Consider the following 137,782-nt stretch of genomic DNA (forward strand, 5'->3'; position numbering starts at 1 on the left):
CTTTTTCATTGAGTCTCTTGGAGTTGCCTTGGATCCTTGACTTTTTGATAATAGCTAAATCATTCACAGTTTATTATCATTCACTATTGCTGTTACTGTGTACAACAGTTCTCCTGGTTCTGCTCTGGTTCATTTCACTTTGCATTATTTCATGTAAGTCTTTCCAGGTCTTTTGTGACCATCTTGTTTGTCATTTCTTATGGTACAATAGTATTCCATTAACATCTTTACAGTTAGTTCTCTGTTTTATTTATACTATGTGTACCTATCTCCTCTGATAGACTGTAAGCTCCTTGATATTAATGTATGGTTTGTTTTTTTTATCCTTAGATCCATGGCACCAGATTTGACATCAGAAGCCCTTAAGACAGATAGTATCTGTGTGACTCTGGGAATGCAACTTATTCTTTCTCAGACTATTCTTTTTTCTTTAAAATGAGGATAATTTCTCAATGAGAATGGCCACCTTTCTTCATGATTGTTGTGAAAATCAAATGCTTCTTTCTTAATTGAATGATCTTTAAGAAGAGAAACTGATGGCCAAATAATATGAACAAGTGATTTTCAGATGAGGAAATCAAAGTTATCAATGATCATATGAAAAAAATGTTCCAAATCACTTTTGATTAGAGAAATTCAAATTAAAACTACTCTAATTTGACCTCAGATACTTACTAGTTGTGAGCTCCTGGGCAAATCACTTAACCCTGTTTGCTTCTATTTCCTCCTCTGTAAAATGAATTGGAGAAGGAAATGGCAAACTACTTCAGTATCTTTGCCAAGAAAATCCCAAATGGAGTCACAAAGAGTCAGACACAATTGAAAAATGACTAAACATCTGTCCTATTATATCTTTTAAAAAGTTTTTTGATTGATTATCTTCATTAGTTAGAATATGGTAGAAATTATGCCCAAATCATGGGCTTTTTTTCTAAAAGATTGCTTAGTTTCAGTTATGAGGCAGTGCTGAAACCAAAATGAGATTGAAACTTTTAATCAACATATGAACTTCGAAGGGTCATGAGAGATTGATTCCTTTTTGAGGTTCTCTTCTCTGGAAAAAGAGAGGAATAAAAAGGAAGGAAATTAAAGGGGCAACAGACACTGGATGAGAATTCCTTGAATGAAATTCATTGGAATTGGTTATTCCAAATCAAGTATAGTCTTAGGCTGAGGGCCATCCCCAGGGATGAGCAGGAAACTGACAAGCAGTCTTTCATACAAATTTCTATTATTAGGCAGGGTCCTTCAGAGGTCTTGCTTCACTGAAATCAGACTATTTCTCCATATCTTTTTTTTTGTCATGAGCTGAATTTTGGGAAAGAAGGAAAGAGTAAAAGTCCTTTGGGTTATAATTACTAACTTAAATTTGCTTGAATTTTCAGTTTTAAGGATACGATTTATATTTCATCTCAAAGCTTATATAATCAGCTCAGAAATTCATGATGTTTGCAGAGGGGAAATGTGGATTGATCAATTCTCTTATCAATACTATCACTATCAACACTCAAAAATAACTTGCAAGAATGAGTCAATATCATTTTGAACATCCAAAAACATCCATATAAGTTTTCCTTTTTTTTTCCCTTAAGTAATTTTTGTTGGTATTACAAACACATTTTCCCTGTATCTTGAATTAAATACCCAGTAAATGAGATTCGTCTGGTGGATATAATTTGCATACATTTTAGCAAAGTTTCTAGTTAAATATTTCAAGGTATTCTTATGGAGAAGAGGGAGAAAACCAATGGAACCAAGATTAGAAGGGAAATAACAAACTGGGAAAACATTTTTACAGCAAGTGTCCCTGACAAAGGTCTCATTTGTCAAATGACGAAAGCTGAGTCAAATGTATAAGATCACAAAACATTCTCCACTTGGCAAATAGTCGAATGACATGAAGTCAACTTTCAAAAGAAGAAGTTGACATGGGCATTGTGGGGAGATGGCAGGGACCCTGTACCCCTTAACTCAGGCAGGTTGTGAACAGGAAAATTCCCTTCCCCCTTCCTGTCCTTGTGACTCCGGAGGCAAAGACCATTATCCTTGGACATCCTTTAGGTTGTGATAGACAAAGAGTGGGCCACATCTTTGTAGCCTAAGCCCTGAGGATCTCAGGCAGACGCCCCTACCCATTGAATGCCTGAGTGCAAGAAGTCATGTCCACACTACTGTAAAGAATATAAAAATCCCTGAACTTGGGCACTCTGAGAACAGCTCCCATAGTTGCTCCACTCATGCTACTGTGCTATGTCTTCGAGGGCAACCGCCCAGGGTTGTTCCACTCATGCTGTCTTGCTGGTCATTAATTCTATCTTACTGATAAATGTTTCTTTTTACTTTTAAGCTAAGTTTGGAGTCCTCTCATTCTTGAGAAAGGTTTTCTTCCCGAACCCAGGGGTCGACCATTTGCACCCCCATAACAGAAATTAAAACTTTTTTATTCAAATTAAAAATGCTCCAAATCACTATTAATTAGAGAAATGCAAAGCAAAACAATTCACACCTGTTAAACTAGTTAATGTGACCAAAAAAAAACAAAAAAAAAGAAAGTGAAAAATGTTGGAGCGAATGTGGAAAAATTGGGACACTAATACCCTGTTGGTGGAGCTGTGAATTAATCCAACCATTCTGGAGAGCAATTTGAAATCGTGCCCAAAGGGCCATCAAACTTTGACCCAGCAATACCACTACTAGATGTATATCTTAAAGAGATTATGGATGGGGGGTGGGGAAGAACTTACTTGAACAAAAATACTCAAAACAGCCCTTTTTGTGGTGGTAAAGAACTGGAAACTAAAGGGATGTCTATCAGTTGAAGAATGGCTTAGCAAGTTGTGGTATATGATTGTAATGGAATACTATTATGCCTCAAGAAAGGACAAACAAAATGGTCACAAAAAATCTGGAAATACTTATATGAAATGATGTAAAGTGAAATGAGCAAAACCAGGACAGCTGTTGTACACAATAACACCAATAGTGAATGATGATCAGTTGTGAATGACTTAGCTATTATCAACAAGGCAAGAATCCAGGACATTTCCAAAATACTCTTGATGAAAAAGGTTCTTCATTACCAAAAGAAAGAATTTATAAAGTTTGAATGCACTTGAAATACACTATTATTAATTTTATTTCTTTCATGAATTTTTCTCTAGTACAAGCAATATGTCTTCTTTTACAATATGAGTAACATGGAAATATGTATTGTATGAAAGCACACATACAACCTACATCATATTACTTGCTGTCTCAGAGAGGAGGTAGGTTTGGAAGGGAGGGACCATGAAAGGCAAAATGTCAGGAAACAATTATTAAAAGTTGTATTGAATGAGGCAGTTGGGTAGCTCAGTGGATTGAGAGCCAGGCCTAGAGAGTATTGATTCTAAGGCAGAAGGTAAGGGTTAAAAAAAGCTGTATTGATATATAATTTTGGAAAAAAAATTAATAAGGTAAAGTTAGAGAAATGTGTATTAGAAGATAATACAATCAAATGAATTCAGAACTGGTTTAATGATTGGAGTTAAAGACTAGTTGTTAATGGTTCAGTGTCAAAGTAGCAGGAAGCTTCCAGTGGGATACATACCCAATGGACTTGTTCTTACCTTTGGACAGTTTGCCATTTTTTATCAATGACTTAGAAAAACAGTGTATTCAGTAAGTTTATAGATCATGAAATTGTGATATATCTTAAACAGTTGACAAAAGAGTAAGAATAAAAAAAAAAGGTTTTTGTAAAGCTAGAGCATTAAACCAAATCTAATAAAATGAAATTCAATAGGGACAAGTGTAAAGTCTTTTACTTGAATGCAAAAAAAAAATCATCTCCTTACCATAAGATGGTAAATACATAATTGGAAAGCAATTATACTGAAAAAAAATCTGGTGGTTTGATTTGAGTGTAAGCTCCATATGAATCTGTACTATGATATGGAAGCTAATCAGACATGGGGCTGTAGCAAGGGGGAAATAGCTTCCAGGAATAGGGAGGTGATAGTGTCCTCTGTCAGATCTTATTGGAGTAGGGTTCAGTTCTTGGAACCATGATTTAAGAAGGACATCAATTCCAGAGGCAACCAGGATGATGAAGGGCATTTAGTCCAATGAGTTTTAGTTTAAGGAATTGAGCTTGTTTAGCTTGGAGAAGACTCAACAGGTCATGATAACTTCTTCAAATATGTGAATGTCTGTTATGTAAGGAAAATATCCTATTCTGTTTTGACCCATGAGAGCAGAACCTGCAGCAATTATTGGAAATCGCAAAGATTCTAGTTTAGACTTGATATTAAGGAAAACAAACAAACAAAAAACTTGCAAACAGTTTTAGGTGTCTTAAAGTAGAATAAGCTGCCTTATAAAGATGGTCCTTGGACTCCAACAAAAGACCATTTGTCAGGTATATTAGCATAGGGATTCCTTTTGCATATGAGTTGGATCTGAGGGTCCTTGAGGTCCTTTGGAACACTCAAATTTTGTAATTTAGTGACAAAGAATCTGTAGAAAAAAAGGAGAATAAAGTGAAAGAATTGAAATGGATTCATAAGAGGTTTCATTCAACAGTGACATCTGAGAAACTAATTTAACTGTAATAAACTAGCTATTTCCCTCAAAGACATTTCTTAATTTTTCTAGTTTATTTTTTCAGATAGCTTTCCAGATACAGGGGGTTTAGCAAAAATGCATTGACATTTTGGCTTGTTATCAAAGAAAACACTGAATAATATTTGGAGAAATTAAATAAAATACAATTAGATTTCAAGCAGATGGCAATTTTGAACATTTCAGCCATGAAAGACTGAAAAAAACTAACCAATTTACAATTCTTTTCAGGGCAGACTGGTAACTAAGGTTGTACTTGAATTCTTATTCATTAGACTTGGTTTGAATTTCCATATTAAAATTCAACACTTCTATTAAACAAACATTTATGGATTGCCTATTGTGTGCTAGAACTTATAAAATATATTACTTCTAGTTAAATCTGGAGATAGGGTGAAGTGGGGAAGAAGGGATTGTTTGTATGGAATGCTGTCCTCCCCAAAGTGATGAAAGACCAGGTTCTAATTGAGTATGTTTCTACATGTACCAACAAAAGCCCCTTAAAGAGGGCACATTAACTGGGGCATGATCCTAAAGACCTTGCATAATGAAAATTATTTGGGTCATTGAATTAGGCTTCACCTTAGGAAAACCAACACATGCATAAGCAAACCAGTAAGCCACACGACCTCTCCCCCTCCCTACCCCCAAACCCCAGCCTTTTTCCTTTCTGCTCTTAATGTTTAGCAAATCAGAGCAAGTAACTATTTTATATGGATTTGGGTGGAGGTGCTCTCTTTATTTTTAGCACAGCAGCCACGGGGCCATTTAAGCCATCATGATTTGCCTATAACCTGTTCATTTTAGCTCCACATCTTTCCCCACCTGGTTTTAAATCAGAGAACAAACAGAAGAAACACTAGCAGAGCAGGTATACATTTTAGTCCCACTTTATTTTTAAACTTTCCAGAGCAGTTAGAATGTAGCCAAAGAACCTTCATCTTTTTTTTTTTAGGAGGAGAATAAAAGTGAAGGGGAGGTCTGAAAGCAAGTGTGCGTCATTCAGCAAGAGGGTTGCAAAGAAGTCAAAGTAATTTTCAGTAGGCGTCCCCTTTCTTCTCCCTCCCAAGGCCCCCAGGCCCGGGGGTTGGAGTGGGGCGGTTAAAGTGATGGTGGGGGAGGGACATGAAGGATGGAAGGAAGCAAGGCAATATTGGTGGGGAGGGAAGGAGTATTAGTAGAGGAATTAAGTTTTATTAAAGCAATTGCCTTACAAATGAAGAGTGAAGGCTCGAGCTTATTTTCCAGTCACCGTATCTGAGTCATAAATTGGGGTTCGTTCCATGGAATTTTACCCCTTTACAACGAGCTGACTCGCCCCTCTCCCCAAATCCTTGAAGGTGGTAGATCCGGAGTTTCTGCCCCTAAACCCTCTCAACTGATTTGGTTTTTTGGGATTGAAGCGGAAGAGGGGGAGGTAAAAGAACCCCGCCCCCCGCCCTGACACCTCTTTACTTGCCCTAAGAAAGAGTCCTCGTCAAACACCCTACATTTTTTTTTTTTTTTTTTTTTTTTTGGCAAAAACACAATCCATCTCTTGGGGAAGAGGATTAATGGAGGTGTGTGTGGGGGTGGGGTGGGGTGGGGTTGGTTGGGATTAAAGAGGGAGCTAGGAATAGGGGGTGGGGAATGTTCCTCTTTTTTCCTCCCCAGAGTTGAAGGTTCAGACAAACTTGCGCAGCCTGGACAGTTAGGGGGAAGGAATGGGAGGGGTACCGAGGTGGGCACCTATCAATGCCCATTTAAGCTTTTTCTAGAAAAGGCTATCCATAAAAATCAGGTCCTGCTTTCCCCTCCCACCCGGACCCCAACCCCCCATCGCACAAACACACACACGCTCCTCCAGTGATGAGCGCGCTGGGTGAGTGTGTCAGAGTGTGAGCGTGACAGCAAGTGTGTGTGTGTGCCCGTGCGGGTGCCAACCGCTGTGTGATCTCTCCGCTCCCTGGACTAGGCATTTGCGAGACGAGGATCGTGAACCGGCTTAAAGTATGGCATGTTGCAAAGATGGTTTCTACCAAGAAGGAGCCAGGAACCACGATGTCCTCCGGGGTCAGTTTAACCCTCCTGCACTTCCTGTGCCTGGCGGCTTGGTGAGTACTTCCCTGAGGGCCTGGGGGCGTAGGGTGCAGGGGGTCCCAGTGGCCAGCTAGTTCCCAGGACACCCACGCGGAGCTTTGGACTCTGACTGAACCGAACCTTTCTTGGCACCTGGTAAAAGGGATAACCGGAGGGAATGAGGGGAAAGAGCCTGTGTGCATGTGTGGAGGGTAGGGGGAGAGGATTGCAGAGAGAGGGCTCCCAGTTTGACCATTTCTTTCTTTTTTTTTTTTTTCCCATCACTTCACCTCCTCCCCATTTACTCATTCCTCTCCCACTCCCCCACCCCCACTCAGCTTCTTCCAATAATGCTTCAGGTGAAGGGCTTTGACCCTTGAAAAATCAATTCATTATTCCTTATATCTTTCAGTTATCCTTTTCTGTATTTCATACATTTTTGTTGTTTTTGTTGGTTTTTGTGGTGCAGTTTAAACGAACCCCCAGGAGATCCCAAAAAGGAGGAGAAATTACGACCAGAGAATTTCACCCGCATCCTGGACAGTTTACTCGATGGTTATGACAACAGACTGCGTCCTGGATTTGGGGGTATGAATGATTTCAAACGCAAGTGTGTCCTGTCCCTCCTGTCTGTCAGTCTCTGCATCTGCCTGTCTGTCTGTCTTTGGGGATATCCGTAGGTATGCTTCTTATGTAAATATAAATCTGTCTCTGTTCCTGTCATAGTCTCTGGCTCAGTCTCTGTCTCTTTAATTTCTATCTCTTTGTGATAATTATGACATAAATACCACCCCCACCCTTTCCTTCCTTCCTCTACCTCACTTCTCCATAGTAGTCTTTTCTTTCTTTCATAGCACCCAGGATCTCTTAGTCTAGGTGGGTGAGAGATTAGGGAATTAAAAAAAAAGTATCACCATATCTTAGTACCACTTAGGTAAAGAGTTTGGAGTTACTTTTGGTCTGGGGCTCAATGTGGACACATTCCTTTTCCTGAACACTCTGGGTTGTTCCTGAAAAACTTCACCTGTGGTCTTTCCACTAGAATAAAATAAGCAGGTGTGTTCTGCAAAATTCAGAAATTGAGGGAAACACAAGCACTTGCTCGTGGAAGGTCTTTCTCTTGGAAGGTATTTGATTCTCTTCTATGGTTTTAAGAGACTGCTAAGGTCCTTCATGAATACATTCTGAACGCTTAAAATGGGCAGTGTACTTTTCCAGATTCTGTGCAATACATGAAAATGGCTAAGAGTTTCCCTACTCCTAAGGACTTTATGGTTTGTGAGAAGAATAAAGTCTTGATTAGGTCATTACTGTAGGTATGTAGAGCAAGGAGAGAATATTTCCATAAAGGATGATCAGAGATCAGAAAGATCTTCTTTTGGAAGAACTATAGCATCTCAGTCTTCAGAAGTATTTCAGAAACCAAATTATTCAACACACCTGAGCAAGAAACATCACTATAAACTTAAGAAGTGGTCACTTAGCTTTTTTTGGAAGTCATTTGGTGAGGAGAGAACACTGAGCTGTCCTGTTTAACTTCTGCTTAGCTCTAGTTGTAAGGAAATTCTTCCTTATATCAAACATAAATTTGCCTCTTTTCAACTTCTACCCATTGCTCCTAATTCTGTCTTCCAGTGCCAAACAGCATGATTGTAGGCCTTTAAATATTGGGATAGCTATCATTTCTCACTAGGTCTTCTTTTCTCTGGCCTACACTCCCTCAATTCCTTCAACTAATCCACACAATTTTATATTAATGACCTTCCCAATACTGGTTAAATCTTCCAGATGCTCCATAGTTTATCTTTTCTAAAATGTAGTCTCTAGAAGTGAACCCAATACTCATAATGGGGTTTGATTAGGTCAGACTACAGCAGTTTTGTAAATTGCCTCAATGTTACCTAAAAGCACATTAGCTTTATTGGATGTCTATCACACATTAATTTATATTAAGTTTGTAGTTTACTAACACCCCTACTACACTGTGTGTAACCACATTGTATTTGTGACATTGAATTCTTGAATCTAAGGTGAGACTTTACATTTACTTTGAATTCTAACTTAATTCAGCCCAACTTCTAGTTCTTTTGAGATCTAGCATTGGGTTAGATGGGGCAGAGAGATACAGCTTTCTGAATGCTTTGAGTAAAGGTTATAGTATAGTTTGGTTGAAATGGAGTTGATGATGAGAGTAGTTTGAAATAATACTGAAGAAGTAGGTTGTAGGTGGCATTTGAGTTGGGCTTTAAAGGTAGAATCTTGATAGTTGAGGCCTAGAAGTGAACAGGGAGAGGAAAGGCAGACCTAGGCAGTACTAGCAAGGGTCTAAGCATGAGTCGTATTGATTAGACCTTTAATTCATGGTTTAAGAAAAAATTTAATCTTGTGTTTTTTTCAAAATTTTTAATTTATGTTTATACATATTTGGGATATACAGTTGAAAAGGAAGGCTGGGATAAGGAGTTTGAACTTTCATAGACAACAGGGAGCCATAGAACATTTTTTATAATTTTTTTTCCTCTTACTCCATCAAGTCCAAAGGAGATCAACCTCATTAAAACCCATATGGAAATGTGTATCATAGGATCATGTTTCTAGTGCTAGAAGAAACCTAAGAAATCATATAGTCTTAACTACATTTTACAAATGTGGAAACTGAAACCAAAGGGAGATACATGATTTGTCCAGTGTCTCATAGGTAGAGAGAATCAGAAGTGAGATTAGAATTCAGATTCTCTGACTCCAGAGCCAGTCCTGTTTCTTCTTAATCCTGGGAATTTATACTAGGAAAACAAAGAAACAAAAGCAATTATATTTCAGGACTATGACTTTTCTATAGGGATATATTCCTCTGAATAGTAAGTTCCTTGGTTTTATGTACAATCTTAGAATGTTGGAGTGGGAAGGAACCTTTGAGGTAATCTTTTACAGCCCCCTCATTTTATAAATGAAGAATCTGAAATCTTTAGAGGTGAAATGACTTGCCAAATGTCACGTAGGTAGAAAGTACCATAGTTAGGATTTGAGGACAGCCACTCAAACTCAAGTTCTATGCTCTTTCTGCCAAACTATAAAGAAAAGTTGGTGATTAACCAAGGATATATTTTTTCTTTTTTAAATGCTAGCTCAAGAGTTTCCCTAAGTGCCTGAGTGATTCTAATGTCATTATAAAAATAGCACCCTAGGAAAATCAGGAAACAGTTTGGTCATTTTAGACAATTATGCTGCTAAAGGAGGGTTTTATTTGGAAATAGTTTAAATATAAAATTTAAAGAGAATAAAGGTATTATGATTAAGTTGTCCTGGGGATAGAAGTAATGGGGTGGCTAAATGCAATACTGTTGTTATTATAAGACATATATTTAATTACCTTAATTTATTATTGTTGACTTTGACTTAATATGGTCTAATACACATACATTGAAAACTTTATAGGATAGAATTTCATTCCTATTATTTAGAATATTAACAGTGGATTACTCAATAAATATTTATTATACAAATCAAATTTTCCTCTTTGTCTTCAGGTCTATGTTAGCAAATATTTATTTCATAAAGTGATTCATAATTTGAAAGTGAACTGCCCATTGATTTATGGAGAGTACTTCAAGTGTCACAGAGGGTAAGAATTCATACCAAAAGAGAACATATGGGCTTTCATTATGTTAATGTCATATCTCTCTGAAAATCAAGAGAAAATTCAGTATTAAAGTCACATCTGCAAGTTTTCTTCCTTCTCTGAAATGCACTACTTTAAAGGAAATTTTAACTTTTTGAAGGTGAAATATAAAACACTTGGCTTTTGATGACACACAAAAAAGTCATAAGGAAAGGCTTACTTTCTTGTTCTGCTAACTGTTAACAGATAAGTCGTTTTTATGTCTTTGCTTAAACACTAAACAAACTTATTAAGTTCTTTTTAAAATAAAAGTTAAAATGGAAGATTAATCAATCAGCAGGCATTTAATTTGGATCTTAGTTGACAGCCTGCTCATTAGATGAGGCAGGAGTTTGAATAGATTTGGGACTTAAATAGACTGTTTTTTTTTATTGTGGAGGGGAAAGAAAATGGGATGGTTTTTACTACCTCCTGGCTCCTGTCTCCTGCCTCTTGCCTCCTGCCTTATCCTTGACCTTCCATGTTTCTATCTTTTTCTCCTTACCCCAGTCATTTTTGGGATAAGAAAGTATGTGTATGTGTGGGGAGAGAGGATGGTGAGGGAAAGAGGAAGGGAAGAACTTAAAACAGATCCCAAACCTCAGAAGGAAATATGAATTAAAGCATTCTAATATGAAATTAAGAGCAACCCTGTGCTTTATTCCACTTATACCTCTAGCTGTGATTTAGAAGCTACTTGTGTTCCTGAAGGAAGTTTGATTAGTAATATTTCAGGCACTTTTGGATCATACAGTAAATGAAACATAACCTAAAATATCTGGATTCTTTGGGACCAGATGTGATGGAGTTATAGGAAGTAGTTCAGAATGTTATTGTAGAATGAATATTGGATGTAATAGAAGAGATCTTGGATTCAATGTCATCTCTACTCTTTGTTTTTTGATCTGGGCAAGTTACTTTGCCTTTCTGGACCTCAGCTTCATCTCTAAAATGAGGGTCTTGCATGAGACCGCCCTTAAGTTCCCTCTCGGTTCTTTGATTTTATGATTCCATGATTTCATTGTCTTAGGCAATCCACTGAAGCTCCTTTGAGTTAGGGAAGAAGGTGCAAAGGTTCATGTTTTCAAGTAGGCATCATAAAGGGTTTTAGAACACACTCCTGGAGATTGGGAGAGAAAATTTAACTTCCCATGAATTTCCAAGCCTGCTTATATGGATTTCCAAAGGATTAGAACAAACCTTGTTATTACTGATTGTGGTTGCCCACTTAAAGTGGACAAAAAATTGTAAGTTTTATCAAAATGAATCATGAAGTGCACAATATTATTGCTCAGTTTGGTAAAATTAAAAGATTCAGTAGCAAACCATGAAACTTCAAAAATGTGAAACTCATTAGTATTATTTATCAAGTGCATCAGAATATTAGCTTCCAAGTATTCTCCATATCTTGCCCCCAAATCTTGAAATTATATACAATTTGGTTAATAAAAATGATTATTTTTGTATTTGGTGTATTATTTCTGATAATAGCTATCATTTAGATAGTGATTTGTTGTTTGCAAAGCACTTTGTAAAGATTACCTCATTTTATCCTCATAACAGAAGGTAGGTATGATTAGTATCTCCATCTTGCAGTTGTGAAAAATGAAGTAAACAACAGTTAAGTGATTTGCCCAGGGTGACACGAGTATTTAGTTTCTGAAACTACATTTCCTGACTATAGGTCCACTTTTCTTATCCACTACACCTTTTAATTCTCTCTCTCTCTGTTTCTCTGTCTCTCTCTGTCTCTCTGTTTCTCTCTGACTCTTCTTTTAATTTGCTTTGGAATATAATAGACATTTATTTTCCTGTATTAAAAAAATACTGGACCTGCTGACACCCTGCCTAATACTGGTGCATTTAAATATATGAAAATATTCAGTATTTTGTAAATTACTTTATAGATTAAGGACATGTTTTATATATTTTGATCATCATGAAACTGCCCTAGAAAATGTAATTGAATAGTATTGATAGTTTTTTATTAGACACTTTTACTAAATGAGATACTTTTTTACTGGACCCATTAGACTCTTTAATCTGAATTCATGTACCATTAAACCTAATGGTTCTTTTACTTGTTTTAGAGGGTTTGACAATTTAAAGAGAATTTGTGTTTCTAAGGAATAAAAAAGAATGAATTTATTACTGAGTTATCTAATCTTACATCCTCCCTTGCACTGACACCCAAACAAAGCCCCTAAGAAAATGCTACATTTACATACAAGAACTGCATAAATATTTGTTAGCTTTTGGTGCAATTCTACCCAAATGGACCCTGTACTCTAGGATGGTAAGCCATGTTTTCATATGCAACTAATAAAAGGCAAGGAGTCATCCTTTTTTTGAAATTTTTGCTGGGCACCCTACCAATGGGTTCACTATTTGAACTAATACTAATAGGCTGAACCTCTTGATTGTGGGGCTATTTACACTTAAATACATCAGGACATTTAGGAGTTAGATATACAGCCCAAAGAGTTTTGAGACACAGCTATGTCCAGGTGGCCTGATTTGAAAAGGGAGTTTCTGAAGTTCCTGAGAGCATGTACTTTCAGAATTTCTTCATTTTTATCTAGGAATTAATTTTGGACCAGCCCAGCATTCATTGCAATTTGTTACATCAGTTGGGTGAATTGCAGTGAAAAGGACATTAGATAATGAACTTGGGGAAGACCCTCAAAAAGGAGAATTTTTGTGAGTTCTCAAGGCTAAAATAAAATGAAAAGCTGTTGGTTGTCTGAGAAATAGATGTATAGGCATTGTTTATACTAATGATATAAAACTCAAATAGAAATGGGTAGACTACATATTGACTTAGAAAATTACAAATTAACATTTTGCCCTATTGTATTTTTATTTACTTTTTAAACATTTCCCAGTTATATTTTAACCTAGCCCACTCAGGGAGCTGGCTTCCTTGAGTTAATGCTTGTGGTTTACACTGTCCATATTCACCTGCAAATTTACAGGTTTCTACTTCCTGTTGTGTGTGTGTGTGTGTGTGTGTGTGTGTGTGTGTGTGTATGTGTGTGTGTGTGTATGTGTTTTATTGCCTACTAAATAAAATATCCCTTCTCTAGACAGTCAAAAGGCAGCAAGATGTCTCAGAGAGTGTTGGGTCTGCAGTGAGGAAGATGAGTTCAAATTTGGTATTATCTCCTAGATATTTGATCGTGGGCAAGTCTGTTTGCCTGAGTTTCCTCATTTGTAAAATGTGTTAGAGAATGAACTGAAAAATGACACCAGAATCTTTGCCAAGAAAACCCTAAATGGGGTCCTGAAGAATTATATATTATAGAACAATAACACTTCCTATTATAATTTACAATTATTTGCCCTTGGTTTAGTCCTCCCTACTACCTACCCCCTCTTTTAGAGGGTAATGTGGATTTTACCAAAGAAAGAGCAATGGTTTGTGAAGTCAGAAGACATAGATTCACTGTGAGTTCTACCAGTTGCTTGTTATATGACTGGGCAAGTTACTGAGCCATATTTAGGACTTGTTCATTATTACACCAAACTGTAATCATTCTTCCTTTCCTTGTTGAATACCTCTGGGAAGCTGAGGATTCTGGGAGAGAAACTGTTGTTTTACAGAGCAGTGCAAAGTCCCACTAAGTCAGGAATACTTTCCTTCCAGTGCTGATGTTATGGAAAGCGAGATTCCAGTCTACAAGGTCGCATGGCAATCAGAAGTTTACAATGAGAAAAATTCCAGAAAAGGCTGATGGTTCTAGTCAGGGGATAAGGGTATGACTCCATGATAGGAAGGCTGTCTGAGACAGAGTAGGAGTGGGAGAACCAGAGTCCTTTCTGTATTATTACAAACTGACCAATTTTTCACTCACTTTTGGGGTGAGAATATTGTTTCTTTGGCACTGTTCCTTTGCAGCAGATATACCTTCCTGTAGCTATATACTGTAAAGAAGACTATTTTTAATGTCCCAGTACAAGCTGTTTACAGAAAATTGTATTAAGTGGTAGCCTTTATTGATTATATTCAATGTAAATTGATTGCTTTCGTGTTTCTAGTTTTTCTATATCAGTTTTCTAAATGAGATGCCTAGAAGATTTCAAATAGTAAATAGTGAATGGTGTAAGTAAATAGCATATGGATCATTGAATGATAAATATTATTTCACTCCATTCATTCAAGACATTTAAGAGGTTATTGTGTTTAAGGCACTGTGCCAAACCACTTTTGGAGGCATAAAGGAAAAGCCAGCGTCCTTTTCATTAAAGAATTTATAACCAAGAATATTATTCTTAGCCCTATTGGGAAGATAGATTGATTCATAACTATTTTATCTATTGGAGGAAATGTAGCATAGTGAATTTTCTTCTGATGTTGGAGTCAGAAAGACATGAATTAAAAATCTTCCTCTGACAATATTGTGTGACTCGTGAGAAGATCCTTGACCTCTTTTTGAGTCAGGTTAACTCTTTTAAGATTTACATAAGTTATAGATACTTCAAAGAGTCCATCAGGAGAAGGATTTTCTACACTAATGGCATAATATTTTGCATATATTACAAAATGCAAAATTATAAACATGAGTAATTATAAGAAAATTATCACTATTATTTAATTAATATTTACTATTAAGTTACTAATAAAATAATCTGATTGTCATAAAGTTAATTGTCAGTTTAGAATTCTGGAAGGAATAAAAATGATCAAGTTTGAGAGCTTGGTATATATCAGCAGACAGATTTAGAAATTCCTATGCTTCCTTGAAATGTTTAATGTATAATACAGGCATCAATTATTTGAGGTGGAAGAGACTATAGAAAGATCATGGATCCAAACTACCATTTACTGATTGAAGAAGGGGGTAGAGTAGGGAGAACTTCGGTTCTTTTTTCTACAAACACAAATGTATTTGAAATGCCCCCACTCCCACCATTCATGTTTGCTTAGAATCATATAAAAATGAAAAATTCCACAATATGCCAAATTATGATGTATATGTATGTGGATGTGTATATACATATAGTTACATACATACATATGTATTTCTTCCTTAATTAGGCCCAAGGCAACTAAATTCTCAGCTTCATAAGAAAGCCAATTGCTACCAGGTTAATTATGTATGCACATATATGATTATATGGATATATATACATTTTCAAAGAAATATTTTTAATATTAAGAGAATTTCTTTTAAAAATAATGAAGAACTCAGCATTTTGGAGGCTAATATGAACCAGAGGTAAATGTAACTGAATCCTTCTGAGCTTCATTTTGGCTTACACTGAAGCCATTATGGCTGAAAAATGTATTGTTTAGACTAGACTCAGAATTCAGTAAGTGGAGCTACTGTACTGATGTTGCTGAATGACTCAATTGCTTCAGCTTCATTTGTATCTGCAGTTATATAAGGTAAGTTCTCACGTAGGTAGGACATCACAAAAGCAAGGATCAACCATAGCCCTTCCCTCTTGGCATCCAAAAGCTGAAGATCGAATTTGATCCTGGTGGGTTTTTTAATGGTGCCTTTATAGTGTATTTTGAGTGTTGGTGTTTGCTAAGTATACATCAAAAACCCATTTGATATGTGCAATTCCAGGAGTATTTCAATTTACATGAGACCTATGTACAGCTAAGTTTTATAAAAAGATTTCAATCTGTTCTCAGGATCTCAGCTTTCTTTTCTGTTTTGGTTATGAGGTCTTTCAGAAGCTGAAAAGATGAGCTTTCATAGCATTGTCTTTGGCAATTCGTAAGATCAATAATTATAAACCTCTAAGACCAGATTTGTATAAATGACCCACTGAAGGTGCTCTCAGTTTAGTCAAGAAAGTGACATGGTAACATGTGGAGTTTGTCATGGAGTCAATTTTTGTAGTGGTTGTTATCACCACATCATTCTACTGACTCATAATGAGCTTGTGGTCTACTCACTCGTCCCCCTGCCTTTTGCCATCATAAAATCATAGAGTAGGAAGAGAGACCGTTTAATCCAATCCTTTTCTTTTCCAGTGAAAATTGAGACTCAGGGAAGTTCAGGAACTTGTCCCAGGACATGTAAATAGCATCAAAAATGGGGACGATTTTCAGACATGTGTGCTTGTGAAACTGACTTTTCAAATCCAAATGTGAGTTTATATGAAATCTCATTCTTTGTATTTGTACCCCGATAAAGTAGAAGAGTGCCTGTCATATAAGATGCTGTTGTTGAGTAGGTTTTCAGTCATCTCTGACTCTTCATGACTCTTTTGTGGTTTTCTTGGCAAAGATCTTGGAGTGATTTGCCATTTCCTTCTCCAGCTCTTTTTACAGATGAAGAAACTGAAGCAAACCATGTTAAGTGGCTTTACCAATCACCCAGCTAGTGTCTGAGGCCAGATTTGAACTCGGGAAGAGGAGTCTTCCTGATTCCAGGTCTGGTGCTCCATCCACTGTGCCACCTAGTTACCTGTCACATAGTAGGCATTTATTTAATAAATACATTTTGAGAGAATGATGGATTGAGTCTAGGTTCCAAAGCTCTTTCTGAACAAGATGTTTTGGGCTCCTCTCTTGCTATAAATGATATTAACTATCCCTTCTAGCTTTATGATACTTGTAAATATGATAAGGCTGTCTTCTATGCCTTTATTCAAATCATAGATAAAATGCTAAACAGCTGAAAGCCAAGCATAGATCCTGGGGAAATATTGAAGACCTCTAGTCATGGTGACACTGAACCATTAATAATTCTTTGAATTCAGCCATATAACCAGTTTTTAATTGGCAAAATCATATAATCATCTAATAAACATTTCTCCATTATATACTAGTTAATGAATTAATTCAGAACATAAAATTCTCCAATCGCTTGATAGTTACCCATATATTTTATTTTGTATACAACATTGACCCCTGTCTCAGTTTTAAAACACATCAGAATCCTCAGACTGATTCAGTAATGCTCAGATAGCTACATAAATCCTTTGGAATGAATTATATGTGGCTAAACATAGCTTTTTGAGTTGTCACTTACTGTGACTCAGCTAGCAACATGAAGCAGCAAGGCTTGATTTTATTCTGTGGTTATTACATGTCTGCCATTATTTAGATCAAAGGAGAAAATATTTGTAAAGTGTTTAGCACAGGCCTAGCACATAGTAGGTCCTGATTCTCTCTGCCATGAGAAGAAGCCTTGTGGAACCCTAAGAATATGGCTAAAGAGTCAGAACTCTTCAGATCCATTCCTTATTCTTAATATGCTACATGTGTGACCTTGGGAAAATTGTTTGACCTCCCTAAATGTGAGTTTCCTCACTGGTAAAATAGGGTAATCAAACTTCCCCTGCTTATTTAAGTCTGTGATCCTAGGATATGATTTTAACAGGGTCATTGTGAGGATTATATGAGATGATGGGGGTAGAAATGTTTTGAAAATTGTGAAGTTTCATACAAATAAAAGGCATGGTTATATCATCATTTAGGCATATTCTCTTGTCATCATCCTGGTTTTCTAAAGGAGTAGGTTATGATATTTTGGTCTCAGTCTTGCTTCAAGCTGCTAGACTATATTTGAAGTGATCTTTAGGTCATATTTGATTTTGAAAGCCATTTTGAAGAGAGAAAAACTCCTTTCAACTTCAAGACTAATGTAATGATAGAGGTCCAATTGAGAACATACTGGGAGTCTGGAAAAGGACAGATTGCAAATAAAGGCCAAAGGTGGTAAGATGAGCCATACCAAAGGCCTCTTAACCTATTTTTGATACTTGGAAAACCTAATTTTTCTTTAAGAAATAGGAATTTTTTATTAATATTAATTTGTCATATTTTTCATAGTTATGTGTTTATTATAGGTAAGGGGCATGAGAAAGTTGCTTTGCCATTTTAGAGACCGTCATATGAAGAAGAAAACTGATGGTTATCATTGATAATATAGACATGGGCATACTCAACAGATTTTATAGCTAATTTGAACATTTATGTACTTTGTACCTTAATATACTATGTAAGAAACATGACAAATTTCCATTATATTTTTATCAATTTCATTTGCAAATATAGCCCATTTGACTCTTCAGAAACCATTTCTAATAACAAAGAATTAGAAATTAAGAAGAAAAAAAAAAGAAAGCAGTTCAGTAATATAATAAAGCTAACTTTTATATAATACTTTAAAGATAGGTCATTTTGTCTTCACAACAGTCCTTGGAGATATTATTATCTCCATTTTACAGATGATGAAATTGAGGGAGGCAAAAGTTAAATGACTTACCCAGGATCACACACAACTAATAAGTATCTGAGGCAGGATTTAAAACTAGGTCTTCCCGACCACAAGTTCAGAACTATATTCACTCTACCACCTAGCTGCCTAGAACTAATCATTCCATCAATTGCATCTGATATCATATAAATAAGTTATTCACACTCATAGTCCCCCACTTCTGCACAGAAGGTAGCAGTACATTTTCTCCTCTCTTTTTAGTGCTGAGCAGGGTAATTACATAGTCCTCCCTCACAACCCTCGTCCCACCCCACCATCCCTGTTTTAGTTGCTCTTTATACATTTGCAGTGGAGTAGTCATTGCATGTTTTATTTTCTTGGTTCTTCTAACTTCACTTTGCATCCCCTAATACAAATCTTCCTATGCTTCTCACTGTTGGTCAAATGGGTAAATACAGCATTATTATTTGCTTAGTATGTACAGTGCGTTTTTTTAAGCACTGGGGGTATGAGTTCTAAAGCAAAGTTGTCTTTGCCCATAAGGACTTCATATTCTAATGGAGACAATGTACACGGAAGGCTTTATCTGCCAGTCAGATGGAAAGGTCTCTTGTGACTTATGGTACAGTAACATAGCAGATGGCAATGCATCTTTTTAAATGTCATTTCCACCGACAAAGATCATAATTGTTTCTGATACTGATCTGTTTGCCAGTGCCAAGGATTTTGGTAGCAAGAATATTATTTTCTGGGACATTAATAACTGTGGCTGTAGCACCTGCAGGATCTGTTGCCAGGCTGCTTCACAGAATGATGGTTATGGGGAAACAGCCATTACCATTGCCTAAGACATTTGTATTCCCCAAACTCGTGGGTTCAGGATCCTAGGCTGTTTCCATTAATGTCAGGGAGGAAATGGTCATCAAGGGAGTGGCTTGATTTGCCTTGATCTGTGCTTCCTCCTGTTTCACTCTCAGGGTGCCTTGATACTGTATTCTTTGCATTCATTTATTCTTATATTGCAGGAAAACATCCTATTAATGTTAGACTTTTATTTAGCTCTTCCCAATTAATGAACATTTAAATTGTTTCTAGTTCTTTGCTCATTCACAAATGCTGTTATAAAGATTTTGGTATTTATTGGATCTTTTTTTTTCCTACCCTCCTTTCCCATCCCCTCTTCTCCTCTCCTCTCCTCTCCCCTCTTCTCCTCTCCTTTACCCTCTTCTCTTCTCCTCTTCTCTCCTCCTCTGTCTCTGTCTGTCTGTCTCTGTCTGTCTCTGTCTGTCTGCCCATCTCTCTCATATTTGACCTTTTTTGTGCAGTATGCTTAGCATTGGCACATTTAAGTCAAAGGACATGGACATTTAATTATTTTGTTAGATTAATATTATTCCAAATTGCTTTTTAGAATGGCTCAATCAACTTATACCAACAATGTATTTGTGTTCCTGTCTTTTCACAACTCCCTCAACCGTTTATTCCCAGCCATTGTTATCTTTGACAATTTGCTGAGTGGGAGATTAAACTTTGTGTTAAAAACAAAACAAAACAAAAACAAAAAACAATCATTTGGAACATTGTTTCATGTGGTTGTAAAAAGTTTGTGATTTAGCCTTCAAGAGTATTTGTTTATGTTCTTTCATCAGGTATTTAGTGGGAAATATTTTTTATCATATATTTGTATTTTCTATATATCTTTGATATAAATCTTTTGTCATAAATAAATATTAGATGCAATGAATTTTCCTAAATGAATATCTTGCCTTTATATCATAACTTATATTAATTGTTTCATACAAAATCTTTACAGTTTTAAATAATTAAAATGACCATCCTTTTTATTTTGAGGTAAAATTGATATTTTATTTGATTAGGCATTCTCCCACTATTCCTAATCATGAAATTACCTGTTTTGCTTCTCTCTTAGATTTTTTAATGGTGTGACATTTAATACTAAGGTTTTATATTCTTTTAGAATTTATTGTGGTATAATTATATATGGTGTCAGCTACTGTACTAAACCTAATTTGTGCCAAATTATTTAATAGTTATTCCATTGGTTCTTGTCAAAGAGGGAGTTGTTTCCTAAGTAATTTATTTACTGATTTAGAAAATCTTAGGTCATTGCTGTTAAATTATTTTTGATTTTATATATATATATATAATGTTCCACTGATTTACTTTTATATTGTTTTACATAGAAATAAATAGTTTTGATGATTACTGCTTTGTGCTATAATTTGAGGTTTAGAAGTGCTATTTTTGCATCATTGCTATATCTTTGATTGTTTCCATTGTGAATCTAGATCTTTCATTCTTCCAAATGAATTTTGGTACTTTCTCTTGCTGTTTTAACTGTTTAACATTGTCTGTAGATTAATTTAAGTAGGATTATGCTCTTTATTATACTGTCATGGCCCCATGAACAATGGAAAACATTCCATTCAGTCAAATATACATTATGTACCTACTATGTGCCGCTATTTAAATTATTTTTAAAACACCAATATTCTATAGAATATTTCTGTAAGTCTTCTAAAATGCCTTAAGTGTAACTTGGTAGATTGACTCCTGAATTTTTTGCATTTTGTAGTCATTTATAGGCAGACAAAAATAAGAAGCTCTATGCAGACCCTTGTTCAACTGATACAACTTCCCCATGTGGAGAAGCTAGAAAGAACCCTTATGGGAGAGTTATGTAGGGAAGTTCCTTGGAATGGCTAGCCACTTGGTGAAGAGGAGGCTCTTTGCTTGGCTACAGAAACTTTCAAAGAGTCCTGTTGGCTTCTGTTCCCTTCTCTTTGCCTTGGCTTTATTCAGTGACTCCTTAATTCATAGTCTCTGGTGAGCACTGATACTGTAAGTGAAAAAGTTAAGACCATTAAGGCTTTCTCTTTCTTTGAGACCATGCAACCCAAGAAATAGTTCCTGGCCCTTAGCCTCTTCATTTTTTTCTATTCCATGTGAAGGGAATAGACTCTGCATGACCTTTTTAGTTTCAAAAGTTCAGAGGGCAACTCAGCATCCCAATGTTCTAGAATTCAAGGGTCTTTAGTGCCCTTCAGTTCCAGGGTTGGTTTTGCAGCTAGTCAAGCATCAAGGAGTAAATAATGACCTTCTCGACCCAAGCTAAATCTGGACTTGAGTTTGGTGAGAACAATAATATGTATGAACTAAGTTAAAACGACATCCCCTTCATTTCTCCAAAGAAGAGATGGCACAGAGGAGAATATGTCCCTGAGATACCGGGGCAAACATATATACTTTGAAATAGAGCTGGTAGGGAATCAAGCTGTTGACACTAGAGAATAAATACCTTTATCTTGAATGGGTGAGTTCATCCCATTCACATTCAGTGTTATGATTATTACCTGTATATTGCCCTTCATCCTATTATCCTCTTTAGATCTTGTTCTATTCCCTTTTCTCTCTGTTCTTCTTCACCAGTATTTTGCATTTTGTCACCCCCACAGTTCCCTCTCTCTTCAATTACCCCCCCTTGTCTTGTTCTCCTTCTACTTCTCTGAAGGGTGATAGAATTCTATACCCTACTGAGTATACTTGTTTTCCCCTCTCTGAGCCAGTTACAATGTAAGTAAAATTTAAGCATTGCCTGTCACCACTCTTATCCTCCCTTCTCTGTATTGATTTTTTTTTCAACTCTTTATGTTATATAATTTACCACATTCTATCTGTCCCTTCCCTTTTCTCTCAGTGCAAGCATCTCTTTCAGCCCTTTATTGATTTTTACATGTTATTCATATGCATACATATAATATCATACATACATATTCCATGTAATCACATTTACGTATATATCATGTCATCATATATCATCATGTATATTATATTATCACAATCAGCTTACTTTTCTACTCTTTTCCTGAGTAAATTCCTTCTATCTTCTCTATTGCTAAGAGTAATTTTTGAGAATTATAGAAATCCTCTTTCCTTCTAGACATATAAACATTTTTACCTTAATGAGTCCCTTAAATTTTCTCTTTCTTATTTACCTTTCTGGGCTTCTCTTGTGTCTCATATTTGGCATTCAAATTTTTGGTTTAGGTCTGGCGTATTCCTCAGGAATTCTTTGAAATGTTCTATCTTATTGAATGACCGTTTTTCCCCTGAAAGAATATACTCAGTTTTGCTGGATAGGTAACTTTGGATTGTAGACCCAAGTCTTTTGCCTTCCTGAATATCATATTCCATGCCTTATGATCCTTTAATGTAGAAGCTGCTAGGCCCTGTGTCATCCTGATTGTAGGTTCATGGTGTTTGAATCGTTTTTTTCCTAGCTGCTTGAAATATTTTTTTCTTGGCTTGGTGGCTTTTGAATTTAGCTATTACAGGAAGTTTTCAATTCAGGATTTCGTTCTGGAGACAATCAGTGAATTTTTTCAACTTCAATTTTATTTCCTTGTTCAAGGATATCTGGGCAGTTATCTTTGATACTTTTTTGTAATATGATATCCAAGGTTTTTTTCCTTCATCATGGCTATGATAGTCCAATAATTCTCAGAATTGTCTCTCCTAGATCTATTTTCAAGATCAGTTTTTTTAATATTTCATGTTTTCCTCTGTTTTTTTTTCATTCCTTTGATTCTGCTTTATTGTTCTTTGATTTCTCATAAAATCATTAGTTTATGATTTTTAAGACCTAGTTTTCTTCTATCAGTTCTTGTTTCTCCTTTTTCAGTTGGCCCATTTCTTCTTGCATCACTTTCATTTCTCTTCCCTACTTTTCTTTAATTGGTTTTTGAAGTATTTTTTGAGCTCTTCCAGACTGTTTCCAATCCATATTTTTCTTTTGGACTTTGGGTTTGTTTCCTTTGCTTTCACTGTCCCCTTCTGTGTCTGTACCTTTCTCTTTTTCTCCATAACAATTTTTTAGATTTAGGTGCTTTTTTTGTTGTTTGCTCATTTTTCCTATCTAATTATAGGTAGGCTCTGTTTTCTGAGAAGTTGGGGTACCCTTTTAAACTTCATTCCCTCCTTGATGCTATTTTTGGCTTATTTTTTGGATTACTAGTTTACCAGATGGTCTGAGGGCTGAGAGCTCTGATAGTCCCCTCCCACTGCTGATTCAATTGACCCTTGAGATGCTTACAGCTTAAGGACTTTTCTCAGGCATGAGTGTAAGTTTTTTATTTCAGTCTGAACTTGATCAGGTCAGGGGTTGGTCAAATTTTAGCCTCAGGCTTAGGCTCAACTTTTTGGTCTCAAGTTATTCTTGATTCAATCAGGCACACCCTCGATTGCCCTTTTCTGTAGCTCCATCCTTAGTTTTGGGCAAAAAAAATCCCAGGGAGGCTCTCTCTGAGAACAGTTTGCTCACCCAAACCATGGATTATGTCCTCATCCCAAACCCAGATTGGGATTTCTGGCTTTGCTCTGGGTCCATGTGGATTGTCCTCCTTTAGCACAGATTGCCCTGGGCTGGAACTCAGGACTTCTCCACTGATTTGAAATTTCAAGGGGTGTGGGTTGGCTTGCACCACTATTTACCCTGGTAGGATCTCATGGTTTGACTGTTAGGGCTTAAGTTGAGAACCTGTGAGAGCAGATGTGGGGTGGGGGTGGGGTGAAGGGGTTGTGGTTTGCTCTTGGCTTGCTCTTCATTTGCTATTATGCCTCCTGCTATCTCTTCTCCCCTCTCCTTCAGTTCCCCAAATGGTCTCTGCCTACATTTTGGGTTTTTCTTTTCTTTTTTTTAAAGTTGTTTCATTGTCTTCTTATTGGTTCTTTCACTCTTGAATTTGTTTTGTGGCAATATTTTAATCTTGGTCAGAGAGGATTTCCTTGGTGAAATGGCACTGCTATTCTAGTTACTCCTGCATCTTGGCTCCACTCCTGGAAACTGAAATCATTATTTTTTTTTTGATGATCAATTCAATATTTAAGGCCTGATTTTCCTCTGTTTTTTGGTTCTCCTTTTTCAATTGGCCTATTTCTTCTTGTATCACTTTCATTTTTCCTTGCATCACTTTCCTTTCTTCTTGCATTACTTTCATTTCTCTTCCCCACTTTTCCTCTGGGTAGCCATTCAGCAGCTCCACGAAGATTTCTAGTGGGTAGGACACTCAGAAAGGGGAACCAAGGACTGAGTGAAAATGGGTTATGGGTTAAGGACTAAGGGAAAAGGAACATAAGGCAAGAATAAAGACATGCATAGAAAGTTCTTGCATAAGGTAGACAGACAATGTAACATGGAAATGGCAGGGTGGAATTCCTGTAAGATATAGGGTCAAGCCTCACCCTGTGGTGAATTCTACCCTGCCATTTCCGTGTTACAACAGCTAGTAAGCTCTGATGGACGAGAGCTTTCATGTTTAGGAGCTCTGATGGTTCAGGAGCTTAGGTGGTTCAGAGTTTACTTGGATGAAGCCCTGATGGTTAAGAGCTTCCATGTTTCAGAGCTTCTTTTCTCAGTTGCCATATAGGTACTTTTATTGGGGTTACAACAGTGTAGGGGGAAGGGGAGAGCCAAGTGGTTTGATACATTAACATTAAGAGGTAATCATTAGGAGATACAAACTGCCAATTCAAAGACAATACCCAGATCAGGAGTTCAATATGGCCTAAGGCATCTACAGTTATTTGATACATATGTTAGTTGATTGTTTTAGGTAAAATAAGGAGACTGAGATAACTGACCTGTGTTCTTGAGTGTAGCCTTAGGGAAGGGCTAGGAATTTGGCAAGGTTGAGGTTCAATTTAACTCAAGGTTACAGAAATTAATCATGAGCAGTACAAGAGTCAGTTTTTGAGCACTCTTAAAATAGTATCCAGATTAATGTATACCTGGATTGCTACACTCTGCCTCTCCTAATTGCTTTTTAATCATAAAGTTTATTCAAATGTTGAAGCATCTCAAAATTTAGATGTTACATTAAATCTCACTAGTCAGCCCATTTTTCATAATTTTCTTTTTTCCTCTCTTAGAAATAATATATCCTTTTAAATTATAAAAGATAAAGAAATTCAAAGAGAGAGAAATTCCTCACTCCCTCCAGTAAGCATTCAAAAATCTTCTTTCCATTGATTAATAGTAGATTAAGGTCAGAAAATTGTGTTTGACAAAAGTGTCTCTCTATATGCTGAATCATAATTAATATGTTAAAAGAACGATACAGTTTTTTTGAACACACAATTAGAAACAAATGATTTATTAATCCACCTCTATTATAAGCATTATCTCTACGTACCTCTATAGGATATGTCATATCTATCTCAAGTCTCCTCTGCTCAATTTCCTCCAGGTGAAACTTGGTTTATTCTTTGATTTAATTAAGAGTCCAGGTAAGCTTCACCATTACATAAATGAGGAAACTTGAGTCCAGGAAAAAGAAGGCTTTCTTTTATCTCCAAAGGACACATAGTGGCAATCCAACCTAGAGTTTAGGTCTTTTGGCTCACATTCAGTACTTTGCATAGTATGCTATTACATTAGGCCACCCAGCAAAAATCTATCCTGGGCCAGATGTTGATGTTGATGATGTTGATGTTGATGATGATGATGATGATGTTGCTGTTGATGATGATGTAGATGATGATGTTGTTGTTAGTGGTGAAAATGTTGTTGATGCTGGCTGTGTTGTTGATGATGATGTTGGTGTTGGTGTTGGTGTTGATGTTGATGATTGAATTTGGAGTGGGAAGTTTTCCTTCCATTTAAACCTGACCCTTCCCATTGTAATGATTAAAATTTTCATGGAGACTGTTTCCAGCCACTTTCACCCTTTCATTATATTCGTCTTCTCCCTCTCTCCCCCCATGCTTCTTTATGAAATATTAAATTACCCAATTTTATTTCTTTTCCCATTTCTCTTAGTATTATCCTCTTTTTTACCCCTAGTTATATATATATATATATACATTTCATCCTATACAGTTTGTAACTGTTCCCTCTAACTATACTTCTTCTAGCTACGCTGATGATAATAACAATTTTTAAGAGTTACTAATATCATCTTTGCTTATAGGAATACAAATCATTTGAACTTATTGCATCCCTTAAATTTTTTTCCCCTCTTTCTTGATTACCTTTCAGTGATTCTCTGAGTTCTGTGTTTGGGCATCACATTTTCTGTTTAAGTCAGGTCTTTTCTTTAGGAATGCTTATAAGTCTTCTATTTTATTAAATGACCATACTTTCCCCTTCAAGAATATAGTCAGTTTTTCAGAGTAGTTGATTCTTTTTTTTTTTTTTTGTATTTTTTTTAAACCCTTGTACTTGTATTGTCTCATAGGTGGAAGAGTGGTAAGGGTGGGCAGTGGGGGTCAAGTGACTTGCCCAGGGTCACACAGCTGGGAAGTGGCTGAGGCCGGGTTTGAACCTAGGACCTCCTGTCTCTAGGCCTGACTCTCACTCCACTGAGCTACCCAGCTGCCCAAGTAGTTGATTCTTGGTTGTGGACCCACTTCCCTTGCTTCCCAAAATATTCCATACATTCCAGTCCTTCAGTGTGGATGCAGCCAGTTCCTATGTTATCATAACTGTAGTTCCATTACATCTGAATGGTTTCTTTTTAGCATCTTCTTATATCTTTTCCTTGGTCTGGTAATTCTTAAATTTGGCTATAACATTCCTGTTTATTTGGAGATTTTAAATTTCTTCTTTTTATAATTTTTTAAATTGAATTTCCAATTCATTGATCTTTCTCTGTTTTATTAATATAAGCATATAGAGATATATGCTTTTACATTATTGTTTTTGGTATATTTCATAGGGTATGGCATTTTGTCTCATTATTGTCATTCTCTTTAATGAATTATTTGTTTTAATATTTTATTCCTTAATGAACTTATTCTTAAAGATTAATTTGTTTAATCTCCAATTAGATTTTACTTTTTGTTTCCATGGTTCCTTCTGATATACAGTTCTTATTGCATTATGTTCAGAGAAGGTTGCTTTTAATGTTTCTGCTTTTACATTTAATTATAATATTTTTGTTGCCTAATATGATTGATTTTTGTAAAAGTACAATGTGCTACTTAGAAAAAGGTATGCTCTTTTCTTTTCCCATTCAATTCTCTAAAACTGTCTATCATATTTTACTCATCTAAAATTGTGTTCTCTTTGTCTTTTTATTTTGGGGGGTTTATTTAACTAGTTCTGAGAGGTAAAGATTAAAGTCCCCCACTATTATTATTTTATTATCTATTTCAATCTGCAACATTAATTTTTCCTTTAAAAATTTGGATACTATTAACATTTGGTGTCTAGAGATTTAAAATAAAAAAATTTTCTCTGCTTATCTCTTTTGATTATATCTATTTTAGCTTTAACTTTGCCAGCAATCTTGATTGATACCCCTGCTTTCTTTGTATCAGCTGAGGCATAGTATATTTTGCTTCAATCCTTTATTTTAATTCTCTCTTTATATCTCATTTTTAAATGTGTTTCTTATAAACAACATAATGTCAGGTTTTGGTTTTTGATCTATTCTGCTATCCGTTTTTGTTCTATGGATAAATTCATCTCATTCACATTCAATTTGGAGAAGAAAAGACTTATGGAACATGGTAGTTGTCTTCAAGTATTTGAAAGAATGTCAAGTGGTAGAGAGAAAAGTTAGTGTAATGGATTGATATTTTAAACCTGAATTTGGGTTCTATATATTAAGAAGAACATCCAAATAATTATAGGTAACCACAGTACAATGCTTTGCCTCAGAATCTAGTGGATTTTCCCTGCCTGTGTTCGTCTAGCTAAGGTAGTATGATTATTTGTAGAGGGGATTCTCACTTAGGTATGCATTGTATTACCTGTCTTGTATGATACTTTCTAAATGAGATTCTGTGATTTTCATTGATTACTTACTGTTCCATGGAGTTCAACTCTGAGATGCTGTAATTCTGTGATTGTTTAATTTATTCTACCGTATATTCCAAGTATATGATAATAACCCATTCATCTAATGATCTAAACCAGTGATTCCCAAAGTGGGCACTACCACCCTCTGGTGGGTGCTGCAGCAATCCAGGGAGTGGAGATGGCCACACTTTTTTTGTATTCTATTCTATTCTGAGTTCAATATATAGTTTTATAATTTCCAGGGGGGCTCTAAGTAATATTTTTTTCTGGAAAGGGGGCGGTAGGCCAAAAAAGTTTGGGAACCATTGATCTAAGCTTTGGAAAAAAGTTTCTGATTTGGAAGGAATGTCCATTGATTTTTCACCTTCATATATTTTCTAAAGGACTTCTCAAGTTAAAGTTCCCATGGAAAAACATATGTATATACATACATTAACATGTATAAACAATTTTTGTCTATATATATATAATTACATATTATCTCTAACTTTTAAATGTCAAGTTGTTTTCAGTACTCACTCTAGAATTTACACTAGTTCTTCTTGAAAGTGTCATAAAAATTAAGAAAGACATCTCTCTTAACCTTTCCTTTCTAGAGGTTTTATTCTCTACTCCTTAGAGATAATAAAGTCTTTATATATCTTTTAATAGATTAAAGCTTAAGAACATTACATAACACATAAAATTCTTAGGTAACTATCATTATAAGTCCAATGGACAACTTGTTAAACTCAATTTAAAAATTCTTTTATTAAGTGCAAAGACTTTCTAAAAGCCTGTACTAGAGACAAATATTACTAAAATAAAGAAGATATACTTTTCCCCTCAAGAAACATAATCTTACGAGAATATTCAAAAGTGCTTTCATAATGAATTCTCTCTTCTGCTGTGAGGATCCTATCGTGCTTCTGCTCTCCAAAGCTATAGAGCAATAAGGAATGAAATTACTATGATTTCCCAGGATACCCTTCTTTGAAATATTTAGGAGAAGCTCCTTGTTCCCCTTCCCATACTTTTATGAAGCTCTATTGCTTTGGCTCTCCAAGAATGGAAAGAGCAGCTTCAAGAAAATGTGAAGCTCTATTGCTTTGGCTCTCCAAGAATGGAAAGAGCAGCTTCAAGAAAATGTCTTCTCACTTGAAGTTCTTGTGTGAAAACTGGATAATAACATTATTTGCTAAGGACATTGCAAATGATATTTTAGGCCAGCTGTGGGTTAGAGGTAGCATATGAAGTCCCATCTGGGTCTGGTATGCATTGGTTCTCTCATATTCCCTTTTGAAAAATATCAATATAATATTACCCTACTATAATGGCTAGTATCTTTTTTTCTTTTAACTTGCTGGCTATATCCCCGTGGCCCATTTACCTAGCTATCAGTGTTATCAGGTGACTTTTTTCAAATCAAGTATAATCACAGAATTTCAGGGGTGGAAGTGATCTAAGAGGCTGCCCAGTCCATCCTGTACCTGACAAAGGATACAATTCCAGTCTTTCACAAAAAGGGCTCATCCATTTTTTTGTAAAAGACTTTAATTGAGGAAGAACTTATCCCCTTCCTAGGTGGTCCATTTTTTTTGGACAACTATGGTTTTTAGGAGGCTTTTCTTTACCTTAAATTGAAATTCGTCTCTGAAACTTACAATTGTTACTACTACTTCCAGTCTAATGAGCAGAGCAAGTATATTCCCTTTTCCAGAAAGTAGTTCTTCAAGATAGCTATCAGATCCTCCTAAACCTTGCTCTTCTACTAGCTAGTATTTCAGTGGTGCCTTAATGTTTGACAAATGATTTACATACATTATCTTATTTCATCCTTACATGAATGCTTTCAGGGAGGTGCTATAATTATTCCTATTTAACAGATGAGAAAAACTGAATCAGAGAGAGACTAAATGACTTTACTTGCTCATGGTAATATGGCTAGTAACTCTATGGTGAGATTCAAATTCATGTCTTTTTGATTCTCAGTCCATCATCCTATCCATTGTTCCTGTTCCCCAAGCTGTACATCCCAAGGTCCTTCAACTGATCCTCGTGTGCCGTGAATTCACCATCCTGCTTTCTTGTCTCTGAGCAATTTAATAATGTTCATGTTCACATGAAGATATATGACCTCTGGCAACTGTTATGGATTTCTTTACCCTTCCACATTATTAGCAAGTTCCATGTTAGCAACCTTTTAATGATTTACCTCATTGCCTTAGGGAATCTGAGGCTATTGAAGATCTCTCAGAAGCATCTGGTGGTAACCATAGCACTGAAAAGCCAGAGGCTCTTTGAAATCCTGTGGTAACCGCTGTCTGTCCAGATTAAAAAAGACTTTCATTTAATGTTGACTTAACCTGAGAGCTCTTAACTAACTTAGCAGTTATCACAGAGCACATATATTTATGGAAAGAACTTACTAAGATAATGCTAATACTGAGGTACTTGTGGCTATTGTTTTCTTCAAGAAATTTTCAGAGTGGCATTCCAGGCCTCAGTTATGTTGTTAAAACTATTTTTGGGGCTCTATTACAGTGGTTCCCAAACTTTTTTGGCCTACCACCCCCTTTCCAGAAAAAATATTACTTAGCTCCCTGGAAATTAATTTTTAAAATTTTAATAGCATAGATAAATGCACCTGTGGCCATCACCATCCCCCTGGATCACTGCAGCACCCACCAGGGAGTGGTAGCACCCACTTTGGGAATCACTGCTCTATTAGTATCAAATTAGTGAGAGATAATGTGAAGCAGTAGAAAGATGATTTCAAAAAGTAAGATTTGAATTTAAGTATTTTGTGTCAATGTATTTCATTGACTGATTTTTCCCGAGCCTCAGTTTCCCCATCTGTAAAGTTAGAGGGTTGGCCTGAATGATTTCTAAGGTCTCTCTAGATCCTTTGATCTAGCACACCAATAGCTTTATTGGTATGTAATTGGGATTTTACTTGTGACATTAATTCAATATTATTACCTGTATATGTATATATTTATAAAAACCGTGCCTACTTTTTAGAGATGTTTATCTCCTAGAAATTTTAAGGCAATAATTATAAAGAGCTTTGTGTATTTTTCTATTATTTCTTCTTACCCAGTTATCTTGTAAAATTAATGATTTTTTTTCACACTTATCTATTTCCTATCTTCTAGGTCCTGTTACAGAAGTGAAAACTGACATATATGTCACCAGCTTTGGGCCTGTTTCTGATGTGGAAATGGTAGGTGTTGGAGAAATTTAAAATAGCTTTCTGTAGTTAGGAGAAACCACGCACAACAGAAGGAAATGAATGTTTATTTCACTGTCAATCAGGAGAGTAAGAGCAGCTCTGTTTCTAGAGTGAGTAATTAGACCAGTACATTTGTCAAGAGGAGGTCACAGAATTTGCATTTCAACCCTAACATTTGAGTACATTTTGCCTAGATTCATTTCCTACAAAAGGAAAGAACTTTATTGTTACTACTCCCCATAGGACAATCTTACGAGTTCATTTTTTTTTTTTTTTTTTTTTTTTTGCTGTGAAAACCACTGAGATGGAGAAAATTAGGGATTATAACAGTTGAAATTATTTCTGGCACAAAAGTATCTCCCAGTCCTGAGGGGCCATATTTTAGCATTTCATTTTGGCCCAGTTATATGGTTTTTTTCCACTTAATGCTTGAAGAGCTCAGTATACCAAACCCTGGTAGATGTCAGAATGAATTCATCTCTTTAAGTGTGCACTCTTAAGGTTATATAAAGATGTTTGCCTTGCTCAGTGGAGGATTGTTAGAACCTTTAAATCAGGTGTATATGATTTAAAATATTTGAATATCTATTTTTTCTAATTTTATTTCCTTTACTGAGAATAAAACTTTTCTTAGTTTTTGATTTACTTAATTCTTTTATTTTACTTTTCTAAAAAAACAAGTGACATATGTTACTACATTATCTCATTTCCCCCTCATATATATCTCTATATATATTAGAATGAAAATATAATTGCTACCTTCCTGCAATTTTTTTGAATTATAGTAATTATTTTTGAATGATTATGTAGGTATGGCAATTTACTGTCTGACTAATATGGAGGATTTAAATTATCAAGACATTCACCATGCTTTTAATTGCTGGAACTCTGTGTCAGTGCCTTTTGTAAATGGCTCCACTTATTCATTTGGATTTACTTGTGTGGTTTTGTGTACATGTATGTGTATCTGTCTGTGCTTTCTATTATTTTATGTATAATAATCTGGGTTTGGGATTGCTGTGGTTTGCTCACCCAGGAATACACAATGGATGTCTTCTTCCGGCAAACCTGGATTGACAAAAGACTAAAATATGATGGCCCCATTGAAATTTTAAGGCTGAACAATATGATGGTGACTAAAGTGTGGACACCTGATACTTTCTTCAGGAATGGGAAAAAATCTGTCTCCCATAATATGACAGCCCCAAACAAGCTCTTTAGAATTATGAGAAATGGCACCATTTTATACACAATGAGGTGATTAGCTCATTCTTTTTTTTTTGCATGTTAAGAAAAAAAGGTGATTATGAAAATGACTAAATCTTTCTGATTCTATTTGTCTTATTGTAGGCTTACCATAAGTGCAGAGTGCCCCATGAGATTAGTGGATTTCCCCATGGATGGCCATGCATGTCCCTTGAAATTTGGGAGTTGTAAGTTTTATATTATAAAGCTTCTTTACATTAACTATTCAATTCAGTAATAAGATTTATAAAGTGCCTATTATCTGAAAGGCATACCAAGCATTGTAGATAGAAAGATTAAAAAAACCAAGAGTTTCTATCTTCATGTAGCATGTGTTCTACTGGGAGCCATTTTCAAAGGCATAATAAGTACACATATATGTAAATAGAAATGATTAAAAGTAATTTGGAGAGAGCTCTAACAGCTAGAGGGGCATCATAAAATATGAGGTGTTATCGAAGTTTGAATAGAGATTCTAAGAGGCAAAAATATGAGTAAGGAGGACTTCCCAGGTATTGGGAAACAACTTTCAAGGGCATGGAGGCAGGTGATGGAATATAATGCATGGGGTACACAGGTAGTAGTCCAATTTGACTGGAATAAAAAGTGTATGAAGGAAAATAATAAGGAATTATTAGTAAGGTAGATGGCAGGTAGAGGCCCTTAAAAGTTAGGCTGATGATTTTTAAAAAATTATACAACAGGGTAGAGTACCATTGGATATTTTGAGTAGGGCAGTGTTAGGACCAAATTTTTCCTTAGAAATATTAGTTTGTGGGGGCAGTTGTGGGGTTCAGTGGTTTGAGAACCAGGCCTAGAGATAGGAGGTCCTGGGTTCACATCTGGCCTCAGACACTTCTTAGCTGTGTGACCCTGGGCAAGTCACTCGACCCCCATTGCCTAGCCTTTACCACTCTTCTGCCTTAGAACCAATACAACTGTATTGATTCTAACATGGAAGGTAATGATTTAAAAAAATATTAGTTAACTAGTTGTGAGAGGGATGGATTGGAAAGAGGAGAGAAAGGAAGTAAGAGACTGATTTAGAAGCTATTGCAATAGTCTGTGCGTGAGGTGAGTGAGACCCTAGGAATAGAGACAAGGGGGACGGATTGAGAGATATTGTGGAGGAAGAACCAACTAGACTTGTTAAATGATGACTTTTTGAGAGGAGAAAATCTCTCTTTTCTATTTATATTATTAAAGGTCAGAACATAAGTGCTTAATAAATGCTTACCCATTCCATTCCATAGAGTAGAATAAAAGGAGAGAGTCGAGAATGACTCCAAGATTGCAAGCCTGGGTGTTTGGGAGGATGGATAGAACATGATATTTATTAGATTGACATGATTTTTTCAGACAAGGTTTCCTTATCCATACTTTCTGGAAAGCAAAATCAGTCTTTCTTGTGACAGATTGGGTTCTCAGCATATCATCCATAAGCAGATGATCTTGAATCAAAGGGGCAAAAATATTCTTAAAGGATTCTTGCACCCTTCTATCCATTGACAATTTGGGTTAAAAGAATGTCAGACTCCTGTTACATCAGTTCCAAGGTTGGCTGTCAGTTTTTCTATGTAAGCACTTGTGCAATGGAGTTAAGACTACTCTGTGGTCCTTTCCTTGGTCTTTAGCTAAGTGTTTTAGGAGAAAAATAGGAGGTGGCATGATATGCCTCTTATTTTCATTGGAGTAATAAGTAAATGGAGTGGTGTAGCATGAGTATGATAAATGGCACCAGGATAGTTTCAGAGTCTTATGAATTAAAGCACGGGCTCTGCCTCTGTTCCTTTCTCACTCAAATACCAATTCTGAGGCAGAACAATTCGAAATCTAGTTTGAGGTCCTGAGCCCCCAGGAGGCTGCCTACCTTCATGACTTCTTGTTTGAATATCAGCGTAGAATATGTCAGTGGCTGCGTGAACTTAGTTTCCCACAGCTTGGAGGGAACTTTTGCCTATGGAGATAGTGCTTAGCTGATTTCATTATGGAGATATGACTTTAAGTTCCAAACACCCCATACACAGGGATTTCCTTTTCCCTATGTAATTTCTCTTAGGTAGCATTGGGAAAAAAAAACAAAATAAAACAACCGGCCTCTGAAATGAAAACTGTTGTTGCTCTTGTGAGAATGTAGCAAAAAGCATGATGCTTGTTACCAGGGCTTAATATTCTCTTCTATTCATTCAACAAGCATTTTTAAAGTACCTACTATGTGCTTTTTTAAAAGTAACTATCTATCTTTATATCTTAGGAACATATATACACATTCAGAAATAAGTATATGCTTACATATATGTGCTTATAGATTGATAATCATGAAATAAATTTTATATCTATAAATGTGTACACATATATGTGTACATATGCGAATATATACACATGTATGTGCGTAGACATTGCGTATGCACATATACACACACAGGCTGACTGTATGGACTTTTCCTAACCCTTTACACCTGTAGTGTCCAGTATAGTAACTGGCACATCAGAACTACTTAATGATGACTTATTTGCCAATTAGTTGTTTTAGCAGCAGACATCATTTTTTTTAAACAATTATTTTTGTTAGTTAGAAATAACAGCTTGTTAAAACTACATCAAGCCTTTTTTCTGGTGGTTTTCATAATTTACTTGAGAGAAATGATTAAATGGATGGAGATTATAGACTTTTAAGAGTGCTAAAACAGAGGTTATGACAGCTAATCCTATTTGATAAGAGAATTAGAATGCAAAAAAAGTGCTAGAATTCTGAGGGGAAAACTTGGAACATATGGAGATATTAGGGAAGGGGGAAGCAGCAAGTTGGTTGTTTTGAAGTGGTGGCTAGGAAGTCAGTAGGAAAAAGAGGAAAGAAGCATGTTCTAGCAGAGAGGCATAAGAGTTTGATGTTTTTGAACAATGACACATATATAAGCCAGTGGAATTTCTTGTCAGCTTTGGGAGGGAGGAGGGAAGAGGGATGGGAAAAATCATGAATCATGTAACAATGGAAAAATATTATAAATAAATAAATTAATCAAAAAAAGAGTGTGATGGATGTTCAGAAAGAAAAGAGCTCTCCAGTGACTATAAGGCTGTATAATTTGATTGGATGGTGTGTTGAGGGGAATGATAGTAAAGAATGATGAAAATATAGTCCTATTTGCAAATGGCTTTGAGTGTCATGTTGAAAGGAACAATAGGAGATAATATTGAAAAGGAAGGCCAGGGTATGTATGGTCTTGCATGTTTTAAACTTGACTTGTGTGAAGGAGGAGACAGAGGGCAATGATCATGATTTTTCTGGTATACACAGATCTGTTCTTCAGAATACTTTTTCTGTCATTAGTATGAAGGACAGATTAAAGTGGGGGAAAAGTACAGGTAAGAAGCCCTGTGGTTCTAAAGAGGACTTTCAGTAGATCAGGAGTTCTTAACTCATTTTCTCTATTTATCATGTATCCCCTTTGTAGTCTGGCAAAGTCTAGACTCCTAAGAATGAGGTTTTTAAATGCCTAAGATTACAAAGAAAACCAATTATATTCAAATGAAGTTATCAAAATATTAAAAACAAAGCAAGTAAATGTAGAGGTAATCTAGGGAAGTATATTATTTTAAGGCATCCTATAGAATTATAATCAAGAAGACCTTTTTACTCATTGATGGTGAGAGGGAAAAGAGAAGGAAGTGTCAAAAATCTAGCAGTTCCAAAGGTTTTGAAAATGGGAGACCACTTGGTACCACAAATAGGAAGAATTGAGATTCAGAAGGAGAAGTAGGTTTCAGTGGCAAGATATAATAAGCTTTGTTTTTGATACATTGAGTGTGTAGTATTGGTAGTATATTCAGGAAAGCAGCTAGAAATTCTTGTGTGGTGCTTAGAAGAAAGGTCAGGAATAAATATTTAGATCTAGAAGTAACAGACAGGGCATATATGCTTTTTCATTGATTCATTGATTCATTCAAATAAGAAGTAAATAAGAATTCATTCATTCAAATAAGAAGCAAATAAGAATTCTAAGAGAGAAATGAAGAGAGTTAAAGACATACTTTTGTGGAACTACCAAATGAAAAGCTCAGGAAGAAGACATGAAGGGAGAGAATGGCTAGTTAGAGAAGAAGAAAGAAAATCAGAAGAGTATGCCATCTGAGGTACAGAGCCTTGACAATATGAATTAAAATATTTTCAACTTGCCATTGGTAAATTTTGGTTATACGGTTGCACATTGTGAATTAATGACAAGTAGCTATCTATTTTGTTCTTCTGTGAAGTGTTGTTTTTTTTCTTTTAAGTTTGATTTTTAGAATAGACATCTTCATGTAGGGTAGGATCTTCAAATAGTGTCTGCCATATTCATGATGTTGGATTGGCCTGTGTCGGAACTGAGACATTCTCTTAGGAGAATAGTAAGCGGTTGTTATCTATTTACATTCATAGTAGAACAAGAGTAAATGGAATTAAATTTCAGCTCCTGAGATTTATGATAGATGTAAAGGAAAATATCCCGATTGTAAAAAGTTCAAAGGTAGTGCAACTGTTTATATAATCTCATTCCCTGAAGAGCTTTAAGAAAAGCATAGGCAGTCATCTGTGTAGAGTGGTTTAGATGCAGTATGCTTTGCCTAGAGGCAGTGGACTGGACTAGGTGACCCCGGGAGAGCTCTTCCAACAATAGCATCCTTTGTTATAAATAGCATCTGGCATTTTTCTTGTTGGCAATTTTGCATTAAGGTGGAAGAAGCAAGTCATGGTTGAGTGTTGGAGAGGAGTCCGAGATGAAAGAGAAGGAGTGTGTTTATTTGACTTAATAGAACTGATTTTAGATGGACTGCCTTGTATTTTTCCCTGAACATTTCCAGGTGCAGTGATGCAGACACAGCATTTTAGTTTATTTTCCTTTGACCTGAACAAAAGAAATCCTGCTGAATTGCAAGGCTTATTTAGATATTAAACTTCTCTGAGGCTTAAAACTGACCTCAAATAAGTTAAAGGGATGTTGTTTTCTAACAGTTTTTATTTTTCTGAGTTAGCTGAGCATGTCCGGATATGGAACTGAGAGGTACCAGAACCCTGAACCTAACCCCTTATCTTGTATTGTTGTTCAGATGCTTACCCAAAGAGTGAGATGATCTACACCTGGACAAAAGGTCCTGAGAAGTCTGTGGAAGTCCCAAAAGAGTCTTCCAGTTTAGTTCAGTATGACTTGGTTGGCCAAACAGTGTCCAGTGAAACCATCAAATCTATTACAGGTAAGATGGCTGCCAGTCAGAATGAACTTAGAATATGGTATCAGTGTAGTTTAGTCTTAAACATTGTTTACAGAGGATTCTGATAAAGCCTCCAGAAACAAAACGGCTTAGAAAGTAGAACTTGGATTTCCTTTATTTTATCGTATTCTTGAACTTGTCAAAGTATATGCCTAGTATTTGTGTTAAGTCCATTAAGGAAACCAGATGTGCTACCAGTCAGGAAGGCTAGAGAGGGTCTCTCATGACTATTGAGCTATGTACGAGGGATTTTAAGGCAGTACGTTCAAGTTGTCTCTAAACAAGACGTGGTTGATAAGTATAAAAGGTGTTATATATTATCTATGCTTTTAGAATATATGTGAAAAAGAATAAAGGATTTGTTTTTAGTTTATTTAACGGAAAAACACCAACTGATTATTTAAAAATTCTTTCATCCTTACTTTTCTGACTTATGATCATTTATGTCATGTACATTTCTAAAGATGAATTATTCAGTTTCCTGCTGGACAGTACCACTTTAAAAACACTTGAACAATTTCTGAAACCTTAAGTTAATGGGATTCACAGTTTCTCCCTCAAATTTTCTTAATGAGAGTTTTACAGATGTTGTTTTAAAATTACTTTATTAATACTTTTTGATAGGCAATGGCAATCCAAATATTTGTTTTTTCCTTTAAGCAAATCAAAAAGGCAAATTATAAGAGTAGAATATGTGAATATTCAAGTGTGATCACATGTGTAGTTATATTTATTTCATTTCAAATGTATTAACATAAAGAAATAAAATTCCTGGTTAAAATTGTTGTTATAAACTCTTAGGAAAAGCAATTTAGATTACTGGAGAGGGAACTGGCCTTGGAGTAAATAACTTAAGTTCAAGTCCTGCCTCCAATATATCTTAATTGTGTGATCATGGGCAAGTCACTTAAACATTTAGTAACTCAGGAGCTTTCAAAGACTTTTAGTTACAGAATTGCCATTCTTCTTTAGCTGAGGAAGTTTCCCTACAAGTTATTCCTTACGCATATAAAATATTGGGTCTAGCCACTCTTCAATAAATCAAAACAAACAAAAGTTTTAATCATTATAAATAGGTCCATATAAATCAATGAGATTTAATCTATATAATTTTCCAGGTAAATAATTAAGATCCCAAAGATTATTTTCACACACACACACACACACACACACACACACACACACACACACAATCATTCCTTTAAATGCCAACCGAGGTTAGCTAAGAATTCATTAAGCTGTAATCCCTCACCCACAAAAGTATCATCACTTAAGACCCTAAATATTAAATCAATAGATTATCACACCTAAACAAAAGATGATGTTCAACCTCCTTTTCATCATCATCTTTCCAGTACACACACCTGCACATGTACATCCCCTCTGGTTTGTGTTGAAAAGCTTACATGATATTATCATTTCATATGAGTTGATAGTCTGAAATATGCAAATGGAAAAAAGGCATGCAGAGCCAATAACACATTTCCCTCTTGTTTTATTTTTTAGGTGAATACATTGTTATGACAGTTCACTTCCATCTCAGAAGGAAAATGGGTTATTTCATGATCCAGACATATATCCCATGCATCATGACTGTGATTCTTTCTCAAGTTTCCTTTTGGATAAACAAAGAATCCGTTCCAGCTAGAACTGTGTTTGGTAATTACAATCTATTTTCTGGGCCTTTTTGTTACCTGTCCTCCTTTAGAATTTTGCTTTTAGAATGAAACTTTCCCTTAAGATCATCATTTTAGCATTTTTCTGTCAGGATGAGTGTTGTTCAGAATTGTTTTTTGTATTTACATTTGTCTAGCCAGAAATAAACATTAAGGTTATGCATATGTTTAGTCCTTGGGGCTCATGTTACCTTTAGGTATTTGTGTGAAAATACTATTGGAAGCCCTCCTGTTGGAGTCATATTGAATTAACCTCAATGAGAACCAAAAGTGTGAAGGCCAAATGTACTTCTGAACGTAATTTTCCTTTCAGTGATACTCTTGGCTTCATAGCCTAATGCTGTGTAATTTAATTGAAATTTGTATCTAGATGTTAAAATGAAATACACTGGGCTGCAATTTGCAAAGAAAAGCTTAAAATAAAACGAATAAAATTCATGGTTGAATGATTATGTGAAGGCCTGCAATAATTTGGCTTTAAATGAAAGGAAAAAAAATAACACAACCCTTGAATGGTTTAAAAATGCAGTGAGACAAAAGATTTCTTATATTTTCGGTTTATTGTGTTCCTTATTGTTGTTGTATTTTCATATTGGCTTATATTTTGGTTTTCTGCAACATATAATGCTCAAGTTACTTGAATCTGGAGAATTACAATAAGGTTTTTTTTTATAAACCCTTAATTTTGGTGTATTGTCTCATAGGTGGAAGAGTGGTAAGGGTGGGCAATGGGGGTCAAGTGACTTGCCCAGGGTCACACAGCTGGGAAGTGGCTGAGGCCGGGTTTGAACCTAGGACCTCCTGTCTCTAGGCCTGACTCTCACTCCACTGAGCTACCCAGCTGCCCCAATTACTATAAGTTTTAATAACAACTTTCTACATATGATCATTGTGTAGTGGAAAGAGCACTGGCTTTGCGATCCAAGGACAGGACTTGGGTTCAAATCCTGCCTCTGATAACTATCTCTTTGACTGTGGGCAAGCCATTTTGTTTCTCCTGACTTTAGCTTCTGTTTTCATCAGTAAAGTAATGGAGTTGGATGAGGTTGCCTTTGAGGACCTTTTTAGTTTCAAATGTATAATCTTAAGATTAATCAGATCTGTTAAATACTAAGGTAGATGTTAAAGGGATTTTAAATTATAAAGCTTCTGATTTTTCACTGTAATTGTGCATTACTATAGCCAAGTAGATAGAGGTGGCAATGTGGAGGGCAGCTGCCATGGGATGCACCCTGGACCGGGAGTGGGTGATGCTTGTGTGACCCCTGGAGCTCCTGAACATTTTTCCGCTTTTCCACAAAAGGGGTCAGGGGATTGTTAGTGTAGGGTCAGAGCAATCATCTTATTTTGCAGAGCACCTCTGCAGTATGAAGTGAATGTTTCTGGAAATTGCGAATATGCAGAACTCTCCCTGTGAACCTCTGAATCCTGAATTAGCATTGTGAAGCACCCAGCTTGCTCTGATACAGGCAGACCATGGACAGTGCCTGCACACCTTCAGCTAATTCTGAGCCAGATATGGGACCAGGAGACTTCTAGGAGATGACTTTATTGTGCCTGGGGGACAGGGCAGGGGAGCCTTGGAAATCTGCTGCTCCTTCTATCACCAAACACTTTCTTGGAGTGTTTTGGAGCTTCTTTTACTATCATGTGCTATTGTGGTAAGGCCAAAATAAGTACCTCAAACCTTTTACCATGCAAGTCTCCATATGGAAATAGCATTTCATAGTGGCTTTTCATCTCTGGAAAACGCTTCCACATATATTGTCTTTTTTCAGAAGCAACCAAAGAAACACGCAGAATAGGAGTCAGTGAAGATTAGTTATCAGTTGATATTAAAACCTCTATCAGTTGGCTGTTGCCACACACCTTCTTCTGCAATGATTTTTGGATATTCTTAGGAGAAAGGAAATGATAGCTGGTAGCTACCTTCAGTCTGTCAATGACTCAGATGATTGTCACTCTGCAACCTTTGCCCACCTTCTGGCAGCAATAATAACATTTCAGTTTTGGGAAGGCAAAAAGCACTTAGATAACAAGAAAAAAATTGGAGCTCATAGGCTCAGTCCCTGCTCTGGAGAAAGTTCAGAATGTCTGGATACAGTCTCAAGCTGTCTTGTCCCACTTGTTCGAGAGGAATTTTCTCAAAAAATGACCAATTGGAGAAGTGAGCTTTGAGTTTCCACAATGCTCATAGCTTTAGGAGTCTAAGAAACTAATGTGTTTAGAACTAACCTATTGGATACTCATATTCTGTGTAACCAAAAGGACTTGTTAGACATTCTGCACACAGAGTTTGCTTTAGGTGTTTTGGTGGAAACTTTTTATATAAAGTATATATAAGATTATTATTACTTAGCCCAACAATTTCTTTCCTTCAGTGTCTAAATTACAACTCCTCTCTTCACACTGATTTCTGCATTTCTACCTCTACCAGAGGATTATGGATTTAGAACTGGAAGGAAACTTAGTGAGATGTCTTCTAGTCCAACCATTTCATTTTATAGGATATTTGTTAGCCACATATAGTCAAACAATAGGACAGCTAGATGAGGTGGCACAGTGGAGAGAGTGCCAGACCTGGAGTCAGGAAAACTCATCTTCCTGAGTTCAAATCTGATCTCAGATAGTTACTAGATGTGTGATGCTGGGTAAGTCACTTACATCATCTTTGCCTCAGTTTCCCCATCTATAAAATGAGCTTCAGAAGGAAATGACCAACCGCTCCAGTGTTTTTGCCAAGAAAACCTCAAATGAGGTTGTCACAGAGAGTTGGACACTCCTGAAAAATAACTGTACAACAAAAATAGTCAAAAAGAGTGTCAGAAGGCAAAAAAGTACAAATACCCTTGGATGTCACTTTTCTAGGCCTTGTTTTCCCTTTGGTAAAAAAGAGGGTTTAGTGTAAATGACCTCTAAGCTCTCTTTGAGCTCCACCATTCTTTGATTCTAAGATTTAAAAATAGACCTGGAGAAGGGAACTTTAAACATGTGAGTAAATGTCAGCTGGCGGGCAGAAATGTGTTATCACACTGTTAAGATAATGTTACTTATTTCCCTTGTGACTGGTCAACCCATATTCACCTCTATGTACATATGGGCTTGTATTCACACTCTGGGCAAAAATGTTCATGTTCTGGATTCTAACTCGGGGATGGACACTGGTATTTATAGGTGCCAAAGAGGAAAAAAAAACACAAAAAAGCATACCATTATATTGAAATATCTGTAGGGTAGACAGAGGCTAACAAATGTCTTTGGACAGATGCACACCGACATCAGCCTTTCTGATGCCGAAAGAGGCATGGCTCCTATGGTTTGATTCTAATGTGGGTTGCTGCTTCTGCCTACTGCCCCGTGCAACATTTACTTGATGATGTGGTCAGGCAAATGCTACACTAAATTGATGTGTAATACATATGCCCAAGGACATGCTCAGTGTCACCCTTGATATAATAAAATTAGAAAGAGAGGTGTTTTTCCCTGGCTGAAAGGGGAATGATTTAAATATCTCAGCCTGTGTTAAAAATGCCATGCCCTTTGTTAATCTTTCAAATAGTCACCCAGAAGACAAAGACCATATTGGTTGAATGATTTCCCTCCTGCTTCCCCACTCCATCTCCTATCCCTTCCACTCATATTTTTTTCATTTAAAATGTTTATTTCTCCAGATTACATATTGATACAGTTTTCGGTGCAGTCAAGTTTTAATGCCCTGTCTATGTACACCAAAGAGACCTTGAAGAGTGGAGTATCCAAAGACAACTTGCCTTCATCAGTCATGTCACCTTTAGCATCTCCATTCCAATTATTGCTGGAATTATATTCCCCTTTATTTTACCTTGTTTCTGTAGAAAAAAAGAAAAGGTGGAAACTTCCCAAACTACAGTAAAAGGAATTGTAGACCATCTTTTCTGAGAGGAAGTAGTCCTTAGGGTGGCATACTCTAAGCCTTAAACAGGTTTTCAAAGCAATGAAGCTCATAGAAACACTAGTTTTTTAGTTTGTTTTCTTAGTCTATGAGTTTCTTTAAATCACAATAAAGTTGAAGTAGATGATTTCCCCTGCCCCTGATATTTCAGTAACAGAATAGTTTTAATAAAGAAATAAGCAATTTGAAGGGCTTTCACAACTATCTCCTTCCCACTGAGGATGCAGCTGGCTAATCTGGGTCGCATACTTGATTGTAGCTAGTTAGTGGGAAATAGTGGTGGAGGTCACAGAAAACCCTGTTGCTTCTAAATTTTAATTAAAGTGATGGTCTTTCACAAGATAAAAGACTAATTAGCCTTCATCTCCACATTATGGAGCTAGAAGATTTAAAAGCTATGGCAAGACATTTTTAATTAACAAAGTTGTCAGCATGACAACAGTTCTTTTCTGAACAGTGAAATATATCTTAGTTTCCTTTCAACTGTCAAGTTTTATGGACTTGTCAGTTTGTGGTTAAATAGGGAAACTACTCAAATTCCATGAAGCAATTATATGTTCATGTGAAAACCAGCAAAGTGAAGAGACTATGATATCCCAAAGATGTTTGTTTTATTCTGAAGGAGCATTTTGAGTTTTAATCACTAGTATTGATGATGATCTATAACAGCATATGAACTAATCTCCATTTCTCTTGAAAGCTTTAAAACTTATTTGGCAAAACTTATTTCTAGGGGCAACTAGATGACTCAGTGATTAAAGAACTAGACCTGGAGATGGGAGGTCCTGGGTTCAAATGTGGCCTCAGAAATTTCCTAACTGTGTGACCCTGAGCAAGTCACTTAACTCCAAATGCCTAGCCCTTAACTGCTCTTCTACCTTGGAACCAATACTCAGTATTGATTCTAAGACAGAAGGTAAGGGTTTTGTTAAAGTCTTATCTCTCAATAAAATTTCCTATTTAGCATACCTTATAACTCATCAAACAGATTTTTCTGCAATGTCTCTGAGGAGGCAGAACTCACCACCCCTAAGTGAGCCTACTCTATTTTTAGTCACTTCTTTTCTTTGAAGGGCAAGCTTGATGGCCCAGTGGATGGAGTGCCTAGTCTGGAGTCAGGATGACTTGAGTTAAAATTTAGAATCAGACACTTACTAGCTATATGACCCCGGGCATGTCACTTAAACATGTTTGCCTCAGTTCTTCAACTGTAAAATGAGGCAGAGAAGAAAATGGCAAACCAGTCCAGGCTCTTTGTCAAGAAAAAACTTTCAAATAGGGTTGTGAAGAGTTGGGCACAGCTGAAAGTCAGCAATTGTATAGAAGTTTTTCCTTATGTTGAACATAGCTTTGCCTTTTTTATAATTTCTAGACATGGGTCCTATTTCTGCCTATTGGAATAGCAAAGAACAAATGACTCTAAAACCAATTTGCCACTTCTTTCTTTGGTACCTTGGGATTTAGATCATGTGAATTAGGCAAATTGAATTCATCAAGGCTAGCCCTATGGCTTCTTATGATCTCCTTTCTTATCTTCATTATTAACTTCCTATTAGTAAGCCTTATCCTGTACTTTCCAGTACATAAGAGGAAAAATGAAGAGTTGAAAAGATTTGTCCTTTTTTTTGGTCATTGATTATACTCAAACCTTCTACTTCAAAGTGCCAGTCTTTTTTCTTCTTTGGTATTCTTTAATATGGCAAAAACAATACAAAAGAAAAACAATTGTTATCCTTAGTCTTCCTCAGCAGTCTCAGCTCATTCTCATTTTCAATATTTCAGGCACGATTCATATATGAGAATGCCATATTTTTGCATTCATCCTTAGTTACTTTTGCTTTCAATAATCCATATAGCTCTTTGAAAAAAATCTAAGTTTGTTGATGAATTCTCAGTGTATCCACATCAATCTCTTTAGACAAAACATTTCCCTTATTGTTTTTCTTTAATTCTTGGGAGCTTTTCATCCTACTTCAAATGATTTGCACTGAAGAATTTTCATCCGTGGTATCCTTCTACCTTTTTTCCTGAATTATGTTAAATCATCTTTTCCTTTAGACCAGACTGAGTTTTTGCCTATTCCTATGGCTTCTCCTTTTTTAACGATGAATGTTTTTAATTGGCTAACTGTTGCTTTCCCTCAGTTTAGCATTCAGAATACTTCCTTTACAACTCCAGCCCACCATTCCAGACTTACTTCAGTTTTTCCCTTCACATACTATATGTGTGTGTGAAAGCCCCAAAGACCTACATGCCATTATTCCATGAACCTCAACTATTCCTCTTCAACCCCCATACCTTCTCACAGATGAATTGCCATAGAGCTGAGTTTTCCCTGTGTACTCAAATAATCATAAATAAACATCTATTTACATGTTGTAAATCCACAATGGAATGGATCTTTCATTTTTGTCTTTGTGATTCTGGTACTTACTGATATATTCATGTAAAAATGCTTAATAAATTCTTGTTTAATTGGATTCTTTCTAAATCAGAATTTAATAAGGAATTGTAGCTTTCTCCCAAGATTACTATCAATAGGAAAGGCAATATGTAGAGCTCCTTCAGAGATAGGTTGAATCCATTATCTTCCTAAATACTGTCTATATTTCCTTGGGCTGGATACATTAGGCTTTGAACTTTTATAACCACTCCTCATTGTCATTGTGCTTTGCTTTCTTTTGGGTCTTATATAAAATAAGTTTAAATGGCCCATTCCTCTTTTGAGTTTATAATCTCATGAAATACTGACACAGTAACCATTAAAAAAGATATATAGACACATATAAATATGTAGAAATCAATGGCTATGAAAATTCAGGGTTTTTGTGTATGGCTTCTGGGAAATGTATATTGTGGAATTGAGACTGGACTGAAGAGACTTTTCTGAAGTATGCCATGTTTTCTAGTTTCTAAGGAATAGTATGACAGAGGAGGTAGGGTTTTAGGAACTAATTGAAAGAATATTAGTGGGGGCAGCTGGGTAGCTCAGTGGATTGAAAGCCAGGACTAGAGATGGGAGGACTCAGACACTTCCCAGCTGTGTAACTCTGGGCAAGTCACTTAAACCTCATTGCCTACCCTTACCACTCTTCTGCCTTGGCACCAATATGTAGTATTGACTCCAAGATGGAAGGTAAGGGGAAAGAAAGGAAGGAAGGAAGGAAGGAACGAAGGAACGAAGGAAGGAAGGAACGAAGGAAGGAAGGATATTAGTGCTTGTGTTACATTTTCAAGTAAGTTGTTAAGAATTTTGTCACTGCTAAAAAACACCATTTTTGTTCTCATCCTTTTAAAAATATAGTTGTCCATTTTATTCTGACAGAAGTTTTTTCCTTCCACTCCTTGGGTTGTTTTCTCTTTGTTATTAACTGGTAACATGGATCAAAAGTCATATTCCATTAATTATATATTTCTTCCTATACATGGATAGTCTTTTTTAAATGTTATCATGCATCCTCACCTTCAATTGTTTTAGAATAAAACTAAATGTTGTGGTTTTCTATTTCTTTGTTTTGAAGGTATAACTACTGTTCTGACAATGACAACTCTGAGCATCAGTGCCAGGCATTCCTTGCCCAAAGTGTCCTATGCTACTGCCATGGATTGGTTCATAGCTGTATGCTTTGCCTTTGTGTTCTCTGCCCTCATTGAATTTGCTGCGGTCAACTATTTTACTAATGTCCAAATGGAAAAAGCCAAAAGGAAGGCATCAAAACCCCAACAGGAACCACCTGCCCCTTCAGTTCAGAGAGAAAAGTGTTCCGAAGAACCACTTCAGGTATTTGATGCATTTTCTTTGTGGTCTGATCCTTAGTACCAAGATTACAGTTTGGATACCCAGTGCCTACCAGTGTATCATTTTAAACCCAGAAAACAAACAAACAAACAAAAAACCCCCACAACTCTGCCCTTGTTGGGAAGCTTGACAAACTGAGGCCCAAGATAGAAAACCAAAGGGAATGAACAGTTATACAATGAAATATTCAGTTCAGTCATATTTATTAATTGCTATGTGTTAGGTAGAATGCTAGGTGCTTGAGACACCAAGAGAAAAAAATAGGGAGTCTCTGCCCTGAAGAAACATATTTTCTTTTGAATGAAACATCATGTACAGAAACAAATAGATGCAAAGCACAGTAGATCCCCCTTATCTGTGGTTTCAGTTATCTTCCATCAACCTGAGGTGCTGGAAGTATGCCTGTGGCAGTTTTTTGCTCCCAACCTTGATCTCATCTATTTCCACTTATACCTTTTTAAGGATTTGTGTGTGTGTGTGTGTGTGTGTGTGTGTGTGTGTGTGTGTGTGTGGAGTGGGAGGCTATGGAGCAACCCAACGGAGGGGCAGGAGTGGGGAAAGGGACCACCTATGTATGTGAGGGTTTCAGCCATTCATGGTAAATGTTGAAATGTATCCCCCATAGATACAGGGGTCTTACTTTAAGTACATTAAAAGTAAGTTCAGAGCAATACAAAGAAATGGGGAAATTATCCTAAGGAGAAGACTCCAGGAAGTAGATTATCTTTTCCCATTTGCAGAATGGAACTGAAACTGGTAACAGAGGAAGAGTATGTGAAGGGTATTGCTACGTGGGTCTCAAGGGGTTCTGCTAAATGTGGCCTGTATGATCACAGTGCCTGGTACGTTTCCACTCATTGCTTCATCACTGTAGGGCACCTGTGGGCAATTTCTCTCTCCAGCCAAGCAGAATTCTTGATGGAGTAGAGAATGACTATGGATGCAAATGGGAAGTAATGACTACTTTGCATGCTTAGGAGAGGAATTAGTTCTGTCCTGTGCTCTAGTAGATACAGTATCTGCTTTTATATATCAATTCAGGGTTAATTTGATTTAAGCAATATATATTAAGTACTTACCAACTGTGATATTCTGCGCTAGGCATGAGAGATACACATATGAAACAAAACAGGGTGTGTCCCAAGGAATTTAGAATGATGTGGGTTATTATGTGATAATTTCATTTAAAAAATGAGCTCAATATGTTTCTAATACTGTGAAACGAAATGACACAAAACTGAATTTCATTACAGGGAAGTAGAGGGAACATTGAAAAAAATGTTAGGAAACAAATGCCCAGAGAAAATTGTGATGCATGGATAGTATATATAGAAAATGTAGAGCACTGAAGATTTGAAAAGTCTTGAAAGATTAGGTATATGGTAAAAGACTTACTATTGAAGATGGTATATTGTTATTGTTATTGTCTTGCTCAATAGAACTTTGTTGCACCTGTGTGGAACTTAAAAGCCTTTCTCTCTCATGTAAATCAGAGATATTCATTCTTGTGATCTTGTCTACATGAGCATAATTTTATAGGCTACTTTGATGTTGATAGAATCCCTAGAATATTTTAAGTTTTTGTGGAAAAAAAATCCAAGATGGCATTTGCTTTGTAAGCTTTGAACTTTTTTTAGAGAGAGCATTGCACAGATTGGACATACTTGAAGTACAGATTAATAACTGCTGGTGTTACCAAGCATTTTATTTTTCCTTTGGCTCTCTGATTTTATTTTCCACTTGCTTTATGTGTTTGGGAAATGTGAATTCAGTCCCAGGGAAATTAATGAATAGAGATTTGGGACAGGTAAAAGTTCTTACCTAGCCAAATTAGTCTTCAAAACCTTTTATGAACAATGAGATTAATTTGATTTGACTGATAGGCAGTGGAGATTTCTAGACTTCCTATGCAACATGATGCAAAACAGGATAAAGCCTGCAATGAGACACTAGGTCTAATGTAGTACAAAATTAATACATAAAGGCATATAGAATGTGATTGATACAGGTAAAGATAAACTGACAAATGAGGTAACGACACTTCAATACTTTTGTTACTCCAAAGTACAATAGCTGACATTTATCTAGTGCTTTGTGGTTCACAAGCTCCTTTCCTCACAATGACCCTGTGAGTTAAAAACTACAAACATTTGTTTTTGCGTAGCTAGTGTGATTCTGTCAGTATAGGCCAGGGAATACTTGCTGTGGAAATTCCTTCCATTAGTACAAACCAGATCATCAACTCTTTAGTGTAGATTCATAGAGGATTGCTTAGACCCTTGAGAGGTAAAGATTTGCTTATGGTCACCCAGGATGTTATCAGAAAATGGAAATATCTCAGGTCTTCCTGACTCTAAGGCCAGTCCCCTCTGTCACTCACTATGTCACTATATCTTAGTATAAATATTTTTTCTTATTATAGGTGAAACTGGTACTAAAAAAAAATAAATAATGACTCACGTAGAGTTGTACCACTAGTTCATATCTGAGCATAGACCAAGACCAAGTTCTCCTAGTCATTAGACCCATATTCTTCTTATTACTTTACTTTGTCTCTCTAATTTTGGCTAAGACAGTTTGCACTAATAGGGAGGATACAGGAAAGTAGAGATGCTATTGAGTGTTACTGAAGCATGTTTACTTTATGAGACAGCAGGTTTGAAATACGTAGTCCTGTAAACTTGAAGACCACTCCTATATTTTCATGTTTGGAACACACAGTGAGTCAGAGATAATTACTGACAAATTTGCGTAATGTATCTAAATTATTCATATGCATCTTACTTAGAGTTGTGTGGCATGGGGATGATACCCAGCGAAGAAACGTATTTGGGCTGTGCTAATTTTTACAAGTTCTAATTTTATTTTTGTAAATACAATGCTTAATGTCTGTTCAATTCTTGTTACACTTTTTTCATGCTGTAATTTTTTAATTTTTTCCTAATCATGTAATCCACTTCTGATTCTAATTGGGATTAACTTTTCACGGATGAAGACAGTTACACCTTAAATATGGGAATGCATTGACAATTATATCCCTCCAGCGCAGGGTTGGGTATCTATGATTCAGTGTTCTGCTTAATCATTTTGCAGTTTCTTAAACCTCACTATACTGATTTACCAATAAAGAGAATATACACAAGAAAGATCTATACATATATGTACATTTATATGTACATGTACACACACATACAAACATATATATATATATATATATATATATATATAGATAGATAGATAGATAAAAAGATAGATAGATAGATAAATTTGTGATGGCAGTCTTCATTTTTTTGGTTGAGCCTATAATGTAGATGGAAGATTAGACTTCTGTTTTTTTCCTTGGGAGCATAATGAGAAACAATGGGTGGATATTGGAGATGAGTAAATTATGTTCAATTTAATTCAGCAAAACATTTATTAAACAACCATCAGATACAAAGCTTGAATCTTCCTAACAATTAACACTATTGAGAAGTAGTACTGACACTTTGGAATGTGTAAGGTTTCCCTCCATTTCATCAAAGACTAGATGACTCCTTGTTGGTAGAAAGTAATCTTGTTCAGGACCAGGGTGAGGTAAGGTCATTGTGATCTCTTCCAGCACTGAGAGTATGTGAATCTGTTTTTCTGGAACTTAATTCCTAGTATGATGTAAAAGATCAGAAGGACTCTAGTAAATTGAGTATCATCATATTGGAGAAAGATCCTTGGCTCTGAAGTCAAAAGACCTAAGTTTGAATTTCTATTTTTGTTTCTACCTTTATGACCTTGGGCAAGTGACTTAATCACCCTGACTCAGTTTACTTACCTTTTTAGTTCAGCATTGGATTAGCTGTTCTCTGAGGACCCTAGAAGCTTTAGATATGATTCTTAAAATCCTTGGAGGATTTATGGTGGAGGATGGACATAAATTAAACAAAATGAGAAGGCACAGGGTGCTAACAGAGCTTTTATAATCTTCATTGGTAAAAATAGTATCCTGCAAATGGAATTAAAAAAATCACTAAACTATCACTCCACTGATAGAATCAAATAATTAGCATTTTTAATTTATGGCACAAAATATATAGTAGCATTGCCTATTTGTTATTCATTGACTCTCTAAGGAGATGGATTTCTTTTTTTTTTTAAACCCTTAACTTCTGTGTATTGGCTCCTATGTGGAAGAGTGGTAAGGGTGGGCAATGGGGGTCAAGTGACTTGCCCAGGGCAACACAGCTGGGAGGTGTCTGAGGCCAGATTTGAACCTAGGACCTCCCATCTCTAGGCCTGGCTCTCAATCCACTGAGCTACCCAGCTGCACCAATAGATGGATTTCTTAATATGTAATATGATAAAGGTAAGGGTAGTTAAATGAAGTGGTAGAGTGGATAGAGCTTATGGGCCTAGAGTCAAGAAGACTTGAATTCAAATCTGACCATAGATACTAGCTGTATGACTCTGGTCAAGCCACTTAACCTCTGTTTTCCTCAGTTTCCTCATCCATAAAATGAGGATGAGAATACCTACTTCGTGTGGTAGTTATGAATATCAAATAAGATAATAATTGTAAAGCACTTAGCAGTACCTCACACATAGTGAGTACTATGTAAACATTAGCTCTTGTTGTTACTATTTTTATTGTTAGAGTGGATTTATATGTTACATGCTTCTTTTATATACAAAAAATGACACAACTGATCCACTTCCAGTAGAACTTATATCTTTTACATACTAATAGGGATAGATTTGCATGACACATGCCCCTGACCCTCTTGAGACCAATGACCCATATTTGTGACTTCTCTCTGACATTTGATGCAATTTTTTGTTTTTGTTTTGGGAAAAAGAAAATATGAATTTGATCGTAATTAAAATGTGATTTCTTTCCTACTTGCTCTGTTCTTTGGGGCTTATTTCCTGTCTTGTGAGCCTTTAGATAGCATGGCTGCATTTCATTATTTTTCTAGCTACCATTGAAAGAGAAAGAAAGAAAGGAGGTCATGAGCATGCCTGCCATTCCCACCCTATTCACAAAGTTCTGATTGTTTTTATTTTATGCCAGCAGCCAAGAAATAGAGTCAGGTGGAAGGAGGAGGGAAAGAAAGGAAATGGACATAATAGATTCTGAGAGGCATTGGTACTTTCTGTCAGTTTGGGGTTAAACTTGCCATACTGTTGACATCGGGGTGGTATCACTGAAACCTCCCCTTCCTACTTAACATTCTTAGCTAGCCTGGAAGTGTCACATAGGAAATGGACTGGTCAGATAACATTGCTTTCTATTTTTGTTCTTATGAGAAAGGATGAGGAGAGGGCAAGAAACATGAAGGAGGGGGATGGGCTGGTCTTTCTGAGCCCATAGAAACTGGATAGGGAGTGAAAGAGGATAATAAGAAGTCTGAATGGATACTGTGCCAAGATACTGGTACTGAATAGTTTTCCGATTTCCCTTGGTGAGGTTTCAGTTGGAGAATTACACATGCAATGAGTAAGTGGACTTTGGTTGTGGAAAGAAAGGCAGATATCCTTGGGCCATAGTAGCTTTGGTTTGAAGAAGCAGAGAAGTATGGTCTTTCTACAATCTTTGGTCATCTTTTTTTTTTCATCCAAGTGAGAGTGACAACAAAAGACATATTTTCCATTGGTAGCTTCTGTACTGACCTATGTCTACTATTTTCTGGCCAAACCAATTTCTTTTCTAATCACTTCTCCAATCATGGATGGTTAAGAGAAAAATTCATGCCTACCTAGGGATCTTTGAGCCTAAGAGAAAAAAATTGGCAATCTGAAGTTCTAAACTCACCAAGATTTTATTCTTTCCCCAGAAACATTCCTTTTGGAAACAGAGACAGGTGTTTCTCAGCTTTCTTTGAGTATATAGGAATTATGGTACCAGTTTTCAGCTTTCTTTTTTAAAGCAATGACAGAATACTCCAAATCACCTTGGGCAAAAGTAGTGGCTTGCTTTCTGTTCTTTGAAATGTTACACCCATCTTCAGTGTTACCACTCCTAAATCACTAATCAGTTATTGTGCTGAGTCCTAGGTAGACATTTTTTTTGCCACAGTCAGCCACAGGAAAGCTTTTGTGTGCTTCTGGGGAAACTGAGGAAATAAGTTGGTGAAGGGGAAAAGTGATATGTGTCAGAATGGAAAGTGGACGTTTCATATGTTCTTTCAAGAGTATCCTTATTTTTCTAAAGATAGTGTGAATGGGTGAATCCCACTCATCTCCACTGCCTCCAGATGCCCTGTCAGGCTTCAGCTGGCAGTGAAGTGGCAACTTTCATTGGATGAGGAGAGCACTGAGTTTAGCTGTGTGGCAGGCTGACAAGAATAATAAAAAGAAGAAGAAAAGAAAGGCAGAGAAAAACACAGAGAAAAGCAGGTTGAGAATAAATGAAAGGGTTGCTGGAAAGAACTGTTCTGGGGATTCTATGTATGAAGTATGACCAAAAAATAATGTGACTGATTTTTCACAAACACACCAAAAGTTATACATCCAATGTATATCATCCACTTTCCATTAAATAATTTTAGAGATTATGCACACGTACTATAAAAATTATTTTTAATTATTTGAGCATTGACATATATTACCAAAAATGAACGTTACCATACAGACCAGCAATAAAAGGGATCCTATATTAAACTACTAGCCCCTTATTTCATACATCTTGCAGTTTATAAAAAGGAAATTATAAAACAAATTTCAACATCTTATTGGCAAAGCTGTCCTATTTGTTTTTGCCTCTGAACTTCCTTATGTGCATTTAAAAATGCTTTATATATTTATGTATATATAATTGTTTCATTTTAATATGCACTTATTCCGTTGGTACTACACTTGCTCATAACAATTTTAGAACTGGATTTCTTATTTTGGAATTTCAAAGCCTCTTTTGAACATGCTCAATTGTAGCAAATCTTTCAGGCAGTGATTGGATTTTTGGAAAAAAGCCCAAAGTCATTCAGAGACAAGAATAAGGAATAAGGTGTGTAATTAAAATGTATAATATTTTATTTGGTTTAAAAAATGAACTGTGATTGCAAAGTATTCATTTTTTGTTTCTTTGCCATCTAAATGGCTCTGAAGGCAGCTAAACTGTTCCAACTTGTCTCTCAAGGTGATGAGTTTGAAGGCCAACTCATAATTGCTATATAAAGTCACATCTTTGGGAGTATGCCTCTTTTGAATTGCTTCTTCATTCTGTGTGGCCTCTACTTCTTCTCCTTAATGTGTGGGTGGTTTATTTAAAGGAAAAGTATTGATTTCTTTACAGATTCACATATTTTCCAGCACCTAAATGTGATACAGAATAAGAAATAGTCATATTTCAATGCCTGCAAGCTGCTTTTCCAGGCCATCCATGCTCAGGGCTTTGCAAAGAGAGACTACACCAAGGGGAAAAAAACCCAAAAAACCAAAAACAGAATTGCAGCTTTGAGGTGTTGTTCATCTCAAGTAGAGCTTAAAACAAAAAGAGAAAAACCTCAAAAAGATTTTTAATCCTGAAGTCCTGACAATAACTGAAATATTCTCTCGTTGCCATTTTCTCACCCCTTCTACAGACCAGTTTAGTGACCATATTTAGATATTCTTTTTTTTGCCATTTAAAAAAAATTCAGTTCCATTTAAAAACTAATGAAAATCTTTGTTCGATATTTTCCCTACTACTGCATTTAATAAAATAAAAAAGAAAGGAAACCAATTCTCTCAATATATAGCTGTGTAATTTTGCAAAATAAATTCTCACATTGACCATGTTCAAAAATGTGCATCTCTCTCTCTCTCTCTCTCTCTCTGTCTCTCTCTGTCTCTCTCTTTCTGTATTTTAAGTTTATCATCACTCTCTCAGTAGTATGTTTCATCAGTATTCTTTGTACTAAGTATTTAGCATCATGTCGATTAGAGTTTTAAAATCTTTCAAGTTATTTTTAACTTTGTTATTGTTGTATAAATTGTTTTCTGTTTCTGCTCACTTTGCTCGACATTAGTCCATAAATTCTTCCCAGTTTTCTCTGAAATTGTCCATTTCTTCTTTTTAATGTCACAATGATGTTCCATTATATTTAGATACCACAATTTTGTTTTGCCACATCCTAATAGGAAGGCATTTACATAGTTTTCAATTTTTGTTTATCATGGAAAGAGCTGCTAAAATACATTTGAACATATAGATCATTTCCACCTTTCTTTAAAGTATAAGCTACAAAATGGCATAGCTGAATCAGCTGGCAATGGCTGTTTTTAAATAGCTTGTGAAAAAATAAACTGGGAAATACATTCTGGAATAAAAACATAAAATTATTTACATACTTTTTTCCTAGGAAGGAATCCATATTTTCCTTCCACTCTTCTTGATCTGTCTTTTGTTAGAGGCAGTCTAAGATCACTAGGTTTGAAAAGAGCCTGGTTGGAATTCTGGGCTAGCCACTTACCATCAGTGTGATTCTCTGTCTTAGTTTCTTTTATCTATAGATTGGGGATAAGGGGAGTGATGAATTTAGTGAACTCTAAGGCTCCTCCTAATTCTAAAATCCCATGGTGAATTTAGAAAACTTTAGATACCAGCTTTCTTCAGTGCTTTGGGGTGGCATTCTCTATATGGTGTTTAGCAACATTATCATTATTTAGCATTCCTCAGAAATATGTATGGAAATAGCTTTGGGTATTTAAAAGATACTATGAAGTGGTAAATGGGTAGTAGCAATGGACACCTTGAGAAACTCATATGGCTTCTGAGAAGCTAATATGCACCCTGACTTTGTCTCTTCTCCAGATCTACTTATTACCTCAGATAATCTGATAAGGACAATTTAGTTGATAAGGAAATAATGGGACACAGGAGTTGTCTTTTAGCTCATGCTTCCAGCTCTGTTTCCAGGAGCATGGAGTTTATTATATATATTTCAAGACTCATTTTACACAAAAGAACCCTCCCTAAACTTCGCAGATGCACAGAAGTTACAAATTATGTCATATCAAAATACAAAAGGTCTCATTGGCTTCAGAATAGAACAAGGTCAAGGCTGAATTTTGACTGGGTTCTTATCAGAAAGCCAAGTCAGGAATATTTTTCTCAGGGTTGAATTGCCCCTGCCAAGGTTTTGGCCTTGGCTATACCAGGCAGCTACATTCCTGGCCAAAGGGGGAGAGTGTTAACCTCTTAAATTCAGGTTTGCTAGGAATTTAAAGCTTTTCAATAAGGCCACAATACTTTTCAATAAGAAATCACAAGGATCACAAAAGGGGTCAAAAGAGGAGTCTCAGATTTTTATCTATTCTCTTATTGACTTCCCAGAGTCTCTGTCTCTGTCTCTCTCTGTCTCTCTCTGTCTCTCTCTGTCTCTCTCTCTCTCTCTCTCTCTCTCTATATATATATATATATATATATGTATATATACATATATATTTATATAGTATCACTTGGATTCTATTATTATTCCTCCTCTTTCATACCCTTACTGTGTCTCTCAATGTCTACAACCCAAGTGGTATGGGACATTTAGCTTTTAGCTTCATTGGTAGAATGAAGAGCATAAAGAGGAAATTTTTAAAATGGTATTCTGAAACAATTTTTAAAAATCACCTGATATATATATACTATACTATAGGTTCATAGATTTTGAACTGAGAGGGAATTCAAACACCAAAAAGATTAACTCCTTTATTTTGCAGAAGACAAAACTTAGTTGTAAAGGGGTCATGTCACTTGTACAGGTCCCACAGCAGTCAAATGCCTGAGATAGGGTTTGAACCCAGATTTTTGTAAATCCAATCTAGTTCCTGATCCATTATGGCTCACCGTATCTCCATTATATGGCTGTCTGTTCTACCTCACGAAATCAGATTACTGACTATGGACTTTAAAATATTTCTAATAGCTTCACTGCAATTCTACCTAGAGCCACAGGTAATAAGTAATAAGAGGTATTAAGTGATAAATTGAGATTTCATAGGATCTTGTAAGTGAGCAGTACTTTTTTTTAACCAGGTAGAAAAAGTCAGAGAAATGTATCTTTGATTTAAAGAGTGAATTCCATGAGGTTTGCCATAATTCCATTAATGCTACCAAGTATGTATTAATTCCAACCATAGTCATCATTATCACTTTCTCTTCCTCTTAACTATTCCCATTATTTTCTACTACTCTCCATATCACTAGGCTAATTGAACATGAGCACATAGTAAATATACTCTGACCTTTCCCTGCAAATGTAAAGTCTCATGAAAACCAAATTAAATGGAATATGCAGGAGAAACTGAATATATAAAAATCTCTTAAGGCCTGCTGTTGGATTTCCTCTGGGTATTCCTTGATTTTTTTTCCTTTCTGATCTTATGGGTGAATAGAATTCAGGATTCTAATTATTTCTTTTAGAGCCCTAGAGAGGCAGAATCAAATAGATCCAGAACAGCTATTCTCCAACTTTTTGATATCAAGATCCTTTTTCATTCTTAAAAATTATTGAGGACCTCCAATAGCTTTTTCATGTGAATTTTTTCAATCAATAATTACTTTACCATAAATTAAAACTCAGTTAAATGTTCATTTATTTATTTATTATTTATGGAGTGAAAATAAATATATTATGTTAGCATATTTTGTGAAAAAGTATTTTTCAAAACAAAAAATTAGAAGAGTGGCATTGACTTAGATTTTGCAAATATCTTTAATATCTAGTTAATAGAAAACAACTAGATTCTTTCTATTGCAATATGTTGTTTTAGCTGAGCAACATGAAGAAAATCTAAATACATACAGATATATAATTGGAAAATGGAAGCAGTATTTTAATAGGCAAATAATGAGTTAGTATTTTTATGAAAATAGTCTTGACCTAGCTGACCCTCAGAAAATGAGGAACTCTGACAAATAAACAGGCCGCACTTTGAGAACTGCTGGGTTAGAGAGTTGGCCTTGGAGTTAGGAAGGATTATGTTCAAGTCCTAACTTTGATATATACTGGACCTTTGATGGTAGATGAATCATCCATTCTTCATATTTGTACTCTCTGTACAAAGGACAGTACCTGAAATATAGTGTTTAATTTATACTACAAATTACATATTTTAAGGAAGGGAATTTCTATTTTGGGAGGACATTAAACTGATGACATTAAAAGTTCAGAAAACACACTTACATATATACCCCCAAAACTTATAGCTCTGACTTGATGACTTATAGAATAGGTTTCTTGGATTCCATGATTAATAGGAAAGGTTTTCAGACTCATACATCCCATTTGATGAACAAATCAGAGTCTGATACTCTTGTATAACTTGTGCCCAAAGGGTACTTTTATACATGTTGACTAATTGCCATTCATTTTCTAATGCTGGCAATTCTAACTTCTCAAATAACTGACACCATTACATTTTCTGCCCTTCATATGTATTACAGAATAAGGAGGGAAGAATTGTTCTTTTCCCATTAAAATCAAGAATAGTTATTTTTATTTCAAATGTTAATTGCTTACATCAACTGTACTCTCCTTTTCCTTCTAGTTTTTCTACTTTTTCTTTCTTTCCTTCTCTCTTATTTCTCCCACTGGGGGAATTTAATATTCATATAGATATTGCCTCAAACTCCTTAGCCTCCCAATTGCTCAGTCTTTAAACTTCATTACTTAGTCCTTTGCTTCATTTCAGCAATACATAGGGACGGGCACATACTACATACAGCTTTACCTACAAATGATGAACTTCCCTAATTAGAATCTCTTTCATTCCATTATCTGACCCTAACCCATATGCTTTTACTCTCCATGATCCTTAACCTCTCTTATAATTATACCTTGTCTTTCATCAAGACTACCATTCCTTTTACCTCTTAGTACTTTGTCAAGGAATTATTCTTGCTCTGACTTCATTTTCTTCTTTTTCCAATCTCAGTAGCTGGCCATTTCAGCTCTACAGTCCACTGCTCTTGAATCCATTGTTCCTTGTCCAATCATGCCTCTTCTCTTGCTAAAACCTCAGCCCTGTATTACTTCCACCATGTATTTCATTTGCTTCAATTTATGAGCCACTGAACACAACAATTGTACCTAATGGTTTCAACAACAAAAAATAATGTTGTTCATTCTCAACTGAGTCATTATTATAGCAAGGCTTTTTCTTTATTCCTCCCTAATTGTTTCCCTTTCTTACTCCCCCATAGAAGCTATTCCAAGTCATTTCTTCTTCTCTGGAGCTTCCTATTTCCTTCTTTCAAAGTGGAGGATTTTATCTCTTTATTGAGAAAATTGAGGCCATTGTACATGACTTATCCTTTCTCATTTTCTCTTTAACTCAAAAACTTTTGATATAATTTCTCAGTCTGTCCTCCCAGTTTCTGACAAAGGGGTGGACCCTCTTCTTGCCAAAGCCAAACCCTGTACATGTGCAATTGATCGTAGCATCTCCTAGATCCTCAATCAGATTTCATTCTCAATCATCCCTCTTCTCCCCAAAATCTCCAATACTCTTAAATGACAAATCCTTCTCAGTTGCTTAGGAATGTGAATGAGTATCCCAGATCTAGTCTGTCTTTTTCAGCCATCCTCCTAGAAAAAGCTTTCTATATTTGATGCTTTCATTACATTGATGTAACAATTTTTTTAGCCATTTTCCTAATTGATGGTCATTGGCTTTGTTTCCAGTTCTTTACTACCAAAAAATGCTGTTGTTATTATTTTCTTTGTGAGCTCTCTTCTTATCAATGACTTCCTTGGAGTATGGGCTTAGGAATGGAATATATTTACATAATCCAATTCCATTACAAAATGTTTATTTTGATTTATAGCATCATGAAAAATACAATTATGTACTTATTTTCTCATAATTTTTCCACCATTGATTATTCTCATATTTTGTCATATTTATAAATTTGAAGAGTATGTGAATGAAACATTGGGCTTATTTTGATGGCATTTCTCTTATTATTAGAGATTTTGGAACATCATTTCATATGATAATGATTTGTAATTCTTCTATCAAGAACTATTTGTTTACAATTCATATCTTTTGACTACTTATTCATTGGGCAATGGCTTTTAGTTATCTATCTATATCACCTGTTTCTATATATCTATAACTATATACATGCACATATGTCAAAATATCTGTGCATATGTAGACATCCATACACATATTGCATGTTTATTCCTGAAGTTTTTATAATTAGAGTAAAACTATAAGACTTCTGGGATGTCTATCTATGTCTTAGATGTTCATGCATCTTGGATTCCAAATCCTTATTTAAGAAATTCGATATAAATATTTTCCCTTTTGGCTGCTTTCTTTACTTAGATACATTATTGTTTGTGCAGGAGTTTTTTTCAATTTCCTAAAGTGAAAACATCTTTTTTACCTTGAAAATATTATTTGTAATATGGGATGATTCTATGAATTTGTTATATGGAAAGATAATAGGAAAAACATTGGCAGTATCAGAACAAAAGATATCAATAAAACTTTATAAAAATATAGAAAAAAAACATTTCATTACAGCATTCTGTATGGAAGTCAGATTGTTAGATGTGAATGAATAAGGATGAAGCAAACATATCTTGTAAAGACTCTTTTTAAAAAATCAAGATACATCTCATCCCCCTTATAATGAAACCTCATTGATACCAAGCCCCATGATTTATTAATCTTTGCCTCCTCCCCTCCACACTGCAAATACTTTGGACACAATTTCTCGTACATAGCATGAACTTAATGAATGCTTATTTGACTGAGTCAAATTATAAATACACTCTTGTAATATTCCTGACCTGAGATTACAATAACTGATAGATTATAATGGTATGGATGTTTGAGAATGAATTAAAATTTCTTAAAATTGTCTAAATTTAATTCTGTGACTGGCTCTGCAGATAGTAGATAGGACCTTCAACCAAAGACCAGTAGTTGCTTGTATAATCTGTTTAGTAAATTGCTTGTAATTAATGGTCTTTTCATTCACACGTACCCAAAAAGATAACATGACCATCAGTAACGTCATCTTGAGGTCTATTCACCAGTAATAACCATGTAAATTTAAATGAACACAGTTAACAATTATGAAACTTCTCAAAATGTTATTTTCTTAGCACTTGAAACTAAGTTGATGTAGAGACACCATTCATACTCTCCAGATGGATTATCTCTGGGAGTTTAATGTCTTAGTGTATGATCTATCCTTTGAGCAACTTGAGAAAGGAATTGATTCCAAAGCCAAGTGCAGAGTTTGGGCCACTATTCCATGCTACCTCTCAGGCCTCTCAACATATTTCAACATATCTATAAAAATTTAGTGATATTCTTTAAATCTTGCAGGAATAAGGAATATGCAAAGCCAGTGCTGCTTCTTGCTACAGTATTCTGTCACTAGCTGTACCCTTTCATTACTGAGTGAATGCTTAATTGAGCTGTTATTCAAGTGCATGATTCTGATGGCATGATAGTCAGACTAGTATTTAATCTTTGGTGACGTGAGGGGGTGGGGTATTGTTTTTCTTGCCTCTCGAACACATTGCTCTTAAACATATCTTTATGTCGCCTGAAGTTGGGTCACATTCAAGTTCTCAACATGAGACCAAATCCTTCACATTAATTTCAACAAGCATAGAAATGACCTAAGGGCAAGAAATACCATCACAAATGCAGAAGAAACAGGCAATTATTTGTGGCTCATTTTGGTAAGCATTCCTTGGCAATGCAGCAGCTTAGAAAATATGATAAAAATATCACAGTGGTTCAGGATTTAGGTGGCTCAAAAATGATGGGCTGAAGCTCAGCTGAGAGATATATTTAGGAGCACTCCATTATCTTCAATGCTATACTGAATGGGGGTATAATGGGAACTGGATATATTGGGGGCAGAGGTCAAAGCTGACTCAAGGTGTATAGATTTTCTGGAGTATATGCATCACTGTGGGTTGTGTCTACACATCACCAACACATCCAAACAATATAATACTAAAATTAGATGACTTAGCAAGACAACATAGTTAAACGGATTGTTTGGCATCATTTAGACATTGTCTTCTTTAGAATCTCAACTGATCACTAACCCAATTGGGTAATTTTTGCCCATCACAACCTACCCAATTTCTTCTATCCAGTGCAATTCTCGTCCATACCTTTATGAAAGTAATCTAATTGCTTTTTGTAATTTGGGTAAGAAACTTTTCTTAGTAAAAATATCAATAAGTTGTATTTATATAATTCTTTAAGATTTAAATCATGTGATTAAGGGTCTTGTCTTTCCATAAATCATTCATCTACTTTATGTGATTTGTGTGAGTTAAAATCTTTAAAAAAAATAAGCTTACTTGTTATTTATACCTCATTTTAAATTTTACAAGGCACTTCATTTGCCATATCTCATTTCATAAGAGCTTAGGATTCTAGATTTAGAGATGAAATGAACATTAGAGACTTTTAAATCCAATACCCTTATTTTAAAGATGGAGTGACAGTATCCAAGAGAGGGAAAGTGACTTATGCGAGGCCATACAAACCAAGAGAAGGGGGGTGTTGAACCTAATTTATGAAGTGGTGATACTTGGAAAGAGTGCTGGCTCTTGAATCAGAAGATCAAGAGTTCATATCTTGCTTCTGATATTTACTACCTATGTGATTTAGGGCAAATAACTGAGCTCCCCTTGACCTCTGTTTCTCTAATAAAATTGGGTTGTGGGAAGGGTTGGAATAAATTGCCCCTAAGGTACCATCTGTCTCTATAATCTTCTGAATTTATGATCTATATCCCAAATCCTGATAACAAGTTTGCTTGATATGAATGACTTTCAAATATATAGCTTTAAGAGATTTAATAAATATCATGCTAATGTATTCAGAAATTCATATTAATTAATTTATAAGTCTCCCCAAACCAAGTTCCTAGAACAGTGCTGAAAAGAGGATTTTTAATAAATACTTATTGATTGGACACCCTATTTCTACTATTTTTGAAATATAGAATTTTTCCAGGTATAGCAATAGAAGCAATAGAAGTAGAATAAACTATCAAAGTTGAAAATGAGGCATTAAATATATATAGTCATCTAAATAGACTTATTTGAGAATCTTTATACTATAGGCAGGCATGGGTTGTTGGAACTGCTGTTTATGGTAGTGGAAGCAGTTAGGATATACATGGAAATAGCAGCTGCAGAGCCTTTGAAGAGGCTTCCCTCAGTGATTGGCTGGGTGTGCCAACAAGTCTTCTCTTTTCTCATGAAGTGGAATTATTTACTCATCCTGCTGGCTCTTCTGGCCCAGCTGCCAGTATTTCTCTGTTGCTATTTTGTAGGGCTAAGTTTTCCACCAGGACTATATGATTTATACCATTAAACTCCCAACTTTCCAACATAACACCATTTTGCTTAGAAGTTTCACAGACTCATTGTGAATAGTGATTTCCTCTCAAATTAAATTGGGTTATATTCATTTTGGAAGAATAATTGTTGTTATCAATATATTTTATTTCAACCACTTTTCCCCATTTTTCAAGGAGTACGTTTTTTAAACAATGAATTTAATCAACTGATTTTATAATGTATAGATTATTCCAAATATATAAATATTATCCTACAGGTTTTTCTCTTTGCATGTACTCTTCAAACCTTTAAAAAAATATTTAGTGTCCATTATAGCTGCTTAATCTTTGATTCCCAATTTCTCTGATGTGTCTCCATGCCCTTCTTCTTCAATGTACTACATCAAATTGGCTTAAACTGTTTAACACTTTCATTTATGTAATTAACAAACAGTTTTCTACAGTTTTGTTTTGTTTTTCTCCACACCGCTCTTATACTTCACCATGGCCATGCTCTAAAGGTGCTCCATTCAAAATAGTCTCCTGAAGTGTTCTTAGTTTGCTCCTTTCTGTGGGCTATAATCATGGTTTACCTGCCTAAAAAAATAATTTCTAAGAAATTCTGAATTGGTTCCAGCTTGGGGACAGTATTGCAGATTCCACAAGCAAACAATGGCAGGAGGATCCCTTGTGACTGAGGAGCTTTGGGTAAATCACACTGTTTCTCTTTTCCTTCTCTACAGTTAAAAAAATGAAACTAAATTTCAATGAATTTCAAGGATACTCTGGAAAGGGAAAATAATGATGATAATACAATAGGACCCCTTATCTGCAGTTTCACTTTTCAAGGTTTCAGTTTTCCAAAGTCAACCATGAAGCCAGGGAGGTGGACCTAGCACAGGAGGTCGTGCCATGTTAACTAGCAGTCTCTTCTGCTTTCTCTTTCACTTTCATTTTTTTTTCTTTCTAGATTTGTTTTATTTTGTTTTTGTCAGAGTAGAGATGGGGTAAGAGCCCAAGGAGCTTTGAGCTGAGGGGGTAGGAGCAGGAAAAGAGAGTACATATACATGGTCGGGGGGTATTGGCTTGTGTCAGTAATTTCAGCTATCCAAGGTCAATCTTGGAATTTACCCGCCATGGGTGCCAGTCCCTACTCTATTTCCTGTATCCTTTGATGGATCTTTAATCTTATCAATGTGAGCATTTCCTCCAATGCTGTAAGGTTCAGCCCATCCATGCCCTCTCATCTTGAGTAAATCCCTTCCATGCCCTCCATAAATCACCTACAAGGATACTAAATATAATGTGAACCCTTGACATTGTGTGGATGTCAATGGGCTGCCCATTGGTCTTTATTTACTACATGACTGACATACCATCATTTCCTATCATAGTTATCTGGCTGATATTTTTTTTTGCAAACTATGCATACTTGCTTTGCATTGTGGGACCCTTAAATTTAATTCTTATATTTTGGTTTATTACTCAAGAAAGAGACTTTCTCATCTTCTCACCCAACTCTTTCCCTTTCTTGACTCTTCCCAATAAAACACGTAAGGTTCTTTAGTTGGGGAATTAACAGTAGATCCTCAGTGGTGTAAGAAATAAATATAGGACTCTGGTCCTTATTTTTCATAAACTTTATTAGTATTTACTTGGATAGGAAAATAGCCACATGGATAGTATCAGCCTGGTCACTATAGCAGCTCCCCCAGCACCACCACCTGAGAGAAAGAACACTTCCTCAGTCGCTGCTTTTTTTAAACCTCTCCTTCCACATCCAGTTCAAGTTCAGAATCATGTCTGGGATCAAGCACACAGGCCTCCATCCTGTGATCCATGCTACGTGATGTAGGTGACATAAACTCACGTAGACTCATGCAGACATGATTTTGCTATATTCATTCTGACACTTGCAACTTGTCCTGAATTAAGTTAGAATTAGTCCAGAGAGTGCAGCTTCCCTCCCTTTCCTCTGTATTTCCTTCCTGTCTTGCATGACTACCTCCTCAATTACCAATCAAAAATTCTTACCTGTGTGGGATAATAGCTTTAATAATAAAGACTATGATGCATACTTTTCCATGTATATAGCACTTTATAGCCTAATACAAGTATAATTACTCTCATTTTACTGATAATAACAAAACAAAACAAAATAGAAAAAACAGGTTTAGAAGAGTAAAGTGACTGCTCATAGTCATATGAACTGAATGGATGTCTTGGTCCAGATATGAGATCCTAATGTTCTGATACCAAGTCCGTTTCTCTTTGTACTGCAAATATATGGCCTCCTATGAACATTAAGAAATAATTTATTCTTTAGGATTCCTAGAAACTACAAGTTTTCCCCACCAAATGTATAAGGAAGATAGTTTGTATTAGGTAACATCGTTCATGTTTATAAAAACCATTGAACAGAAATTATACATTTGAACAAATCTTAATCAATGCCCTGAAAAAAAAATCTTTCTCTTTCCCTCTCCCTCTTCCTCTTTCTCTGCCTGTCTCTGTGTCTCTGTCTCTCCTTCTTTCCTTCCCTCCTTCTTACATGTGATTTTGTCAGGATAAAGACCTACTAATGAGGAACTTCTACCAAAATGCCTTCTCTGCAACTTATAAATGAATATACAAATGCAAAAAAGAAAGAGAAAAGCATTTATTAAGCACTTGGTAGGTGCCAAGCTCTGTGCTAAGTGCTGGAGATAAAAATGGAAAAGCCCAAACAATGCCTTTTCTCAATGAAAGCAACATATATAGGAAATTATAGCATTTCAACTCCAAAGTTAGATGGAATGAACCAAGTTCCTGGGATGAAGTAGTAAAGCAGATAGAATTGCATCTTTTTTCTTTTTTTTTAGTGAATTTACATAGAAAAATATCTCTATTACTGATGCTAATCCACTTAAAGGTACTAAGGATTTTAGGGTGGTAAGACTTTTCTTATCTAGTTAACTTTCTTATTTAGTTACTTTGGCTTATAAAAAGGGATGGGGGTGAAAAGAGAACTGCTGCATCTGTAGATGCATTCATTTGTAGGGCTGATGATTCAGGGAAGCACTGCTGCTCCTGGGTCCTTTGGCCTCACCTTTCCCTGTTTGGCTGTAGGTGTTGAAGTTCATGAGTGGTGATCAACAAAGCTTGACCCTCTTAAGTGCTGTTTTCTTTGATCATGATAAAAGCAAGGTCGGTGGTAGCATTGCTGTTCCTGGAGCTCTTGGTGAAGCCACCTGGACCTTTACCTCGTCTGAAGAGAAGTAGTGACCATCTTATTTCCCCACTTGGAATATTTGACTAATTTTTCTCCCTTACTTGATCTTGGATGGCTTCTCAGCCCCTTTGATGACAACTGATAAGTAGTTGGTATTGAAGGGAAGTAGTTTTGATTGGGTCCCTTCTCCACAGTTTGACCCAGGGCAAAGAAAGATTATTCATTTTTCAGTGTTACAGAGCCAGAATATACTAATGGTGAGACTTAAACAAAGAGAACCTGAAATGGAGTTATAAAGAGTCACACAAGACCTAAACAACAAGACTGCAATTAAGTCTATCTATAGTTTTCAATGGCTATAATTAAACTAAAGGGTAGAAGATGTAACACCTTTTGTTAGGGTCAGAATTTAAAAAAGGCAGATATAGTGCCTGGAAGTCAAGGGTTATTTCCAGTGCACAGATCTATCTTCTCTCTTTCCCCTGAGAATCTAGAACAGAATGGGATGTTCTAGTGTGAGAAGTACTAAACTCAGCAGTCATTCTTAAGTGTAAGTCAATCTATACCTGTTTTTATCATAGATTTGAGGGAATCCAGCAAAACCATTCCCCAAGAAAATATCTCATAAGACACATAACAAATGACTTTGATATTCCCAATATTTTTAAAGATTCTATTTAGCAGTCATTTTATCCATTTACTCAATAGTCTGTAAAATATGTCAGAAAATAATAGTAGGATAGCTACTATTTTTGTGATACTAATTTTGGGATGATTTCTGTCCAAACTTCATCAAACAAGATGAGAAGAATGATTGTGTGTGTGTGTATATATATGTGTGTGTGTGTGTGTATGTATGTACGTACGTATGTATGTATGTATGTATACAGTGCTTTAAAGTTGGGGATCCCTTGCAGTTCTGATAACCGGGAAGGGCAATTATCTTATACTTTGCATGGGATTGGTCATTGGTAAGGAATTAAGGCAACTGTACAGATAATAATGCAAATAAAGACAAAAGTTAGGTCAGGTGAGAGGTGCTTCATTTTCAAAATAATTACCTCATTCTCAGTTTTTTATTTGTTTTAAGTATTGCACATACTTTTATCTCATTTGAAGTAACTGAACTGAATTGGTTGGTTAGTAAGTTTTTTTTGTGTTTTTTTTTTCCCTCTTGACTAGCTTTTTTTTTTTTTTTTTTTTTTTTTTTTTAACATTTTAAGCCACAAATGGCTTCAGGGGAGAACCTCCCAGCCTTGCTTAGAGCCTGCTCTGTGTGCCTGGGGTAGGGGTGGAGGGGGGAGGAAGGCCTGAAGGCCCTGCAGGCATTTTGGTGATCTCACTAGGATTTTTTTTCCTGTTAGCTTATTTATTTTTATTTTCAGCTTAAAACAGCTAAGCCTTGTCAAATGGAGGATATATTCAAAAGAAAGACTCCTTTGTGAATAGCTCAGTATGGCTGCTGCTAGGGGGAAAAAACCCCAAAGCACATACATTGTTAAAACTTGAATTGATCCTGAAAAAATGGTAATTTGCTTTTTACCTGAAGTTTGCCAATGGACTAATCTAAAAATGGTATCAAGGAGGTGATCTATTATCCACAGAACAAGAATACATTTAGGTACCAAAATAGAATGAGTCAATGGGGACTTACATGCCAACAGAAGATATTTTTGTATCTTGGCAGTTTTAAAGAAATACATTCAGATTTTCCCATTCATTTTATTGTAGTAACTCCCCCCTGCCCACTTAAAAAAATTAACTTAACCCCATGGGACACCTTTGGTAACTTTCAAGATATACTCTCATTTTATTTTTCTTCTTAAAACCTGGGCACAAGTCCTGTGGTAGGTAGTTAACTAGTTGAGTGACCCTGGGCAAGTAACCTTGCTGAAACTGAATTCTCTCATTTATAAAATGAGGATAATAATGCTACTGCAGTTACTCCTAAAGAGATAAAAGTATGTGCAATACTTAAAATAGGATATAAATATAATCTATTACTATTTTTTCATATCATTCTGACTAAATATATCAAAGTCATTTAAGAATCACCAATTTCATTCCTTTTTTACATGGGTTTAACATATCAAATTTTCCTCTGTTTCACAAATATTAGAATTTAAAAGATGAAGATACAGAGTCTTAGGAGAATCCAGTGAAAATATAAGATGTTACCTGAAATAATTTTCCATTTGGATGGATAAATCTTAATTAAACATAATTCAAAGTCCTGCTGAATTTCAAAATTTCAGATTGAAGTGCAATGGAATAATCTTTTACATGATAAAAATTGGCTTTATTGTTTCAACTACATATTTCCAAAATTCAATTGAAATAGTTGGCTTCTATAATTTTCCAAAATGTGTTCCAAAAATTGTGTTTGGAGCCAAAGTTATTATTTATATGGACATTTCTAGATCTCTAGATGATTTTAGCTGAATAGTGGATGGATTTAGACCCTGGTTTTTTTTTCAGTCTTTTTTGTATGTTTCTTACTTATTTTTGCTATTGTATAGAATTTGCTACTTAATATTCTAATAATCTTAGCATTAAGAAGCTTTAAATAAATGAATGTTGTGAATTTATAATGGCCAACCTTGACCCTGATGAAAGGATGATGAAATACATCTCCCTCCCATTTTTGCAGAAGTGAGAAAGAGAATGGGCAATTATGGGTGTGTAATATTACATATACCATCCTACACTATTGATATGTTGGTTAATTTTGCTGAGCTACTTTCTCCCTCTCTTTTATTTTCCAATGGATAGGTCTCTGGGTATATGGAAAAACGGGTAGATCTGGAAATGAAAGTGATGAAAAACAACTACATTTTCAAAGAAACTCCAAATCGTGAAGTAAAATAAACTTGAAGGAAAGAGGACAATTAATGGTATCTCTATTTTTGGTTTCATGAAATATTTAGTGGAATTCATATACAAGTGACTCTTTTCAAAATTTTAGTACTAGCTGGTATCAACTAGTGTGTAGGTGTGGAGTAGGGTACAGAGAAATGAATTTGGGAATAAAATCAGAGAGATGGAATCAGGAACAGGCATAGAAGACAGACACAAAGAAGCCAAAAACATTTTCTTTCTTACAGACTCTCTTTTGGATTTTGCCTTTTCTGAAGGCTTACGTGAGATATAGAGACTTGTCCTCATTAAGAGGCAGCAAAATATAAATTATAATCTTTAGTACATATCCAATATTTTGACAGCTTTTTATTTACCTTGGCTTGGTGGAAGAAGATTTTTTACGAGTTTTTCTCTTCTGTCATTTATTACAAGCTGATGAGATCTATGAATGTATCTGATTAAACAAAGTGCAGTGAGGTATATTTAGTCAGAGGATCTGAGTTCAAATCCTGGTTCTCCCACACACTACTCTGTGGTTTTAGACAAATCACTTAATTTTTCAACTGCAGTTTCCTTAGGTAAGGGGATTGGATGCAATCTCCTCTAAGGTCTATAAAAGTTAAAAATTAAACTATGAGGCTCTTAGTAACTTTAACAATTTAGTTTAATTAAAGTAGAGATAGTAACAAGAGGGAAATGTAGGAAGGAGGTGGAGGATTTGCCTAGCTTACCCTAAATGCTGATCCCATGAAATCCAGCTCACCACCAACAAAGGCTTCCTCAAGTCCCAATCTCAGCCAGAAGTTCTCTGGAATATGAACCTTCAGCAAAGAGTGTCACCAACCCAAGAGAGTGTCTCTAGCCAGAGTGTCACTAATCCAACTGAATCACCAAAGCCAAAAAAGACTGAGCAGTTCCTGGATCCTGCTTATACATGTTTTTCTCCACCCATCAGCTCTCTCCCATTTCACTTCATACCTCCGGAACCAATCATAGTTCCTTAATTTGTCTGGCACTGACCAGGGGGCATTGTCTGTGGGATCAACTTCCTGTCTTTGAGGGTGTGAACTTCCTTTCTCTGAGGGTGTGAACTTCTTTTCTCTGAGAGTGTGCACTTCCTTGCAATCAATGCTAAAGTATCTTCAAGTTCCTGACAGAAGCTAAAAAAACAAAACAAAGGAAGGATAATTCCATTCTCACAGGTCCCTTTATGATCTAATCCAGTGATGGGCAAACTATTCCCTGTGGGCCAGATCCAGGCTGAAGTTTGCCTATCATTGCCTTAAGCAATTCCATAATCACTAAGTCCCCACATCCAGATGTAGTGATTAGGGAATTGCTAAAGGCAGTGATGGGAAGGAAAACTATGGCCTGGATCTGGCCCACAGGGAATAGTTTGCCCATCACTGATCTAATCTATGATCTATTTATACTCCAGTGCAAATAATGGATCATCTTTAGAAGGAAGGTTTTGGATTAGCTTCTTTGTCCTATTTCTTCTGTGTCAGTTACAATAGCTTTTCAAACTAGAATCTGTAAGTACCACATGTGGATTTGATTGAGCTGCTTCTCAGGCCATGAGCAGACAGGAATTTGGGCTGCATTTCATCAGTAAAGGGTGCTGATTCAGTGGCTCCAAAATCTACCTAAAAACTGGAGATCTCCAGAGATGACACGTGAAAGGATATCTTGGGGACTGTGGGGATTGAGGTAAAGGACAAGAAATCATTGGGAGCTGACATTTGACCATGTCCACATTTGGCAGGGAGGCAAACAATATCTTAAAAAGGTAGATAAAGGAAAAGAAGACACGAGCCTGTGTTATTTGTAGGAATGACATACATTATCTCCTTGGCAACTGTCGGATGGCATGCAATTTGGCAATCTCTGTTGTGTCAGCGTGAATGACTAGAAGTCACTGGAGCCTATGGAAACAAAGGAGAGAACATGGGCACAAAAAAAAGTTCTCTTTTTTTAGTATTCTGGGAAAGCACTGGAAAGCCAAGAGAATAGCAGACTTCTTTAGGCAATGTTAAAATCCACAAAATGACAGGTTAATTGCTCATTTAACAACCCTCCAGTGCTCATTCCTTATCAAAGGCTCAGGTAGGCTTGTTTTCTCTGACCTCTTGAGCTTCAGATAGGAATCTCTGACTCAGAATGAGGCCGAATGGTGGGCCAAGACGTCCGTGTAGAACTCCCATTGCTAATAGATCTTGCTTGACCTGTCTCTAAAAAGCATCAAGGGCCACAGCAGGCTCTTTATATTTATTTCCTGCAGACCTCTGGTCCTGTCCTTGTGATGTTGTGTTTATTTCTTTGGAGTTAGGTTGAATTTCCTTCATAACAATTCTACTTGAAGCCTGACCCCAATATTGAAGGTACATCATTCTATTTTTCTGACATCTTTTCTCTAGTCAGTGGTTGCAAACAAACCAGACCAAGCCAGACCAAACCAAAGCAAAGCAAATCAAAACCATATTCTGTTTATGTAATAGTTCTTTTTTTTAAAAAAAATATATGTCTATGTTGTCTGTTCTGTAGAATTTTCATCATAATAACATTTTATTGAATCAAGGAATAGAATGTTAAAATTCAGTGACTTAATCAAAAAAGGAATATTTAGCTCAGTGGAAAACAGCATGCTATAGTGGTTAGAAGGCAGTCTTTGGAGTCAGTAGGACTTGGTATCAGTTCTTGCTTCTCACACAAACAGGCTGTAGAACTCAGAGCAGGGTTTTAACTTCTCAATGCTCGGGTCTATCTAGGGCTATAGATTACAGAAGGGTATTAATCACAGTGCCTAGCACAGAGTAGCCTCTTTTTAAGAAATCTGTTTATGTCTGTCTATTTCTCATTTTATCTGTTTGGCTCCCTCCTCTCATTTCTATCTATCCAGCCAAGACAACACAGCAAGTCTAAATTGAACAAAAAGAAAAAGAAAACAAATCTATACAAAAGGAAAATTACTTTGTAGTACAGCAATGAAAGCCTTGAATATTTCCTCCTAGATTTTAGAGCTGGAAGGGACTACAGAGAAACTCAAGTTCAACCATCCCATTTTAAAGATGAGGAAACAGATGCCTGGTATGTCTTGGGCATGAGGGCATGGTTTCATAGGAGCAGGGCTCGCTGGGGAACTCAGTCAGGCATTCTGACTTGAAACTCAGTGCTCTTTCCACCTCCTTGGTTAGGAAAGCAGAATATATTTCTGATGGTACAAAAGCTGCAAAAATAGATCCAGTGGTTTCCATGGGGCTGCTCTGATTCTAACTGGCGTGCAATGACACTAAGTGGGGGCAAAAGCTCAGTGTGGTCAGGAATTCCAAAAGGGCTTCTGAGATTTCCAGTTTTCAGAAGATTGCTAAAGGCACGACTTTGGCGCTTACTGGGCACCCGTCCTTCTTAGACTTGATCTTGCTTCCTAGTGGGCAATTGCTTGGTTCTAATGTAGGACTAATGCCACCAGTTTCATTTTTTTTTTACCCAGCCAAGTAGTGGGAGTTCATCCACTCATCTTCAAATCTCAGCAGAAGTAGAAGCAGGGAACTTTTTATATTCTACTGGCATGCAGAGCACTGCAGTGCAGGCTACTGATGCCCAGCCAAGAGAATCACAAATAAGTCTCCCTGCCCTATGCTTCCAAAGTACTTCTTCCAGGTGTTCTTCTGACATAGGGGGTTTGGCAAATCCATGGTTTTTTTTTTAAATGATGTTAATACAATTAGCAATCATTTCCTATTTTGCAGATTGTTTTCATCAGGGTTGATTTGGCAAGGTCCCCCTTAAAGGACAATTTCACATTAGTATTTTCTTGGGGTTTGAGTGCAATATTCATGGAAGATTTAAATAGCATTGCAGCTGTACTGGAAAGCTGTTCCTCTAATATGTGCTTTGAAAACAAGTTTTTCCAATAACTTTTAGCTTTAGGACAGATAGAGAAATGAAGAATCCAGGGCTTGTTAAGTAAACTGTTTAGCCACTGGCTATGTATTTTAATCAGTGTGAGAGGGAGAGGAGCAATTTTCACAATTCATAGCTTCTCAGTGGACAGCCCTACCCCCCCATGGGCCACATTCCTGTCCTGTCTAATTCTATAGTAGAGGAACAAATAGAAGAAAAATGTGGAAGGTTACCTTCCTCTTTTAAACAGTCATTCAAGCATACCATAAAATGAGAAGTATGAATAGTGAAAGAAAAAGCATTTCATTCTGGTTATCAGTTAATATTCCATGATTGACTCATTAAACAGATCATTAACTATTCTAGTGGTCCAGGAAGTATAATGTAGATAGAAAAAAAACTGTCATCTGGTTTTCCTGTAGATTTAAATGTACTACTATTGGCCAAATATCTTAGTCAACTTATTTGTCTCAGGAGACCTTCACACAGTGAATATTCACTTATATGGTTTTGGGATTTTGGTTGAAATGATTTTGTATTTCAGCTAATTCAGGATACTCATCTCATTAACTAGAGAAATAAGATTTTAAAATTTATTAATAAAATTGAATAAAAATGGTGATAAACTCACAATATCTTATTTATTCTCATCTGCCATCATCCATACTACTTTTTATGTCCCTTAACATGGAAATATGCAATTACTTATTTAAACTAAAAAAGGTATCAAATAAATTTTAGGCAGATCAGATTAGACTAGATTTTGCCTCAGCTACTGGGATGCTTCTTGGTCTCTGGTGAAACTAATAAGGATTCAAACTCCGATCTTCCTGCCTCCAGATTCACAACTTTATCCATTTTCCCACTAACCTGTCTTAAGTAAAGAATCAATTCTAAAGATAACTTCCAAGTGATTTGTAATGAGAAGAAATTAGATGGTGGAATAAGTGATTTAGTTGTAATTAGGATGCCCCAAACATTCAAGTATGATTCTTACTGAATTAATTTTCTTTAAACTTTAAAATTCTTTAAAACCTCCACTACTGCCACTACCAACATCACTTTGGTGTTTGTTCCTGAACTTTAACGAGTACCAACAAATACAGTAGCAAGAGCTGCCATATGTGTGTATGCATATACTCATATATATGTTCTTGTGAACATGGAGAAATAACAGTTGTTTATTAATGAGCAAATACTCAAGTTTACCCCATTCCTTGACATTGAACTTTTTATCGGGAATAATATTTTATTTTTTCTAACATTAAGTGACATCATATACAACTTACTATATGCTGACTTAAGTACTTCAAAGTATCTGAGATTTCATTAGTGTGGTTCTGATGCAAATTGTAACTCACTGTATCTTTTAAAAAATTTTTTACCTTTCGTCTTAGAATCAATACTAAGTATTAGTTCCAAGGCAAAAGAGCAGTGAAGGCTAACCAGTTTGGGTTAAATGACTTGCCCAGGGTCACAAAGTTAGGAAGTGTCTTAAGACCAGATTTCAACCCAAGACCTCTTGCTCTAGCCTAGCACTGAATCCATTGAACCATCTAGCTTCCTCTAAATTATAGAATCTTAGTAAATGGTTTCACAAATTGTTGTATTCTTCATCCTCACCCCCATTACTCTTTTCAGATAAGTTTTTTTCCGAGAAGATCCTTAACTTCTTCCAAACTGAGAGTACCAAGCATTGCTTACAATATACCTTTGAGAATCCAAGTAACCTCCATAATAAGATAATATGATAGTAAAAATTCAATTGATTACTATTGAGTGAATTAAGATGGTGATAAATAACATAGAAGTCAGGAAGACATAGGCTTATGTCTTCCCTCTACATGGATTGTCTATGTGAGTGTGACCAAGTTACAAAACTTTTCAATGCTCAATACTTATCTAAATCACTACTTCTCTAGTTCCAAATACTTTGTGAGCATTCGACGACTGAGGAAATCACTAAGCAAAACAGAAGGGTTAGCTCAAAAAAACTTGCTCTACTTCCTTATTCTTTGAAAGTAATTTCATCACACAATTGGTCTCTATTCATGACAGTCTCCTTGCTTGTGCTCACCATGAAACCAACAAGGGTCTCATGAAATGCTATTTCTTGGTGAGTTTGAACATCATGTGTGGGTTGAAACCAACTCTCCCTATTCCCTTGGAAGAGCAGTTCTTTTTATTTGACTACAATTTATTTTTGTTTTCTGGTTTCATTTTTAATGAGAATGTCAACATAGCATCATTTGTTGCCTCTAGTCATTGAAGAAAATATTTGGTCACTAAGTAAAGCTATTACAGGAAGAGTCCTAATATAAATATAGATTTATATAGGTTCCAAAACTGTGTGCAACAGTGTACTCTCTGCCCCTATTTCTACCACTCTGCCACTAGTACTGTTTTACTGGTAGGGGATTATATACATCTATTTCATGGCAAATCATGGCCAAATAATACATCACTTAGTGATGGTCCTCCATATACACCATTAAAAGAAAGGATAAACATAAGAATATATAACATTTAATCATAAAATCTCTAGCCCAACTTATATAAATAAGGAGTCAACTGTAAAAATGTTTATAAAAACATGGATTTTGGGTATCAGCATTTCTTAGAATACTCAGACATAAAAAATAATGGTCATGATGAGGAGGCTGAAAGAAGATCCACCAAAAAAGCTCTAAATATACATGCCAAATGAAGACACAGGGCATTCAAGGGTAGCATTAGTTTAGAATTTGTGAAACATTTGGGAGAATAAGGGAAGATAATGAACAATATCACCTCTCAAAATAATGAAAAGCTCTAGAGAGCAAACTAAACACACAGAAAATGTTGTATGAGACTCAACCGAGACATCATTCGTATAGCATTTGTAAGAGGACACAAAAACTACAAAGTATGTAAAATGGAAAAGATTTTCCAGCATTTCTGTAGCAGTCTATTTTTACTACCAATCTTCATAGAACCAACACATTTAGATTCTAGCACATCAATACATGATATGAAGAAGTGAAAAATGAATAAAAATATGAAATCAAGAACAGTGGCTGGATTAGAAAAACATTCTTGAGTATAATTCCAGAATCATTAAGTGATCAATTATTAATATGTCTAAAGAAGCGAATTGTTCTGAAAGAATGGTAAGGATTATAGATGGTATTATAACAACAAAGATTAAAAAAAAGAAGAAAACATAACCAAGAACTACTAACTAATGTGCCTGTTTGCCGTCTCAATAAAAACATTTATGGGAATGGATTTATAATTATGTGAGGGGTGTCCATTATTAAAACAAAGGAAGACATTTTCAGAATTTTATTGAATATTTAATATACGCAGGCATTTTTTTGAATAGGAGGTATTAGAAAATGTAAAATTCTCCTGAATTTATTTTTTTCATTGATTAGATACTACCAAAAAAAGATGTGACTTGGTAGAGCAAACCCTGCCTACATGGATCTTTTCCACTAATGTATCTCTAAGAATATATAAATATTATACAAGATTGCTTGATACAGTCATGTAGATACCCTTTTCCCCAGCAATCCCTTATTATCAACATCAAACAAGATGTTTGAGAGAAGCATTTCTTTGTCATTTATCTAAAGTCCAAATGAGAGGAATCCTTAAAAAAGAGGTCATTGCCTAGGCACTCCAGTTTATAGAAAACATTGTAGTAATTGCATTAAACTCTGGAACATTACTAGAAGTTCTTTATGAGAGCTAAACAGAGCATCATACTCAACACTGAAGTGTTGGTGATGGTGATGGTGGTAAGAACAAGCATAAAATGAATAGGCAGTAGGTGGATTATGTTATGTAGTTGGGTGTGAAGCCCATGAGTTCATTTACGAGCACATATATTTTGGAAGTGCTTTCCAGTTGCAGATGAAGCCACTGAGAATTGGATAGCTGTGCTGGTATTCATAGAAGACTGAAACACCAGTGGGAATCCTACCTCTTACCTTTTATGTAGCTGTTTTGTGGAGGTGGTGAGGATTGACATGACTAGGAATGATGTACTGTTTCCAAGTTTGGATGAGTCATACGACTCAACATCGAGGAGACCATATATAGTGTATCAAAGTTTGTAGTTTGTAATTGGTCATCAGAATATTAGATTTTTCCAGCTTTTTGTCTTTTTTTTTTAAATCACTATTTTTCAATACAACTGATAAAAACAACTGCTCCAAAAACTATAAGTATATTTTCTTGAAAAGTCCATCAAAGTTTATAATTTATAGTATATATGACTGTATTCTGACAAGGTAGTAGGAAGCTCACAAAACTTATTTATTTATTATTTTAAAAATTTTATCGTCTGTCTTAGAATCAATACTTAGTTTTGGTTCCAAGATGAAAGAGCAGTAAGGGCTAGGCAGCTGGAGTTAACTGACTTGCCCAGGGTCACACAGCTAGGAAGAAGTTTCCACCTAGCTGCCCCTTCATCAATTATATTTATTTATTATAACACACATTAATTTCTTCAGATTATGTGTCAATACAATTTTTCATATTCATTTTCTGATATTTTGCAATCCATATTCTCTTTTCCCCTCCCTCCTTCCCTCCCTCTCCAAGAAGGCAAATAATATAAATTGTGTGTGTGTGTGTGTGTGTGTATACACAAAGATACATAATCATAAAATACATACTTCCATGTTTTGTCATGTTGTAAAAGAAAACTCATATTGCTTACACTAGAGAAAAATTCATGAAGGAAATAAAGTAAAGAATGACATGTTTCAATTTTCCTTTAGAATCTGTTCCTTTTATACTGTTGGATATACTTTTTTGTACTGAGTCCCGTAGAGTTGTCCTGGATCCTTGCCTTGTTGATGATAGTTGTCATTCAACAGTTGATCATCACACATTACTGTTTTTTTTTGTGTACAATGTTCTTCTTGTTCTGCTCACTTCACTTTGCATCACTTCATAAAAGTCTTTTCAGGGCTTTTTGTGATCATCTTGTTTACCATTTCTTAAGACAAAATAGTATTCTTTACTAACATATACTGCAATTTGTTTAGCCATTCCCCAATTGATGGACATCCCTTCAGTTTCTAATTCTTTGCCACCACAATAAGAGGTCCTATAAATATTTTTGTACAGGTAAGTTATTTTGCCCTATCTTTAATCTCTTTGTGAAACAGACTTAGTGGTATTTCTAGGTCAAATGGATATGTATAGTTTTATGACCTTTTGGGCATGGTTCCAGTTTACTCTCCAGAATAATTGTATCAGTTCACAGCTCCACCAGCAATATATTAGTGTCCCAGTTTTTCCACATCCCCTCCAACATTTATCACTTTCCTTTTTCTTCACATTAGTCTTATGGGTGTTAGGTGGTAAATCAATTGTATTTAATTAGAGTTTGTCTGCATTTACATAGTTATTATCTACATGTTCTTTTTATCTGCTTCTTATTTATCTTTAAATTTCTATTAATCTTTATATTCATTGTTTTTCATAATGCAGAAGTAATTAACATCTGTGTGTCTGTTCTGACATACTTAACATATTGTGTGTGTGTGTGTGTGTGTCTGTGTCTGTGTCTGTGTCTGTGTGTGTGGTGTCCTGGACATTTTTTGCAGGATGGTGCTAATCCTTCTTAGTATAATGTTTAGAATTAAAAAGGAAACTGATTGTATATATTTAAAAATATATTCTTAAAAATTATCATAAACTTCAGGTTAAGAAGCTGTACTAAAGAGTAATACATTTCCTTTACCCAAATTATTCATTCATTCCCCAATTGTTAGGTAGATAACTTTTGTTTAAATGTTTTTGCAATCATAAATACTTCCAGTATCAGTATATTTGCAATAATACATCCCTTTACTAATTTCCATGATATATAAAAATAAGAATGAGTTCACTGGAGTAAAGAGCACAAGCAGTATGTGATATCTTCTGTCCAAAAATATTGGGACAAAATCCCAGATTCAACAGTGGTATCTTCACATATCTGCTTTCCATTGTCCCCCAAACATTAAATTCTTTCATTTTATTTTTAGGCTTTTCCAGTTGAATAAGCATAAGGAAATATCTCAGAATTGTTTTAATTTGCACAGAATATTTGATTTAGTGATATTGTGTAGGAATTCCTATCACTTTAAATCTGAAAGGTAATTTATAGATTAACTTGTTCAAATAAAAACAACTTCTTACTAATATTTTGAAATGGCATTCATATAGCACATTAAATTCCATATAACATTTTATCTACCTTATCAGATGTGAACCTCTCTACAGTTCTGTTATGCCCGTTACTAGAGGGGTCGTTAACTTTACAAATGAAGAAACTAAGGGTCAAAAAGACTGATTTGTCCATTATCACACAGCTAGACTCTGTCAAAAGGAAGAGTTGAACCTAAGTTTTTCTGAATACAAATCAAAGATCTAAATCTAAATCTATCATACTCAAGAAAGTATGCTTGATGTCACACTACAGATTGTTTCAGCCTTCATCTATACACTTTCTCTTTATCCACTAAAAAGTAAATAATATGAATAAATGACTTTAGAATATCCATTGACTTCATACATATTTTCTCAGTAAGTTGTATTTATTTTCAAAAGTACTTAAGAAGACCTTTTAATCAAAGAACAGTTATCTTACTGCCTTCAAATATGCTCCTTCATGTTCTCTATCAGGCAAAGGCTTGTTGCTCAGCAATGTACAATGTGGTTTTGATGGGCCATTTGCTATAAATCTCTACTTTAGTTCATGCTACATTTGCAATGTGACTTCACTGAAGTACAATATTGGCTAGCTTGTCAGAAACTGGTAGAAGAGGAAAAACAGGCTAATACCTTATATTCTGGCTCAGATCCGATCATGTAGGCTCAAGGGAAGTTTCCAGATTTATACTTTAGATGAACAGCTGTTAGAATGTATAATGCTTATTAAATATTTTAAAAATTGGAATTGTCTCTTATTGGAAAACACTTGCTAATATGAAGGTTCATATTCTGCAAAAATCACAATTATTTAATAAGAAAAATAAAAGAAATTTAAAAGTTCGAGATAAATGGGTATTGGTTTTGTAACAGATATAGGTGCCATCAATTCTTGTTAATGATATAGTTTGTTTATATTGTAAAAAACATGACTTTTGTTTTATTAACTTGACCCACTCTTATAATAAATTGAGTTCATTGTGTTGAATTACACTAACAGACTAATTCACTTCATTATTTATAGTCAAATTCATGTAATTCAACTTGGTAAAAGAAATAGGGCATGACCTTGATTCCACATATTACGAATTCTAGGAATGTATGTATGTTTGTATAAAACTATGTACATAATTATGGATATGTCTATGGATATATAAGATGGACCAAAAATCTTAGTGCAGTTTTAAGAGCTGAGTATATAGATATAACATAACGTATAATAATACAATTATATTACCTGAATTTATATCAGACTAGACATATATATGCGTATCTGTCTCTATCTCTATACATATACATATATATTTACACACTCCTATTTATGTGTGTGTCCATGTCTGCCTTAGAACATAATCTAGGCTTGTCAGATATATTCCATTTTTAGGTGACCAACTTGCCCACCAATCTCTTTTCTTTTCTGGATTATGAAGTTATTGTGATTACTGAAGAATTACTTCAAGTCACTGCTCTGTGTGTATTTGTATAAGTGTGTATGTGTATAATATATTCCATCAACATACATAGATCTGCCTATATGGGTAGACAGACAGACAGACAGACAAACAGATAGCTAGTTAGCTAGCCAGCCAGTTAAAACTTGGATTATATTGAATTGAGTTTCTTTTTGTTTTTTAAAAAATGCTGTGTTTGAAGGCTACTAGATACTAGAATCCTCCTTATAACTAGAACCAGGAGATAAAGATCATATCTATATTAATAGCATTTATGTGTTATAGTGATATATGAATCAGTATCACAATGAATACAGGAAAAATTAATAGACCTTCTACCTAACCAAATTTGTGATAGAGAGAGTGTTTTGTTTTAAATTATATTTAATTTTAGGAACAATTTGTGGCTCAAAGTAAATAATTGCTCCTGAAGGATTATATTTTAAGAGAAATCCAGAGTAATATTCCCATTCTGATGATAACAATTATCAAATAATTAGATATCAGAGGAAGCATTATTGATTATACTGTGGGTCACTTTTAATATCTCCAGGATGAAAGCATTATTGTGCAAAATTATAACTCTTTTTAACTAGAACTACCTAGTTGAGAAATTATAGATTTTTTAGTGGTATCAATTCTGAAAATAATACTATTTTGAGAATTAGGGTCATTTCTACCTATCTATGTAGACCTGAGTACTCTGACTCTTTATAACACTAGAAATCCATTTTTATAGAGTAGCACATATTTATTATTTTCTATAAATCTAGAACTGAATAATATGAAGAAACTCCTGAATCAGAGTTCTAGAAATATCCATACAATTCTAAAACACCATTTTCTAGCATTAAAACTGATGCATCATTTTTTTTGGTTGCCCTTTGAAGTACCAAACAACTAAAAATAAATGTGACTGTGCATTTCTGTGGTCTTGATGACACTTGTCTAACATATTTTCCAACTTTGTATGGCCTTTTAAAAAGTCAGACTCTAAAGTTTCTTGTTCAAGTGATACCGGTTTTGCTGTTATAAGATTCATGGAAAGCATTAGGTGATTCCCAAATAAATTTTCATTATCTCATCATTGCTATGCCTTTTTTTAAAACTCTTACCTTCTGTCTTAGAATCAATACTAAGTATTGGTTCTAGGTCAGAAGAGTGGAAAGGCAATGGGGGTTAAATGATTTGCCCAGGATTACATAGCTAGGAAGTGTCTGAGAGGTCAGATTTATACCAGGACCTCTCATCTTTGTACCTGGCTTTCTATCCATTGAGCAACAATCCATTCTATCCATTTAACAACAAAAATCTTAAAAAGATTTTAAAGGTATTTTTGTTGGTATTTTTTATATTATAGGTTATATATTATATATAATATATTATGGGTATTTTGTTATATAATATATAATATTTAGGTATTTTGTAGGTATTGTTATATTATAGGTTATATATAATATATATTATAGGTATTTTGTAAGTATACCTATAAAATCTTTTAAGATTTTTGTTGTTCAGTATTTTCAGTTATGCCTGATGCTTTGTGACCCCATTTGGGGTTTTCTTGGCAAAGTTACTGGAAGGGTTTACCATTTCCTTGTCCAGCACATTTTGCAGATGAGAAAACTGAGTCAAATAAGGTTAAGTGACTTGCCCAGGGTCACAGAGGTAGGGTCTGAGGCCAGATTTGAACTCAGGAAGATGAGTCTTTTTGACTCCAGACCTAAATCCAGACCTAGTAGTCAGTCCACTTTGCCCCTCAGAAGGCTTTTCATTGAAAAATAGGGCATTTATTGTGTGATTATCATATGCTAGGCACTGTGCTAAATTCTAAAGATATAAATGCAATAATAAAACAGCCCCTACACTCAAGGAACTTCTAGTCTAATCAGTGAAGGTAGCACATATAAAGGAGCTAGAAAATGGGAAAAGATATAAGGAAATTGGCAAAGAGGAGAAAAAAGTCTAGAAAGTGTGTAAAATGGGAGCAAGCTGATGTGTAGCTGAACCCCTTAATGAAATAATGGTGCTGGTGAGGAAGTCAACAATTAGGAGAATGGAACCTCTGAGCAGACATTTCTCTAGCTTGGAAAGGTGGCTGGCAAGGAAGAGTAAGCAGTTTGGTGAATGAGTCAAGGCATTGGTCTTTTGATGTCATTCACTTCAAATGGATTTAATTTTTTGTGAAAAAAATTTCATTTTCAGATGTGTTTAAGCAAGGAAAAAAACATTTATGTAGTACCTACTGTATGCCAGCCACTGTGCTAAGTCTTAAAAGGGACTTGAGTTTAATGGTCAAGGAATTGGCGCCAATCGCCATAGTCACGTACTTGCTTGGAGGTCTTTTTAGTACCCAACAATACTACCAAGTGATCATGAGCTTTACACAAAACTACTTCTGCTTAGTTCCATAAAGAAGTATTGGCATGTATGTATATGTATATAGTATGTATAATTTATATTTATACATTGTATTTATAAGAATTTGCTGATATTTATTATATAAAATATATCCTATATATCTTCTCTCTCTTAGATCTTAAAGTAAGTCAGTCAAATATATCCTATTTGTAACATGTAATCATGAGATATGATTGTGATGCCAACAAATTCTTTCTGAGTTATTTGGAATATATAATACACATATATTTACACATATGCATGTGTATTTATCTTTTTATAAATATGAAAAAAAGAGTTATGAGACTCATGCATTTCAAGTGCCTTCACAAACTTTAATGGGTTAATATAGACCTATTTTGGGGTTGGACTATGCTATAAGGAACATCTGTTCGCAATAATTGATTGCCTTTTAGACATTTCTCTCATGGGCTTTGCTTATGTAGACAAACGTGCTTCTCGGAATATTTCCTGATACTGGTTTTTTATGGATCTGTATATCTCTGAATGGTTGTTTACTGAAAAACACTTTCATTTTGGTCAAATCTTACCAAGTCAATTTAAGGATGAAGTCATTTCTGAGCCCAGTATAATTTTTTTTGAATATTTTAGATTTAAGTAGGTCATTCCCAGAGTATGATATGGATACCTTAAAAAGTAAAAGAATTATTTAGGGTTCTAGCTTGGATTTAAATGGTAATAATATTTCTTCTTTGGTGTTTTATCATAGAACTACACATATTTATTTCATTTCTGCAAAGTATTTTTCCAAGTGTCCATTTTTATGTAGGAAGAGAAAAGCAAATACCTATAATTTAAAAACTTAATTATGTTTTTCCTAACATTCATAACATTTCAGGTTCTGAAAATCCATATATACACATTGATTAAATTTCAAAGTGGAGAGTAGTGGATAATATGCTGACTTTGGAGACAGGAATATCAGTGTTCAGACATGTGCTGGTTTAGCAACCTGCTCTCCAAAAACCAAAACAAAATATGTACATGGCATACTTTTAATTTTAATCTGAATTATTAACATTTTACCCATTGCTTTCTTAAGTCTAGGGAATCAACAACATAATAAATCCAGCCCTGATTTATATTGTTTGTGGATTTACAAGGTTTTAATGACTACACTGAAAATTTGACAACAAGCTCTCTCAAACCTGTGTGAGCTGGCTGTATTATACCCCTGCCTGGTCTTGTGTGACCACCATTATCACTTACTATGGGCATGGACAAGTCATCTGAAGTCTGAACAATAATTTCCTTATCTATTAAATAGGAAAAATAGTACCTTTAATGCCTCTACTTTATAGTTGCTATGATAATCAAATGAGATAATATATGTAAAATGCTTTTGAAAAAAATCTGTGTTATATAACTATAAGCTATTATTCTATTATAGAGAAGATGAAGAAGTCTGAGATAAAGAGAATAGGAGAAACTCAAGATAATTACATATCTTGATGAAGGATTTCTTTTTCTCATACCTTTCAGTTTCCAAATCTTATAGGATATAATTCATGTGATTTGACCTTTTTTTTAATTCAAGTTTGGAAATTCAGATCTTCATATATTTACTTTTTACTATTTCCAAACATATAGGATTAAAAGTCAGAATCCCTCTTAATGCATCAGATTTTGGAAGCAAGTCAAGTATTATTAACAAGGAAGACTGAGGCTGTCAGCCCTCTGAGCACACAGGCATGCTAACAGTTCTGCTATATTTTTGCTCACAAGATACTGAAAAGGACCTTAGAACATGTTAAACTCATCCTCCTTTTTAAAGATGAAGAAATCAAAGCACAGGTTAAATGACTTACTCAGTGTCACACAACTAGTAAGTTTCAGAGGTGGGATTTGGGGGTATTCCTGACTCCAACTCCAGAAGGTTGGTTGTTAAATAAGAAACTAAATTCTGACCTATATCCCCTATACGCTGTAGAACTTAATAAAATCATAGCTTTAGAATTAGAAGGAAATTTACAAACCTAACTGAATTGCTTCATTGTATAGAAAATGAAATTATATAAAATCCAGGGAGATTTTAAGTGATTTGTCAAAGGTGAAAGGCAATTATAGAATTTGAACCTAGGTCCTCTGACTCCAAATGCACTATTTTTTGCTATTCCTTTGTGGCTAAAAATTTTCCTTCGGAGGAGCAGAGTATATTATGTATCCATGGTACCCAGTTTATGTGTTTGAAAATCCTGGAGGAAGGCAGATAGCTGTGAAGAATTATCCTCCAGGACAATTTAAGATGATCTAGGACTCTAAAGAGTGCCCATAGATTAATAATTAATTAATTGACTTATTAATTAAAACCCTTCTCTTCTGTCTTAGAATCAATACTCTACATTGGTTCCAAGGGGGGAGTGGTAAGGGCTAGGCAGTTGGGGTTAAGTGACTTGCTCAGGGTCACAAAACTAGAAAGTCAGATTTGAACCCAGGATCTCCTGTCTCTAGGCTTACCTGTCAATCCACTGAGACATCGAAATGCCCCAAATAGATTCTTTTAATGAAAGTGATAGGAAGAAAGGAAATAAGCATTTATTAAGTTCCAGACATTGTGCTAACTGCTTAACAAATATTATCTCATTTGATCCTCACAACAACCTGATGGCATAGATACTGTCATTATAATTATTATTATTATCATTATCATCTCCATCTTATAGTTGAAGAAACTGAGACAGAGATGAAGTGACTTACCCAGGATCACACAGCTAGTCAGTGTCCAATGTCAGATTTGAACTCAGGTTTTCTTGATTCTAGGCTTAGCCCTGTAGCCACTGTGCTATCCAGGTGCTTCTACAGAAGCATGACAGGATTTGGCCGTTGGTGAAGTGTTTGCGATGCAATGTGGAGAGATTATAGAGTGAAGCGGGATAGCGTATGCGCAGGAGAGGAGAGAATCTGGAGCACTTCCAGTTCATGCAGAATGGGAGTAGGAAAGTGAGCAGTGACTACTGAGGCAGGCAGCAAGGTTCTTAGAACTGAATTTGGGATTAGCCTGAACAAGGACATTCACAGGTGGATCTGTGAGTTTGATACCTTGTTGGGCTTTCAAGAAATGAGTTCAAGGAAAAGACAGACCATTGACCCTTCTGTCTTTGGAACTGGCATGAGAGGTTGACCCATGGATCCCATTGCTGATTTCTTTACAATAAAAGCAGCATTTTGGAAGTTGTGATGAATAACCTCTGGCCATCTGGCCAGATGTAGATCTATGGTTTGCAAAATCCCTTAGCTCCAAGTAATCTTTACACAGAAAAAGAGAGTTCTCTCCTTGAGAGAATCCTATTGATTTGAGTCTTTTTTAAAAATCCTTATCTTCTTAGAATGGATATTTAGTATGGGAACCGAGAGCAGTAAGGGCTACACAGTTGGGGTTGTGACTTGCCCAAGATCACACAGCTAGGAAGTGGATCTTGATTCTTTATGCAAGTATAATTAGTGGTGAATGTTTAAGTGCTTGTAAGTAAGCCTGGGTATCTGATTCTTGGTAGAGGTGGGGGTGGACAGGTCTGTATCACCAATTTAAGTTGGTAAAAAATCAAAATGGGGAGAGAAGCCAATGGGTTCCCATGGAGAAACATTACTTTTCCTTTTCTGTGACTCTTTGTTTGGTGTTGCTAATATTTGTGTGTTTCCCAGAGAACAGAGTCTTTTATTTCTCAGCAAGCCTATTGCTTGTTTCTACTGAGATTTGTGGACCCAGTGACATTAAATTAATACAAAGCAGGAGACATTTGATACAAGAAAAATACAAAAAGAAGGTCATTACTCATGCACAAAGGCAGTAGGATGATGGCAAGGGATGTGCTGTGTGGGACGTATAGCTATGATACCTTCACATCATTATATTCTTAACTCTTAAAGATGCGGTGACCAACTTAATTCATTCTTTAAACCCTGAATGTTTTTTGGTTGTGTCAAATTTAATTTAACCTTGGCATTTCTTATCTAATTATATGATGGCAATATCTCTACAGATGATGAGACTAGGAGTTAGTGAACTGAATGCTGACATTAGGAAGCACGAGGCCAAGTACGTAATTAACTCATTTTCTTTCTCTAAAATTTTGGGGTGGATAAATTATTAAATTCCTTGCTAATGATTTATGCAATAGTCAGTATGTTTATCATTTTTTTCACCATTTCTCTGTTTCTAGCCACTAAGAGGGCCTCAGTTTAAAAATGGCCTTGGGATATTGACTTGAGCTCAGCAATCTTCTATCCAAACAGATTTTATGGACAACCCCTGGAGCAGCATAAGGAAATAAATTCTGTGGATAAATGTATTTGCATTATTGTTTTTCTTTTTCTTTCCTTTCCTTTTCTTTTTTTGGTTAGACATTGACTCATCTGTAGTCTAGAAGAGAAACATGTTCATTATTAGCCTTGTTTGTTTTTAATTTAGAGTGGGGTAAATTACATTTTATTAAACTTTGTTCGTTTCTCGAGCAGGCAGGCAAGATGGATATAGCTGCTTTGCATTCTGTTCCCAATCCAGTTTCTGTGTGTCTGTGCTACAAGAGTGAAAGCTTCAAATAATGAGTACTGCTACTTGAGATATTGCTGCTAAAACTACATCATATCACTGTTATGATTGATTAACTACTTGGAAGGGCTTATGTTTGCCTTTTCTTGTTTTAATTTGTTGGTAATGTTTGAATCTGCTACCACACATCTACATCCTACCCTTTTCCTTGCTTCAGGCTATTTTGACTGATGACAAAATAGTTTCAGATTGAGTAGTGTTAAAAAATATGAAATTTAGGTGGGTTTACTATTGGAGACTTCTGAGCTTCTTTCAAGTGCTGATTCAACTATAAAAGATTGGACATACATACCAGACACAGAGGCAATGAAGGTTTTGAACACAGGGCAGTTTTGATTGGTATCTTAGTTTCTCCAAATGTTTTCTAATTCTACAAGACTTGGTAGAGTCTTATGTGTCTTATTTCTGGTGAGTGCTGTACCCAGGTAGGTCAACAAGTATCTGATTCTTTTTGCTATTTGGGAGCACAGGAAATGAGATCTCCTTCAGTGTAGGAGCACAGTTTAGGATTTAAGGCATCAGTCAAAATGTAACTCCATTATGGTTTGCTTCTTTTACAGGAAATGGAAAACTGGGCCAAGAATCAGAGCATGATCATTTTTTAATGTTTATATCAGAACATTGGGGGCTCCATCATTCAGACTCAGCCAGACTTCACATTGGGTCAAGGCAGGGTTAGGCATTCAGCTATTGAAATGCTTTCTTAGAGAAACATGTCATGCAAATAAACATTCTTTCAGGTTTTAGCAAAGAAGTGACATTCTCTGAAGATCAAGGAAACACTCAAGTATTTATCCATTGGATTTGATAAATGATTTTGTTATTTCTTTTGTGAAATGATAATCAAATGGGTGTGAAAGTAAAATATACAACAGTGAAAAATACTTACTGCTGAGGAGGTTCATGGACAGCTGGGCTTCTTTTGATTCACACAAGGATGCCTACCTTCAGATTGATTAGAAAGACAGTGATCCTGGCTCTTTGGTGTGGTAGGACTGATCATAGAAAAGGATATTTATGAACTCCCTTTTATGTATCCTTTGTGTGTTTGGAATGATGAAATTGAATATGGAATCTAACCTTATCATTATAACAATTTGATCTTGGGCTTTTAAGGTACAAAAGTATTGCCCCAGTTCATCTGCATTTTCTGTCTAGTTCATTTAAGTTAAGCAAATTCTCATAGTTTCAATGTTTGGCAAGTTACCTTTGCTGACTTCCATAATCCCAAAATGTAAACCCAATATAGATGCTGATGCCTCCTCCTTGCTTCTCAATTTGTCTATTACTTTAGCTTGTCTAAATGCTGTTTTTCTTGAGGAGAGTGTAACCTCTTTTGAGATCAGAAACTCTCAATTTTATTTTTGTATCTTTGGCACTACCAACAGAGGACCCTACACATAGTAGGCACTGAATTAGAACTTGGAATTTAATAAGATGCAGGGCTGCTGTATTGTATTTAAAATGTGATGCTATGTGGCTACAAATGATGGAATATTGTGGTCCTGAAAATAAAAAAAAGTTATAATTTTGTAATATATCAAGAATGAAAAAAATAAACACCCCACAACTTAAACGAAAGGTTCATGCTGGGTATATTTAAACTATAGTAGCATCCATAACGATTAAGACCAATCAAGTGTAAAAGACATCAGCAAAGACATGTATGAAGAGAAAAGGATATAAGCTGCTGAGAGAGTGGGAATGAGGATTGGTGAAAGGGTAGCCTAAGTGTGTCCCTGGTACTCTTTTTTTTAAATTTAAATTTAAATTTTGAATACTTTCCCATAGTTATATGTTTCATGTTCTTTCCCTCTCCCCCAAACCCCTCCAAACCCCCCCCCACTAGCCAATGCAAAATTCCACTGGGTTTTACATGTATCTTTGATTGAAACCTAATTCCATATTATTGATAGTTGGACTAGAGTTATCGTTTAGTGCCTACGTCCCCAATAATATTACCATCAGGCCATATGATCAAGCAATTGTTTTTCTTCTGCGTTTCTCCTCCCATAGTTCTTCCTCTGAATGTGGCTAGTTTCCTTTCTCATAAGTCCCTCAGCCTTGCTCTGGATTCTTGCTTTGCTGCTAGTGGAGAAGTCCATTATGTTCGATTGTTCCACAGTGTATCAGTCTCTGTGTACAATGTTCTCCTGGATCTGCTCCTTTCATTCTGCATCAATTCCTGGAGGTCATTCCGGTTCACATGGAATTACTCCCTTTCATTATTCCTTTGAGAGCAATAGTATTCCATCAACAATAGAAACCACAATTTGTTCAGCCATTCCCCAATCAAAGGACATTCCCTCATTTTCCAATTTTTTGCCACCACAAAGAGTGTGGCTATAAATAATTTTGTACAAGTCTTTTTCCTTATTATCTCATTGGGGTATAAACCAAGCAATGCTGTGGCTGGATCAAAAGGCAGATAGTCTTTTAAAGCCTTTTGGGCATAGTTCCAAATTGCCAAGCAGAATGGTTGGATCAATTCATAACTCCACCAGCAATGCATTAATGTTCCAATTTTACCACATCCCCTCCAACATTCACCACTTTTCCTGTGCTGCCATGTTAGCCAATCTGCTAGGTGTGCGGTGGTACCTCAAAGTTGTTTTGATTTGCATTTCTCTAATTATAAGAGATTTAGAACACTTTTTCATGTGTTTGTTGATAGTTTTGATTTCTTTATCTGAAAATTGCCTATTCATGTTCCTTGCCAATTTATCAATTGAGGAATGGCTTGATATTTTGTACAATTGATTTAACTCCTTGTATATTTGAGTAATTAGACCCTTGTCAGAGTTTTTTGTTATAAAGATTTTTTCCCAATTTGTTGCTTCCTTTCTAATTTTGGCAGTATTGGTTTTGTTTGTACAAAGACTTTTTAGTTTAATGTAATCAAAATTATTTATTTTATATTTTGTAATTTTTTTCTAACTCTTGCTTGGTTTTGAAATCTTTCCTTTCCCATAGATCTGACCAGTATACTATTCTGTGCTCACCTAATTTACTTATAGTTTCTTCCTTTATATTCAAGTCATTCCCCTATTCTGAATTTATCTTGGTATAGGGTGTGAGATTTTGATCTAGACCCAATCTCTCCCATATTGTTTTCCAGTTTTCCCAGCAGTTTTTGTCAAATAGTGAATTTTTGTCCCCAAAGCTGGGTTCTTTGCATTTATCATAGACTGTCTTGCTGAGGTTCCTTACCCCAAGTCTATTCCACTGATCCTCCTTTCTGTCTCTTCTCCAGTACCATATTATTTTGATGACCATAGATTTATAGTAGAGTTTAATATCTGGTACTGCTAGGTCACCTTTATTCATATTTTTTCCATTATTTCTCTTGATATTCTTAGTCTTTTGTTCTTCCAAATGAACTTTGTTATAGTTTTTTCTAATTCAACAAAAAAGTTCTTTGGTCATTTGATAGGTATAGCACTAAATAGGTAAATTAAATTGGGTTGGATGGTCATTTTTATTATATTAGCTCATCCTACCCATGAGCAATCAATGTTTTTCCAGTTGGTTAGATCTAGTTTTAATTGGGTGGAAAGGGTTTCATAGTTGTGTTCCTATAATTCCTGTGTTTGTCTTGGCAGATAAATTCCTAAAGTATTTTATATTGTCTAGGGTGATTTTAAATGGTGTTTCTCTTTCTACCACTTGCTGCTGTGATGTGTTGGAAGTATATAGAAATGCTGATGATTTATGTGCATTTATTTTGTATCCTGCAACTTTGCTAAAGTTGTTGATTATTTCTACTAGCTTTTTAGTTGATTCTCTAGAATTTTTTAAGTAGACCATCATATCATCTGCAAAGAGTGATAGCTTGGTCTTCTCTCACTGCCTATTTTAATACCTTCAATTTCTTTTTCTTCTCTAATTGCTACTGCTAGTGTTTCTAGTACAATGTTAAATATTAGAAGCGATAATGGGCATCCTTGTTTCACGCCTGATCTTATTGGGAATGCTTCTAATTTATCCCCATTGCATATGATGCTAGTTGATGGTTTTAAAGATATGCCATTTATTATTTTTAGGAAACACCCTTCTATTCCTATCCTTTCTAGTATTTTCAATAGGAATGGGTGTTGTATTTTGTCAAAGACTTTTTTTAGCATTTCTTGAGATAATCATGTGATTTTTATTGGTTTGTTTGTTGATATGGTCAATTATGTGAATGGTTTTTCCTAATATTGAACTATCCTTTCATTCCTGGTATAAATCCTACCTGATCATAATGAATAACCCTTGTGATTGCTTGCTGGAGTCTTTTGCTAGTGTTCTGTTTAAGATTTTTGCATCTACGTTCATTAAGGAGATTGATCTGCAGTTTTCTTTCTCTGTTTTTGTTCTATCTGTCTTTGGGATCAGTACCATATTTGGGTCATAAAAGGAATTTGGTAGAACTCCTCCTTTGTTATTAGGTCAAATAATTTGTATAGTGTTGGGATTAGTTGTTCTTTGAAGGTTTGGTAGAATTCACTTGTGAATCCATATGGGCGTGGGGATTTTTTCTTAGAGAGTTCTTTGATGGCTTGTTCAATTTCTTTTTCTGATATGAGATTATTTAAGTTTTGCTTAAGTTTATTTTTTCTACTGTTAATCTAGGCAATTTATATTTTTGTAAATATTCATCCATCTCCCCTAGGTTGCTATATTTATTTCCATATAATTGAGCAAAATAGTTTTTAATGATTGCCTTAATTTCCTCTTCATTATAGGTGAAGTCTCCCATTTCATCTTTGGTACTGATAATTTGGTTTTCTTCTTTCTTTTTTAAAATTAGATTGACCAGTATTTTGTCAATTTTATTTGTTTTTTCAAAGTACCAGATTCTAGTCTTATTTATTAATTCAATAGTTCTTTTACTTAAAATTTTATTGATTTCTCCTTTAATTTTTATAATCTCTAATTTAGTTTTTAACTCAGGATTTTTAATTTGTTCCCTTTCAAATTTTTTTTTCCATTTGCATGCCCAATTCATTGATCTTTGTCCTCCCTAGTTTGTTAATATATGCACTCAAGGATATAAATTTCCCCCTGAGTACTGCTTTAGCTACATCCCACATATTTTGGTAGGATGTCTCATCATTGTCATTCTCTTCAATGAAATCATTAATTATTTTTATTATTTGTTCTTTAATTAACTGATCTTGGAGAATCATATTATTTCATTTCCAATTAGTTTTTTATTTGCCTTTCCATGTGCCCTTATTAATTATTATTTTTATTGCATCATGATCTGAAAAGGTTACATTTATTATTTCTGCTCTTTTGCATTTGTTTGCATGTTTCTATGCCCTATTTCATGGTCAGTGTTTGTGAATGTACCATGTGAAGCTGAAAAGAAGGTGTATTCTTTTTGTCCCTATTTATTTTTCTCCACATATCTATTAGCTTTAATTTTTCTAGGATTTCATTCACCTTTCTTATCTCTTTCTTATTTATTTTTTGGTTTGATTTATTTAGATCTCATAGAGGAAGATTTAGGTCTCCCACTAGTAGAGTTTTACTATCTATTTCTTCCTTGAGCTCTGCCAGTTTCTCCTTAAGAAATTTGGATGCTATACCATTTGATGCATATATGTTGAGTACTGTTATTTCCTCATTGTCGATACTGCTTTTTATTAGGATGTAATTACCTTCCCTGTCCCTTTTAATTGGATCTATTTTTCTTTGGCTTTGTCAGAAAACATGATCTCCACTCCTACCTTCTTTTTCTCAGTTGAAGCCCAAAAGATTTTGCTCCAGCCACTGATCTTAAACCTGTGTATGTCCACCTGACTCATGTGTGTTTCTTGTAGACAACATATGGTAGGATTTTGTTTTCTAATGCACTCTACTATTTGCTTCTGTTTTATAGGAGATTTCATCCCATTCACATTCAGAGTTATAATTATCAGCTGTGTATTCCCCAACATTTTGATATCCTCCCCTAGTTCTGCCCCTTCTTCTTGCTCTATTTCCTTTTAAAGCAGTGGTTTGTTTTAAATTAGTCCCTCTTATCCCCTCCCTTATTTACTTCTCTTTCCACTCCCTCCCTTTTTTCCTCCTCTTATTATTTTTAAGGCCTAATGAATTCCTTCTCCCCTCTCTTCCCCTCCCTTTTTAAACTCTCCACCACAGTGCCCCCCTTGGTTTATCCCTTCTAACTTTTTCCATTGAGTAGATAGAATTTGATATCCCAATGAATATAGCTACTCTTCCCTCTCAGGATTAATTCCGCTGAAAGTAAGATTTAAGTATTTCCTATTAACCCTCCCTTCCTCTCCTTCTTATAATAGTATTGATTCCCTTCCCTTCCCATGCCCTCTTTGTGTGGTATAGAATATTGCATTTTTCTTATTCATTCAAATTTCTCTTGCTGCCATCTTCTATTCCCTCCCCCTCTTTTTTTGTCCATATCATCTTAGACCATTTAGTACTCCAATGTCTCCCAATGAATAATTCTTCTAATTACTGTAATAGTGAATAAAATTTTTGAGAATTACACATAACATTTCTCCCTATAGGAATACAAATAATTCAATCTTATTGAAGCCCTTAAAGAAGCAAATTTAAAAGTAAGAGTTTTCTTTTTTTCCCCTTTCTTATTTACCTTTTCATATTTCTCTTGATTTTTGTGGTTAGATATCAAACTTTCCATTTAGTTCTGGTCTTTTCTTTGCAAATACTTGGAAATCTTCTATCTTATTGAATGCCCATACTTTCCCTTAGAAGGATAGTCAGTTTTGATGGGTAGGTGATGTGTGGTTGTAGACCCAAATCTCTTGCCTTTCTGAATATCATGTTCCAAGCCTGGTCTTGTAGTGTGGAGGCCGCCAGATCCTGTGCAACCCTGATTGGTGTTCCTTGATATCTGGATTGTCTCTTTCTAGCTTCTTTTAATATTTTTCCTTAACTTGGAAACTCTTGAATTTGACAATTATATTTCTGGGGGTTGACTTTTGAGGGTTTAGTGTAGAGGGTGATCTGTGGATCCTTTTAACGTCTATTTTGCCCTCTTGTTGAAGAACATCAGGGCAGTTTTACTGTATAATTTCTTATCATATGGTGTCCAAACTTCTATTAATTTCTGATTTTTTAGGAAGACTAATGATTCTCAAATTGTGTTTTCTAGACCTATTTTCTTTATCTGTCATTTTCTCAGTGAGATATTTCATGTTTCCTTCTATTTTGTCATTCTTTTCACTTTGCTTTTTTAGTTCTTGCTGTCTTGCACAATCATTGGCTTCTACTTGTCCAGTTCTGGTCTTTAGAGACTGGTTTTCCTTTCTGATTTGTTCTATCCTGTTTTTCATGGTTTCCTGCTGTTTAATTTGGGTGTTCAATTTGCTTATCATTTCGTTTGTTTTGGGGGCATCTTTTTCAATTGGGAGTTTCTGTCTTTTAACCTGTTAATTTCCTTTTGAGTTTGCCAAATCTCCTCCATCTTTCTTATAATCTCAGATTTGAACTCTTCAGGATCTTGTGACCAATTTTCATTTTTGGGGGAAGGTTTGGATGTATTTCCTTGTTTGTCCTCTTCTACTGTCTGCTTTGTTGTCTGGATTTTTTCTGTGTAAAAGTTATCAAGTGTTAATACTTTCCTCTTGTTTTTTCTCTTAGTTAGTTCTTGGGTATTTCTTGCCATTATTATGTTGGTTTTTCCTTCTCAGTTGGAAGTCTGGGTGAGGCGGGCAGACTCTCTGTGTATATTGCTGTGGAGCAGTTTTTGCCTGAGTCACAGCGCAATGCCACCCCTCTCAGTTTTATCCTCTCTTCTAAGGTTTGCACTCTTTAGGCTCCTGGAGTCTCAAGTCTAGCTGTACTCAGGGTCAAGGCTCCTGGTGGTCCCCTTTCTTGCTCCTCTGTCCAAGGCTCCTCTATGAGTCTAAGCGTGTTGCTTCCACAGTCTGTCACCTCTCTGTTCTAGGTCCACACCCAAGGACCAAGCTCAAGGTCTGTGCTCAGAGTCTGCATTCTTTAAGCCTCTTGGGGTCTTAAGTCTTGCTCTGTTTAGGAGCAAGCCCCTGGTGATCCCAGTTAGTTGCTAAGAACTTAGTGACTTACTGAATGCCCCCACGCTTGCTCTAACTGTTGTGTGCTGGCTCTGGGATTATAGGTGGGGTGGTTGGGGGGGTGCGGATTGATCAGCTTGTGTTTTAGTGAGAGCTATTTCACCCCCTTATAGCATGGAAATGCCCAGATCCTATGTACCTTCAATGCTGAACCCTATTGTGGGGTCCCTTTGTTCATCTGGATTTGATTTTTGTGTCCTTTTGAGGTTTCATGTATCCCTTGGTTGTGAGAATTAAGAGCTCTGCTTCTACTCTGCAGCCATCTTAATCCAGAAGCCTCCAAGCCCTGGTACTCTTGAGATAATAAAAGAATGATTAAAAGGCCTTAGAGCCAGAATTACTAACCATTTTTATTTGTTATAGATCCCTTTGGCAGCCTGGTGAAGCCCTTTTCAGAAGCATGTTTATTTTTTCTTAATTAATTATTGAAAGAAATGCTAACTTTCAATCTGATTATAAGTGAAAATAAAGATGTAATATTTCCCTATCCAAGTTCCTAAAACTACTGAAATCTTTCTACATACACCAAGATCCCTGCTTAAGAAACCTCTTAAAGGAAAAAGTAGATATTTAATGGAGAATATATGAGAAGATATGTTTGAGAATCACATAGGTTGAGAAAGTAAAGATTTGTGGTCTCTCAGATGAATTACCTTATTAAAATACATATTTCTCCATTCTGAGTAGCTTATTGATCCCAATAATACTTTGAAAAAGGTCTGACATTTAATACCTTACCAACTAAAACCTAAAACAATGCAAACCACCAGGGAAGGTACCATCCTGAAACAAGATCACTCTGTTCTAGATGACAGCTTTTCTGCCTCAGGTTATCACCAAGTGCTTTAGGTCTTGGGCACTCAAGAGAATGAAAAAGGGATTAGAAGTCACAAGATGAAATAAATCTAGTCATTAGACTAAATGACAGTAAATTAGATTATCCCACTTAACCTTGTTGTTTGAAGATGAGAATTCTAGAGAAAAGAGTATAATTTTGTGGGATCTCAATAAAACAAAGTTGCAGAGACTCCACAAAGGGTCAAATTGATGGGTAGCTAGGTTAGGACAGTGAATAGAGAGTCAAACTTGGAGGTAGGTGGTCCTGGGTTCAAATCTGGTCTCAGATATTGCCTAGCTGTGTGACCCTGGACAAGCCACTTAACCCCCAATGCCTAGCCCTTACCTCTGTTCTGCCTTGGAACCAATACTTTATATTCATTCTAAGGTGGAAGGTAAGAGTTTAAATATAAAGAGTCTAGCTAGACATGCTCATTATGACTGATGGGGACTTGTAAAACCTGTAGGACTTGGCAGTCTTAGTTAAGTCCAAATCAAGCATTTATTATATACTTAATTATATGCTAATTATTGATACAAGCAAAAAGAAAGTTCCAGGCATGAAAGAATTTTCCTTCTAATTGGAAAAGGTCATATATAAAAAGGAATTTGCTGAATATTGGGGTGGGGAGAGGAAGGGAAAGTGTCAAGGTGATGCCATGGAGGAGTCTGGAGAGTCAGGGAAGACATCTGTTCTTCCGGATGAGAAGCTTACTGGAGAAAAAAACAACAACATGGAGAGCTCCTCTTTAGTTGCTGCACTGAGGGATAGAGGCCTCTGTGTCCTTTCAAGCAACAATCTAAAACTTCAGTTTGGAAGTTCATTTAAGTTCTGGAATTTGTGCCTTAGAGATACCTTGCTTCTCTGCTTTCCCTACCCCTGCATTGAATGGCTTCTCTTGGAACCTCCCTAAAGGAAGGCAAGCAGGCCCACCATTTCTTCATTTCCCCCTTGGTTGCCATATGGACTTTTTCCATCATTATCCAATGTATAGTATATTCCTCCCCAAAGTTATTCACATATCCTCTCTCAAAGAAGTAAAGGATAGTTGTAGATGATTGTCCAAGGGATTTTCCTCTTTCTCAAACTACAGATGGTGCTAGAAAACAAGGCAGTCTTTTCCCTGTCAGGTCTTCAAACTGTGGAGCATTCTGTTTTCTTAAATCAGCAATTAGCATCAAAGTTGTCACCCAAACAATAAGTTCCCTACATCAACTGCAGAGCCTGTCTGACTTTATTTAGTCAGGTGGCCTCAATTCAAAGCAGCTGCCATTGTTTTCTATTTTTGCTTCATTTTTCTGCTTCTGTCAGCTTCTCAATTCTGTTGGTTTTGATCTTCTGGTTTCTGTATGCAGCTTCTACTCTCAGCTCCTTTTTTATTCCTTTGAATTCTAAAGTCATTCTTGCTTCAAATCAGTGATTTAGTGACCCATCTCTAACTTTGGTTGAGAAACACAAAATCTATATTTCTGTCAGCTATGAAACAAATAGTTAATACACAACTGACCCAAAATCCCACAATTTTTCATACTGTTTCATACAAATAAACTTCAAAATCTTAAAATAGTCATATAAAAATTAGCTGCAGGAAGTTGTACACTATAGCCATTTTTACCATTAATGAAATATTTTTGCCTCTGAATAGAGTTATCAGGTCCTCTAAGAACACTCTTTCATTCCACCTGGTGCTGTTTTTCTTAGTGTTTATCACATGACTGTGCCCCTTTTAGGGGCACATATCCTTATCCACATAAGAAAAGGGAAGTAAAGATTTTATGAGCTGTCATGATCTCCGACATTAGATACTATGTATTAATTATATAGATTTGTGCAAATGGTTTCTCTTGTCTGACATGCATTCTCTTCTCAAATCCAGTTCAAAAAATCTCAAGCTGTCTTCAGAACCAAACTCAAAGGCCACCTCCAACACAAGGACTTTTCTTGTCTTCTCAGCTATCAGTATTTATCAGTTACAAAATCACTTTATTCTTACAGGGGAAAGGGGATAGGTTGGAGCAGATGACCTTTTGAAGTCCCTTTTAAATCTAAATATGTGAATTCCAAAATAATTCAAATTCTTTGAGGACAGGATTTACTTAATTTCATCTTTCTACGTGTCACACCTAGAATAATGTTTTAATAAAGCATATAGCATATTGTAGGTTTGTTGAACTAAATAGATTTAAAATGAATTCTGTTAAATTCTGAGGGCTGTTTGTTTTTCAAATCAGAAGGGCTGTGTCTAAAGTAGAACAGTTTAGTTAAAAGAGGACTGGACTTGGCCACATGGGTTTACATCCCAATTTCACCCATTACTGAGTTTTCTTGGGTAGCCCAATTTATTGTAACTCCTGTGAAGGGTTAAATTGGTGGGAAGGGGGGGGGGAGTAGGAATTTGAACAAAAGCCAGTGCTCAGTTTATTAAACAAAAAACACTTAGCTAATATTAGGAAATATGGATAGGAAATAGGAAGGAGGATTTACATTTTGGCTAATATGTGGATGTGCTCCATTATGGATATATTATAACATGTCATTTGCCTCAGTTTGGTTACTGTTTCTATGATTCCCATAATTTCCAAAATTGTGATTTCAGAAATTGTTTCTGTTGTTATTGTTTCTAAGACAGTTGTTCCTAGAATAGTTATTCCTAAAGTTCCCACCATTATTTCTAAAATTGCTGAATATTTTATTCTAGCATCTGCAATTTATCATCAGGTGTCCTCTTTTACTGTACAAGTAACACATTGGCCTCTGGTTTATATATTCTCTTTGGGTTGTATATTCTTGCACTGGAGCCAAAGCTAACCCAAAATTAGTTTCACCTTTTTCAAGTCTTTCAATTTTTCCCTTTAGTGCTTTTATCTCCTTTCTTAATGCATCCATTAAATCACTATCATCAGCATCTTTCATTTCATGCCCATTATAAACATAAACTGCCACTCTCCTTAATTCATAAAGGTCCATATTCATCCAGTTAGGTCAACTGATTTTCAAATAGTCCCTGACTACTTTGCAACAGTTTGTTACAAACTTCCTTCTCAATTGTCTAATGTCTCTTCTCTTGTTAAGTCAATGTCTGTGTAACTTCCTCCCAGTTTTATAAGTTTGTCCATGAACTGTGAATGTTTTTCTCCTATATTCTGTTTAAGCTTTTCAAATTTTGTCCAGGTACCAGGTCTATTTGAACAAGCTCTCATTGCATTAAGAATTGCCTCCCTAGCTTGGCATAATCTTGCTTAGTTTGTTTCATCATTAATGTCCCAATAAGAGTCATTCTCAGGCCAGTGAACTGCACCCTCCTCATTGGTAAGCTTGATAACTTTATCCTTTTCCCTTTTAGTTAATAACTCATCTAGAAGATATTCAAAATCAATCCAGTTTGGATCAAATTGACTGCATATTTTCTCTAGCTTTTTTACCACAGCTATAGGCTCCTCCTCAAAAGAAAGAATGCTGTGCTTAAATCCCTCCATATACTAAATGGTAAATGGTTTGTGGTGCCTAATAGTTACTAACTCATTCTTCTTAGTGTTGAGAGTTGGTACTTCTCTTAAAGGGAACAGGTTAGGGTTAGTATCTTCTTTCTTTTGGCTTTTAATTTTAGGTGCCTCAGTGGGAGAAGTAGAAATAATAGGAGCATATTTAGTAGACTGAGCACAACTCTCATCCTGTTTGGAGATAGTTTCATTTAGATGTATTATACTTTTAGTGATCTGAGAGATACTATCTTCAAGTTGAGCAGGTTTAGAGAGTTTCATTTTGTTGCTTTATAGTTTTAGTCATTTGAGAGATACTATCTTTAACTTTTGGAGATAGTTTCAGTTTAATGGGCAATAGTGTTAGTCAATTTCAAGATGCAATCCTCAAGATACATAACTCTAGTCCCATTAATCTCTTTCAGTTGCATCTTTTTCTTAGTAAGAATTAAACTAAATACTAGATATAGATAGTACCCTTCTAACAATGCGTACAGAACAAATACTCCTATAAGTGGTATTAACCAGAGACCATCCCTAACTGAGATTTAAAATCCCCACCATTATTTGTAAAATTGCTGAATATTTTATTCCAGCACTGCAATTTATCATCAGGTATCCCCTTTTTCCACACAAGTAACACATTGGCCTCTGGTTTGTATCTTCTCTGGGTTCTATATTCTCGCAGTACAGCCATAAAACACCTGAAAGACCCAGGTATTGGGAGTTCTCTGAAGTAATGAGGCACTACTTCCTTCACTATACATACCATGATAGTAAACAACATGGTTACACTCCTATCCTTTTCCTAATATTGGAAAGAACAGAATATCAATAGATTAATCAAACTCCTACCTGCTTCACCAGGCTGTAAGGAGTTAAATTTTGGGGAGTTGGAGTTTGAACAAAAGCCAGTGTGCAGTTTATTAAACCCAAAACACTTAGTTTATTATTAGAAAATACAGATAGGAAATAGGAAGGAGGAAAGTGAAAGTAATCTTATAATAGCTTGTAACTATACCCCAAATCCCAATCCTAACTAAATTTTTTCTAAAAAAAAACACAAATCTATCTGCCTCAGAGGGCAGTATCTTCTGGTAGGCCAAAGCCCTGGCCTACTCTCCTACTCTCACTATCTAATAATATAACCACTATCTATCTATGTTATCTACCCAAGTTATTAATAATCAATAAGACTATTAAGGCCTTAATTTTGTTCTCTGTCTCCAACCAGAAAGAGTACTAACAGCAAACCCCTCTTCCCAGGAGACCCAGAGTCTAAAAAGTCTCTTTCCAACTGTCTACAGTGAACTAACTTCCCTTGGCCACATTCTTCTAACTGTTGCTGACTGACAAGTGGCACAGCAGGGGTCTCTGACTGAAAAATATTATTGTTCCTTTTCCTCTTTCATAAAAAAAGGAGAAATTAATTAAAACTCTCTTAACATATCCCCCCTGAGATCTATTGGGAGAACAGTCTTCCCAATGGATCTTTCAAACAAAACTATCCTATACTCTATATTTTAAACAAGAAGTAAGGAGAGAAAGTAAAAAAATCAAAAAAATTCTTGCAACATGCAAGTCCCAAATAATATACAATTCCAAATATTTACAGTTACAAAAATTATAATCACAAAATTCATACTATACATAAATAAAACCTATTCTTATTATACTTTACAGAAATAAAAAGTTAAAGATGTTAATTCAAATAGATTTTATAATCACTATACACACAAAAATTAAACAAGATAAACAAGAATCTTATATACACATTATATACCTTTAAAAATAAACAAGACCTTACATACATTATATACCTCTAAAAATAAATAAGAACCATATATACATTATATACAGCCAATATTTATCTTATATATGCATCATATACATCTAATATATATACATCTAATATATCCCCCTTGAGGCGGTTCTTGTTCAAACAGTTATAACACTTTACCATTTACTTATCATTTAGTTAATTTTAACTTTTTCTTTAAAAGTATATTATACCTATAACATTTTAATCCTATAAAAGTATTATTATAATTATTTCTACATAGAACTAATACATCCTATAACATAATATATAACATAATAAAATATCAAAACATAAATTATACATTTTCCCGTTACATTCCATTTCAATCCTTTATGTAAGAGAAATCTTTATTTAAATGCAAAGTTCATTATCCTTAAAATAATGTACATTTGTAATAGTCCTTGTAGCAATCCAGTGTTCTTGTAAATATTGTCCAATTGTCCATTTGTAGTCTTCTTGAATTTCAATGTTCTTAAAAATAATGTCCTTTAGGCCTAGAGACAGGAGGTCCTAGGTTCAAACCCGGCCTCAGCCACTTCCCAGCTGTGTGGCCCTGGGCAAGTCACTTGACCCCCATTGCCCACCCTTACCAATCTTCCACCTATGAGACAATACACCGAAGTACAAGGGTTAAAAAACAATAGTGTCCTTTTGTATTTGTAGTCCTGTCCTTGATGTATGTAGCTAATCATTTTTGATGGCAGATACCTTTTTCACATGTGAACAATGTATCCATGCTGCTTTTTCTCCTATCTTGATGGTTGTTGATGTTATCAAAAGTATCTGGAATGGACCCTTCGCAGGCTGTTTAAGTTGCTCCAGTTCTCTTAAAGTTCTTTGTATAAACTGTATCCCCAGTATTCAAATCATGCGATGAAAAATCTATAGGTCCAACCTGCACTATTGCTCCTAATTCTTGCAATTCCTTGATCTTAATTGGCAAATCCCTAATATATTCTGCAATTGTCATGTCACCAGCTAACATTGAGGCATAAATAGGGCTAAAAGTCTTTGCTTGCATGGGTGTATGTCCAAATAACATTTCGAATAGTGATGTGTACAAATCTCCTCTTCTTCTAGTTTTGAGGTAAAATAAAGCTAATGGCAAGCTATCAAGCTATTTCAAGTGTCTTTCTGTACATATTTTATCAATCAATTTCCTTTTCTATAAAATGGGGACACTAGGGCTATTTTCAATAAAGTGCTACCTTGACCCTAACACTCTTTGAAAAAGTGAGTTATCATTGTTAATCGAAATGATTATTTCTCTTTTGGTATTAAGAAAGTAAGACAGAATAGTGGTAAGGGCTAGGCATTGGGAGTTAAGTGACTTGCCCAGGGTCACACAGCTAGGAAGTGTCTGAGGTCAGATTTGAATCCAGGACCTCCCATCTCTGTGACTGAATCTCAATCCACTGAGCCACCTAGCTAACCCCCTTCATTGGCTTTGTATGGGATAAGAAGACTTGAAGGAATTGCAGTTGGCTCCATTGGAGGAAGGGAGTCAGAATACATATTATTAAAGTTCTTTTCATTCGAGTTTAGGTTGTTTGATTCAAAGGCCACTGTCAATGAGGTCACAAAATTATCTAAAAATTATAATAATAATTTATCAAATAATAGTGGCATACAGTAGATGACTATGTAAAAGCTATATAAATTAAGTAGTCAGAACAAAGGATTCTCACAGAATCTCATGTCAGAGGCCATGTAGTCCAACCTGTTACCTGAACAAAAATCCTCTCTCTCTCATACTCAATAGTGTCCTGAAACTTTTGTTTGAAGACCTTCAGTGAAGGAAAAAAATACTATCTCCTAAGGTAGCCAATCCTATTCTAGGATAGTACTATGTGTTAGGAAGCATTTCTTTGTAGAAAACCTATATTTGCACCTTCTTATCTTTTAATCTTTACTGTTGGTTTAGCACTCTGGGACCCAACAGAACAAGTCTAATTCTTCTTCCACAGAACAGACCTTTACATATATCACTCCTTTAGTCTTCATTTCTCTAGGCTACACATTCCTTTAGTCCCTTCATCATCCTCATTGCCTTCCTCTGGGCATAGCTAATTTCTAAAATTTTGTGTCTTAAATTAACAAAGCATTCCTGAAATGATTTGATAAAAGAAGAATGATTACCTCCCTTGCCCCAGACATTACATTTCACTTAACGTCATTTAAGATTTCAATAGCTTTTTTGGCAGCAATATGACACTATGATACCTGATACCACAGCTACAGGTTTATGAAACCTCTCACATCTGTTTCAGACAAACTGCTGACTGGCCATATCTCCCCATTCTTTATTTCTGAAGTTAATATTCTAAACAAAAGCATGAGGAAAGACCTTATATTTATCCCTATCAAATTAAAAATTTAGCCCAATGAACTAGCCTATTCAAATTTTTTTCCCTGTTGATTAATGTAGCCATCTAGACATTAGGCAATAATTGAAAGTATTTCATACCTCTTTTGGAATATAATTTCAACTGGTCATTCAGTCATTTCTCCTTTCCTTGACTTTTGTATTACTAAATATTTGTGCCAAATATTTTGGTACTTCATCACATACTGCATCATGCGGACTATTTATTGCCATGTGTTTCTAAGTCCCATGGCTGTTGCCATGAGATACTAAGTTCCTTGAGGGTAAAGACAACAGATTCTATTTCTTTTTTATTTGTTTTCCCTTCGAGCTTCAGAATAACATTGAGCCTGTAGGAGGTATTTAATACTTGTTGAATTGAGTTGAACTGTATTGAACTGAATTGGAATCAACAGATTTTCCAAAAAATGAGATTCTGAATAGGGAGAAAGAACAGATTCCTACCCCCTGACACTCCTCATTCTAATCATCTTCCTATAACCTTGGGCAAGTCGCTCTGGTTCATTTTCTCATTCTGTAACTTGGAAGCAATATCTTTAGCACAGAAGGATTAAAGATGTGAGGATTAATTAGGCAATGTTTGTAAGTGCTTTGTAGGGGGAAAAAGCTAGGTAAGTAATGGGCTCTTCAACTTTTAGGTGGATGTCAATTGTTACTTTAATTGTCTTCATCCAAATTGAGGTGCCTGCCATATGTTAGACTATGTCTTCTCATTATTTCAACTGCAACCTGCATGGAAAATTACAGTAGGCTGACATGAGGAATGTTTCTTCTCCCTCCTAGAGTTTCATTTGTTCTATATTTAGAACTTTCCCTTTCTATGTCCAGTGACCTTGGAATCATGATTCATTGTGTCTATGAGATATGAATTGGATAGGGGTAGTAGAGTTGGTGCGGAGCTTTCAAATCACTGGGGGTACCAAAGAAAAATTTCTTTATAAGCAAAATAAACCATCCTTTATGCAGCTAGTCCTCAATCATCTGAATGTTGATGATTACTTTATGGATTACTTACGGTCAGCATTTGATCTTTTGTTGGCTTCCTTCTGTATCTGCCTCACTTCAAATCTGCCCTTTCCTTTCTTCTGCCATGTCAGGGATAACTTTTTAAAAGTATTACTTAAGCTTAATAATCAGGGTGACAAAAATCACAATTCATTCCACAATCAAATATAAAGAATTTTTGGTTCATCTAATCATTGCTTTTCTCCATTGTTCAACTCTAGTAGGACTTCTTTCTGGAAAGCCTTTCTTGATCCCTATAGCTAGTAGTCCCTTTCCAACAAGTTGCTTTTTATTTATGTTGCATATATATGTGTATATGTTTTATATTATATATATATATGGGCTTGTGTATAGATGTATGTGATTTTCACTTAATGTATTTGTATGTATTTTATATGTGATATATTTGCATGTATTTTATGCTATATATTTGTATGTGAAACATTATATACATTTATATTATATATTTATATGTGTATATGTAATATATATGTGTATATATATGTGCATGTTGTCTCTCTGACAGAATATACACTTTGGGAGCAAGAGATATTTCATTTTTGTCTTTCTATCCGCAGTCCATAGCACAGTGCCTTGCACGTTCTAGACACTTAATAAATTTGTGATTATTAGCATAATTGATATAGAATCAGTTGATTTATTGTGCTTAACATCATGTTATTTAGATTTTATTTTAATGGTTTATATATCACTAAACTTTATATAGATATAATTTGACAACATAGAAAAAAGTCTGAAAAAACTTCAGAAGAAGATAAATTTAGTTTTATTTGAAAATTGCTGCTTGATAACAGGTTGTCAAAATTAAACTTTCATTTTATACCAGGCTGATGGTGCAGAGAAGGAATATCATAAAGCAGTATTATTCAAATAGTTGATATCATAGTTGAAAAAATTATTGTTTACTCAAATTTCAGTGCTGAGAGACTACCTTCAAAAATATGCAGAAAAGTGGTTACTCAACAAAAGAGTATCATAAAATTTAAATTTAAAGGGAAATATTTATGTATAAAATTTAAGTGTTTATTGGGTATTTGTGTATTGGTTGTCACCTTGTGAACCTGGGATGTCATCTAGGTGGGGAATTCTACTTACAGAAACTTCTTCCAACAAATATGAATGAACTTTAGTCTTAGCAAGTTGTCTGTGTTCCTGAGAAGTTAACTGATTAGATAGCATGTGTCATGGGAAAGCTTTGAAACCAGAAGTGTGTCAGTAAATGTTTAACAACCAATGGGGATGGGAGGGTAGAGGAGTAGCTATATTCACAACAAAAATTTATATTTGTATTATTGGCATTTTCCTAAGACTTGTGGATTTCTCAAGTGTAGATGCTCATAATAGAATTTTTCACTACTTTGATTGATACCAATCTACCCTGGTATACTGGAATGCCATTGGTATTCTTAACTCCCTGGCCATCTCCCTCAAATATATACCTAAAGGCACCAGTATCATGTATAAAATATGGTTTGATGTTCTTCTTATAAAAGGAAATATTGAGTCTTGGAAATGAAATAATTTTTTAAAAATTCTCAAAAGGAAGATGTTATACAAATACATAAGAATGTTTTGTCATGCAGTGAATAAAAACAGATGTTTCTTCCATTTAAAAAAATCATGGAAATGTTTACGGTGCCTAATTGGAGAATTTCAGACATGAGTTGTTTTACAATAAAAGAGAACAATGAATACAGACTATATACAGCTTCAGGCATGAACTCTCAAAACAAAAACAAACACATCCCTTGCTTAATCCAGTTCCTTACACAGATTCATTGTTCAACTATTTATAGAACTAGTTAATGTTTTGAGAAGAGAGTTCTTGATTGAACTTGAAGTACATGGAAATTCATTTGAATTTAGAGTAATATTTTAAGCTTCTGGATGAAGCTAAGGTGCCATGGAATAATTTATAGTTAAAGGTTGATTTTTCAAGATCTAGCCTGCTTGAAGGAATTTTAACCCTACTAGACTATGGTCCAGATGCTTAAAATAATTATATGTCTAATACTCTTTCTCTTCCCCATCCCTCCTTTTATTCTTTCAGAATACAGATGCCAATTCAAATGTGAGAAAAAGAACCAATGTATCATCTCAGTCTGATGCTGATGTTGGCAACAGAGCCGAGACTGAAAACATGCCAATGGGAACTTCTGCAGAAGCTCAGGAGCCTTCTGGTACCACTTCCCAATCCTATCTAGCTTCAAGTCCCAACCCATTCAGTCGGGTGAATGCAGCTGAGACAATATCTGCTGCTCGAGCACTTCCTCCAGCTCCTCCATCCACTCCTATTTTAACTGGGTATGCGTCCCAGCTGGTCTCCACTGTCTCTCCAGCCAGACACCATGTTTTTGGATCAAGACTGAAGCAGATCCAAACCAAGGTCAATACTTTTGGAACTTCTGGAAAATTGTCAGCTGCCACACCTCCCCCTGTACCACCACCTTCAGGCTCTGGCACAAGCAAAATAGACAAATATGCCCGTATTCTTTTTCCTGTCACATTTGGAGCATTTAACATGGTCTACTGGGTGGTCTACTTATCTAAGGACCCTATGGAGAAATCAGAAAGTCTAATGTAGTGGTGTTTTTGGTTTTTTGTTTTGTTTTGTTTTGCTGCTATGTAGTACTTTCCTTAACAATAATGCACTTAGTGCAGGGTTCCTTTTAAACTTTTTAAAAGGCAAACCCATTTCTCTCTCCTGAAATGAAAGCTTTGTATATGTTCTTTAATGCTAAATATGTATTATATATATTTATACATATATGCCATATATGTATATATGTCAATTGCCAAGAGAATGATTTAATTCCTGAGTGAAAAGAAAATAATTTATTCCCCTACCCAAATGGCAATATAAATAGGAGAAACATAAAATTTAGAAGAAAATAGAACTTAATTGTCCAGAAGCCCCTATGGGGAAGTTTGGACAAGGGATAATGGGCTGTTCTTCATTGAAATCTGAAGATGGGCATTGTTTTTTTAGAAATCATCATAATGACTATCAATAGTTTTCTAAGTTTCTGACCAGAAATACATATGTGATATCCCATGCAGTGACCTTTCAGAATCTTAATGCCTGTGAGAAATGGATTTCCCCTCTTAGACAAAGGGGGAAAAATTCTTAATAACGCAAGTAACTTCCTGAAGCCTTGATGGATTGTGAATGCAGTGAATGTGGGGGTAAAAAACAAATTTATTCCTCATTTGGAGCAATCATGATTTGATTGCATTAGCTAAGAAATTCTTGCTCTGGTTTTCCAGTGAATCTATGATCTCACTGAAGTAGATCTCAACACACCCATACCTGCCATGAGGAAAAATATAGAACATTTGTAAAAAAAATTTTTTTTTCTGAAAAGAGCATACCTTTAAACTCATACGTGCAATGAATGCACTGCCCCATCAACATCTTACTACAGTTAGCATGTTTCTAAGAAAAGAACTACTTAAATTTCCTAAATGAAGTGAATAGCCTCGATACAGCAAGACTTTAGCATCTGGTTTGCCCAAAGCTGAATTCTCAGGTAGTCATCAAGTATATCTCTTTTTTAATCAGTGAGGGTAACTGCCAGGAAGGAAATTCTCATCTACCAATAAAGATCTGCAACTAGATTTAACATAGATTCATAGAAAGGTGACTGGAAATCCAGAGAAGGTTCATGACTTTCCCTTGGTCATCTAGTTAGTATGTGTCAGAGCTAGGATCCTGACTTTCTGGATTCCAAGGTTCCATTTACTATATCCTATGATTGTTGTTTGGTTGTTTCAGTCATATTTGGCATTTTCTGAGTGAACCTACATCTGAGCATCTTGGGGTTTTTTTGGCAAAGATCCTGGTGCAGTTTGCCATTTCCTTCTCCAACTAATTTTATAGAGGAGGAAACTGAGGCAAACAGGGTTAAGCAACTTGCCCAGGGTGACACAGCTGGTAAGCATCTGAAGTCAGACTTGAACTCAGGAAGATGAGACTTCCTGACTAAGTCAGTTAATCTCTGACTTCCTGCCCTCTATTCACTGTACCACCTGGCTGCCATAGTGACTCTTTATATAAGAGATACTGATTTGAAAGGGTGCACCTCTACAGATGTTAAGATGACATAAATATGTGAATAGCTTTTACAGTTGGCACCTAAAAATAACGACAAAACATTGGAAAATAGATGTGTCCCATGTTGTATTCTTGGTATAAATGCATCATAGACTGCAATGATGCTGAATGTCAGGTCTGGACCCTGTGACACTTGATAAATCCAAAATACTCAGGTGTAGACTCAGTCCAATTTTTCTTTCACCCAGGCCAGACATGAAGTGAATGAATTTTGTGTGGAGAGAGCTAATAGAAAGAAAGGGCTAAGATATGCAACAAGTCACCTGTTTCAAGGTCTTCTCTTATATACACTTTCTGACATTGGTTGGCAAAAGCTAGTAGAATCCTGACAAAAGACTCTTCTCTTAGCTTTGATAATTTTGATTGTCTTTGAACTTATAATAATTCTGAGGGAATGGGGATAAAATGACAATTCAAAGGTATTGTGTAGTATTTAATTTACTCATTTAGAAATTTAAAATTTTATCTGTCTTTTTTTTCCCTTTTCACAAGGTAGACTTGACAACTTAATTGAATGTCTTCTATATGGATCATTGGACTTGGTCCATGCCAGGCTTTGTGCCTTTTCAAAACTCTCCCGTTCTCTCCTATGACATCATTCATGGGCATGGGAACAGAGTTTGATAGAAACAGCTACAAAAATGAGATTGTTAATCTCTTGAAATAAAGGCCACTACCACTGCCTTTTAAAAGTCTCACTTATAACTTGTACTTCAAGGGGATCTTGATATTGGCCATTACTGAAAAGCACAAACACAGAACATCTACTCAAAATGAAAAAAATATACTGAGGGATTTTTCTAGATGATTCGTAACTGAGATAACTAGAGAAATGTGAATAATCCATAGGTTTTCCCCCAATATTATTCACAATATCACATAATTATAAATACTCAAATAATATCTTCTTGACTTATCAGTTTGTTCACATATTTTTCAAAAAGAGAGAAAACTGCATCAAGATCTTAGTTCAAATCTAGATTTAGCCACTTTTTAGTTGTGGGAACTTGAGCAAGTCACTTAACTTCTCACCAAATTTCCAATTTCAGGTATATTTCAGGTGGCAAAAGCAGTGTATTACTTCAAAGTTACAAAGATGGGGCTTAATTAGAAGGGAAAATGTAGGGAAAGATCCATTGTGGAATAGTGGGAAAATTAATGGAATAAAATGGGGATAATAACCCTTGAAGGACCCACCAACCCTTCAGAGCTATTCTGAGGACAATGTTTTGCAAACCTTAGAGTGATATAAAAATGTGAGTTACTTTTAGTAATTCTTTAGCAAAGAACAGATTCTTTCTTATTTACCTTAAAGCTCTCCCTATGATTGCCTCACCTTGCCATCCTTTTCACTATAATTTACTTAGATTTTAGAAGGTTACCACAAAATCCAGGATTGATAAGCATAGATCCAGTTGAACTCACACTGTATCCTGCACAAAATCATTATCCTGTTTCCAACATTTAGCCAAATCAAGGGTCATACATGGATTGAAGTCAAGACTATTTCTCTGAATCATTAAGGAGTCCAGATGGGACAACAATGGAGGAAGGTGAATAATCTACATTTAATGAACATATAGAGAGGAAGCATAATATTACGAATAGAGACTTGGTGTGGGAATCAGGAAGGCCAACATGTATCCTCCTTTGATGCCTATTAATTACATGACCATATGCAGGCCACATAAAGTCCCATTGTTCCAGATCACTCTCTGAGAAAAAAAAATTCTAGATACATTGCTTGTCTACACTGGTGACAGATTTTTCTACATTGGGAATTTCTTACACTTATTCAATGACAGTATGAGAACAGATGCCTCCTCTGTCAACCCCTTCAAAAACATACCTATATACAATCGGATATTATTTTCTTTGGCTTTGGAGTATAGCCAGAAATCCCAAGAGTCAACAGACCTGAGATTTAATGCCAGCTCTGCTGTCTGACCTTTATGTAACTTGCAAGGTGCTTTGTATAATATTGCTTCCCTTGGTCCTCCTTGTAAGCTAGAAGCAGATTCTTCATATGTTATTATGCCTATTTCATAGATGAAGGAATAAAGCACTCAGAGAGGCGAGTGAAGTTATTTTATAGAACTAAGGTTCACACAATTATGCGAGTTGTAAGTGTAGCTCTAGTTCTCAAGAAGTACCCAAGTATTAGTGAGATAAGATCTTGAGCCACAACTCAGTTGTCCAAGATCCCTCAACTAGTTAATGTGCTAAATAAGGACAGGCTTTGAAGCCTAATGAAAGAATTGTTTATTATTATGTACCTACTATGTATGAGTCATTGTTCTAAGCACTTAAATATGAGATGTTCATTCAGTTCAGGAAATATGGCTGAAAAAGACTTTATGAAATCTTTACCTTACAAAGCCCTTTCCATCAGTCAAGTGTAATTCCAATCAGTAACTTTCAGAATTAATAAGGCCAGGCAATATTCATCATGTACTTTACCACCAGTCACCAACTGTATGCTTTCCTTGGCACTGAGGTACCCTACCTCTCTCCAATGAAAACAGCAAAAAACAACTGGCCTAGGATTTATGAGACAGTTCCTAGTTCCCATTTTGCCACTAAATAGCTTTGTGACTTTGAGCAGTCACTTAGCTTCTTTGGCTATTAGTTTTTTTGTCATTCACAAAATGAGAGCTTTCCATATTGCTTTTCCAATTAAGTATCTACAAATCTATTCCCCCTAGCTTTCATTAAAAGGGGAAAAACATCTTCAAAGGATTCTTCCCTGACCATTCTCTAAAAAAAGATAAACTATAAAGGCAGAAAATTATAGAAGAGAAAAAAAGAAAGAATGGCAAAGAAAATATAGATATAATTAGAAAGAACTAATTTCTATTATACTGGAATAAACATAAAACAACATTGAAAAATCAGGATGAACTTAAATTGAATAATCATGGATGTAATGAAAATTATGCATTGGGGCTCTAATCAAAGCTTTCTCCAAAATATTTTTGTGGGTCAAGGCTCTGAGTGCTTCTGATGTAGGCATATTCTTGTAGTCAGTCTCTTTAGGCTCATGTTAGAATATAAAAACCTTGGGATCCCATTCTGCCTGTGACATTTAGGATAATAAGATAATAAATTTAGAGCTAGTAGGAATCGTGGAAATGATTTAGTAAAAGGAAACTGAGACCAGGAAGTGTTAAGTGATTAATCAAAGGTCAAATAGGTATAGTAGATAGTAGAGATGGGATTTGATTCAAAATCCCACAATGCCTAGCATATAGTAGCCACTGAATAAATGCTAGTTGACACCTCACACTAGCTATGTAACCATTTTCAAGCACCTAAATCTCTTTAAGTCTCAGTTTCCTTGACTGAAAAATGAGGATGAACATTTTATGGTTTTCTTGTTGGGTACCAAGTGAGAATATGTGGCAAGTTCTTTTGACAAGCCTCAAAGCACTATATAAGTCATTATAATTACTGAATGCAGCATCTCAGAGATCACGATGCTACCCTAATACATTAAACTACATGTAATTTTATCATTAAGGACAGGCCCTCCATTTTTTTCTGGTCCTATGTGACTCTAACCTGTCTTTTACCATAAATTCTCCACAACAGAGCCCTCCTCTTAAACATTTCATTCTTGAGAATGCTGTTATAAAACACAATTGCCCAGACTCTTATTCTCAGTTGGTAAGTGGACCATTTTCTAGTTGTCTCCTTGATGATATCACTGAATATTCAATGCTCCTTTACAATTGAAAAAGCCCTTCCTGACTTTCTTCAACTTGATTAACACAACAATCCTTTGTGGATTAGTAATAACTAACATTTCATTAGCACTTAAAGTCTTATAAAGCACTTTCTTCACAACAAACCAATAAAGTAGAGAATGTAAGAATCATTCTACTGATGAGGAAACAGGCTTAGGGAAATAAAATGACTTGTTTTAGGCTAAGCAGATAGCAAAGTATCAAAAAACCTGAACATGATCATGGTCCACAAACATCAGGATGGGAGCGCATTTCTTTTTTACCTTATTCTCATGGCATTTCCCATTTCCACACTCCTTTCCTTTCTTAGCACAGTCCCTTTCTTTTTTTACTTACTTCCTTTATAGCCCCCTTTCTTCCTTCTCTCTCATGTACATATTTATTTGGTCCCAATGTTTATATTCTCTTGTGCCTCACTTTACCAGCAGAGTTAATGAGGGTTAATGCCTATAATTATAAGGTAAAACAAGCAAAGCTGATGTTTTGGTAACAATCAGCCTTGCAGGAAATTCTAATATGTTGAAGTACAATAATAATGGCAACTCAGTGATGAGTATGTATGCATATATTTTTTGTGACTCTTTATTGATAATTATTCTAGTTAGAGCTGAAATGAATACCTTCTAGTCCTTGAGATAAAAGACAAATTGGGAGCAACAGCATCCACCTTTCTTGTAGAGTTAACATGTGAAAGTAATCTGTCACATTAGGAAATCAATATTTCAAAATTAAAAAAATAAAATTATGCAAAGGGAATCCATTTAAAATGTAAGAGGAATAAGTTCAAATCCCCTCCTACGCCACTGAGTACATTTCCTTATTGGAAAGAATCCATCATGTTGTTTTTTTCAGATTTTTGCCATCGCTGGCACACTACTGCCGTGGTTATTTTTAATTACAAGGAAAGTCAGGATTAATAAATTATACCATACAGTCAACTCCACATTCCTAAACAGCCAGTTTCTATTTAGATTATACTACTGAATGCAATATTTCTTCATTTTAAATAAAGTACTTAGTTGTTACTTCTCTGCCATATATGTGAATATGTTTGCTTTAAGCTAGAAAACACTTTAGAATGAATCCTTTAAAATGTAGATGAGCAGGTTTTGCCTGTCAAAATAGTCAAACATCATATATTTAGGGGAGAAGTACATAGACAAATGGTGCCATCAAACTAGTTCATGAGGCAGTTTGGTTTCGGGGCTCAAGGACTAGACTTGGAAGTGGAAATATCTGGTTCAACTTGCCTCACTTATGTACTGAGTAAATAATTGACCAAGTCCTGTAACTTCTCTGTGTCTGTTTCCTCATCTGTAAAATGAAAGAGTTGGACTAGGTGCCTTTTAAGATCCTTTCCACTTCTAACTTTATGATCCGAAGTGGGATGGCTATCTAATGTAACATTCATTTCCCCTTAAACTTTTCTTTTTAAAAAGATTTTTTCCTTTCAATTATAGCTGTTCCTCACAAAACATTTGTTTCCCCCACTTATTTGTTAGTAAAATCTACTAGTGAAAAAACTCAACGTGATTGTTCTTCCATATGTTGTAGAGATTTTGTGGATTATAGGCTCGACACAAACTAGCAGTATGATATAGTAGCAACAAAATTTAATGTAGTCTTAGGTAGCAGTGATAGAATTCTAGCATCCAAATCACTCTGCTTTGCTCTGGTTTGACTAGATCTGATATATTCTTCTCACCTTTAGTTATCTTATTTTTAAAGTACCTGGGTGACCTTGGGAAACTCACTTAACTTCTCAGGTCCTCGGTTTCTTCATTTGTACATTGAGGAATTTGTATAAAATATTCTCCCAGTTTTCCTACCAGCTTGATTTTGATTGAGATAGAAGAGGGTGAAAATTATGATGACAGTAAAGATGAAGATCAGTCACATGCTGAAGATGAGAGAGGCAAGTAGGTACTCGAAGCCATCTAAGAAACACTTGAAAGAATTCATGGATGTTTGGTCTAGAGAAGCAAAGATATGGGAAGATATGAAAGCTTTATTTAACTTATGGAGAATAGTCTAGGGCGGGAAAAGATCCCACTTGATTTGCTTGGTCTTCTGAGGGGAGCACTAGGTTTAGTGAATGAAAATAGGAAGCAAACAGAATTAGATTAGATTTACCTCCCTAGATCACTAGAGTTTAAATGAGTAGAGCTGTCACCTGAAAGAATGTATCTGAGATAGTTTTGAGTTTCCTAAGGAGGTATTCGAGTATAAACCAGATGGCTATAGATATCATCTGAGATATTGTAGAGGGGATTTCTACATCAGGTTGAGTTTGGGATTTCACGAGTATTTAGTTTCCCTTTAAATCCAGGATTCTATGATCGTGACCTTAGAGTTCTACACCACCTGTAGAATTTAAATAAGATTTATCTTGCTATGTGATTGGAATAAGGTAGATGACTGGATTACATTAGAGCCAGGGTTGGCAACGTATGGCTCTTGAGCCATATCTGGCTCTTTTGAGGGCCAGATATGGCTCTTTCTGCAGGAGCCATAAAGTCAATTTTTTTTCAGGCGCTGTTACAGGAGCGGCACTGTGAGCACTGTACGGCTCTCATGAAATTACATTTAAAAAAATGTGGTGTTTATGGCTCTCACGGCCAAAAAGGTTGCCGACCCCTGCATTAGACTAAATGGGGACAAATAGCATGGCTATATTTAAAACATATATACTACTCTGTAAGCCCCCAGGGCCCATTTAGATGGATATATTTGAGTAACATTGTTTGGCCTACTTTGTTTCAAACTTCCACATGTGGGAGTAATGCTCTATTCCTATTTTTATGAGAATTTTGATGATCTTGGAAATAGTTCCAACTTCAAGTAGGTTTCACCATAAGACCTAATTCAAGCACTAGTGTTTGAATAAATCTGTACAAACTGTGATATTTTATTATTTGTCTTCATCATCAGAAGATATTTGATTTCACCAGCATGAGTTTTTTCCATTAATTCAGATGATGACTTTTCCATAATATAATAGCCAGCATTCATAAGTTACTATTGTCAGGATAATCTGATGACCGACCCTTCTGATGAGGAACTGCTGTAAAGTTAGGCAGGACAGTCCTCAGATGACAGACATATGACAACACTTGATTTTTCTTGCCTTTGGGAAAAGTCTGAGGTTAAGAAGGGGCTGAATAGAGACAAGAGGGGGTACATTTAATAGCTAAAATACAAATTGAATTATTATTCCTTTGAAGAGGGAGCACACTGTGACCTGGGGCAGTAGAGACAGTTTCTCTTACATATAGAGAAATAAAATAAGACATCCTAAATGTCTTTAGGAACCTGAGATGATCTCACCATGTGGAAGCATTGAAGTAGGACATCAGTGGTGAACATTATATTGTAGTTCTGTAATTTGATGGGAGAAGTTAAAGGTCTCATTGTTCTGTATAGTTCCTATAAGAATAGTTCCTTGACATTTTATTCAGTGTGAATATGCCAAGATTACAGAATGCTTGCATGAAAATCTAAAGTATTTCATCATTTGTACTATTGGAATGAACTTTAATACCCCTAAGATTGATCTTCAATTCTTCCTTTTACTTTGCAAGCTTGAAAAGCTTTTGTTATGTTAGAAAACTTCCCATTATCATATTCAAGATGTAGAATGTATTTTTAGGCAGAAGTGCATGTGGTACAGCCTGTGCTTTATTGTTTTTTGTTCACTTAGATGAGAGGGGTGTCCTTTGGGTGTGATATTCAAAACACTTCAAAGCTTAGATAAGTACACTGGTGTCTGGAACTCTATGATTACAGTTTTGTCACAAAATAATTAAGCCTTTCTTAAATACATGATGGTTCCATCTGACCCTCAGAAATTGAGAGCAAATGTATGGTACCCTAGTATATTGCATTGAAAGGTGCATAGTAAAGGGATTTTAATTAATAGCATTTCTTTGAAAAGTAATATCCTGAATAAGTGGTCATTCTACCTCTGCTTGCAGATCTCCAGTGACAGGGAAATTAGTACTCTAAAACAATTCATTTATTTTTAGACATCTCTAATTTTTAGGAAATACTTCTTTATGTTCAGTCAAATCTGCCTCCATATTGTCCACGCATTGTTCCAACTTATGCCCTTCAGGGTCAAGTAAAGCAGATTTAGTCCTACTTCCAGTAGACACCGATTTCATCTTTGAAGCTCCATTTTTGTCATCATTAATTTCTCCATGTATTTATACCCAATTCACTTCAAGTTCTACACTCTGAAATCCTGAGTCTGCTGACCAGTTTTTTTTTGTTGTTTTTTTTGTTTTGACTTTGTGGTTTTGGCTTGGTAAGAGAATGAATGGGCACTGGTAGCCATGTGTGCTACAAATTGGAAGTTAAGAGGACTTGCCCAATTATAGCCCAAAGGTTTACTTGATCAGAGGTCTTTTAGAGTGGAATTCAGGTCAATTAGCACTAGAATCAGATAGTAACTATCATTTTTGTCCTAGGCTTTCTAATTTGGCAAGCAAAACCCAAGGGGAAAAAATCAGAGATAAATGTAGGAATTCAGGGTAAAAATTGAATTGCCATGACTGAGGCTGAAAGGGATCTGAAAAAAATCTGATGTCAAGAAGGGGCTGAATAGAGACAAGAGAGGTACATTTAATTACTAATACAGAAATTCAACCATTATTCCTTTGAAGAGGGAGCACACTGTGATCTATGACAGTAGAGGAGATTTCTATTACTTTTAGGCACAAAATAAGGCATCTTAAAATTATATTTATCTCTGGTGCCCATAAACAGCTAACTTTTCTATTGGCATATGTGGGGTTTAAAAGATAACCTTTTCTCTAACGAGCCTATACCTGATTTGAAAAGGGACTTCCGAAAATTAACTAATATTCATCTTTTTGACAATAGGCACAAATTTTTATCAGCACAGTTTTAGAATATATGAAATGATGCATATTCTTCATGCCATTGTATATGGAGTATTATTTGGCTAAATCTATTTCACACAAAATGAAGTTGCTTGATTGTCTAGTTTTATGCTTTGATCTTTGAGTCCTGCCGCCTTAAAAATGTAGAACCTATCCTACTGTGTAGTGAACAAAGTATTGAACCTTAATTTTTTTCAAACCTTCAATGATCTCATTGACAATTCACTAGCTTCAGAGGGAAGAATTGGGCCAATGGGTGGACATTACAAATAGTATTTGACTAATCAAATTTTCCCCAAAAACTAGTTATCAAAAGGGAAAGTTGTGGGTAGAAAATTCCCAGTCAACACAATTCAAAGGGTTTGAATAACCATTTTTCAAGGCTGTTGTTTTTTGAACTCAAGTGGGGTAAGGAGAGGATTAGATTATCTCTGAGATCTCTTTCAAGTCTAAGATTCTGTGACTCTACCATTACAGCTGTCTATTCTCCAAATAATAGAAAACCTTCTAGAAACTGCCTATCTAATCCTTTTACTGTAGGTACCGACCTAACATGACAATGAAGAAAATTGTTTCAAGTTAACATCCTGTGTATGAATTCTTTTGTACATATGTATGTATTCACATACACAAGCATAAAAGAAAAAGATAAATAATCAGAGGCTAAAAATCTGGTTAGTTTAGAAACTTAACTCTCTCTAGTTTCATGGGTTTCAGATTTAGAAGGAATATTTACTCCAATCCCTCATTTTAACTTTGAGAGGTAAGTGCATTTGTCCAAAGTCACACAGAAATATAGGGAAGTTTCAAACCCAGCTCTTTCAATTCATATTGTCCAATACAAATTCAGAGCTCTCACTACTATACCACATTGCCTCTGTTATGTGAATACTTTAGGAGCAGTAAGCAATTTTATTGGAGAAATGAAACACTCAAAGGTTAATTGAATTTTCCCACTGCTTAGAATGTAAAACCATCTGAATGATAGTATCTAATTATATGAACAGATTCTGAAGTGGTCCAATAATTGTGGCTGTTTTGAAACTTAAATTTTATTTGTATTGTATCACGAACATCTACAAATACTGAAAAGAAACCTGCCTGAGAAGAAAGGTCATGTAAAACTGTGACTATTACATTCCACTGCCTTTTACTGATGTCAATAAATTTCCCCATTAACAGCTCTTAATCACTTTATGTATTTATTTTTTGGACAAGGACTGTCATTTCAGCAACAAAGGGAGCCAACAGGAAGGGGCTTCCTCTATTACAGAAGATCAGCACTTCTTTGCAACTTTTAGGGTGGTACTCTTGGTCAAACAACTAGAACGCAGCAAAGGCAGAGCTTGAAATGAAGTCTTCCTGGCACTGAGGCGAGCTCTCAGTTTCACACCACCTCTCATAAATGCTAGTTCACTCATTTTTATCTGGAACATGGAAAGTGATGTCATGATTTGTTCCTTGGTTTGGATCATATTAATATTTATATGTTCATACACAATACATAAATACATCTCTTTATTTTATTTATTGTTATGAGTCATTATAATTTTAATAATTGTTTCCTGACACTTTGTGATCCATATCCTCTTCTTCCATCTCACCTTAACCCCCTTCCCAAGACACCAGGTAATATGATATAGGTTGTACATGTATTATCATACAAAAAAATTTCCATGTTCATTGTGTTGTGAAAAAAGACACCTATTGCTTACACTAGAGAAAAAAATTCACAAAGGAAATAAAGTGAATAATGGTAGGCTTTAATCTTATTCAGATTCTATGATGGTAGATATCCTTTTTTATCATCATGAATCCCTTGGACTTTTGCATTGCTGATAAATAATAGTTAAGTCATTTACAGTTGATCATCATATATTATTGCTGTTACTGTGTACAATGTTCTTCTGGTTATGCTCACTTCACTTTGTATAATTTCATATAAGTATTTCTAGATTTTTTGTGATCATTTCATTTACCATTTCTTATGGTACAATAACATTCCATTACAATTATATATTATAACTTGTTCAGCCATTTCCCAATTGATGGACATCTCTGTAGTTTCCATTTCTTCGCTACCCCAAAAAGAGCTGCTATAAATATTTTTGTGCAAGTAGGTCCTTTTCCCTTGTCTTTGATTTCTTTGGGATATAGACCTAGTAGTGGTATTACTAGGTCAAAGGGTATGCACAGTTTTATGGCTCGTTGGACATGGCATACATTTACCTCTTCAAGGTAGCATTCACTAGCCACCTTCCACTGTATTCCCCACCAGCAGATTATTGAATGGATGCCATTAGTCATATGATGGATGATAAATTGTGTCACAATTTATTAAAAAAGGCACACATCCATTAGTGTAATAATGCAATTGTTGTGATTCCCCTTCTGTACATTAATCAACTGAAAGCTAAACAAATTGGAACATTTGTATTTGTAACAGAAACAAAATCACAGAGATGACAAAGGCTTCTATAACATACTGACACACTTCCAGTTCTACCTTGTTTTTTCCTGTCTTCCCTGCTTACCCTTTCCTGATATAAAATGGGCTTAGCTTGCTGAAGCCATGCAGAAGTGCTTATTTAATACTTTTGATGTGGTTGCATGCTAATGGTATGGATCTTAATACTTGTTGGGCAGCTCAGGAAGGAGGACTATAGATAGAAATATAATAACCCCCCTCCCCTTGAGGTGGAATCACATGTTCTCTAAAGCCATGAATCTTAGCTCTTCTGCTTATGGCAAGGATGGGAGGTTGGATGCATTTCCTCAAGAAGTAATTGCTGATGCTCACTTGATGTCAAATGGCTTTATGAGACAATGCATTTCCACTAGGAAGATAATTCTACAAACTGAAATAAGGTTGGTCTAATATTTCCTTGGGTAGAAAAGACAAACAAAAACTGAATTTTTGCTTTTCATTTTGATAAAGACCTCATTGCACAGAGAATATGTCTTGGTTGTGTCAGTGGTAAGCCATATGCAGAATAGAAAATGATCTTTGACACCAATGTTTAGCTGAATAATTTGAACATTATTTGAGAAATCAGGTTCACATGCTGGCATTGCCCAGAGAGGCTGAGAAGCCTGTAGTAGCTCAGCCATTTTGAGATCTATTACTAAGGAATGATGTCTTCAGTTTAATACAGACTGATAACATCTGATGTCAATAACATATAGCTCCCAAGATTTCAATAAATAAAGCTTTTATTTGAATGACTACTCATTTGTAAAACATTATCTTAGACCTAACTTATGTGAGCATCCAGAAAACAGATTTTATTTATATATGCTTTTTTACAATGAAAAGTTTGCTTATTTGAAAAAAAGGGAGAAAAATGGAAATATTGAGAGTTAGGAGGCTTGGATCCTAATTCTACCTGCCAACAACTGGACGTGTGCACTTGGATAAATCATTGCTTCCTCTTCATTGTTGAAATTGAAACCATTAGACTAGGTAATTTATAAGGCCTCTTTAGCTCTCATAATCTATGGATCAAACAGCAAAATGGGATCAGGCTAAGAGAATCTTTTTTAATAGTGGCCATAACTGAGTATGAGGAAGCAGCCCAGTTTTTTCTCAACTACTCCAATGAAGATATATAAAGTGCTAGACCAAATAAGGTTGCAAATCTAAGGAGAAACTAAAAAAGGTCATCTTCTCTACCTAATATAACAGAAACAACCCATAGGCAAGGTACTAAAGTAGACTGAAAAGACAGATGCATTCCCTGGGCTTGGACACTGTCACTATGGCCCTAATGGGGAAAGTTACAGAATTAGTCACTCCTATTCAGAACTAGGATAGGCCAGCAGAGTTACTTCTCCTCCCTAGCCAAGGATCATGAAAAGATCTAAACCAATAGAGTGTGTGCTCTCTATCTCTCTCTCTCTCTCTCCCTCATCAAAATTGTGTATTATTATTATTGGTGCTCAGAACAAAGAAAGACTGGGAGTAAATGCTACTTCTTTGACCCCAGAGCAAGATCACAGAAAAGGCCCACCGGCTCCTAAAGAGTTAAAAAACAACTGCTATTATTCTGAATTTCAAGAACTTTCCAGAAAGCCAAGAAGATAGAGCCAGAAATGGTCTTTTGAATCTTGGCCCAGGGGAATATCTGCAACTATGTTGACTATAAAGACCCAAAACGAGATCTGGAACCTAGAAAACCCAACAAGGCAATGATCAAATTGTGCCCTAGATCAGACTACATAGAATCCACTGGAAATTTGCAGCTCTCTGGCCTAAATCCCTCAATCCTTGAAAATCCTGTGGTAGCAGGACCCCAGATAAGGAAGGCTGGGACCACAAAAAGTTTCCACAATCCTTTCTATATATTTTTGTATATTCACAAACACTTAAACATAATCTGCAATAAAGCAAGGATATCTATTTTATCTACTAGTATTTTTATCCACTAGTATTTAACATGTTAGGCATTTTAGTTATAGAATTCAGATAAAAAATTGAAGATATAAACAGAGTAGAAATAAAATACTTTTCAGATTATAATTTCAGATTTTCAGATTGATTGATGGTTTATTTAGAGAATGTATAGTCAAAAAAGAAGTACAAACAATAACTTCAGAAAAGCATAAATCAAGGACAGCTAGATGGCTCAGGTAAAGAGATGGGAGATCCTAGGTTCAAATTTAACCTTAGATACTTCAGAGATGTATGACCCTGGGCAACTTAGTTAACTCCCATTGCCTATCCCTTACCACTCATCTTCCTTAGAACCCATAAATAGTATTGATTCTAAGAGAGAAGATGTTATTTTAAAAAATTATAATAACGAACTGGAGGAATTCCATGTGAAATGGAATGCCCTCCAGGAATTGATGCAGAGAAAGGAGCAGAACCAGGAGAACAATGTACATAGAGATTGATACATCATGGCACAAATCAATTCTCTCCTAGCAGCAATGCAATGACAGGACAATTCTGAGGGACTTATGAGAAAGAACGCTATCCACATCCAAAGAAAGAACTGTGGGAATAGAAAAACAGAAGAAAAACAACTGCTTGATCACATGGTTCTATGGGGATATGATGGGAGATGTAGATTCTAAATGATCACCCTAGTACAAATATTAATAATATGGAAATAGGTCTTGATCAATGACACATGTAAAACTCAGTGGAATTGCTCATTGGCTATGGGAGGAGGGAGGGAGGGAGGAAGGAAGGGAAAGAACATGATTCATGTAATCATGGAAAAAATATTCTAAATTAATTTATTAAATAAATAAACTTAAATTCTTTAAAAAATAAAATAAATTTAAAAACATATAAGTCTACATAAGTTATAACCATCTCTATATATTAACAACAAAAATCAGCAGGAAGAGATAGAAAAATAAATTCCATTAAAAAGAAAATAGAATACATTATTTATCTATTGTCACAATGTATTGTCTATTTATAATGCAGTCTATCAAGATACATGCAGGAGTTAATATGATTATAATTATAAATACAGATATCAATATTTGGAAAAATAGTAGTATTCATCAGTATGTAGAACCACTTTAATGATAATGATAATAATTGCTAAATTAATTTATTAAATATTATGCCAATCAAACTACTGATGGACTAATTTTACAAAGCAAGATAAAATAATAACTAAATTAATTTGGATGAACAAAATGCCAAGATGTCAAAAGAAATAGTGAATAAAAAAGTGGGGAGGCCAGCAGTACTAGATCTCAAACTATACTACAAAAGAGTAATCATCAAATGATTTGGTACTTTCTAAAAAAGGAAGTTTAATCAGTAAAATAGATTAGTTATGTAAAATACAGAAAACAAACAAACAAATAAACAAACCTTGTAGCCTAGTTTCTCATGTAGCTGAAGAAGACAGCTCTTTAAGAAAAGATTCACTGTTTGGCAACAAGAACAGTAACAAAACTTGGGAGAATTGGAAATGAATCTGGCAGAATATATGTTTAGATGAATAGCTCATACCATAGGTAAGCTCTAAATGGACATATGACAGAAATAGAAACAAAAATTAAAGGATCAAGGAGGAAACTACATTTAAGATCTTTAGGTGAGAGTTCATGACTTTATAAAAGGTATGAAAAGGATCATAAATGATAAAATGGAATATTTTATTACATATAATTTAAAGGTTTTTGCACAAACAAAACCTATACAGGAAAGATTAGAAGGGAAATAATGTGGCGGGGGGAGGAAATTCTCATTTCCAAGATATATGATGAACTGTTTCACATTCATGAGACTTGAGAAGCCATTCTTCAGTTGCTAAATAACAGCCATGAACATGAAGCTGAGTTCTTTCTACAACAATACCCTTTGTTGGGTACTGTGGGAGGAGGAGATTAATACATGTTGATTAAGACATATCATGCATATGGAGAGCTTTTACTATTATTATTAATAGCATTGGGAGGACTTCATGTGTTTAGATTTACTTCATCTATTACTCTTCATTTCAAGTTATGATCCTTTGGATATTAAAATACTTTACTCAAAATATCCTATTACTGAAGCAGAACATGCTGCTTTAAAGCTAATCTGAGGATTTTTTCCCCCTATCGGCTGCATCTAGTTCTACCAACATTCCTCTGTACTGGTTTACTCCTTCTTGTGACAGAAAAGGTGAATTGTCATTAAGTTCTTTTTCTAAGCAATACACTTTTGGGACTAGCACCTCTGATGTGAGGGCTTACCAAACCCTTTACAGGGCTGCTCATTCACCTTTCTTGTCCACCTGCCACCCAACTCTCACCTGTGGCTCCCAGAAGTTCTAGCATGTACATTATTCACACCATAGTCCAGTCAGCACATGGGCTAAACCAGGTTGACGGTTATCAATAGGCCTCGAAGCCTTTGGTGAGTTAGGGAGTTGCCTAACCCAAACATTCAAAAACTTTTCCCAGTGGGATGGGCAGATGAGAACAATTTGTTCTAGTGGTCAAGAAGGTAGTTGCAGCAGGTGTGGTGGAGTGCTTCTAGATTGGTCAGACAAGTTCATCCATTGCATCCTAGGCCAGCAGGCTTGCCTTTTGTCTAGACACTGAACTTTGAAGACTCTGGAAGACAGAGGAAAGATAATGATTTTGTGTAACTCCACTTCATTTAAATCCAATTCAAAAGCAAATAATCACCTTATGATATCATTGGACCTCTCCAAAAAAAGAAAGACAAACAGCAACATGATTTTAAAGTAGTTTGTTAAAGAAATGTTATCTTCTAGAATGCTAATGCTGGTCAGCTAGATCTTTCCACTCCCCAATACTCAGACTCCATTTAAAACATCTTATCCAGTCAAAACAAAGTCTCCATTAAGTGTGTCTTTGGGAGTAGGAGGCAGGAAAGGAAGGACCAAGTGAGAGCCTTCTGAGTCAGTCACCCTAAGCTCAGAGAGATTGTTACTAAGTTGGCTACAGGGAAATGGTTTAAAAACTTTTTTTAGACACAGAAACTCTGAAAGAATATTGATGATAAAATCATTGATCCTTGAAATATTGAGATATACCTGGGATTCACATTATGGAAGGATACTTTCTAGTTTGATTTCCCATTATTCAGCTCAACATGGTGCGATCTGGATGAAGATAAAAGGAAGTAAAGAGACAGAGTGGTTAGGCAGGTATGAAGAGAACCTAGAGAGGAGACTATTAAGGAGAAGAGAATGATTGACAGTATCAAATGCTTCAGAAAGATTCAAAATAAAATTAAATTTGGTGATTAAAAAGTCACTTTGTAGAGTGACATTTCAGTTGAATAATGAACTCAAAAGTTATGAAGAAAGTTAGAGAAGTGGAGACTGATTTTGGATAGACTTTTCATGGAACTTAGCTATGAAAGAGAGACAAGGTATATGATGATATCTGGAGGGGATGGGCATATCAAGGGAGAGTTTTTTGAGCATAGAGGAGATATGAACATGTTGATATGCAGCAGAGAATTCGCAAGTAGGAAGATTAGTGAGACAAGGGATTGTTAGAGGAGCAGTCTGCTGGAGAAGTTGCCTCTCAATGACTACCTCAATTCAGTTCATCAAGAAGGTATTACATATCTACCCTAGTAAGATGGCAAAATGGATATAGACTATTAATAAAAGCATCCAAAAATCTGGAGATTTTTGAAAAAGCAAAACTTCACACTTTCCTTTTAAAATCTTACTGATTTGTCTTGCTCTCAAGGAACTGTCATTTCTCTTGGGCTAAAAAGTCTTGAAGAGCAAAAAGGAAACATTAAAGTTATACAACATTTTATATTCAGTTAATTCAATTATTTCCACAGGGCATTGGTGTATACTGATTATATTTCATTAATCATCATTCCTAGCCTTGTTTTCTCTCTTCTTTTAGGGAGATATGTATAGATTTGTTATTTAATCATATATATGTACTTTATATCTTAAAAATTTGTAAATATGGAGAGTAGACATGTAAATATGTACATTGTTCTCTGTGGTTGACTATATATATTTTTGCATATTCTGTTTGTATAGAGTTTTGAATTATGCATTGTCCTCATCCTCAAATATTTGGATTTTATTTTCGAATTTCCATAGATTTAAAAGTTTAAAAAATAAAGACCTCATTGAGTCTTTATTCACACTAACTTTACATAGAACACATCATTGTGCTGCCTGATACCAGACATAAAGATGCTTGGAGGGCTTTAAGGGTCAGGAAAAATATAGAAACAATATCACAAAGTGGAACTGGTAAGAAATCCAAGTTATATATAGTAAGTATGATAGCATCCCACTAAGGATAAGAGGCATCTTTAGAGGTCAGAAAGCAATGGCTGGATGATCACTTTACAGGGATGTTGCAGTTATTCTGAGATTCTGCAATTCTGTCCTGGGCAAAGGAGAATCCAATGAGTTTGATTGCCTTCCTACAAAGGTACAAAACTATATCCCTAAGTTACTCCTCAGCACTAGAGGACAGCTGTTTGAGTGGAAATACATTACAAAGACCAGAAAAAAGGAGTCTTTCTCCAAGTCCTTCTCCTTTCAGAGACTATGTAGTTCACATTTCCATAGATGGAATGAGTGTCTTCCTTACATCAGCCTTACTAAGCAGATATTGAAGTATCATTTTCCTCCTCTACTGCCCTCTTAAGGCCCAGAGAGATTAAGTGATTATCCTACTGATGCCCAGTGGATATGTGGTAAAGCTAGTACTTAAATGTAAGTCTTGCAAATCCAAGTTGAGAACTTTTTCCATGGCACCATGGTGTTTTTTTCTACAGTTTCTGTTTTACATTGGCACAATGTCACTGAACAGCAACTCACATCCCTAGGATTAGAAGAGGAAAAGCTAGAGATGTTCTTCTGTTGGTAAACCCACAGGATACAAACCTCACAAGGCTTACAACAGTCTGATCTTTCAGATAATGAGGTGGCATGTTTTTCTTCTCCACTAAGTGCTAATGTTATGGAGAGTGTTTGCTGTAAAAAAATGCTTCCAAACAAATCCAGGGCTTAGAGTACACTTGGACTTATCTAAAAATATATGTATTGAATTAATAAAAGGGAAAGTTAGATGGTCTGAATTAAAATTTATGAGTTGAGTTTTCTATAAATTTTGAGCTATTCATTTAATGGACTTTTGAAATTAATTGAATCTAGTCTCGACAATCAAGCTGTGATTTGGTCAATTAAAAGTTTGATTTGGGAAGACTGCGTTTTAGATGAGTGAGGTCCTATTTAGTCTATATGTTTACCTTATAGCCTAATTATCTAGATCAGTGATGGGCAAACCTTTTAAAGAGGGGGCCAAAGGAAAGGAAATGCTCATCTGTCAGTCTGTTTCTAAGGCAACTCTTTTGAAGTTTCATTGTATTGTATCCTACTCATTGTATTCCTCAGATTAGGAATAATGTCTCGCCACCCGATAGAACATTTCAGGGGGCCACATCTGGCCGTAGTTTGCCTATCACTGATCTAGATGGCTTTATTTCATAGAAAAAAATTTACAGATTAAGGCCTCTTGAATAAACAGATCCATTGTACTGATTGTAATAACTAGAAAATTCTATTAAAAAGTCAATTCCATTAAAAAATCTAACTACTTTGATTAAATTGATAGAAAGACACATGCAGATACAAGCTTTAATTTCTTTTTAGTCCACATTTAATCAATTGACATAAAATGGTATTTTTAGAATTCTTATATCAAATAAATGATTGTAGAAAAAGGAGTAGAATCATGGAAGCTTAGAATTGGATTGGAAGGGATTTCAAAGATTGTTCAATAAAAACTCTACCTAAGCAGGAATCCCCTCTAAAATATCTATAACAAGTGATGACCCAGTCTAAACCTGAAAATCTCCAATAAAGGAGACCTCCTCATTCCACTTTTGGACAGCTCTAATTATTAGAAAGTATTTCTTTGTATCAAACAAAAATCTCTGTAAATCCCAATTAATCATTGCTACTAGTTCTCTTTGGGGAACTAATCTTTTTTTAACTTGATAGTTTTTTTCAATAACCTTCATTAGATTTCTTTACTAAAGGCTAACTATCCCAAATTCTATAAAATACTCCTTTTGTGGTACCATTTTGAGGACTTGCACCTAATCTATATATCAAATAATTTCCAAAATCCTGTTAATTTTACCTCCACAAAATCTCATGCATCTTTTCACACACGTAGCTACAAACCTAGGTCAGACTATTATAATATCTCAAGAGATCAGTTGTGATTAAATATAATGGACTTCTCTACTAGCAGCAATGCAATAATCCAGGACAATTCTGAGGGACCAATGAGAAAGAACACTATCCAGAGAAAGAACTGTGAGAGTAGAAACACAGAAGAAAAAACCCTGCTTGATCACATGGGTCGATGAGGATATGATTGGGGACATAGACTCTAAATAATCACCCTAGTGCAAATATCAATAATATGGAAATAGGTCTTGATCAGTGACACATGTAAAACCCAGTGGAACTGCTCATTGGCTATGGGAGGGGGGTGGGAAGAGGAAAGGGAAAGAACATGAATGATGTAGCCATGGAAAAATATTCTAAATCAATTAATTAAATAAAAATTTTTCAAATAAAAATAGTCCCTCCTTGAATACTTGCTACCTTTATGACTCTGGGAAAGTCACATTCTCTCTGGGCTGCAGTTATCTCAGCTGTAAAATGGGAATAATGAATGTAGCTATTTCACAGGGTTGTTGTAAGGTTCAAATGTTATAAAGAATGCAAAATACTACATAAATCATCTTTTCGATGAGCCATAATCTTTAAGATTATTGGTTTTCAAGCCCATGAAATTACTTTTGCTGTGAATGAAGATTACACTCCGTAGTAACTACTCTCTGTTGAGGTCCTTTTCAAAATTTTATTGTTTTCACCCTTATGACAAGTTACCAATGCTTGTACTAACTCTAATCCTAAGCTGTTGCTCATAGTTTCTGACCCTCATATTTATGCAACATCACATTCCCTTTTTCCCATTCTTCTCAATTATTTTAAACTCATTTGCTTATTTCACTTTTATTCTTTTTAAACTCAAAAGGTATTGAAAGAGTGATTATTCAATGGTCTTGACTATTTGTAATAGTCAATATTATAATGTAATTAATTATAATAATTTGAACAATAGGATAATAACAGTGCTAATCACTGGGGATACAAAGGAAAAAAGTGAGGAAGTCCCTGTTCCTGAGGAGTTAATATTCTATATTATACTCATCAGTTACCAATGACTTCATTAATTTATTCAACAAATGTGCTAAGTGATTGTTTTTTGGAAGACCTTATCTGTGGTGGGGTATGCCAACTTCATTAGAGAATAGCATAAAATGAATTTGAACTTCTTCAGGGATCAACTAGCAGAAAACAGCTTTGAATACAGTACCAGGAAGATAGTAAAAAACCCATTCAAAATGGAGCTAAGGTCAAGATTGAGCCATAAGTTCCTCAGAAGTAATATGAGCACATTATAAATATCTTCGATTGTTGTACTCCAACAGAATGCTATAAAACAAAATTTTATATATTCCAGCTAGCCAATATAAATGAGAATAAATGTAGCATCAATTATTCAAGATTTGTTCAAATTGGTAATACATTATTCTATTGCCATGAAATGCAGGAGTTTTACAAGTGAAATACCACTTTGTTGCTTTCGAGTGGGCACATGGTTCTTCATTCCAAATTAGACAACAGCTTGAAATTCCTTTTCCTTCATAAGGAGATATCATGTTATGGATTAGTTGAAATTTGACCAGAGAAGAACCCTCTAATTCTTTTACTGGCACTTATAAAGTGCTTATTTTTCAGCAGTTAGTGGACCCTGAAAGAACAATTCACTTTATATCTGCAGAATCTTAAAGTTTAAGTATCCAAGGATTTAAGTATCATCTTATGCAGCCCAACTCCCTCTTGTGCAATCCAATCACACATAAACAAATGCCTGCTAGTTACCTTTTTATGGGTCTTTCATCAGTATTTCAAACTCAACCTGTGTAGAACAGAACTCATCTTCTCCCCTAAATATATCCTTTTACTAAGCATCCCTATTTCTGCTGAGGACAAGCACTGCCACTGTCCTAGTCTCCCAAATACGTAACCACAGTGTGGTTCTCAAATCTTCCCTCTTCAGTTCCTTTATCTTTTTATCCCAGATTTTTTCCTGGTGCCAGATCATTCTGAGCCTTGGTTGTCAGTAAGGTAGTATAACTGCTGGACTCTGAAACAGAAGACATGAGTTTGAATCCTTCCTCAGAAGGATTTGTTTCCTCAGAAACTTATTATCTTTGTGACAGTGTACAAATCACTTAACATCTCTTAGTTTTAGTTTTCATATGGCTAAAATGAAGATGATAAAGCATTTACCTTATAAGGTTGTTATGAGAATCCAATGAGATAAACCATATAAAACATTTTGCAAGCTTAAAAGTATTATATACAAACTATTATTGTTATAGTAGAAAGGAAATGGCTCTGACATTGATAAGTGAACTTGGTGAGTCCTAGCAGGAAGGGTTACTAATAGGAAGAACAGAGGAATTAATACCGAGATTTGGGAAATGCCAGCAGTTAAGTTAATCTTAAAAGATGAAAGATGAAAGCTTTCACAAACAAATAATCTGTTATTCCAGAACAAAAATTTAGAGGAGAAATACCACTATTTAAGTGAGGAGTATATAAAACTCTTTATATAAAGTTCAAAACACACTTGATATCAGAGAATTCATGCTGGAGAAAAACTGAATTTCATGAATGATGGAAGGCTTTTAGTCAAAAGAAGACTCTAAGATGGCATGGACTTGCCTGGAAGAATGAGGCCAGAAGGATGTTGGCACCGTCTTGTCAGTGCTCATGGCAGTGTCAGATAAACCTGTTTTTTGAGATCATTTACTACCAACCCTACTACAGTTTGATAGTTAGTGAATGGAGGAAGATAAACTAGTAAAAGAAGAAAGAAGAGATAGTCAGGGAGGTGAGAGATCCAGGACATGGGAACAAATGGAGTGAAGTTTATGAACTGAGAGGGGAGTAGTGATCAACAGTGTCAAAATGTGGTGCAAAAACTGAGAAATTTTCATCATTTCTTTTAGTTAAAGAATTGCTTCTGGGAAAAAAAATCCTATTAAAATGCTAATATATCACCTAGGGGAGATTGCATATTAATCCATTATCACACAATATAATACTATTCCCTGAATATTAAGTTAGCTGGAAAAGGGACAGGGCAGGTCAATTTTGGTGGGTAGTGTCAAACTTGAAAATTCTGGTTTCCTGCAAGCCTGAGTTAAAAGCATAAAGGGTAGGTGGTTGAGTAGGGAATGAAGTGGGGAGCTTGAGACCACTTGTTTTCAGACAACTGAGATGGGGTATCAATGTAAATTTATTCACAAAAATATCTAATTGATGTTCCTAAGGCATAGGTCTGATCATATTGCCCTCCCTCCTCAAAATTTTTCAATGCTTTCTATTGGCCTATAGATAAAAATATAAACTACTCTGACTCCTCAAAGTGTTTTATAATCTGTTTCTAGCTTCTTTTTCCAGGATAATCAGAAATCACTCATGCAGCCTGGCCTATTTTTTTTTTTTTTTTTTTTTGTGCATCACATCTCATCACACTCCTTTGTGAGTTTTCACAGGTTGTTTCCTGTGCCTCAAAGGCACTCCCTTTTTGGCTCTCTCTTGGAATTCCAAGCTTCCTTTAAGGCTCAACTCAAGTGCATCCACCTACAATGAGCATTTTCTAATTTCCTCAGCTATTTGTGTCCCCTCATTGCTCAAAATTGTGTTATATTTATTTTCTACACATTTTATTTACTTACCTGAAAACATGTTATTATCTTCTAATAAGATGTAATCTCCTTGATGAGAGAGAATATTTTAATTTTTTTTCATCATATCTTTAGTCCCTCACACAGTATCAGACATGTACAATGCTCTTAAATGCTTGGAAAATTTAGTGCCTCCTATGCCACTAGATACAAAAGCTGACCATCCACCAATAATAGGCAGATAAGCATAGGATCCCTGAGAATGATAGTGCCTCACATACCACAAGCCCAGCTTCCAGCCCAACCCTTATAGCCATCACCTGAATAAATAACTCTAGTGGAGAAGGGGCCAGCCATTCAATACTCATCATCCCTGTGAAATGGGTTAACATCAGATACTGATGTGATTTTATCAAGGGAAATGACATTCAGAGGTATTTCCATCTGCTTTGCCATTGCATCTCAAGAAAACTGGGCATTTCCATTTGACTTGCATCTGACATTTTCCATATGTGTTGTCTTCTAAACTGGAATGTAAGCTCCTTGAAAGTAGGGACCATGTTACTTTTTAAATTTGTATCTCCACAGTGGAAATACATGTCAGCTACGGGGGGAGAGGAGGTGAGGGGAGAGAGAGCAAGAACATGAATCATATAACCATGGGAAAATTTTTCTAAAAAAAAGAAACAAAAAACAAAACCTAAAAATTAGTTAATTAATTGATTTGTATCTCCAGCAATTTGCACAATACTGGCACACAGCAGGCACTTAATAAACATTTTATACATGCATGCTTTCACTTAAATACTTGTGATGTGAAATTGAAGTTGATCTAATTCATAATCTTTACATAGTTACCTAGGGCAAGAGTTTTTATTTTATTTTTTTCTAAATTATTTATTTATTTAAGTTTTTAAAAAAATCTAGAAAATTTTTCCATGGTTACATAATTCATTATTCCCTCTCCTTCCCCTCCCCTCTCCACTCTTTTCTCCCCACTCCTGAGGCTGGTAGTGGGGAGTCCCACTGGGTTATACATGTCATTGTTTAAAACCTATTTCCATGTTATTCATATTTGCAGTAATTTTTTAATGTCAAAACCCTAATCACATCCCTATCAAACTACGTGATTGATCATATGTTTTTCTTCTGGGTTTCTGCCCCCACAGTTATTCCTCTGAATGTGGACTTTCTCATAAATCCCTCAGAATTGTCCTGGATCATTGCATTGCTGCTAGTAGAGAAGTCCATTACATTCAATTGTGCCCCAAACGTATCAGTCTCTGTGTACAATGTTCTCCTAGTTTTGCTTCTTCCACTCTGCATCAATTCCTGGAGGTTTTTCCAGTTCACATGGGATTCCTCCAGTTCATTATTTCTTTGAGTACAAAAATATTACATCACCAACAGATACCACAATTTGTTCAGTCATTCCCCAATTGATGGACACCGCCTCGTTTTCTAAATTTTTGCTACCACAAAGAGCGTTGCTATAAATATTTTTGTACATGTCTTTTTCCTTATTATCTCTTTGGGGTAGAAACCCAACAGTGGTATGGATGGATCAAAGGGCAGGCATTCTTTTAAAGCTTTTTGACATAATTCCAAATTGTCCTCCAAAATGTCTGAACCAATTCACAACTCCACCAGCAATGCATTAGTGTCCCAATTTTGCCACATCTCCTCCAACATTTATCACTTTCCTTTGCTGTCATATTGGCCATCTGCTAGGTGTGAGGTGGTACCTTAGAGTTGTTTTAATTTGCATTTCTCTAATCAAGAGGGATTTAAACATTTTTATGTGCTTATTGATAATTTTTATTTCATTATGTGAAAACTGCCTATTCATGTTCCTTGATCATTTGTTGATTGGGGAATGGCTTAATTTTTTGTAAATTTGACTTAAGTTCCTTATATATTTGGGAAATTAAACCTTTGACTGAGAGTTTTGTTATAAAAATGTTCTTCCAATTTGTTGCTTTCCTTCTAATTTTGGTTGCTTTGGTTTTGTTTGTACAAAACCTTTTAAATTTGATATAATCAAAGTCATTCATTTTACATTTTGCAATGCTCTCTGTTAAGAGAGCTTTCTTAATCTCTCCCTTTTTCTCTTTAAAAGGCAAGGGAGCAAAAAGATTTCTGAGTAAGAGCCCCCCTGCTATGCAGGCTGTCAGTTGATGACAGGAGGGTGTGGCTGAGAGTTGGTAGGTGAGTTGTTGGCAGGTTGAAAGGGGCTTTTGTCTCTGGGTTCCCTGGGGAGAGGAGCAGCAGTTTCTGGCTCTCTCTCTGAGACTGGTAGTTTTTGACTAACTGACAATTGTAGATAGAGAAAATGGATTTAAGGACTTAACAGCCTTATTGATTATTGATTATTGATCAGCTTAGGTAGTTAGATAGTGGGTAAATTCTTAGATAGTCAGAGTAGGAGAGTAGGCTGGGCCTGGCCTGGCAAAAGTCACTGCCCTCGAAGCCAGATAGATTTAGGGATTTTTAGAAATTTTAGTTAAGATTGGGATTTTGTGTATAGATATGAGTTCTCTCACTTTCCTCCTTTCTATTTCCTATTTGAAATTTCCGCAAAATAAACTAAGTGTTTTGTGTTTTACCAAACTACTCTCCTGACTTTTGTTCAAGCTCCTACCAAAAATTTAACCCTTCACAGCAATATCTCTTCTTTGGTCTTAAATTCCTTCCTTTCCCACAGATCTGACAGGTATCTATTCTTTGTTCACCTGATTTATTTATGATTTCACTCTTTATATTTAAGTCATTTACTCATTTTGAATTGATCTTGGTATAGAGTATAAGACGTTGATCTAAACTTAAATTTTCCCATAATATTTTCCAATTTTCCCAGCAGTTTTTGTCAAATAATGAGTTCTTGTCCCAAAAGCTGGGGTCTTTGGGTTTATCAAATACTAGTTGGGCAGGAGTTTTTAAATGGGGACCCCATGGATCAATTTGGGAGGATCCATGAACCTACATAAAGAGAAATACACTTTCATTTTCACCTCTAGCTAAAATTTAGCATTTATGGATTTAGGCAGTGAACCATAGTAATATTAGACTTCACCAGTCTGCAAAGGAATCATTGATAGCAAAATGGTTAAGAACCTCTGGCTTGGGGAGAGCTTTCATAATGCTATAACACACAGTTGGTGCAAGTTTACCTTTGTTTTACCATAATCTAGGAGGCAGGGAAGTTGAGCTGTGGGAGTAGGAAGGCAGGAGATCCTGCCAAGAACTCTAATGAGGCCATCAATCAACATTTCTCACACTATGAGAAAGAGACCGACACAAAGAGAGAGAGAAAGAGAACTCTTGTGTGTCCTTCTTTTTGTCCTTTGAAAACTGAGTCCTTATAGAGCAGCCATAGAATTGAGCATCCTGGAAGAAAGGTCAGCAACAGAAGTCTTCCTGACAGGGTAGCACAGAGCCCAGTTAGGTGAGTAACTTCCTCTGCATCCTTTTCTGTTCCTTTACATGTATGAGTTCCTATGGAAAGGCTTATCTGTTGGGCTCTACTGTTAGGTTTAAAAAATATTCATGTCACAGAATATAGAAGTAGTTGGACAATGCTGAATCCATGCCATGTTTTAAATGATAGTTACGTCCTTGATAAGATTTTCCGAAGCCTTTCCTATTTTCTGTGTCATTGCTTCGAAGAGGATTTCTTATTCAAAGGACAGTATACTAGTTGTAAGGGCTGTATAGGAGAGTAGCCCTTGAATTCAGGCAGACCTGGTTCAGGTACCACCTCCGAAATATATTATATTTATAATATACATTATAAACATATCATTTATATACATTATATAATATATCATAAATACATTGTATATAATATATAATATGTTTATATATAGTTTATGTATATATATATATATATACATATAATTGGCATCTCATTTATCTTCCTGTTACTCCTCTAAGACTCTCAGGTGCTGCCTGATCTAGATGGAAATATAATTAGGTGATATTTAACAAAATAAATAAAATTACATGAAAACATATATAAGATTAAAATTTAAAACTGAGTCAAAAAATCACTTATAAAGATTCTTATGCGTGGTTTAGTGGTATTTGAGAATGCCAGCATTAGTTGAGATAATCCTAAAATCATAAATTATAGAGAAGATGCTTACTTGCATTGCTAGTAATTATCCCTATCTAACAAATGAGGAAACTGAGGCTAAGAAAGATTTTTCTGAGTTGCCCACAGACCTATAACTGGATAACCAGCTGAGGCAGGATTTGAACTTGAATGTTTCTGATTCTATGTCATATATATATATATATATATATATATATATATATATATATGCCACTTGGGTAACTGGCTGGATGCCCCACAGCATTCCCTAGGGCCACTAGGATAGGAAAAGATGAACCAAGTCTTACTGAAGGGAGAACTGCCTGTATCCTCTATAATAACTGCAAATTGCTATTTTAATAGATCCAGTATTTTCACCTTAATCTCTCCCTCAAAAATATATCTTGTTTTATATGTTCACAAGCTGACACATCATCCAGAAAGACTATTTATTTTCCCTATCTTCTACACACAAAGGCTGAGATTATTCTTGCAACAGTAATCAAGATCTTCTGTCTTTGGGTTGCAAAGAAAATTCATTCGACTGTACTTGAAAGAGAAAATTGAAATTCTCCAACAGATGATAGAGCACATTCTCCTTCTCTTTCAATTCTGTCTGCTCACGTTGGCTGAACTGCATTATTGTGAGCAAAGGTTGCCTGTTGTCTGCTACTGGCAGAAAATACAATATTCAATTGCCTGAAACTATGAATTTGGCTTGTTGAGGTTGACTCCTATTACAAAACC

The 137,782-nt window shown here is 35.4% G+C and overlaps 1 protein-coding gene across 3 annotated transcripts; it reads left to right on the plus strand.

Annotated features, from left to right (window-relative positions):
* Positions 1 to 6,549: 6,549 nt before the first annotated feature.
* On the plus strand, positions 6,550 to 108,505 carry GABRA4 (gamma-aminobutyric acid type A receptor subunit alpha4). Of its 3 annotated transcripts, none has more exons than XM_044680032.1 (9): positions 6,550 to 6,695; positions 7,130 to 7,248; positions 31,462 to 31,529; positions 32,575 to 32,795; positions 32,889 to 32,971; positions 37,872 to 38,015; positions 39,540 to 39,692; positions 47,162 to 47,421; positions 107,972 to 108,505. In XM_044680032.1, the coding sequence occupies exons 1-9, from the start codon at positions 6,610 to 6,612 to the stop codon at positions 108,503 to 108,505; spliced, it is 1,668 nt and encodes a 555-aa protein (XP_044535967.1). In that variant the 5' UTR covers positions 6,550 to 6,609. The 3 variants fall into 3 exon arrangements, with proteins under 3 accessions (XP_044535967.1, XP_044535965.1, XP_044535966.1); XM_044680030.1 differs by having other exon boundaries at positions 6,599 to 6,625; positions 7,128 to 7,248; XM_044680031.1 differs by lacking the exon at positions 39,540 to 39,692 and having other exon boundaries at positions 6,599 to 6,625; positions 7,128 to 7,248.
* The last annotated feature ends 29,277 nt before the right edge of the window (positions 108,506 to 137,782 follow it).

The sequence above is a fragment of the Gracilinanus agilis genome, chromosome 6, assembly GCF_016433145.1.
Source record: "Gracilinanus agilis isolate LMUSP501 chromosome 6, AgileGrace, whole genome shotgun sequence".
NCBI classification, from domain to species: Eukaryota; Metazoa; Chordata; class Mammalia; order Didelphimorphia; family Didelphidae; genus Gracilinanus; species Gracilinanus agilis.

What these genes read in the sequence shown, in the direction of transcription:
- GABRA4 (XM_044680032.1), top strand. Translation starts at nt 6,610, where the DNA reads ATGGTTTCTACCAAGAAGGAGCCAGGAACCACGATGTCCTCCGGGGTC. An exon ending in TTCCTGTGCCTGGCGGCTTG is followed by an intron (nt 6,696 to 7,129) that starts GTGAGTACTTCC and finishes TTTGTGGTGCAG; the next exon opens with TTTAAACGAACCCCCAGGAG. An exon ending in TCCCTTGAAATTTGGGAGTT is followed by an intron (nt 32,972 to 37,871) that starts GTAAGTTTTATA and finishes ATTGTTGTTCAG; the next exon opens with ATGCTTACCCAAAGAGTGAG.